The 142,087-nt window shown below is 45.8% G+C and overlaps 8 protein-coding genes, 3 long non-coding RNA genes and 3 pseudogenes across 14 annotated transcripts; 3 read left to right on the forward strand and 11 right to left on the reverse strand.

The window, feature by feature from the left end:
* Nucleotides 1–8,139: 8,139 nt before the first annotated feature.
* On the reverse strand, nt 8,140–8,442 carry LOC136526632 (uncharacterized). The gene has a single exon (XM_066519237.1). It carries the CDS (start codon nt 8,440–8,442, stop codon nt 8,140–8,142), a length of 303 nt encoding a protein of 100 aa, XP_066375334.1.
* A 5,884-nt stretch (nt 8,443–14,326) lies between these two features.
* Nucleotides 14,327–16,421, reverse strand: LOC136527637 (uncharacterized). Its single transcript, XR_010776885.1, has 2 exons — nt 14,914–16,421; nt 14,327–14,699 (listed from the first exon to the last, which is right to left on the reverse strand). It is a non-coding gene; the product is annotated as an uncharacterized lncRNA (long non-coding RNA).
* A 5,821-nt stretch (nt 16,422–22,242) lies between these two features.
* On the forward strand, nt 22,243–31,805 carry LOC136529831 (protein argonaute 1D-like). Its single transcript, XM_066522890.1, has 22 exons — nt 22,243–22,475; nt 25,092–25,762; nt 25,862–26,070; nt 26,236–26,385; nt 26,471–26,604; nt 27,191–27,300; nt 27,599–27,705; nt 27,840–27,978; nt 28,111–28,227; nt 28,330–28,437; nt 28,742–28,813; nt 29,204–29,326; nt 29,423–29,588; nt 29,678–29,799; nt 29,887–30,024; nt 30,112–30,254; nt 30,333–30,395; nt 30,494–30,557; nt 30,645–30,780; nt 30,893–31,061; nt 31,189–31,220; nt 31,326–31,805. The coding sequence occupies exons 2-22, from the start codon at nt 25,133–25,135 to the stop codon at nt 31,538–31,540; spliced, it is 3,147 nt and encodes a 1,048-aa protein (XP_066378987.1). The 5' UTR covers nt 22,243–22,475; nt 25,092–25,132; the 3' UTR covers nt 31,541–31,805.
* On the reverse strand, nt 23,846–24,495 carry LOC136527741 (uncharacterized). The gene is made up of 3 exons (XR_010776918.1): nt 24,395–24,495; nt 23,983–24,117; nt 23,846–23,900 (listed from the first exon to the last, which is right to left on the reverse strand). It is a non-coding gene; the product is annotated as an uncharacterized lncRNA (long non-coding RNA).
* A 180-nt stretch (nt 31,806–31,985) lies between the features above and the next one.
* Nucleotides 31,986–37,677, reverse strand: LOC136529832 (sucrose synthase 7-like). The gene is made up of 17 exons (XM_066522891.1): nt 37,657–37,677; nt 36,222–37,545; nt 35,995–36,127; nt 35,758–35,912; nt 35,456–35,651; nt 35,226–35,344; nt 34,818–35,130; nt 34,531–34,707; nt 34,261–34,377; nt 34,002–34,168; nt 33,690–33,914; nt 33,277–33,598; nt 32,927–33,171; nt 32,699–32,837; nt 32,498–32,589; nt 32,375–32,398; nt 31,986–32,268 (listed from the first exon to the last, which is right to left on the reverse strand). Exons 2-17 carry the CDS (start codon nt 36,599–36,601, stop codon nt 32,223–32,225), a joined length of 2,850 nt encoding a protein of 949 aa, XP_066378988.1. The 5' UTR covers nt 36,602–37,545; nt 37,657–37,677; the 3' UTR covers nt 31,986–32,222.
* A 95-nt stretch (nt 37,678–37,772) lies between these two features.
* LOC136526633 (putative disease resistance RPP13-like protein 1) lies at nt 37,773–40,904 on the reverse strand. Its single transcript, XM_066519238.1, has one exon. It carries the CDS (start codon nt 40,902–40,904, stop codon nt 37,773–37,775), a length of 3,132 nt encoding a protein of 1,043 aa, XP_066375335.1.
* A 2,806-nt stretch (nt 40,905–43,710) lies between these two features.
* Nucleotides 43,711–45,127, reverse strand: LOC136529347 (uncharacterized). 3 transcript variants are annotated; one of them, XR_010777268.1, is made up of 3 exons: nt 44,840–45,127; nt 44,152–44,418; nt 43,711–44,006 (listed from the first exon to the last, which is right to left on the reverse strand). It is a non-coding gene; the product is annotated as an uncharacterized lncRNA (long non-coding RNA). The 3 variants fall into 3 exon arrangements; XR_010777267.1 differs by having other exon boundaries at nt 44,847–45,124; XR_010777266.1 differs by lacking the exon at nt 44,840–45,127 and having other exon boundaries at nt 44,152–44,560.
* Nucleotides 45,128–46,128: 1,001 nt separating this feature from the next.
* LOC136528416 (uncharacterized) lies at nt 46,129–51,486 on the reverse strand. The gene is made up of 8 exons (XM_066521373.1): nt 51,291–51,486; nt 50,947–51,076; nt 50,781–50,837; nt 50,306–50,398; nt 49,639–49,717; nt 48,756–48,880; nt 47,083–47,226; nt 46,129–46,696 (listed from the first exon to the last, which is right to left on the reverse strand). The coding sequence occupies exons 2-8, from the start codon at nt 51,070–51,072 to the stop codon at nt 46,460–46,462; spliced, it is 861 nt and encodes a 286-aa protein (XP_066377470.1). The 5' UTR covers nt 51,073–51,076; nt 51,291–51,486; the 3' UTR covers nt 46,129–46,459.
* A 442-nt stretch (nt 51,487–51,928) lies between these two features.
* On the reverse strand, nt 51,929–53,691 carry LOC136529568 (putative 4-hydroxy-4-methyl-2-oxoglutarate aldolase 2). 2 transcript variants are annotated; one of them, XM_066522647.1, is made up of 2 exons: nt 53,531–53,691; nt 51,929–52,718 (listed from the first exon to the last, which is right to left on the reverse strand). In XM_066522647.1, the coding sequence occupies exon 2, from the start codon at nt 52,698–52,700 to the stop codon at nt 52,194–52,196; it is 507 nt and encodes a 168-aa protein (XP_066378744.1). In that variant the 5' UTR covers nt 52,701–52,718; nt 53,531–53,691; the 3' UTR covers nt 51,929–52,193. The 2 variants fall into 2 exon arrangements, with proteins under 2 accessions (XP_066378744.1, XP_066378743.1); XM_066522646.1 differs by having other exon boundaries at nt 51,929–52,715; nt 53,531–53,690.
* A 16,184-nt stretch (nt 53,692–69,875) lies between these two features.
* Nucleotides 69,876–72,297, reverse strand: LOC136529527 (uncharacterized). Its single transcript, XM_066522598.1, has 5 exons — nt 71,852–72,297; nt 71,533–71,655; nt 70,733–70,832; nt 70,470–70,633; nt 69,876–70,370 (listed from the first exon to the last, which is right to left on the reverse strand). Exons 1-5 carry the CDS (start codon nt 72,215–72,217, stop codon nt 70,143–70,145), a joined length of 981 nt encoding a protein of 326 aa, XP_066378695.1. The 5' UTR covers nt 72,218–72,297; the 3' UTR covers nt 69,876–70,142.
* Nucleotides 72,298–81,863: 9,566 nt separating this feature from the next.
* On the forward strand, nt 81,864–85,979 carry LOC136527673 (delta(24)-sterol reductase-like; annotated as a pseudogene).
* A 1,273-nt stretch (nt 85,980–87,252) lies between these two features.
* LOC136527196 (cypmaclein-like) lies at nt 87,253–88,040 on the forward strand. Its single transcript, XM_066519821.1, has 3 exons — nt 87,253–87,501; nt 87,645–87,720; nt 87,851–88,040. The coding sequence occupies exons 1-3, from the start codon at nt 87,409–87,411 to the stop codon at nt 88,036–88,038; spliced, it is 357 nt and encodes a 118-aa protein (XP_066375918.1). The 5' UTR covers nt 87,253–87,408; the 3' UTR covers nt 88,039–88,040.
* Nucleotides 88,041–88,583: 543 nt separating this feature from the next.
* On the reverse strand, nt 88,584–95,827 carry LOC136527195 (uncharacterized; annotated as a pseudogene).
* Nucleotides 95,828–100,857: 5,030 nt separating this feature from the next.
* LOC136529956 (photosystem II stability/assembly factor HCF136, chloroplastic-like) lies at nt 100,858–104,283 on the reverse strand (annotated as a pseudogene).
* Nucleotides 104,284–142,087: the final 37,804 nt, after the last annotated feature.

Below are 142,087 nucleotides of genomic sequence, written 5' to 3' on the forward strand. Positions count from 1 at the left end.
CCTTAGGGGCCCAACCTTCAAACCCCTGGACCGTAATAGGCTCGGCGCCTAGTTCCTTCATCTGAAAGGAATAGGGTGGGGGATATCTCCCCCATCGGCTCGACAACAGCTAGCGCGCCTTTTGAGGCACTTTTCTCGGGGAGGCAGAACGAGGCCTGCCACTGTAGCGGTCGGACGCGATGTGGTGTCAGCGGATGGGACATAACTGTTCCCGTGATTAACGAGGAAAAGGTGGGCACGTGGGCGGTAAAATCAGATCGGGATTAACCATGCCGGATCTGAGGGAAACTTCCCTGATTTCGTCGCCCGTCTGTTTCACCTTCATGCTGCATAAATACGCAATGAGCCTCGCCCCTCCCCTCCTTACCTTGCCTGCATTAGCTTTGCCGCCTTTGAGTCGTCGCTAGGGCAGAGAGCCCCGGGAGGAAGAAGGGAGAGAGGTGAGGCAGAGAGAGAGGGAGAGAGAGACTCACCGCCATAGTCAAACCCTCCATCGCACTCATGGCCGGCAACATTGTTGTCATCGAGGCAGACCCTTGGGGTCCATCCGATGTCATCGTGGAGATGCTTCAGTCACTCATCGATGGTGGACTTCTTCGTCCGGTTACCAACCCCAATAGGCCGGAGTGGATCGCTCCGTCGGGCGAGCTAGAGCCGAGGCCTCGCGATGGTTATGTCGTGAGCTTCGTGTCTTTTCATGAGCGCGGCCTCAGCCTTCCGACGGACCGGTTCATGCGGGCGCTCCTGCACTACTACGGTGTGGAGCTCCACAATTTCAACCCCAATTCCATCGCGCAGGCGGCCATCTTCGTCGCTGTCTACGAGGGGTATCTGGGGATTGCTCGCCATTGGGAGCTGTGGCTCCACCTCTTCCGGGCGGGGTATACCACCAAGCCGATGGGTACGTCGGGCACAAGGTAGGCGGTGAGGGCCGACGGCTGCACTCTCCAAGTGCGCTAGGACCGTCAGCACCTCTACATCCTAGCCCAGCTCGCGTCAACCAATCGCCGATGGTACACGAGCTAGTTCTATCTTCATAACGACGACGGTGGACTTCCCCCCTACACCAGGCGGATCATAGGGAGCTGCCTGGAGAGGTGGAAGTATGGCGTCCCGAGGGAGGATCAGCCCAAGCTGCAGCTGCTCCTGGAGGGGCTAGAGAGGCTGTGGGACCATGGCCTTACTGTGGCTGTGGTCGTGGCCGCCTTCCACCGCCGGAGGGTGCTGCCGCTGATGGCTCAGCGACGGAGCCTGTTCGAGATGAGGCCAGATGAGCCAATCGAGGGCACCCGGATGTCTGCCTCCGCCCTTTCCGTCGAGGAAATTCTTCGCCGGGTGAGGGAGACGGTGGAGGCAAAGCTGAGGGGCAGTGGCCTGACCCCCTTCGCGATGCGCCCGTTGCGGGGGTTCCTCTCGCTGGTAAGTCACGTGCCACTGCAGCCCCCGAGGCCTCCCCATTTCTCATTGTTTCTTGTTCCCTTATCTGTGTTCGCCGTTCTTGCCAGGGATGAGGGACGTACGAGCCTCCCCGCCGCTCGTTCTCGAGGGCGCAAGGCGGCGGGCGGCCAACCGGGCGCACGTCGAGGCACAGAAAAGGCGGAAGGACGCTAAGGTGGCGAAGCACACGAAGAAGATCTTTGCACGTGAGGAACTGGAGAAGCGCCACCGGCAGTAAAGGAAGGACGGTCTCCCGTTGGAGGCGTCCCTGTCGCCGTCGCTATCGACAGACGCCTCGAACGGAGATGATGAGGGCGAGATAGGGCAGGGTCCCCTAGACCATCTCCTTGACATCGGGGAGACGGTGCCCGGGGCATCAGCAAGTAGCCCAGTGCTCCCAGAGGGAGGAGGAGGAGCTGCCCCGGGGTCGGCAATCGCCTGCCTCAGGGTCGAGGCTGACACGCCCAAGGCGCGGGCGTTGGGAAAGCGTGTTGTCAGCCCGGTGGGCTCGACGGTAGCGGTGGAGCAGGTGGCGGCGGGGGCGACGCAACTGCCCCCGTAGAGGACTGAGGGGGCACCGGGGTCCATCGAGAACCGGCCAGCGCCGGTGGATACAGAGGTTGTGCCTCTACCGCCGCCACCGCCTTTGCAGACGAGGGTCGCCATGCCAAAGCAGTTGTAGCCCCGCTCGAGGTAAGCGTATTTTTAGCAGAGCCACAGCGTTTTCCGTTCGTTCTTTGGTCTCGTGCTGACCCTATAAGTGTTTTGTCCTTAGCCGGAAGCGACCTACGGAGGTGCCTACCTTGGCGCCCCTTAAGGCGCTCAAGGTGAACCCCAGCTCCACCGCCCACTGGGTGGCGGAGGCGCACGCCGCCATACAACGTGGTGCGGCGTCGGCGAGGGCTGACCCGAAGGAGCCGACCACCCAAGGAGGGGCTACCGAGGTGACCTCGACATAGACAGGGGAGGGAGCGCCTCCGCCCCACGAGGGCGAGGCTCAAGAGTCGAATGGGGCCGAGGTGCCCTCAGTTGCCGAGGCCACCGAGGTCGAGGCCCCCAAGGTCTCCGAGGCTGAGGCGATAGAGGTCGGGGCGCCTAGGACCGCCGAGGCCGTAGCGGCAGGTGCCGGAGCCCCCGCGACAACCGAGGCCACGATGGCGGAGGCCAGAGCCCCCGGGACCATCGAGGCCGACGTGATCGTGGTGAGGCCGTCGGCCTAGGAAGTGGAGATGAAGGTGGTGGAGGCCTCGGTGGCACCCTTGGTTCAAGGCCCGCCGTCATTGCGGGAGAGCGCCCAGGAGGTGGAGGTCCATCCGATCTCCTCCGACGATACTTCCCGAGCGCAGGAGGTGGTCGACGCCGAGGTGGCCGGTGCCATGGAACAACCGGTTCCGACCCCGGGCGAGGGAAGCTCGGCCCTCGTTCAGGTATGACCTGAGCCCTGCAGGTGGGATCACCCGCGTGTCCTATGGCAGAGCCGTGATGACCCTAAGGGGGAGCCTCTGTTCGCCCTCGAGGACATGGCCGAGGGCGGGCGCTGGGACACCTTCGAGCAATACCGCCAGTTGGCGGAGCGGTCACTACGGACGGCGCTGTCTGTGGTGGCCGATGATTTGCCTGGAGTCGCCCAAGTTCGTGCTTTCTTTTCTCAAGTGGTGTTGTCTTTTTCCAAGTTTTCTTGTAGTGAATGACCCCTGTTCTGCTTACCTAGGAGCTTGAGACCTAGTCCCTCGGGAAGTCGGTCTTTCTCCAGTGGGAGAGGGACGTCTGGGACCAACTCCAGCAGTAGAAGGGCCTGCTTGTCGGCGTCAACGAGCTTCTGGCGGCACAGAGCGCGGAGGTGGAGGACCTCCGTCTTCGTTGTGCCGATGCGAAGGTCGAGGCGGCCATGGCCCAGGAGCAGGTCGCCCCTTTGGCGGCGTGGGTCAAGGAGTTGGAGGAGGAGCTGACCCACGTTGCCGGTGATCAGGATGCCTTCAGGTCCTAGGCTGAAGAAGCGACAGCCTCGGGCAAGGTCCTTGCTGGGAAGCTAGGGGCGGAATAGAGTGCGCACCAGCTAACGAAAGACGCCTTAGATGAGGCCCTTACGGTGGCTGAGGCCTCCTAGACCAAGGTTGTGGTCTGCAGGGGAAAGGCCGAGGGTGAGTCCAATTCCCCTCGTTTTATTCACTTTTCTTATGTTCGCCCCCTAACTCCCTGGTGTGATGCAGAGCTAGGGAGAGAGGCTTCTAGGGTGGCCGAGGCTTCTCGGGTCGAGGCCCAGCGCCTGAAGGAGAAGGCTGAGGCTTCCTGGGTCAAGGCCCAGCGCTGGGGAGAGAAAGCCGAGGCCTCTCAGGTCAAGGCCCGACGCTAGGAGCAGAAGGCCAAGGGTGAGTCCCATAGGCTTCCGTCCCTATTTGGCTTGTTTTCCTTTGTGCTCAACCCCACTCCATTTCCTTTGGCGCAGAGTTGGAGGCGGAGGTCACCCGAGCAGCCGAGGCTTCCGTCGCAGTGAAGGCGGTGCTCGAACCGAGATCAGGGAGCACGACGCGCTGAAAGGTGTCGCCTGTATCGCCTACGAGGCCCTAGAGGTCGAGGGGGTTCAGTCAGGCAGCTCCCTCGGGAGCCATCTGATTACGTTGAGCGGACAAGTGCGCGAGCAGCTCTGAGGAGCGCTGCACACGGGTGTCAAGCGCACGCTGGCCGTCATCGCCTCGCACTACATCGACATTGACCTCTAGGCCATCAGCGATGGCTACGTCCTGCTCGACGATGATGAGGAGGCCGACGAGGCGGTCGCGAAGCTGATAGAGGCGGTGGAGGGCCTCGGTACGGCGCTGGCCAAGCTATTCGAAGAGGAGGTGGTCCCTCTCCCGCCGTCCACAGATGCTGGAGGCCCTGAGCCTTGACCTGGGCCCAAGAGGCCATGTAAATAGAATGGGGATTAACTTTGTTTTGTAACGCTTGTGGCCGTCGAGGCCTTTTTTAAAGTAATTGTGCTTCTTAATCGTTTTTCTTATATTTCCGAGCCTCTGTCCTCTGTTGTCTCTGATCAAATGTCTTTTGCAAAAAAAGCCCCCTTGGAACCTAAGCCATCCCTTGGGCGAAAGGTGGTGAGGGAGTGCCGTAGCCCAGAGGCATAGGCCATCTCGCAACTCTACCGGCCTTCTGGCCCTGAGATAGACTTTCGGTCCTTGGGTTTTTCACAACCGATTCGTCAGAGCGTGCTAGAGAGTTTTGGCGTAGGAATTTTTTCAAAAAATGACTAAAAAATGGTGCGTGGGACTTAGGGGGGAATCCCCCATCTAGCCCCTAAGGGAGGCTCGGTTCTGCAGAAGTAGAGCCATGTCTACCTTGTGATGTTATCGTAATGCCGAGGCCATTGTTGGGCTCGCGGGGTTTCTCGAACAATTAGAACAACTAAAGAACGCTTCTTAATTGTATTTCAAGAAACAATGTATACAATGCTAGGAAATTTAAGGGTAAAAGCGACGTAGCTGTTCTATGTTCCAAGCGTTGTTGAGAATTTTGCCCTTCTCGTTGGCTAGCTTGTAGGTCCCGGGCTTCAGCACTTGGGCGACGATGTATGGTCCTTCCCACGATGGGGTCAGCTTGTGGTGGCCCTTGTTGCTTTGCCTTAGCCTCAACACTAGGTCGCCTACCTTCAGGTCTCGGTTTTGAATGCGCTGGGCCTGATAGCGCCATAGGGCTTGCTGGTACTTGGCCGAATGTAGTAGCGCCACATCTTAGGCTTCTACCAGTTGGTCGAGGGCGTCTTCACGGGTGGTGCGGTTGCTTTGCTCGTTGTAGGCCTGTAGCCTCGGGGAACCATATTCCAAGTCAGTGGGGAGGACAGCCTCGACTCCATAGACCAGGAAGAAAGGTGTGAACCCCGTGGCTCGGCTTGGAGTGTTCCTCAGGCTCTAGATGACCGATCGGAGTTCGGCGAGCCATTTCTTGCCAAACTTCTTCAACCGGTTGTAAATTCTTGGCTTGAGGCCTTGTAGGATCATGCCGTTAGCACGTTCTACTTGGCCATTTGTCCTTGGGTGTCCTATGGCCAACCAGGCCACACGGATGTGGTGGTCATCGTAGAATGTCAGGAATTTTTGGCCGGTGAACTGTGTCCCGTTGTCGGTGATGATGGTGTTTGGAACCCTGAACATGTGGATGATGTCCGTGAAGAACAGCACCGCTTGCTCGGATTTAATTTGATTGATCGAGCGAGCCTCGATCCATCTAGAGAACTTATCGATTGCTACCAGCGGATGGGTGTAGCCCTCGGGTGCCTTCTGCAGAGACCCAACCATGTCGAGCCCCCACACGACAAACGGCCATGAAATAGGGATGGTTTGGAGGGCCTGGGCCGGGAGGTACGTTTGCCGCGTGTAGTACTGGCATCCTTCGTAGGAGCGTACTAACTTGGTGGCGTCAGCAACCACCGTCGGCCAGTAGAACCCTTAGCGAAAGGTGTTTCCGACGAGCGTCCGAGGCGTCGCATGGTGCCCGCAAGCCCCCCGCGTGCAAGTCCCAAAGTAGGGCCTGGCCTGCCTCGGTGGTGATGCATCGTTGGAGGATGCCAGATGGACTTCACTGGTATAACTCGCCATTGCAGAGGATGTAAGTTTTGGCTTGTCACGCAAGCCACCAGGCTTTGGTCCTATTAGTAGGAAGCTCTCCCCAAGCGAGCCAATCAAAGAACAGGACTCGCTAGTTAGTGTCCTAGTCAGTCTGGGGAGGCTCTGTGTCGACTTCCATGACCTCAGGCTCGGCCGAAGGAGTCTCGGCGGCAGAGGGGACGTCAAGCCCTGTGGTGGGTTTGGCCAGCGGGCCTTCTTCCACTACTGAGGCGCAGTCGATGGAAGGCTTATGGAGGTCTCTAGCAAAGACGTTTGGGGGGATCGGAGCCTGTGACGACGCCATCTTTGCCAGTTCGTCCGCGGCCTTGTTGTATTTCCACGCGATGTGGTTGAGTTCGAGACCATCGAACTTGTCTTCTAGGCGACATACCAACTTACAGTATGCTTCCATTTTGGGGTCGAGGCAGTTTGACTCCTTCATGACTTGATCGACGACGAGCTGCGAGTCGCCCCGGATGTCGAGATGTCGTACTCCAAGTTCGATGGTGATTTGCAAGCCATTGACGAGGGCTTCGTACTCGGTTGCATTGTTGGAGGCGGCAAAGTGGAGCCGAACCATGTAGCGCATGTGTACCCTGAGGGGCGAGATGAAGAGCAGACCCGCGCTTGCCCCGGTCTTCATCAGGGACCCATCGAAGTACATGGTCTAGCTTTCCGTCTGAATTTGAGCAGGTGGCAGTTGGGTGTCGGTCCACTCAGCCACAAAATCAGCCAAGACCGAAGACTTAATCGCTTTCCAAGGCACAAAAGTCAAGGCTTCCCCCATAAGCTCGACGGCCCACTTGGCTATCCTACCCGAGGCCTCCCGGTTATGGATTATCTCTCCTAAAGGGAAAGACGACACCACGGTTACTGGGTGGGACTCGAAGTAGTGAAGCAGCTTGCGCCGGGCTAGGACTATGGCGTAGACCAGCTTCTAGATGTGGGGGTAGCGCGTTTTGGTCTCAGAGAGCACTTCGCTAATGAAGTAAATAGGTCGTTGGATGGGTAGAGCATGCCCCTCTTCCTACCTCTCCACTACCATGGTCGCGCTGACCACTTGGGTCATTGCGGCGACGTAGAGTAAGAGGGCCTCGTCCCTGGCTGGCGGTACCAGGATAGGAGGATTGGTGAGCAGTGCCTTGAGCTTGGCGAGGGCTTCTTCGGCCTCGGGGGTCCAAGAAAAGCGTTAGGATTTTCTCAAGAGGCGGTACAGAGGCAAGCCTTTTTCACCAAGGCGCGAGATGAAGCGGCTCAGGGCCGCAAGGCATCTCATGACCCTCTGCACTCCCTTGAGGTCTTGGATTGGTCCCATGCTGGTTACGCCCGAGACCTTCTCCGGGTTGGCCTCAATGCCGCGTTCCGAGACTATGAATCCCAAGAGCATGCCTCGGGGGACCCTGAACACACACTTCTCAGGGTTGAGCTTGATGCCCTTCTCTCTAAGGCATTTGAAGGCTATCTTTAGGTCATCGACGAGATCCTCGGCCTTTCTGGACTTGACCACGATGTCATCCACATAGGCCTCGACGGTTCGCCCGATGTGCTCGCTAAAGACCTAGGTCATGCACCGCTGGTATGTGGCCCCTATGATTCTGAGGCCGAAAGGCATAGTCACATAGCAGTGCATGCTGAATGGTGTGATAAAAGAAGTCGCGAGCTGATCGGACTCTTTCATCTTGATTTGATGGTAACCGGAATACGCATCAAGGAAAGACAGGGTCTCGCATCCCGCAGTGGAGTCAATGATTTGATCGATTCGAGGTAATGGGAAGGGGACTTTTGGATAGGCTTTATTTGAACTGGTGTAGTCTACACACATCCTCCACTTCCCATTTTTCTTCTTGACAAACATGGGGTTAGCCAACCACTCTGGATGGGATACTTCCTTGATGAATCCAGCCGCCAAGAGCTTCTGCACCTCCTCGCCGATGGTCCTGCATTTTTCCTCGTCGAATTGGCGTAGGCGCTGCTTCACCGGTCTAGAGCCAGCTCAAATGTCCAAGGCGTGCTCAGCGACCTCCCTCGGTATGCCCGGCATGTCCGAGGGACTCCATGCGAACATATTGGCATTCGCGCAGAGAAAGTCGACAAGCACGACTTCCTATTTGATGTCGAGAGTGGCGCTGATCCTCAGCGCCCGGTCGTCGGGGCAGGCGTGGTTGACTGGGACAAGTTTGACAGCCTCCGTGGGCTCAAAAGTCTCGGCTCGTCGCTTGGGCTCGGGCAGCTGGCTACCGAGTCGGTCGAGGTCGACGATGAGGGCCTCGGCCTCCACGAGAGCCTCGGCGTACTCGATGCACTCGACATCGCAGTCGTATGCATGCTCGTACGTGGATTCAATCGTGATGATGTCGTGGGGACCCGGCATCTTGAGCTTGAGGTAGGTGTAGTTGGGGATCGCCATGAACTTGGCGTAGCACGGCCGCCCCAGGATGGCATGGTAGGTTCCCTTGAACCCAACCACCTCGAAGGTAAGAACCTCCTTGCGGTAGTTGGAGGGGGTGCCGAAGCAAACGGGAAGGTCGATGCGCCCGAGGGGTCGCGTGCGTTTCCCCGGCACGATGCCATGGAAAGGCGCGGCGTCACCCTAGAGCTGCGACCGGTCGATCTCTAGGAGCTCTAGGGTGTTGGCGTAGAGGATGTTGAGGCCGCTGCCTCCGTCCATCAACACCTTGGTGAGTCGGGTGTTGCCGATGATCGGGTCGACAATGAGTGGGTACTGCCCAGGATTTGGGACATGGTCGGGGTGGTCATCCCGATCAAAGGTGATCATCTCCCGAGACCAGTCGAGGTATCAAGGAGTGGCCACCTTAACCAAGAAGACCTCTCGGCGTTCCCTCTTTCGCTGGCATGCCATAAGGCATGCCGAGGGTCCGCCAAAGATCATGAAGGCGTTGTGCACCTAGGGGAACCCTTCGTCCTTATCATCGTCCCGGTCACTGGCGCCCCTCTTCTTGGCATCATCGTCGGGGAGCCCAAGCTTGGCATAATAACGCGGAGCATGGTGCAATCCTCGAGGGCGTGCCTCACCGGGCCCTGGTGATAAGGGCAGGGCTTCTTCAGCATGTCGTCAAAGAGCTCGAGGCCCCTTGGGCCTCGGGGATTCTTGCGCTCTGCGGCCACGACTAGATCAGCCTTGAGGATCTCCTGCTTCCCTTAGCGACCCTTTTTCTTTTTCCTAGGGAGGTGGGGAGCCGAGGCCTCGGTGGCCTCGTCCCTTCGCTTCCCCTTGGCGTCGTTGTTGGGGAAGATGGCTCCAACTGCCTCTTTGCCCGAGGTGAAGTTGGTGGCGATGTCGAGGAGCGCGGCAGCCGAACGCGGCATGTTCTGACCTAACTCTCGGACCAAGTCTCGCTAGGTGGTGCCAGAGAGGAAAGCCTGGATGATTTCTGAGTCGCCAACACTGGGCAACTCGGTGCACTGTTTAGAGAAGCGTCGGATGAAGTCTCGGAGAGACTCGTCCGGTTTCTGGTGATAGCTCTTAAGGTCCCAGGAGTTTCTAGGGCGCACGTATGTACCCTGAAAGTTCTCGACGAAGATCCTAACTAAGTCGCGCCAGTCGTGGATCTGTGAGGGAGGAAGGTGTTCGAGCCAGGCTCATGCCGAGTCTAACAAGAGCAAGGGGAGGTTGCGGATGATGAGCAGGTCATCGTCCGCACCGCCTAGCTGACAAGCTAGGCGGTAATCGGCCAGCCAGAGCTCAGGGTTGGTTTCGCCGCTGTATTTCGTGAGGTTGGCCGGTTGGCGAAACCGGGCTGGAAACTGAGCGTCGCGGATGGCCCTGCTAAAAACTCAGGGGCTAGGCGGCTCAAGAGAAAGGCCGCGGTCCTCCCCACTATCGTAGCAGCCGCCTCGGTGTGGATGGTAGCCGTAGGTGGGCCCTCATTGTCATGGCGTCGTCGCCTGCTGACCACCTCATGGTCGTCTCGAGCCTCGCGTCGGTTGTCGAAGCGGTCGTGCAGCAAGGGGGCCCTATTGATTGTCAGTGCCCGAGCGGGCTCGGGACGAACTGAGGCCTCCCTATCCTACCGACGTGGTGCCGAAGGGAGGTCCGAGGCGGCTCCACGCCGCCGGGAGGCGGAACTCTCAGCCTGCTGCACCGCGCCGGTCTCGAGGAGATCCTAGAGCTCGCCGCGAACCCGTCGCCCCTCCATGGTAGAGGGCTCGGGCATCGCACGCACTAGCATCGCCGCAGCCGCGACATTCTGGCTAGCGCGATTAAAGATTGGGGGATGATCGCCCCCTTCGTCGTCGTTGATGCGATGGTGGATGTCGTGGGCTCCTTCGCCGTCACCGCGACCCTGCTGCTCCTGCTCGAGAGTGTCTCAGAGCTGTTGCAGAAGGAGTCGATCTTGCTCGACCTTGACCTAAAGCTCATGAAGCTTCTCTAGGTCCGGGCATCGAAGTTGTCCGAGGGCAAGGTTCTCATTCCGCGCTGCTGGTGGGATAATGCGCGAGGGCATGGCATCGCCGATTCCCTGGTGAAGCGGGGTACGGTTGCCTGCCCCCTCGTCCTCATCGCCCATGCTTGGCATCCCGAGTCCGACGTGGAAGCACTCACGAGCGGGATCGTAAGTGCCTTTGTCGTCGGAGTCGGAGTAGCTAAAGCAGTAGTCGCTCGTGGCCAAGAAGCGGCGCATGGCTTCAGGGTCGTGGATTCCAGAGAAATCTGCTTCGGCCCACGCCTAGTCCTCCTCCGAGGAGTCAGTGTGGGTGTGGGTCGAAGCTGTGGCGTCGAGGTCAAGGGCGAAATGTTGGTGGTGTCTCGAGGGCTCTGCGTGAGCGGAAGCGTAGGCGTGAGCATAGGAGGCGGCGACGTTTCTCAACCCGAAGGGGTACGGGGATGGTGCCATCGTCGGGTTCTGCTCCGCCGGAGCTGGCTCCTCAGGACGCAGCGGGGCGGAGCTTGACGCTGAGGCGTCATCGTGCACCACCGGCATCTTTCCCCGGTCGAGGCTCAGGCTAGACAGGTTCCCAACCAGGGACCTTGTGCCAACAGCTAGGCGTGGGATACCAGTGGAGAGCGGCGTGTCGCCCTAAGTTCGCGTGGTGTCGGGGTGGCCCCGTTCGCGTCGTGCCTGGCGAGCACGACGAGAGCGCCGCCCGGGCGCCGCCTGCGCCAGGGCTGTGGGTGCGTGACGTCATCATCGGTCGGTGGGGCTCGGGGTGTGAGAAGTACCATATCGTACTCACATCCTAGAGACATGAACTCTAGGCTCCCGAACCAGATCACCGTGCCGAGACGTAGCGGTCGTATGGGGTTTGCCATCCGGAACTTGTTGGGACGACGAAGCTGACACGCAGAGGCCCCTACCTGGCGCGCCAACTGTCGGTGTTTCAGACCGGCGGGCCCTCAACCAACTAGTAAATTTGTACTGCATGTTCCCAATTCCAGATGGTGATGCAAAGAGACACAAGGTTTATACTGGTTCGGGTAATAAGTACCCTACGTCTAGTTTGAGAGATCAATCTTGTATTCCTTGCACTGAAATGCTCGTAGTAGGGGGTTACAAGCAGGGCGAGAGAGGGAGCTAGTCCCAGGTCTCTACGTGGAGCGGCGTAGATTGCTTGAGATATTGATCTCAGGCAGCGGGGAAGCTCGAGCGTTTGTCTGTGCGTTTATGCGTGAGTTCATTACGTGGGCATAAGCCTAATCGTAAGTGTCCGATCCTAGAAACGGCCCAGGTCCCTCCCTTTTATAGTTGAAGGGGGGACAAGGGCGATACATTCGCTAGCTACATGACGTCATGCGGACGGAGGCGGCATGTCCGAGCCCTGTAGCCTGTTACTGTAGCGGCGTGGGCGACGGAGTGGTCTCGTCCTTGAAGTACTGGGGCGACGCGCCGGTCACATCCGATCCTGTGCGTCGTGGGAGCTCCAGTGTTATCTCGAAGCGGGCGTGGCGGTCGGCGTGCTGGTCATTGTGTGTTGACTGCGTGAGAAGCCGAGGCTCAGTTGGTGCCGAGGCCAGGCCATCGTGGGGGTCTCGGCAGACGTGAATCTTGAGGTTGCCGAGACCCTGATGTAGATTGCCGAGGCTTGGAGGGAACAGTTGGTCTCGTACGCTGATTCCGAGGCTATGGTGACCCGGACTAGACTCCCCATGCCGCGTTGTCTCTAGGGCGGGGGTTACGTGGCACAGTGTAGTGCAGGCGCTGATCGTGGGCACAGCACCAGAACACAGTGGCCGGTAATCCCAGCCGCGCCCTGTCCTGGTCGGTATGGCGTTGATACGACTTCTTGTCCCGTCGGCCACTCTGTGGTGTCGAGCCGTCGTCCGGCTGAGAATGCGGGAGTGGTTGACGCATTAATGGGACGCGATGCTCTATCGGGGAGCCTGGTCGAGGCAGAAGCGATGGGTTATCGCCGAGCCTGCCTCGAGCGATACGGAGAATCGCTGTCTCGTTCGAGGCTTTACGCGCGGGGCCTTGGGCGAGACGGAGAATTGGTTCCTCGTCGAGGCCTCCCGTGCGAGGCCTCGCGCGAGGCGGAGACTTGGTAGGCCGCCGAGGCCTCCCGTGCAAGGCCTCGTGCGAGGCGGAGAGCCAGTGGGCTCGGACAATGTCGAAGGTCAACCGATGGTTTACCTTTTGGCTTTGTCTTTGATAGGGCTTAAGTGATTCTTTCGGTAAACGTTCGGGTACCCCGTTTTATGGTACCCGACATCACGTATTGTCATTAATCACCGAAACCCAATTAGGGGCCTAGATGCTTTCAAGGCTGTTGGGCACACAAGAAATATGAGAGGTCGGTTGTCATGTACGGACATAATTATAATTTTTATGTAGTCAATCCGTGTTGTTTTCTGGGCACACATTTTCCTTGTCCTGAACACACTCCATATGGTGCTTGTTGACCTATCATTAATCAAGGAGTAAGATCAACATTGAAAAAAAACAAAGGAAGCATTATTAAAAAAAATAAGCAATACCATGATCAATCCCTATAGTATGCGTCGATGACTCTGTCCTCTTCAATACTCGTTGTTCCCGATGCCTTTTATTCCTCTCTTCTCTCTGCTCGTCAGTTTCGTTAGCCTTTATCCTTGCTCGATATTCTTGTTGTTTTCTATTCCTCTCTTCCCTCTTCCGCTCAGCCTCATCCACAGGTGGTTGAACTAAAACTGAGAAGGTTATAAAAATATGAAAGTAACTCCGCCACAGCCCAGGAAGTGCTCGTACCTGTGTTGTTGTTTGTTATGTCATCTAAAGCACTGTGATCTGCTTTCTAGTTTGACATGGCCTTTTTTTGTTTTTAATTAACCACAGTAGAATTCATGCAGATCTGTAGGAATCTGAAAGATGCAAATATCAGAACGTTGCATTGTTATCTCTATCCAGCTACCACATTTGTATTGCTATCTTCTCTATGCAGTTTCAAATATTATAGAATAATTTTTTTCTTAATCAATTAATCTGACATCGGATGACATTTGTGAGAGGAATCGACAGCTGACTGCAATGCATTGCACGTGTGTTAGTTTCCTCAGCAAGTAAGTACCTGGATGCTGGAGATGAGGGCTAGGATGTACGCCCCGCCGAAGACATAGATGATGTCGATGCTGCAGAGGATAGCGATGGGGCCGTTCTTGTCGGCGTTTTTTGATGCTGAAGATGAGGGCCAGGATGCCGCGTCGTACCCGTTCAGCGAGGTTTATGGTTCAGGCGTGTCATCGACGTCGGGGGGCTGCCGCGATCTCGCACGACGCTCGCGGGCAGTCGCTGGGGCAAGGCACATCAAAAGAAGGAGGACCGTTGGATGTGATTGAGTAAGGAGAGAGAATGAGTGAGTTAATTTGGTGTGCACGTTTTTAATGTTATCTTTTTTTGTGTGTGTTTTGTGGGGTAAACGTAGTTTAAATCATGACTGTAGATGTGAAATTTGTTTGATGACTGTAAGATAATTTGAAATAGTGTATTATAGAGGTAGAGATAGAGACTTAGTACCCGAGCTCGTTCCCTCACCCGCGCGCAGGAACGAAGCCTCGCTCACGATAGGATGCCCAGCCGCCCACCTACAGTCGTTTCCCAGCCGATTATTTTCTCTCTTTTTAATTAGATCTTTTTTAACCACTAGACATGCACATACGTCACGCATGTTTATTAAAGCCATATTACAATGTCAAAATCTTATTCTTTCTACAAATCAATTCATATATATGACAAACATACCGCATTTGCACACGTTAGAGGCTTTTTTTTCTCCGAGGAATGAGTGAGCAGCAGTATTTACTTGCAGAAAATTTTGAAAAAAAAAACCACGCAAAGTGTTTTTTCAGCCCTGTTCGCTTCTCTTATAATCTGTCTTTTTCAGCTTATTTCTCTCACAACAAATCAGTCGAAACAATGTTTCGACTTGTTTTTTCAGCGAGGCGAGCGGGGCCTATAGTCTAATGATCGCCCAATGTTGCGCAACTTAACAATCAAATGTTAACCATCTATAGAATTATAGCTAGTAGGCAGAACACCACTGTCCATGCTAGGTTCTTGTTGTAAGCTTGTGCCTCAGCCCTCAGATCTTGTGCAGCGCACACATTCTTTGCAATTATTTTTGCCTTGCTTATCTTATCACCTTTTTGCTTGATCACCTCCTTTGCTAGATAGCTTCATTGTAGAGCTTAACGGCCAATATGCAATCCTATTAGCTCCTGGTATCCTCAGACTGCATGAGTGATAGTGCAAAAACAGCGAGCAGCGATAACAGTTAGACCCAAATAAAGTATGCAGTGCATGCAACAAAGCATGAGGGGGCATTAGATTAGTGCTATGTCAAAGATAGTGAAAAAACAGCGAGCAAAGATAACAGTTAGACCCAAATAAAGTATTCAGTGTATGCAACAAAGCATGAGGGAGCATTAGATTAGTGCTATATTGACCTTTCTTGCCTATAATCAGTAGCACAGAAATGTCCAGCTCCAAAGCCAAACGAGATTAGCGCATGAACAGAGAAATCACTGGATCGGAAGCGACCTGCATCAGATCCCCTACTCCCAGATGATGGACATCGATGTTTCTCAACAAAAAATGTAGTGGGCACCGAGACATATCTACACACACAAGCAGGGTGACAGATAAACAACGATCCCAACAAGAGGTGATTTTGAAAAGCGTAAGCAGATGCTACCTTCCAGTGCTACATAATATGTCTCTTGTTCTAGTCTGCCTGGGGGTTTTGTTAGATAAGATGCTACTCTAAATGGTGTTAGCCGTAGTAGTAGTCATAATCATATTTTAAATTGCTACTCTAAATGTGTACATTCCCACACACCTGGTTTGATTTGTACAATCAAAGAAATTAACAGTGCAGTAGTAAAATGGTTATAGACAGAAGAAAATATTGAGAATTGCCACTAAGAAAATATCAATCTGTTGTGCATCAAAACGGATTGGATTAGAATAAATTCTACTCGCAACACGAGTGTTCCATCTGCATGCAAAAGGCAAATCTAATATTGAAAGTCTAATAATCATACACAAAACCAAGCGAGCCGTGTGTTCCACCATTATGCCAATTTGATCCCTTGTATTATAGAGGATTGCTTACCGAATTTCTGCAAATTTAGGCCTAGTCCATAACCTCACCAGAAACAGTGGCACCGTGGAAGTTCACCAATCAGGCGTACTCCCAAGGTCGAGTGAAGGGGCATGCGAGATCCAGCACAGGTAGCCACGCCATCAGCCCCAGAACTCGTGTCTTCCAAATCCATCCCTGCACACGCCAGAATGGGAGGGAAGAGGCCGTGGATGCAGGAGAGGGAGGTGAATGCCATCGCCTGTCGGGAGGAAGGGAGCCGCCGCAGATGTAGGGAAGTCTTTGCCAGGGAAGGAAGCGGCGCCGCCGGATTCGGATGAAGCTGGCCCGTCGCCTGCCGCTGCTACCATCCATGAGGGGAGCGGCGACTCGGTCAGATCCGCCTTGGAGGGGCCCGCCTCCCGCCGACGCTGCCACCCGTGGGGGGGAGGACGCCGTCGCCGCTCACGGGAAACAACAGCAGGCACACAGGCTTTTTTTAGAATACGCGTGGAGCTTCATCTCAGCCGGGACAACATCTACCGCGAACCCCTTGCCGTCCAGCCGCCAGTAGTCGGCATCGGGATGATCCTGTACCTCTCGTCATGGTGGCGCACCAGCTCGCCGCGCGCGCGGCCAGATTGGGTTGAGCCAGCGATGGGAGCGGTCGAAGGCTGCGGAGGCGTCGGAGGCCGCTGAACACGCCTCGGAGGATGCAGAGGCGAGGGGGAGGCGGCGAGCTAGGCTCGTGAGGGGCAGCGGCGAGCTGGGGTCGTGCGTCGGAGGGGGCGGTGAGCTAGGGTTGTGCGGCGGAGGGGGCGACGAGCTGGGGCGAAACTCACCTGGGCGCTTTTTCACCGAACACCCAACCGAACAGTGCGCAGTTCGATTTTTTTTTTTTTTTTTTTGGTTCGGCTTCGGTTTTTTGTTTTAGAAACATCGGTCATCGGCTCGATATTTGGTTCCTACATAAAACCGAACTGTAAACCGAGAACACCAAACATTCGTCAACTCTTGCCTCTCAGCAGCCCGTGTCCCTTTCCTCGTCCTCTCAGCAGCCCACCTCGGCCCAATTAGCAGGCCCACTCGACCACTCCACCAGACCACCGCTTCGGCCCCACCCCACGCAAGATGACGCGACGAGACAGACACCCGAGCGGGCGAGCGGCCACGAGCCAACTTGCCCCAAACCCTACCGGGTGAGAGCGACGACGACGCGACGGCCACGCGAGGGGGAAGCGACATGGGCGGCTGGGTGTGACTCGCCGACGAGCTGTGAGCACCCGAGTGGAGCACCGAGCTGCGCGGGCGCTGCAGCGGCTGCGAGCGCCCAGTGCCGAAGCGGGCGTGCAGCGGCTACGAGCGCCCTGTGCCGGAGCGAGCGAGTGGCGGCTCCGAGCGCCGGAGCTGGCGAGCGGCGCGGCGAGCAGGGAGAGGAGCTGCACGGCCGCGGCCGCGGCGGCAGGAGCGACTTCGAGTGAGATCAGCGAGGAGCAGAGTAGGTCAACAGGAAGACTCCGGTCATCTCGGTTTAAACCAAAAAGCCGAATTAGGAAACAGAAACCAAACTCGTCGGTTTTGCATTTTTGAAATAACCGATCGGATGTTCATTGCTGGAAACCGAAGTTTATTAAAACCGAACAAACCAAACCGAATTTTCGGTTTAAACCGAATGCCCAGTCCGAGGCGAAACCGATGTCTCCTCCGGGTCCTCCCCACGATCTGGGGATTAGAACGGAAAAGAAAAAGAAAAAAACAGATACGATAAAGAGGAGGTGGACGCGGGAGAAAAACGGAGGGACCGATAGAGCGCCCGTGGCTCGGGTCGGCTCCGTGATTTGCATTCGGGTACTGATTATTATTTACTACTTAGAGTAATATATATATACACACACGTACTAGGTGTAGAATACTATTCTACACCAAACTGTTGCACTGAATAGAATTTAGTATTGTTCAGTAGTCACGTGTCAGTATTATTCAGTATTTTTCAGGTGCTACGTATAATATTGACTGATACTGAACGATGTTCAGTAGTACTCAGTATTTTTTTTTTTAGTTTTGCTTTGTGATGTAAAATAATATTCTATGCCCTGCCGCGCGCTCGTGTGTGTATATATATACACACAGACAGCTCTCTATATATTATATATATATATATAAGTATGGAATTGCCTAGAATTCCTTAGAGAGCACCAAAGTGCTATGCCAGCTCAGGTAGCAATGTGGCCTGGTCAGTAGTCACTGACAAATCGCTGGTGCGTGGATATGGCTTATTATGGTGCATGAGCTACGAATGACATACCATAAACATGGCAATCGATTCATCAACGTTCCATCTAGCGAGACGACCCTTGGTCGCATCGCATTTAGACATTTCTATAAGAATGATGATATCATGACTGAATCGCAGGAGATACACCAAAATGAAAATAATAGCTGCTCCAAATCAAATATGCAATGAAGTTTCGTCAGTTAGTAGACCCCTCTCTTGTGGCAGTGGATATGATGAATCAAAAGTTTTACGCCATGTTCGCTTGTTCGTATCAGCCATGCTTATCAGTCATGATACATTATTTTTTTTTCTCACAACAAAACAGCATCAGCCGACTTATAAGCCACAGAAACGATCAAGCGAACATGGCGCATCTCGTAATGAACACTAGGATAACACAAGCAGGTCAATCAATCCATGGCTAAAAAAGTACTTTTTCTCCCTACTGATACAATATCAGAATAAGTTAATTCAGCTGATCATAATTAATAATATGATTTTGCAGACTTGAGTGATCTGATTCTGACGAGGTAATGAGATATGCTCGCATATGCAGTGCAGGAATTCATCTGCTCCTGACCCTGTCACGTGCTACAAAAGATTGTAGACTTGAGTGATCTGATTCTGACTTCATGGCTTTGCAGAAATTTGTTCAGAAGCTCTAAGCTGCATGAAAGGTTTATTAGAGGGAAATAAATTCATTTTTTGAGCTGCGTAGGTATGGCTGTTAATTGCCTCAAAATTCAAATAATGATTTTGATAGACATGCCATAGGAGACAAGAGACAAGAGACAACAGTTATACATTCTAAACGACAGAAGAAGGGAGCCCCTGGATTTAGGGCCCTTTGGCACGGCCGGCTTCTTGCGGCTCTTGCCATAGAGTCGTGCTAAACAGTCGTATAAAAAAACAGCTTCTTGCAAGAATAATATGGTTTCTACTGGCTTTTTATAAACTTGACACAAATAGCAGTCCCACAAGAGAAGCTGTTGAACCAGAGAAGCCGAAACCTTTTTAGGAGGAGCTCAAGTTCATCTTTGAGAGCCCATGGCTGGATAATCGTGGTTTTGAATGCCAAGAGACTCAAAATACAATGGTCTGAAAACTGTTGATGGATGCCAGATTGCCAGGTTTGTAGCTTGTTGCACTCATTACGAGGAGGTATCAGTTGGGTCTCTGTGTCTCGGCATGGAGTTACCTTCCTGTTGTGTTTTGCACCAAATTGACTGGTGAGATCTCTCAGATTCACAGTTTAGCTATGGCGTTGGGACTGGGAGATGAAATTGAGCGGTGAGATCTCCCTTTTTGTTTTTGCAGAAAAATTGTTGAGGCAGACGAGGCAGGCAACGCAATGCGAATGGATAAGTGAAGCAAAGATGGAAGGACGAGGAGGTGGAAAGAAAGGTGAGTGGGCACGGACCGGGCGTGAGATTGGCAGGAGGTGCGGTTGCGGCGGTCGCTTACTCTGTGCCTGTCACCACCACATGGCTGATGGCACACACACCACATAATACTCTGTCTGCTCCATCTGCCTCGCCCGTGACTTGGAGATTGCTCTGCGTAGCGATTCGATCTGCACTGCGCTCCGTGTACGTACGGAGTACGTGTTCTGTTTTGTGAGGCTTGACCGGGTCGGGTGAAGACGTGAGCCTGTTCGGTTGAGTGGTTCGTATCGTTGCTGGTTCGTTTATGTGAGAGAAGTATTGCTGGCTGGTTCAGATGATCATTACTCATGTGAGGGGGCTGGCCAGCCCAGCCAGCCCCAGCGATCAGGCTGGGTGGTGAATGTGAATGGTTCCCTTCATTTCAGTTTTGCTTGCACAGTTGCACTTGCACTTGCACTGCATCTCTCTTTTATGCCAGGTGGTGCCAGCATTGCAAATTTGCATTCATTCATTCCTGCTTCAGGCCGTCTGCTGTCGTGGATTCCTGATGCAACATGCATGCATGATTTCCTGCGTGGCTGCATCCACCGTCCATGCCCGAGGTACGCAGGGCACCGCACCTCTAACATCGATTGTGATACTAATGACTGCTTCTCGCTTCTGCTGTATAATAAGAAAGAAAGAAACATACAAATATATAATCTGGATGCACGCGTTGTTCCTAGACTGTGGTGACTGGTGTAGAAACATATAACCTGCACCGCTGGGACTGGGAGATGAGATGAATGAAATCACAATTGGCTGCGACTGTGGTCTGTTTGAAGCATGAAAAGCATAGGAGTAGCAGCCTAGCACAGACCAGGGCTGGTCCTGCTAGCTCACTCAGACAGTCACACTCCTACTACTAGTCATCCTAGTCACAGCAGCAGAGCAGATGACTTTTTAGGGCCCCCCACTGCCTGTAAGGAACACTAGTGCAGTGCACCGTAGGATAGGGATGGGGGAGGAGCCTCCTTCCTTCCGGTCCAAGCCCCCTGGCCCTTTCTAATAAAATAATTGAGGCCTCCTGGTCTTCAGTTCTTGTTCTTCATGGCCATGAACCCGTCGAATCCTCCTCCGGTCAGAGTAAGCTTTGTCCTTTACATTTATTTGCCAGAGTCGATGGTAAAAACCACATGTACACTTGCACAGGCAGGTGACAGTCACAGAGCGCACCTGTCTGTTATTGCTTGTTTTAAGTCCTTTGATTGAGTCAGATTTACTTCCCTCAGTCCCAAAATAAGGGCTCATCTCATACTTTAAGGAGTCAAATACTTTTAAGTTTAACCAAAGGTATACCAAAAACTAATAATCTTTATGATATAAAATTAATCTCACTGGGTTAGTCATGTCTTATATTTTCATAATAAACACATTTACAGATACAAATATTGATATTTTTTATGAACTTAGTCAAACTTGAGATTTGTAGACTCCTCGAAATGTGAGATGAGCACTTATTTTAGGACGGAGTGAGTATACCATTTTTTAGGGAAATGAACTATCGCCATATTCACTTGGCTTATAAGTTATAATTTTTCAGCCAACGAATAATATTTTTCTCTCACAACAAATCAGCTTACAGTACTTTCAACCATGGCTTATCAGCCAAACAAACAGAGCGTATAAGTTCTAGTTTTACAACTATTCCTTTTCTTATATCCCAAGGCAGATATTTCTGAGGTGTCGGTTGAGTTTTTTTTTATTATTTCTACAGTTCAAACACACATCAATAGTACATCATTACTCTGCTCTAGTCTCTGCTCTACCCAGTCAAGGCAGAATGCATTTCTGCACTATTGCGGCGGTATAGTACCGAGGACTTGATTTGGATGTTACGTCCCATGTTAGACGGTCTCCAACGACACCACCCAAATCTAAAATAGGTGATTCACAGTGTTTTTTTTTAATCAAGAAACGAGCTCCAACAGAATACCCAAACAAAGGACGCATTTTGCGTAGTAGGCAAATCGAAAGGCAAATAAGTGTCTCGCGAGAGAGAGGACGCAAATGTCTGGCGCCGTAGCGGTGGGCCCGCGGCGAGGCGTGGCTGGCTCGGCGAGGCGAGCCCGCGGCGGGGAGCTATCAGCGGGTCCACGGCGGACGCGGCCGGCGCAGCCAGGCAGGGCTGGTGCGGCGAGGAGCAGCCGGATGCGTGGCGGCGGCCTGCACGGCCTTGTTCCCCACGAGCAGGTAGGAGGAGACGACGAGCGCGGTGCGCAGGCGCGAGTGGTGCGCCCCACCGCGGCGTAGGGTCCTGGCGAAGGAGGAGGACGAGGCGCCGGCGGGGAGCGGTGGCGTCCTCTCACTGCCGGATCTCGTGGCCACCGGCGCCAGGAACTTGGAGATGGAAGCGAAACGCGGGCGACGCTGGGTGGGGGCAGTCGCGCCCATGCCCACCGGTGGACGTGAGGAGCAGGGAGCGCCACGGCGGAGGTGTGAGGTGCCAAGAACTTGGAGATGGGTGGGCGGCGGAGAGACCGAGGAAGAAGAGGGTTGATTTGCGTCCCCTGTTGGAGAATCTAAATTTTAGGTACGGACCTTTTCTACGGTGCATAACCTAAATCGTACAATGCGTGTTGTGTTTAGGTCTCCATTGTTGGAGATAGTCTTATATGGGAGTCGTATGGGGTGTTAATAAAAAAACAAATTACAGAATCCATCAGTAAACCGCGAAACGAATTTATTAAGTCTAATTAATTCATCATTAGCACATGTGTACTATAGCACTTTATGTTAAAATATGGACTAATTAGGCTTAAAAGATTCTTCTCGTAAATTAGTCGTAAACTGTGCAATTAGTTATTTTTTAGTTTATATTTAATATTTCATACATGTGTCCATTCATTCGATGTGATATGACGTAAAGTTTTGGGTTGGAAACTAAGCAAGGGTTCAAAAGGTAAACACTTGAAAATACCCAGAGTTAAGTATATATTATATCTCCTGACCAACCAACATAATACTCCTCCAACCAACCCAAGCACCCAACCAAAGAGAAGAGAGCAACACAAGACCACCAGAGAAGAAATTGAAGATAGCAGGCCCACACAAGAAGCTTGTTGTGTCTGTTGACTCCTTGCTCCTTAAATACATCCTCTTGGCGTCTCCCCCCTCTTCTCTCCACATCAATCACTCGCATTCTGCTTCGCTCCGCTCCACTGAAAGAACAGGGAGGGAGGGTCCTGCTCTACTTCCCCCTGCAAGCTTCATCTCCGCCTCCCTAAGGTGATCACAAGCGGGCTTCTGCTTCTTCCCCCACGAGATGCTCCCTCTAGTTTCCTTGCCCTCTTCTTTCAGTTGCTTTCCTCCCCCCTCTGCTCTGTCGTCCTTCTCCCCGGAGAATCACTCACGCCCGTGTTCTTCTTGCGGGTCGCAAATCTTGCATTGTAATGTGGATCTGTGGTTTATGTTGGGGCCAGAAGCGGAGGCCTTTAGCTTGCAACATTCAATCTTATCGGATATTTCTCTGTAGAAGATGTCACACTTGATTCCTTTCTCTCCTGTGCATATTTTGTGGGGTAAGCATGCTGCAATGCTCTGTAGTTTTTGTCCTGTAGGAAAGATACGATTTTTGACACAGTTTCTGGGTGGGTGTAATGAAAATATTTTCTCTGATCTATGATAATTTTTGTTTGGTCTATTTAGCATGCATCTGGACTGTAAATAGTGTGCTTCTTGATTAGTGGGCCTTGTTTGTTTTGGAGCCATTTCCAGCTCCAGAAACGGTGTTTGAGTTTCCATGTCTGCGCCTAGTATTGTCTTCTTCCCTTCAGAGTTCAGTCTTCTCATGCCTAACTTCACTACTGTTTTCTCATACTGTAATAATCTAGAGCCTTTTACTTGTCTGCCATTATAAAAGATTGAAATTACCTATGTACCATTGAAATTTTTAAAAGTTCTCCAGTACCCTTGCACGAAATTTCTTTTCCCTGCGTGCCACTTCCGTCTAATTTGCCGGTAACAACATCTAACGGCCAACCGAAAAGACGATTTTGCCCTTAGTGGTAGAATGCATCAAAATTTTGATTTTTCCCCTGGTGCCACTGTAACCGTCTGTGTTGCAAAAAAAACTTCACTTTTTCCTCTATACCGCTATAAAAAATTCACTGTAATAACTTGTATATGTGCACATAAAAATTCTAATAAATACAGTAAATTTGCGATACATCTAAAAAATTTGACAACTGCGACAGCCAAAATAAGTATTTAAATTAAGTACATTCAGACATAAAAGAGGTCCAAATTTATCATCGATATGCATTTTTCATTTTAGCAAAACTAGATTTCCATTTTTCAACAAAACTGGATTTTCCATTTTAGCATTTTTCTACGCTTTGCTATGGATTTTCTAAATTTCAGCCGATTATTATATGTAATAAATAAAAGAAAAAGAAAAACCAGAAACAGGCACTTTGCACTAGGCACCGTGGACCTTTCACTAATCAACCCGTAGTCAACTAGCATTGTTCACACCTGTTCATACGAGTCACGAGTTTCGCATCTGGACCCAGCTAAAGTTTCTATTTCTTTTCCCACTCCCTCTTCTTCTTCTTCCTCTTGACTATCCCAACAACACATAGAAACAGTACTGTCACATACTAGTTCAGATTTCAGTTGCTGTTGGCGCTCCAACAATTTGATCTCCATTTCCTGTGTAAACCAAAAAATCAGTATGTGCATGGATCCAACATTAATTGCAAAAATCACTTAGCTGTCATCAGAAGTTTATTACCCTAACTCGACTTCTTTTTGCTTCCTGGACAGCATCCTCGCTGCAACCTTCAACTTGTGTTGCTGGTTCAGCTAGTATAAAAATTCGATCAAGATAAACCAAAACTGGCTCTTGTCCCAACCTGCTCCATGGAACCTAGGGTGCGTTTAGTTGGCCAAAATTTGGATGTGCAAACTTTGCACAGTAAAAGATTTCCCACTGTAACATTTTGTTTGTATTTGTGAATTATTGTCCAAACATTAACTAATTAGGCTCAAAAGATTCGTCTCGCAAAGTTAAAGCAAACTCTGCAATTAGTTTTTGATTTCGTCTGCATTTAGTACTCCATGTATGTACCCATTCCTCCGTATTACAGAAAACAAATTCAGTATATGACTATATGTACTAAAACAAAGAAAGTACTACTCCAAACCTTGAGCTTCACGGAACCAAGAAAACCAGCTTTGACTCTAACAGGTAATCTCTCTCCTCGCTCACGCGGCACGCCGAGCAAGGGGACCGACAGCCGGAGCGCTTCTCAGCCACTGAGATGTTGCCGGAGCTAAAATGAAAAAGTGAAGTTTTTTTTTTTTGCAACACAGAGGGTTACAGTTGCACCAGGGGAAAAATCAAAATTTTGATGCATTCTATCACTAAGGGCAAAATCGTCTTTTCGATTGGCCGTTAGCTGTTGTTAACGGCAAATTAGACGGAAGTGGCACGCAGGGAAAAGAAATTTCGTGCAAGGGTATTGGAGAACTTTTAAAAATTTCAATGGTACACAGGTAATTTCAATCTTTTATAATGGCACACGGGTAAAAGGCTCAATAATCTATCTTGTTTCAGTTGCTCTAGATGGTTTAGTAATCTCAGTAAGTTATTTTGTTTAGTTTTGTATAGCCTCGATCTATAAATCCTTGCAAGAAAAATCCTTTCTTGTCTAGGTTCATTGAATTGTTCATGATAGCTTAGCCACTTTATATCCTCATGTGCTACCCACAGGTAAAGTTGAGTGACTCTGTTAAACACTAACAAGCCAAGTTTTTATATGAACATCCTTAACTTGTTTAAGTGTTCATTTTTCACAGTGATGATCAAATCCTAAAAACTGAACTTTCCTCTCTTGGCAGCACATTGAGTTTGTCAGCCTCACTGTTTCACTGCCCACGGCATGGGATCTTGGAGACCGAAACTGCCTGGGTTTGGCGAGGGCTCACAGGCTGCTGAGCCCGGTGGTGGTGGAAGAGGTCCTGGAAGAGGTTTCCGTGGCCGCGGTGGCTCCTACCATCAAAAACTCCCACAAGGTGGTCGTGGAACTGGCTACTACCAGCATGGACAGGGTTCCATGTCACAACCTCGCGGAGCCATCATGTCGCAGAGGTGGCAGCCTGCTGGCCCTGCTGCAGGATATATGGGCCAAGGTCAGGCTTACAGAGAAGTGCAGCCACCACACTACTATGGTGGTGGTAGAGGTGGACGTGGGGCAGGCCCGTCCACCATAGCTCCCGAGCTGCGCCAAGCAATGGAAACTTCACATGAACCTGATAACATCTCACCAGAAGCAGGCTCTCTGGATCTGTCACCAAGAGCTTCTACTGTAGAAGTTACGGATCAGCTGAAAGATTTGTCTGTACAGGACGAATCAAGCATGTGCCAAGACATTGTGCAAGCATTTCCAGTGTCGAGCAATGCATATAAGTTTCCTCACCGCCCAGGAAGTGGAAGTATTGGCACCAGGTGTTTGGTGAAGGCAAATCACTTCTTTGCTGAATTACCTGACAAGGATCTTCATCAGTATGATGTACGTTGGTCTATCCCTTTCAACATTCTCTTGAATCTTTATAACCTTACCTAAATGTTTTTTTACTTTGATTTTTAATCATGTGGTGTATCCTATCAGGTTTCAATCACCCCGGAAGTTACATCGCGAATTGTGAACCGTTCTGTCATGGAAGAGCTGGTGAAGCTGCACAAGATGTCATACTTGGGAGGGCGGCTTCCAGCCTATGATGGTAGAAAGAGCCTATACACGGCTGGTCCACTGCCATTCATTTCAAAAGAATTTCACATCACTCTAATTGAGGAAGATGGTGGTTCTGGAGTAGAGAGGTATCCTTGAGCCACTTTTGTCAATGTTTTCCCGACCTAGAAAATAGCATATTCTGTTTGACATTTCCTATCGTCTTTTCTAGGTCTAGGCGTTAGCCTACCCCAACTTGCTTGGGACTGAAAGGCTATGTTGTTGTTGTTGTTGTTGTTGTTTTCTATGTCTAGGCGTAAGAAAACATACAAGGTAGTGATTAAATTTGCTGCAAGGGCTGATCTCCGTCGTCTGGAGCAATTTTTAGCTGGAAGGCAAGCAGAGGCTCCTCAAGAAGCCTTGCAAGTTCTTGATATTGTTCTGCGGGAGCTGCCAACAACAAGGTAATTAAAATTAGCCTCTAGGTTTCAGATAATAGGATACATTAGTGTGAATCTTACAATGATGATTGGACTCTCTTTTTTAAAGATATGCACCATTTGGGCGATCATTTTTCTCTCCTGACCTGGGGAGGAGGCGATCCCTTGGTGAGGGAATAGAAAGCTGGCGTGGGTTTTACCAGAGCATTCGGCCTACTCAAATGGGCTTGTCATTGAATATTGGTAAAACTCTGTCTCTCATAGATGTATGTATGAGATACATGATTAAACCAGGGTCCTCTTGTTACACTTTACTATGTCCTCCCATCACATATCTAATTTGGGTGATGACATGCAAATGTTTAATTCCATGAGCTAGCTCCGTGTTAGCATCACATCTCTGATGGTTGCAGTGCTGTCTGTTAGACACTTTTGCTTATGACTAATTATTAGTCATGAATCATGAAGGACCTCACAGCTAAATCATAGACTGGTAGGAATGATCATTTTCTCTTGCTGATGAAAAGGCCACAGCAAGTATTCGCATTCCATTGAATAAGATTGCAGATGATTTGGTAATGCATAAGTTGCAGGCAGTATCAGTCATAACTTAAGGTTCTTGTATAACTTTTGTGTAAAGCATTAACTGAGGCATGTGCAGATGATATCCTATCATCCTTTTGAGATAGTCATTCTTTGAAGTTCACAAGACCCGGTTCTGTTATGTTGAACTTTTTTTATTCAGTTCATTTTTTTCGTGCTGCTAAATTAGGAGATTATTGAATGCTTCTCACTCAATTTACCTTTTAACCTTTTTCTGTCTTTTCAGATATGTCGGCAACTGCTTTCTTTGAGCCATTACCTGTGATAGATTTTGTTCAACAGCTTTTAAACACCAACATCCACTCAAGGCCCCTCTCAGATGCTGAACGTGTCAAGGTACAGTAGCAAACATTTCACATTCACATTTTATCAGTTGACTAGTTCTTAAATGGAACTTGGTACATTTCTTTCTGTTAGGCAGAGTGCTAAATTCATCAAACAACAAATGTCTAGCATACTGCTTCTTGGAAACAGACGATTATTTGCCACATATGTTCCCACTTTCCAGTTCTTCATATTGGCCTCAGCAGTTTCATTTTGTCTTACATATCTAAGCTGCTAGTTTTCGCTTTTTGTATGTCACTTTACTTAATATTTTGATGATTAATGTATGTGTTATTGTGCACAATTTCAGATAAAGAAGGCCTTAAGAGGAGTGAAGGTGGAAGTTACGCACCGTGGTAACATGCGACGGAAGTATCGAATTGCTAGTTTAACATCTCAGGCAACTCGGGAGCTAACGTATGGCCATTCCTTGTTTCTTCATGCACTCCTATGTTTACATTTTTCCTCTCTGGATCATTTGTTCAGAGAAAAAAAAATCCCTGGGATAATCCTTTTAGTTTCCTAAAAGAAGCTGATGTTATTTGCTGCAGTTTTCCTGTTGATCATGGTGGCGCAGTGAAGTCTGTTGTACAATATTTTCAAGAGACCTATGGCTTTACCATCCAGCACACCTACCTGCCCTGTCTGCAGGTTGGCAATCAGCAGCACCCAAATTACCTTCCAATGGAGGTAAGCTTAGTGGCTATAGCTGCTCCTCTTGCTCTTTTCTAGCAAATCTCTACACACCGACTTGTCCCTGTCTAACCTTTGATGGCAAAACCTTTGTTTCTAATGTGTGCTTAAAAATCTGAGTTTATTCAGGTCTGCAAAATAGTGGAGGGACAGAGGTACTCTAAGAGATTAAACCAGAGTCAGATAAGAGCTCTTTTAGAGGAGACATGCCAGCGCCCACTTGATCGGGAGCGTGACATTGTTCAGGTAATATGTTTCTCCCCCTTGTTCTGGTTCTATTTGGGTTCTCCTTTCCTTCGTGACTTCATATGCTTATGCAAATGACAACCTTTTTTTTTGTGCCCACAGACGGTGAATCATAACTCTTACCATGAGGATCCTTATGCTAAAGAGTTTGGCATTAAGATCAGTGAGCGTTTGGCTTCAATTGAGGCACGGATTTTACCTGCTCCTCGGGTAGGCTGAAACCCACTCATATGTTTCTTTTAGCGAAAACAGCAGGGGAAGCCCCTGCTGGGTATATAGATAAAATATAGAGAAAAAGAACAATATAAAGGGCAAGAGGTCCAAGGTTGCTCCACTCTTATTGCAGCAGTGGCTTGTGAAATATTTTTTATTGTTCGTATCACCCTTCTGTGTCATAATTAATATAACTCCTGTTTTATAAATTGAGGCAACTTTTGTTTGTGGGTTTGATAACTAACGTCAGTCATATTTCCTCGCAACATATTCAACATTTTATATTTTACTTATGATGCAGCTCAAGTATAATGAAACTGGCAGAGAGAAGGACTGCTTGCCTAGAGTTGGGCAGTGGAATATGATGAACAAGGTATTAAACATTTTCTGAATAGTATTGTGTAAAAAGGTTTATAACCAAATAGTTAAACATATTGGCTATATCTATATGAGTAAATGATATGCGTAAGTTGTTCTGTTCAGAAACATGAACATTTTTTAAGATGCCATCCACTTGATCAATTTCTCTTCACAGTGCATATGACTAGAGTTTTGCTGAGCATTCATGTTCAGATAATTGTCTTTGCAGCTATTGATCCTTCAGTCAAAATTTTGGCTCTGTTAAAATATTGTTCAATCATTAAAGCCACTGTATTGGTTCAATTGTGACCTAACTATTAGAAGTAGCTTTATCCTTTGCTAATATGACACCTATGTATGTACTACGCATCAAGATCACTTATTTTCGTTTTGCCTTGTCTAGAAAATGGTAAACGGTGGTAGAGTGAGGAGCTGGATTTGTGTCAATTTTGCTCGAAATGTGCAAGAGAGCGTTGCTATTGGATTCTGTCGTGAACTTGCTCGCATGTGCCAAGCCTCGGGAATGGCAAGTATCCCTTAAAACGATTTCTGAAATGATAAGTATTTACTCCATCTACTGGTTTATGGAAGTAACAACTAACAACATAAGGTGCCTGTGTAGGACTTTGCCCTGGAGCCTATTCTTCCGCTTATATATGCACATCCTGATAAAGTGGAGAGAGCTCTGAAAGCAAGGTTCCATGATGCAATGAACATGCTCGGACCACAGCGCAGAGAACTCGATTTGCTTATTGGAATACTTCCTGATAATAATGGTTCTCTTTATGGTACATGAACTTGAAACCCTGTGTAGTTCTTATATTTATTCCAGCTGCCGTGCTAATGATTTGTGTTGATTGCTCTGTGTTGGTCTCAGGTGATTTGAAGCGTATCTGTGAAATTGACCTTGGATTAGTTTCACAATGCTGCTGTGCAAAGCAAGTTTTTAAGATGAACAAACAGATACTGGCAAATCTTGCTCTGAAGATAAATGTCAAGGTTGGTTTTCTATCAACTATGCTTTTGTTTGTGTTGCATTTTTTTCAGTTGTCGAGTCCAAAAAGGAAATTTTATTTGTTTTCAAAGGTTGGAGGAAGGAACACAGTGCTGGCTGATGCAGTGTCAAGACGCATTCCTTTGGTGACTGACAAGCCTACCATCATATTTGGTGCGGATGTGACCCATCCTCATCCTGGTGAAGATAGCAGCCCTTCCATTGCTGCTGTAAGTTGAACTATTGGACTCATGTTTTGTGACTGTTCATTCGCACATACACTGGCAATTTGTTTCATTGTTTGTATTACCCTGCAGGTTGTGGCTTCCCAAGATTGGCCTGAGGTGACAAAGTATGCTGGTTTAGTTTCTGCTCAATCTCATAGGCAAGAGTTAATAGAGGATCTGTATAAGGTCACACATGATCCTCAGAAAGGAACCATTTGTGGTGGCATGATCAGGTATGCCAGCAAGGCCCATCTCCTTTTGTCTTTTTTACCTAGAGCACAAGTAATACATGCTGAGCTCCACATTTGCAGGGAGCTTCTTATATCCTTCAAAAGATCAACTGGTCAAAAGCCTCAGAGGATACTATTCTACAGGTGTGTGTGCGTGATTTCTTACACGACTTTGCATTTGAGCTGCTGCAACTGGTTAGTTACTCGAAGCCTTGGCCAATTAATGTGGTTACCTTTGACAGGGATGGTGTGAGTGAAGGGCAGTTCTACCAAGTTCTACTGCATGAATTGGATGCAATCCGAAAGGTAACTTTCTTCTTTCCTTTTCCTTTTGGAGACATAGGGTTATTGCAACTTGCAAGTTATAGTTGATGATGTTAATGTGTGCCTTAGGCGTGTGCATCGCTGGAAGCAAATTACCAACCGCAGGTGACTTTCATCGTGGTCCAGAAACGGCACCACACGAGGTTGTTTGCACACAACCACAATGATAAGAATTCAGTCGACACAAGTGGGAACATACTTCCTGGTGGGTATTAATTATTGTTTTCGAAATGGAATGATATACATACTGCTGCAGTCTTTTGGAAACTTAACTAGAGAACCCTTTGGGCATTGTTTTGGTTTGGGTGAAATTACAGGTACTGTTGTGGACTCGAAGATCTGCCATCCTACAGAGTTCGACTTCTTCCTGTGCAGCCATGCTGGCATCAAGGGCACGAGCCGTCCTGCTCACTACCATGTCTTGTGGGATGAAAACAACTTCACAGCTGATGCATTGCAGACCCTTACCAACAACCTTTGCTACACGTAAGCTTCTCTGCCTGGCCAATCTTATACTTCCTATACAGTTCATCTATCTCAACTGTCTCAGCTGCTTAAAGAGGTGTGAGTTCCCTGAACTGTGTACTAATAACTTGTCAAATTGCTGGTGCAGTTACGCGAGGTGCACACGTTCTGTATCCATTGGTAAGTTGTCTCGATTTTTCTGAAAGGGAGTTGAATTTATCAGAGTTGTACATTACTGAATTGATGGGCGAGCAACAAATAAACCAAAATGCATATGCCTTGCAGTCCCACCAGCGTACTATGCTCATCTGGCTGCATTCCGCGCCCGATTCTACATGGAGCCTGACAGCTCAGACAGCGGATCACTGGCGAGCGGCGCTCGTGGAGGAGCGCCGTCCAGCTCATCGACATCCCGCAGTACCCGTGCCACCACCGGCGGAGCCGTTAGGCCCCTTCCCGCACTGAAGGACAGTGTCAAGAACGTCATGTTCTACTGCTGATGATCCGGAGCCTGTGTCTACAAGCAGTAGAGGCGATGCTTTGATTGCATGACTCCTAACAAGATAAGCAGGCAGCCTGCCTGAAATTTGATTTGCTTGGTGTTGTAGTTTGTTTGGTCAGTAATAATCTGCTTGCTATTAGCAAACCGTGTTCAAAGACGCTGTGTTTCAGTGCATTTGCTTAGTATTTGTTTGAAGAAGGCCGGCCAGAGCTTGTACTGGAGGGATCCCATATGTTATTTTGAGACTATTATCTTTCGGATCATATCATTTTCTTCTTGTGAGGTGCTATTCACATATTTCTGAACGTCCTTTTCGAACTGTGGCTTCTGGGTTGTAGTTGTCAGTGTTTGTGACTTGCATTTGGATTTTCAAAAAAAAATCTTGCTATCTGGGGTGCAGCACATTTGGATTTGCATCAGCTGCAGCACATTCTTTTGACACAGCATTCTCAATCCTTTTCATATATTATTATCAATTGTAACCATGTACACTTTCACTCTCTTTACAGCATCCATCTCTCCAATCAATAGTCAACAAATGAAAACTACACATGCATACACAACAATCACTTCACAATATACACTGATCTGGTCCGGTATCAGTGGAATGAATATGTGCAGCCACCAGGACCTTGGATTCAGGAGATCATGCATATTCATCATATCTCTGGCTCTATATATTATTCAGAAGTAGAAGACTTCTGCCCCATCAAGCTGGTCATGATCCTGACAACAACACAAGGAGCAGGCATTGAAGAATCAGTAAGCAACGTACACTCAGTCAATTTATCGCTAGGTTTTGCAGTTAAATCTGCAGGGCAAGAAGCCTCACCTCTGAATCCTAGTCTGTGGCTTTCTGCAGCAACCAGATTTGGAATTGTTAAACAACAAATTGGTCAGTCAGTTGCTTCCCCGGTCTCTCTTCAGTAGAGTTCTTAAGAGTGGGCACACTTGCCTTTCTTTCGGCCTCGTTACTGTCATTGTGCTAGGCCCTGCGCTTGCTGGGGCTTGCGGAGGATGTTCGAATACCCTTGGGACAGTCTTTGCCTGCATGGATGACATATAACATCATTCATCAGACATCGTTTTACTGCAACCTTGATGATTGCAGCATTGTCGCCGTTCCATCAGATAACCAAATGAATTATCAGCTCACCAGATTCCTGAACTGAAGATTGTAGAACATCTGCAGGTAGCGCTGTTTGGCTACTCTATCCTCCTTGTTCAGAGTCTTCCAGAAGCCATACGTTGAACCCATGTTCAGGACTTTAGTTGCATAAATCTTCCATGTGTAGCTGCCGAGCAAACAACATATGTTTAGCTTTCTTTTCTCATCAGATGTGTACAAGAGGTAAGGTCAATCATGTTATGGTATGGCACCTACCATTCGTAGATGCGCTGGAGCCCAGCACTGGACACCTTGTTCCAATAGCTTGGGTCTTCCTTGCACTTTTGGAAGAAATCGGCAATCTTGTTGCTTGCCTCCCTGCCATTCATTGGGTTTATGTGGAAACCAAAGACACCGTCCACAATGATCTCTGCTGGCCCTCCCTGATTTGTTGCAAAGGTTGTCAATCCACAGTTCATCGCTTCAATGACTGTCAACCCGAATGCTTCGTAAAGTGCAGGCTGAAACCACAGCAGGCATTATATTATTATACAGTTATAGTTGAGTTCCATTCTCTGAAAAAAATTTCTCATGATCAAACAGCATAGAAGCCGGCCGTTGCATACCTGAACAAATGCACCCTTTGTATCTGCAATGCAACGGTACAGCTCACCGTTGCGGACACGGTCAGTCTGTGCCTTGATCCAGCGAATCTGTCCTTTCAGCTGATACTTGTCGATCAGGCTATGCATCTTGTTGATTTCTTCAATCTCTTCCCGGTCCTTGGACTGCGATGCTTCCAGCAGGCCCGCAACGACAACAAGGTTAACCAGGTCCCTCAGTCTCTTGTTCTGGCCATACCACTCCACTAGTCCAGTGATATTCTTCACCTTGTCCAGCCTTGCCATCGAGAAGATGATTGGCTTGTTTCTGTCTGCCAGATATCCTCTGATTTGATGGCATCAAAGCAGTTAGCAAACTTGTCCTATGAATAAGAGTCTGTGTGTGTCTTTCATCAGTTCATGAGAGGAAAACTTACATGTGTTCAGCGGTGTCCTGCTTGCTGTAGAGCAACTCCTCAATCTGTGGGTGCAAATCTGTCAGCCGCTTCTGCTTCTGTGTGAAGGGGAAGTAGATGGACTGGTCTGCACCGGGTGCAGCAATGTTGAACTTTGGATCAAAGACATTGATGCCTGTGGCGTAGCGACAGAGCCCGGGCATTGTGAATGCGTAGTGTTGCTCATATTGGCCAGGCTTCTCTTTGCTGCATCACATGTTCATGTTTCAGGCCTTCCAGGAGTCGAAGTAGTTGTTAGTGTACTGAAGTTACAGTTAGATACATTCTACGAACCTTCCAGCAATTTCTTGGTATGTGCTAGTGATGATAAAGTCACTAGTATTCATGGCAATCATATCTGCAGTGAATTGGCAGGAGAAATGGTACTTCTGGTCCAGATCTCTCCACTTGACATCTGAATCTTCATACTTTGTCTTCTCTAGAGCGTGTGCGATTGTCCCCTGTCAATAAGATCATTTTCTGTCATACCAAATTTTTGTTGGTAGCAAAAAAGGTAATCTTTCAAGACTACTTGATGACCCCATTATTTCACCTGAGTGACCCCTAGCTTGCTTGACATGAGAGACGCCACTAAGTTGCCATCGGTATAGTTGCCGATGATCAGGTCTGGCTTGCCCTCCAAAATGTCAAGAATTTTGGCACACGAATCCTGAAATTACCATGGTGACATGGTGAGCAGAGCAAGCCACCTACTCAAATATTACATCCTACATATATATGAGTAAGAAGTGATAGTTGGCAATTCAGTAGGGGTAGCTGACCCCTCTTGTTCCCTCAAAAAAAAAAGTGATAGTTGGCAAACCTGGGCATATCTCTCTAGGTAAGGATAGATGTCAAACCGGGACACCCACTGGCGCAACTCCTTGCCGTCTTCAGTCTTGAATGGCACACGAAGTATGTGGGAATGTTTTGTATTTTCAACTGGCTCGAGCTCCACATTGCATTTTGTGCCCTTGGCATCTGGTATCAGCCTAGTCAGCTACATGAACAAAATTAACAGTCATTAGGGCATTTGATATACATATATAAAGTGAGCACTGAGCAGATATGAATCACGAATGGCCAAGATCATGACATAGTTAACTTTACCACAAGAATCTTTGGTGTCACGTTCAGACCCTGCAGCTTGATTCTTTGCAGCAACTCCTCTTCAAGGGCCCTGACTTGGTCCAGGATGTAGACCACCTGGCCACCGGTGTCTGGCAAGCCAAGAACCTTCTCTTGGCCAAAGTAGCCGTGGATGGAGAAGATGACTATGTTGAATATGGATGGAACTCTGCTGAAGAACTTCTCCATGTTGATAGGGTCCGGCGCTTGTAGCACTTCAGAGAGGAAATTCAGCGTCTCTTTGCACCTTTCAGCATTGTCACCCCACCCTTTCTCCAATCCCCACTCTTGAAATCTGAAAACAGCGTTGTGTTCAGAAACCTTAGGTATAATGCATATCTGGTATCTGCATAAACAGATTTTATCTCCTTGATATAGTAAGTGTATCACCTCTGTTCAAACTTCAGGAATGGCGTGTATCTTGGCAACCCACTAACAAATACCTCTGCAAGTAGCAGCGCTGTCTGAAGCTTGTTCACTGTATCGATGGTGTCGTTAACCATCAGCTTCTGCATGTTCATCAGATGATCAGGGTATAGTTAGGTTCGCTCGGTTGGTTATTTTTAAACTTCTGTCAATATATGCAACATGGATAGGTGATCAGATTGTCATTGCCTTACCTCGCCACGGTAGTTTAGCGAAAGCAAATAGTACAGCAACGGTTTCATGCTGATTTCAGGCTTGTCGCCCAGCTTCGAAGACATGAATTTGGACACAAACTGGAGCCCATTTCCTATGGACGATGGCAGTGTCAGATGGGGTGTTGAGAGGTCAAGAGCACCGAAATCTACTTCCAGTGAGTTGTCATCCTTGGCCCTGAAAGTGAGATAAGACCACATAATTTTTTTTTCAGTTGGCATCAACACATTTGTGATCAATGTATGTAAAGGCTCTGAGTATTAGATCGGTGAAGAATGCAGACCAGTTCTCGTCATATAATGTCTCCTTGAACTTGAGGTACTCAGATGGTGTGATTCCTTCGACCGACAGATCATCAGAATGAACTTTGACATACTCCCAGATGCCAGGATTCATCCTGACAGCAAATGCAACATAAGGTGGTAGCACCACTGCTTCCTGCAGAGATAAGAGTTATGTAAGTTTTGTTAATACAGGTTTAATGTTTGCTGCAAAAGCTGTTAAGGTGAGATGAGATCACCTGCGTGGAACAAATAATGTAACCCAGGAAGCCTTCAACAAGCTTTTCCTTCTCGACTTTGTCATCCAGTGATTTCTCCAGCTCCTCTATGAGCTGCTGGTTCTTCAAGAGCCTCTTTCCCTTGGAAACATACCTGAAATATTATCACATCCGAAATTTTTGTTTTTAGAACTGCAAATGATAACCCTTGAATTCATAGATGATGCCTTCTTCTAAGTTAGGTTTACCTCTGGAAGCATTTCTTCATCTGGTACCGGCTCTGCCTTAGTGCATCGGGCATGCTTTCCGCGATGCTGTCTGTCCTCTTGAAACTCAGCTTGGAGGCCATGGTGGCTTGGAAAGAAACAAGGCGAAGAAGAATGCTCTGGTTTCTGTATGGAGGAGGAAGAAGAAGAATGCTGTGAAGCTGTGACTGGCTGGGTATCCATGGGCAACATTTTATAGAAGGAAGGGAGCATGATGAAACAAAACTTTGGCCTATTGGCAGAGTTTTCTTTGTGTGGACGCCAGCTGGAAAATGAAATGGGAGATGGCGCGTAGGGAAGAAAGCACATTGATTTGCTTGGGAGAAGTTATGCTGAAGAAACATGCAAGGCAAGAAAGGCATGAACGAACACCAATGAACGGCGTATCCCTGCAAAGATTCCTTATTCCTTGGATGGATTTCTTACCATGACTTTTCCATTTGAATATATGATACTAAAAACGGAAAGGGACTTGAGTTGTTTAAGATTACAAGAAATTAGAGTGCAGATTAACCTCCTTGGAACACTAACAGTCAAAGATGTCAGATTTGTATAACTTACTACATATGGCAACGTACTCATCCTGATCACAACACATGTGGTCTCATGGTTAATACTTTCTGCCTGCAGCTGCAGGGCAACGCTCTGATTTGATTCCAGATTTTCAGTAGCTGGATTCAAGATTTGGGTGGATTTCAATTGAACCTGACCTATAGGAGTGCATTTTGACGCACATTTGGCTAAAGTTCCAGTCGCAGCTGCCATGCTGTAACTTTAAGAATTTTAATCCAACTTTCTGCAGATTATGGGCACAATAATTTTGCTTCTGATTTTTCCATACTGTAGCCTTACAGAGATATCAAGTACGAAGCGTGTTGTCTTGTATATTCTGCTAGCAGCATGTACATTGACTAGTTAACAGTAAAACATAAGTATCATTTTTGAGCCAGGAAAAAAGGATGTGTATTTAACTGCCAATACTTAGCACTCCAAAGTCAAAATCCATCAAACCCAATGTTTACAATTTACAGACCATCATAACCAGGAAACAGAAAAGAATCATACATATTGAGTCCTGGTGAAGGATACCCATATTCAGAGGTAAAGAAAACGTGAGCATCTGCATTGATCCACCGGAGAACCAGTGCATATATGGGTAGAGCGACAAAAAGAGAAACCACGCAAAACAGAGGAAAACTCCGGAATCAATCGTGAACAGAATACAAGCTCTCAATATAAACACAAACCCCCGGAACAAAGGACAACGACAACTGAAACGCGTGGCTGATCCAAAACAAACCAGTGTCTGCAAGATAAACGGACACAAGCACGTGTAAGCTGCTTATTATTACCATAAACACATAATGTGATCATTTATACAGGATGAGCAATATTGTGAAGGGTGTAAGGAACATACCACGCCAAGATTTTTCAGAATGGCTTCATTCTTCTGACTGTGCATTAGTTTCGTAAATGCGACGACTCTTGTTATACCGAAAATACCTCTTGCCATCACAGCTTATGATGCGCACCTCAGGGACCTGCTGCACTGAGGGGCCAGTTCTTGCCACCGTCGAGGCAGCTCCTGAGTAATGACAGACCGCACTGCAACTCGAACCGTCTCAGGCCTTTGCACTTTTGAATCAGTAGCTCCAGCCACCGTGGGAAGGCAATGCTCCAGAAAATGATTAGCTCTTCGAAATAAAATGTCTCGGTGGACGGAGGAAACACAAGTCTGAGGCACTGCAGCGCGTCAAGACCTGCCACATGCTTCAGCTTTGAGCAGTCATCAATAATGATGGAACGAAGCATGGGCAGGTTGGAGATCCTCTGGAGCACCTTGTTATCTTTGAGATGGAGCTCATCAGATAGTTTTGGCAGGTCCTTGATTTCAGTTAGGCTATGTGCACCCTCCACATGAAGTTCACACAGCGCTACATGCTTCAGGCCTTCTGGTAGAGCTTTCAGTTTAGGGCACCACTGTATCTGCAGTGACTTCAAACAAGGTAACAGTACCTGGTTCTCCTCCACAGTTAAAGACCACTCTTCAAGTTTCTTCATGTTTCTGAGCTTTAAAACCTCAAGCTTGGGAAATGAAGTGGCTGGTGAAAGTACAGTGGTCCCAAGGAATTCTGAACCAATGGTGATGACTGAGTCCGCATTTGAGATTTGCAGGGACTGGAGTTGACTCAGGAGGCCAAGTGAAGGCAGTTTAGTGCATGCCATGCAGTTTTCAAGATCCAAAAACACAAGGCTGGGGAAGGAGGCTCCTAGCTTGGGACCTCTTACCCAATTCGGAAACTTTACACCTTTGTAGTTCTTGATTACTAGCTTCTCGATGCTATGGGGTGGGGTGAGCTCATTCCATATCTTTTCACTAGCTTTGGCTGATTCATCTCCCCTGCATTGGTCATTGCTTCCTTCCTGCTCTTCCTTCTCTTCTTTTTCTGTTCCATCTTTGTCCTCCAGACTCTCCTGGTTTTCTATTACTGGGGCTTGCTCAGAGAGGTACAGATCCTTTAGGAATGGCTTGTTTGCGAGTGCAGCAGCACCAGAAGTAGCCCTATCCAAACTCTCTACATGAAGGTGCCTTAGTTCTGACAAAGCTTTAAGGTCATCTAAGTCACAACCCTCAGGCGCATTGTTGTCATGACCGATGATTAGACCATCTAGATGATTGAGACGCTTCAACTCACCAACACCCTTTGGTACATAGCTTAGGGAAGTTCCCTTGAGACAAAGGCATCTAAGCTCTAGCAATGCCCTGATGGACCAAGGAAGTCTCTGTAAGCTTTGGCAACCTTGAAGGCCCAAGGTCTGCAAGTTTATGAGAAATCCAATGGAAGAAGGTATGTCTCTGACCTGAGTTCCATCAAGATTGAGGTACCTTAAATGCACCAAGTTGCCAATGGATTTCGGGAGGGCCTCCACTGCTGTATTGCTCAAATCTAATACACGCAAGCATGAAGCTGACTCGATGAGAAGATCAACTGCTCTGACAGTTGGACTTTTGAAGAGCATCAGTGACCTTAAGCTCATCTGCTGCTTCAGTGAAATCGGACCGTCCAAGCTGTTTTCCATGTTACACAATGTGAGATGTCGGGGCTTTGACAATGAGGTGTTCAATTTCTGCTGACCATAGATTAAGATACTCTCATCTGCTATCAAAAGGCGGGCTAGTGAGCGGAGAAGATGGTGTGTTATCCAGCATCGCTCAACACTTTCAGGATCAGGCTGTAGTAGGTTTCTGCTTATCAATTCTACATAGTACTCTTCAGCTGATTCTTCGAGCAGTTTGTTGTCTCTGGCATTTACAATTCCTTCAGCAATCCAACGCCGCACAAGATCAAAGCGCTGAATGGGGTATTCTTCTGGATACAGAGAGCAATGGAGGAAACACTCCTTCAGCTGAGAAGGCAGGTCAACATAACTCACATACACAGCTTGTGGTACTTCTGGAAGGACCGGGCTCATGAACCAAGAATCATTATTCAGAACCATCTCCCATTCAGCCTTGCTGTTGCCTCTTGACCTTAGAACACCTGCAATAACCATGATTGCTAGAGGATGGCCATCACATTTCTCTGCAATCTTAATCCCAACATCCTTTAATGTTGCAAGCTCTTCCAAATTGCATTCTGGATCAACTTGTTTGCACAATAATGCCCAGGCATTCTCAGGGTCCATTTTGTCAACACGGTGGATAGTTGCCTTCATGCTTGCCGCCACTTCCTCATTCCGAGTTGTGATCAGTATTCTTCCTCTCGCGACACCATCTCCCAACGGATCTTTGAGCAGATTGTCCCATATGCTCGGGCTGTCCAAGTCATCCAGGACAAGGAGGAACCTTTTTGAAAGGGCAGAACCGAGGAGGATGAGGAGTTCCTCCTTGTTTTCTGTATCCCCAACATTGGCACCAGCACCCCTGATGATCATTTTGAGGAAATCTAGCTCCGATAAATCCTTGGACATGTCGACCCACACACAAATGGGGAAATTTTCAGTCATCCTGTCATCATTGTAGATCTCCCTAGCAAGCGTAGTCTTGCCAATCCCCACCGCACCAATGATGGCGAAGACATCCACCTTCTTCTTGCCCTCTCTAAGCATCCTTGGCACAAGGCCACCCACAGCCTTCTGGACCTGCGACCCAACTGCTTGGGGATTCATCGTGTTTGAACAATTCTTACAGACGTTATGGCTGAACCAGTCCCTTTTTGCATCATCAGAGTGAGCTGATCCAGCAGGAAGTCTAGGCATTTCCTCCTCTACTTCCCTGAGCCTGAGATCAATGTCCCTAATGGTGAAGCTGATCTCATGGCGGAACTTCCGGGGCCCTGAAGGCTTGAAGCAGGAGAAGCATCGGACCTTGGGCGTGGGCGGGCGGTCATCAACGAGGATCTTTGCGCCCTCGATCATGCAGACATCGATGACGTCGTCGATCTCGTACATGGCGTCTTTCACCTGCACCACCCAGGCATCAGCTTTGGCACTAAGGACCCTCCGCCGCTCCTCATGGGAGATGATGACGTCGATGCGCGACAGCGTGGCCAGTAGGCCCCTGACATCGTCCCCGGTGCCGAGGGCGGTGCAGGCCTCCTGGCCGGCGAAGTCTTCCAGTGATGCCGTGCATCGCTTGACGAAGGAGTCGAGCACCGCCGCCATGGGGGTCCCCCTGCTTGCCCCGAGGTATCAGGCCCCTGAAAAAGGTTGGAAATTTCATCAGCACATGGGCAGAAAGCTTGCAGATTTGAACGGAATCCATCATTTCAAGCAGACATTAGCAGAATCTGACGATCAAATCACTGATTCCTTTGCAGTATCGGTTTCCAAATAAGCAAGAGCTCAGAGGCTCTGCACGGATCAGCCAACATGAAAAGGTCGCTGGTTGGTTTCATTCATGGAATTTACTACTAGTAGTAGTAATTAATCAATTATTGATTGGGGACGCTGATTTTGCAGAAAGAAATCGTTTTTTCCTCTTTGGAAGTTGACACCGTCAGGTACATACAGGAAATTAATGCAAGAATGCCTCATAAAAGAAATCCTTGGATCATTCATGGAAGCATAGCAGAATTATTGATCAAGTCCTAGTCCTGTAGAAAAAAAAAGAGGCGAGAAAAGATGGCAATCATCTATCCCAATCTAATCAGATCAAGGGGGAGGGGGGAGAAGGGGCTTGCTTGAACAACAATCGACACGGAGTCGACATAGGAAAAGATGTAGAAACAGAAGAGAAAATCTGACAGAAAACAAAATTGGGAAAAGGGCGATGGATTGGCGTACCTGTACTGTAGGTGGGAACGAAGGTTGGGGCGGGCAAGCAGGAAGGAGGAAGAGGAAGAGAAAGGCGATTGAGCCTAAACGTGGCGGCGACAGCGAATGCCACCGCCTCGCCGGCCACCACCTTCCTCCCCTCCCCTCTCTCCCTTGTTGCTGTTGCTGTCAAAAGGGGACCTCGACCTTCCTTCCAAATGCAACAAAAGCCTAGCTTTTGGATCTGTCGCTGTCACGAACGGCTCAGCTTCGATGTGATGAGATCAATGATCCCTGATGCCGGCGGCCTGGTATGGTAGGTGCGTTTTATTTTTGCAAGGAGCAGTGGAGAAACGGCGGGGATTGCCTTCCACAAGGGCACGTCAGGTGGCGAATCGCCGAGCCAGAGCCAACTCAGCTCAATCGGCCGACGCCATGGAAGGCAAGCTTCATACGGGAAGTGAGTGCTTTGTTGGTGGCGGTACCGATTTGTAAATAAGAAAATTATTATAAGATTTGTGTATAAATAAAAATACATACATAAATAAATGGGCACTGTAGATAGATATGAATTGATGTATACTAGTAACATTTAAACGACCATACTGGTGAAGTCGTTTTGTCTTTGGAGTAAAAACTTGCTCTTAGCTTATCATGCTTGTACCAACAATAATTACAACCTTCTTCACATTCAGGAATCAGGACCCTAGTGAATTGTTTGTTTGTTTCTGATAAGTGATATCGATCACCAGCAGGGATGTTAATGTTATTTTATCACTTGGACTGCAGACTGTATGTTAAACAACTTTTGAGGTGGCATGACAACTGGTTAAATTTTAGAAAGCGATAGTAATATATAGGAATTAAAAGAAAAAGAAATGAACAATATCTTTAAAAAAAAGACAAGTTTTGGTGTGCTATATGCTGCGTGATCAGGACAAAGCGTGTGTACAGCTAAGATGAGGAAGGCAGAGGACAGCAGCAGAACCATGTACGGTGGGGGTAGGGGGTGGGGCCATGTCCACCAAAAATTGATGGGGAATGAATATAACAGGTCAAGGAATTTTGGTACACAAGGTAATGAATAGAGTCATTTGGTAAATAGATACTGATAAAGTAATGAATAGGGGTCAAGGTATTTGGGTAAAACAAAACAATCATACAAAATCAATGAATATTTACATCCATCCATATCTTGATGTGTGTACAGTACATAATGATATTCAACTGCAAACAAGAATCTGCCCATCCATACAAAATCAATGCAAAATCAGGGAACAGCAGCCCAGAGAAAAAGAAAGTATGCATTATTAGGTATTTAGGTGGGTTGTTTAAGAGATGGAATGATGCGTAGTGGCAAGCCTCAACGCAACAGTTCAAAGTCAAGAATCTCTGCCGGCCTTTGTTTCTCTTGTCAGTGCCCCATCAATCAATCAAGATTAAACGAGCTAACAATCTTTTTTATATTACCGAAATACCAGTACATTACAAGTAGAAGCTGCCAGGGAGATTGTTATATATTTATTTATTAATCCAAAAGACAACATCTCCATCAACAATCCGGTCTAAGTCGAGTTCCACACGCCACGAGCACGAGACTCTCTAAATGAAGTCTCCATGTCCAGCTCCAACAAAACTCCTGATAGTTCGCCGTCCTATTTTGTATCTTTTTTCCGTCCAATTTTTTTTTTCTCTTTAGCAAGCAATTCTAGTCTAGAGAGAGAAGTTTTTTTTTCGTTTAGCAAGCAATCTAGTCTAGAGAGAGAAGCTTGTGTCAACAGTATCTGCATGCTAGTAGTACTCTACAGAATTTTACAGTAATAGGATTATATAAAAGGTGGCAAACCAAACAGTCCACTGTTCAGCTCTTATACAAGGCAAATTTTAATTTGTTCTGCCAAAAACTAGCAAATCATTTCGGTAAACAAAGGAGCTTTGTGGCAAGTACAAAAAAAAATCTGTATAATAGTTTATGTTCTATACAAGTGAAAAGTAAACAAAGGAGATTTGTGGCAGGCACTGAAACTGAAAGAGGCCGGCCTGCAGAATGAGGTATGATACATTCACACTCAACTGGAAACCTCAAAGGAGGATGCAAAACAGATCGACCATCTTCAAAAGGATTTGATGAAACCAATCCTGACCTTGCGCACAAAACCATCAGAAATTAATGAATGCAACCACAAGACCCAAATACTACATAAAACTCCTCTGAAGAAATGGAGAATGATGGCAAAGCATGGCCTTGGAACTCAAGTAAAGGTAAAAACTACAAAGGTGGCTGCATACTCTCTATTGACGCATCTCAAGGATACACTTTCCACACAGCTTTAACGGTGCACTAACTATATCAAACATAAGACTATAATACTAATACATCAGATTTATATACACATTGATCAAGTCAGTCACATCCCTAGCCTCTTGGTACCACATTCTGAGCAGAACTTCGATGTCGCCCTTAAATATGGGGAGCCACACTCATTGCAGAACTTTCGCCGGGCTGGTTGGCTGAAATCGAAAAGATACCATCAAGGCAATGAACAAAATAAGGTAAGCATTAGCTATTGCCAATCATGCTACACACACAAAAAAAGGAATTGATAAATGAGACACCATGCAGCTGTTGCCAATGCTAATGAAAGAGGTTACTCACAACAATATGCATGCGTCCTCCAAGATGACCTTGCCCAACTTGCAAGCAAGATATATGCTGAGATAAATAAGCCTGCTGCTGGTGTTGGGGATTATCTGATACTGACAGATGTGGAGTGCTCGTACATTGGTGAATGGGTGGGAACTGAGTACAATGTTGAACTTGCTGCATGCTCTCATCCTCTGCTTGATGGAAAAGGTGTAAAAAAGGTTGATTTTCTAGATGTTCGATAGGTCTCTTTGATGTTGACTGATGCTGATTTTGTATCTGGAACAGAGCAAGCTATGTATTAGTCAGTGAGTTGGATTGGATTAGTAGATAAACAAGATCAAGGCACCGACTACCGTCCCTTATATAAGAATTTACTTGATGATGCTACAAGAAGAACAAGCTAATAAGAACTGAAGAAACAGGATACAAGCTACAGTACATAAAAGGAAACAAATTCCATTTCAAGCCACTAAGAAAACAGCCGACGGTTTTACTACATACATAATTTAAAACAGATAAAGAACATGAGTGTACAGCCGATGTACACCCGATAACTTTTACTAAGAGAAAACGAATGCATACACTTATACTTGTGATTAGATCAGATCCGAATACATAAAGATAGGCAAAAATAGGTTAAATTAGGGCTGGTGTGCTCAATTTCGCACAGGAGGAGAAGAGAGGGGGGCGGGCATACCGGATACCTGGTCTGGTGGGTGCTCGCCGGCAAAGCGTCAGAGCTCCGAGGAGGACCTGAGCAGCTGGGAGTAGTAGGGCCGCCGGCGGCGGCGGTCTCCAAGGGCAGGTCGGAGTGGGGCGGCGGCGTACAGCTGTTGCGAGTCGGGCCAGGCGAGGCCAATCGCCAACTTCCATGGCTATTGGGCCCATTTCTCTTTTTCTTTTTTTCTTTTGCTTCTAACTACTTTTATTAGTTTCTTTCTCTTTTTTTTTGTCACAAACTGGCGTAGGGGTCTTTTAAAAATTTGTGTTCTAATAATTTTATTATATTTATTCACATACATGAATATGTCATGAGAATTTTTCTCCCAAATCTGTAACATTTTTCTTTTCATGTTTGAAACGGTCATCAATGCCTAGAAGGGTGAATAGGCAACAACCTAAAAATAATAAGAGCAACTCCAAGAGCTTCTTTATATTTTTTTTTAATTGATAGAAATAAAGCTTTTGATAAAAAAAAACTCTCTAAGAGCATCTCCAAGAGACTCGGTAAAGTTTTGCATGCAGTCCAATTTTGAGTTTTTGGGGAAAAACGCCTCCAACAGTATCGCTATGTTGATTTCCAAAATGCCGAGTCCTCTGTTCCGGTTTTGTAGGTAGAATTGGCGAGGGGGCGCCGCTCGCCATCCGCCTCGACCCTGGCGATTCCATGCAGTCCAATTTTGACAGGAAAAAAAATCTCATCTGATGACGTGATTCAATCAAATATAGACAACAGCTGAACTTTTGAAGAGACTGTTGCGATGGTTCAATTATTTGGAAGGCTATCTATTTTACATATCCTCTAAATCCTAGTTTTTAAAGATCTATCTTTCAAAGTCTCTAGGAGATGCTCTAACATTTTCTTTATTTAGATCTCCAAATATAGCTATTTTCTATTCTGGATTTCTTGCTAGCTAAAATGGAGAAATTATTAGATGGGAAAAAAGATATAGAGGGCGGATTTTATTCAAATGACTTTGCAAATTATAATTTAGAGAGTGAGTTAGCGTTAGAATGCACTCATACGGTTTCTTTAGGCCCCGTTCGGTTCCTGGGGATTGACCCCCGAGAACCATTCCCGGCCGAGTTTCCTTTGACAATTTGAATAGCGTCGGAACTGTTCCGGCCAGGAACGGCTCGGAACAGCGATAACCGAACAGGCCCTTATTGATGTTATACTCAGCTCAAACCATCGATGAGCCATTGGCATTTCACATGTCGATGGAAGATTATTGCTTTTCACTTATTCAAATTTTGCGTGTGAAATTGTTTGAAGACGGAGATCTGTAGTATTTGGTACGGTGAGAGGCGCCAAATTATCATGGAGTGGTCAGAATGGGAACACAAGGGGATCATATCATCGGACCCAAGATCCAGCCTGCCTTGTGCATGCTCCTCTGAGCCCAGCTAAAGCCAACACGACACTGTTCGTGAAGGTATTTACCAGGATCCAAATCTTCAGTGTTTACTAATAGCATCAAATTGAACCAAATCCTGAACATCCCTACAGCAAATCGTCTTCTCTTATAAGCAGCTCCCTAGGAAACACACAAGTATTTGCGCAACCAGAGCCTGTTCCCCGGTCCTTTTCATTTCATCACTCAGCCTCTTCAGCTTCGGCGGCGGCAATTTCTGAATCCAAGAGAGAGATGAACTGCTGGCTCACATGCTTGGCGACAGATATCATATCGAAGATGACGCTTGGGTCCAGCCCTGCACCTCCCCTCTTGGTGAGCCCGCATATTTGGCCATGCCTGTTGACTGATACTGACACTGCAGAACTCATCTGGGATTCTTCCTCTGAGGTGGCGTCAACGATGTAGTGCCGACCCACCTGCCATATGAAACATGTACAGGACACTGAAATTTATGTGAAACATAGATACTGCAGGAGAAAAGCATAACAAGGCAATTTTTGTTGCTGGTGGTGCCCAATTGCTTGCTGGGTAGTGTCATATTCTTCACGTGTCAATGCAGGGGCATTCAACTGGTACAGAAATTCATACTACGATGATACTATGAGGTATCTAAGTCTAGTGTGACATTGATATTATTGAAGCTACTCAATATTTTGTATCTAGTCTTAGATAGCTCAAAACTCTCAAGGTACATAAACTGGAGGTTGGACCACTTTTAAACACTTTGAACACAACAATCATGCAATCATGTCTACTCATACTCAACACCAAAGAACAAAGAGTTGGGTAAGAAACACATTACCTTGGTTAATGTAATAATAACAGGCACACTGGAGGTGTCGAACTGCAGAAATTCCTCATCGCTTACATCAACTTCAGGCTCCTCGTCAGATGCTGTATTAACAGAAACATTAACTTTTGGTATACCTGTATCACTCAAAGCAACCTGCATGTACATGGAACGTTAGCACCCTACAAATGTGCTAATTGCACTGTATTGTGTCAAACTGTCAACTAATGCACTTGCTATCAGGCAGTACAACAACTCATAACAAGGATATTTTGCATTTTACATTCAGAAAAACACTTTATCTCAAATAGAGGATATGCCAAGGGTTGTCATGTCACTTGACCAGACTCGTAAACATAAAAGTGGTGGGATTCACAGAAGAAATGCATCAGTGAATTTTGGGGTAGTAACTCAATCAGCTAGACAGCTCACTGGGTATTGTTAAGCTAGCACAGACTAGAAGGATCTTGTCACAAAAGTGTCACTTTCACTCTTAACTAAAAGCAGACACTGGTTCCTAACTTCAAAAGTCAGAAGGGATCACCAGATCAGAGGACCCATGTAAGAATCTAGAAATAATGGTGTGGACACATTTGTTGCCCATGTCTATCGGCTCCAGAAACCAGTGTGACAAACTCAACAAGTATGGGCGCGGGAAGATCAGATTAGGAGGGAGGAGATTTAGTTTAGTTCGTTAAGTTGTTATGGTATGTTAGTAGACGCCTGGATATAAAGGCAGCCGTATTCATCTTTGTAATCATCGAAGAAATAAACTCCCCCGTTGCAGCGCGGCTGCACGAGTTGAGCTCCTTGCTGAGTCCACTTCACTATCCCCTGCATTCCCATCCAGCTCACATCAGCTGGTTTTGACCCCAACCCCCCACCCCACCCCCCCGGGTGCACTCCTCACCATCATATTGGTAAACTATGAACCCTATAATGGAGTTCTGGAGGGTGAGGGACTTTTGGGTAGCTGAGAGCATAAGATGAAGTTATACGCTTATACCCCAATCAAAACATAAATTCAAGAAAATGAGATGGTGCAAGCAGACTCCACTTGAAGGAAACATCCTTTTTTCTGATAAGGGAAGGAAACATCAGCTCAAATAGCTGCATAGCATTCAATATGTCCGTTGACTATCCGCACAAATTTTGTTCTTCACACTATACATGTTGGCCTGGTTCACTGGTTAATAAGGCTGTCAATAATAACATTTAACTAGCAAGTGGTCATGTTTTCATATCTTTATTCAAGAAGTAAATCAACAAACAGAATTTTGCCAAAGCTTGGTCCTCAGTGGCAAGTTCAAAACTGGGATGTCGGATGTATAGATCAGTTTGTGTTCCTTTGCTTGGAGACACTCTTTTGAGTTTGTCAGTCGTCGGATAAAAATATTTGAAGCTATGAATAACATTTGTCTAATCATGTTAATTAATGTAATTAATGTGTATCATGGAAGAACCTCCATCTAATGACAGAGCAAAGAAAATTATGGCATTACTTCCATTATTGAATTTATAATCTTTTCCATATCAGATGCACTGATAACTGTCTATAAGGACATAGATGACACTTTTCCACCACTATATTTGCAAAGTGGAAATTCTAGGCTCCATTCAAACAGTTGCAAGAAAATATGAAATTTAAAACTGCAAGTAACAAGCAATACAAGTCAAAAAGTCACCTTTATCGCAGCAGCTAGCGCATCTAGCAAATTACCATCAGAACTGACCACAAGCCCATCAATGTACAGATCCCAGCAGACCTTTCCCTCAACAACAATTAGGGACGACAGATCAATTGCAGCACCTGAAATGAGAATGCTGTTACTTGAAACTGACAGATGTGTTATCAATTCAATGCAGTGTAGTCAATTAAATGGCAACAAAATATTGTTGGTATAAGTTTGAATTGAAAGAAAACTGTATACAAGCAAACAGATGGATAACAACATGAGAATCAATTTCTCATTAAAGATTTCTTGACTACAACAGACAATGGGATCAAAGCAGAAGAGCTGCAACTGGTTAACACACTAATCTCTAAATGAAATCTCCCCAATAACCTGCAAATTTGAAGAACAGTCACGATATGAAAGTTCAGCACATACAGCACACTAAAATCACCTTTATATGAAATGTAGGATGACTGGCAGGAATAATGGCATGCATTTATTTTTTTTGTCTATGTCGTCCATAATAACACTTACAACATTATTATGTACTACACCTGCAACTAAATAGGCATGGCAATAGCAATCAACGGTACTGATATGTGATGCCGCTCTAGTTGGTGTATCTAAGCAAACGTGCTTAATAACGTACATCCAAATTGCAAGGTATAATTCACTGGTTAGCAAAAGCTTAACCTAAGGAAGGTACATCTAACTAATTGTACTACCAATCGTAATGACACTAATAATGATGTCACCCATGTCCAAGTAGTAGTTACAACTGATCATAGAGAGAAACAATGAAGATATTAAGAGTATCAAACTACAGGAGATCAGTGTACACAGACGACGTCAAATACAAGGATTTCAGGGAGGCAATAAAGTTATATCTTACCAGCACCACTTTTACCACCCAGCAAGCATCTTTGCAGGGAAACAGATAGCTCAGAAGACAATTCTTCAGAACCTCTACCCTAGAAAACTCCAAATAAAGGAAATAAGATATGCAATTATGCATACAGAAGTAAAACAATAGAATTTTCAATTTTCAAATAGAATGAAATCTGAAAAGGAACAAAATAAAGTTTTCCTTTCTATATATATTCCTCTCTAGCAGCATTGTTTTACCAGGCAATTGATAACCAATGTACAAAGGAAAATACTGTTTTTCTACTAACTGGAATCAAATGAGCACACCTAGAAAAGGAACATATCTGCAGAAGCACCTGTAAATAATAAAGGCCAGGCCACTAGTAACAAGATATAAAATAACTATTATCAGAAAAACAATTAGAGAAATGCTTCTTCAAATCCATCCCAGTGACTTCTTTATTTTTCAGTCAACATGTTTGTTGCTTCTTCATATTCAACGTCAAATCATTAGCATTCGAACATAAAATTTCATCAAAGCCTATATGCATAGCTCCATAGAAGATGTAAAAGAGCTTGAATAAAGTCCAGAGTCCAGACCACAGTGCCAAACATTGGGTATATGATGATAATAAGTAATGTATCAGACTGTTGGTTATTTTCATTTCATCCAGTAACAGCAAATCACTAACCTCAAACATAGGCTCAGCGGTTGGACTACAGTCAACAAAAATGGAAACTTTTCCTTTGTCAGGGTGAAGAATGCTTGGTTTTCCAAGTTCAGCCTGCAGATGCCAAGCCATCGAAAACAGAGTAAGTCAAATAAAATGACACCATGGAAGAGGTACAACACAGTATTTGCAACGACTTTATTTAATCAAGTTTATCTAAGTAGTAACAACATTAACAGAAAGATAGACAGACACCAACTTGTTGACTCTAGCATAATGTTTTTTGCAACATAGGCACCTAATGACCTAATGCTTAATGACAATCAATAACTGACAACCACATTGTCTTGGGAACATCAGAGTTGCTTCGTAGGAATTTTGAAGCGAAGCCGAGAATAGAAGATGGCATACAGAGGATTGAACATTTGAACTAGACACGCAGAAATACTCGCCCTGCCCTATTTGCAGCAAAATGCAAGCGAGGACGGACTCTTACCTTGACGCTAGCGATTATTTCAGTGGCCCCCAATCTAACACGCGCTGAGCCATTCGCCTGTAACAACCACCAATCCGAAGCAACATAAACCCACAGGGGCATTCCAGAAAAGAAGGAAAAGAGAGAGCCATGCGGATGCCTCCCCCAAACAAGCTGTGAAACCCACCTGTGGAATGACTCCGGTTTGCACGGAGAGGGCCCGGAACTGCAGCCGCCTACGTCCATCAGTGCGAAGGTCCTGTGCAATGCCGCCGCGGATGAAGTCCTTCTCCCCTTCAGAGAGACCCACCATCGTCCTGGACACAGCGGGACAGAAACGAACACAACCGGTCTCAGAGGCATTTGAGCGGGACAGAAACGAACACAACCGGTCTCAGTGGCATTTGGTCGAACACCTTGACTGCTACTCGGTTAACTGGATGGATCACGTCTCAGTACAATATAGCCTATAAGGTAGGTCTCGGGAACTCGGTTTCGCACGGCAAGAAGGGAAGAGAAGGGTGTACATACCTACGCAGTGGGTACTCGTCGCCGGCGAAGCGACCGGTGAACGGCTGAACGCCTGTGCACCTGGCCTAGGGCGAGAGCGCGCGCGCAAGCGAAATGAACGGGAGAAGCCAGGAGGGGCAGGAAGGGGGTGAACGTGAACGCAGAGGGCCGGCCTCCTATTTTTGTTGGGAATTTTTGGAATTTGCCACCCTGCCGACCCGGAACGGTCATGGTCCAATTGCCATCCTTCTAAAATAATACTCACTAGCAAGGAGGGAGTAACTTCACAGGATTACAAACCGGTCGCCTAATTTTCATCTAAATTTGCCCATTGTATCCATTAATTACACAGCTTTTTTTATTTTGAAAAAAAGGCATTTATATTGAGCTGAAATCGAAAGATTGCATTACAATAACCAAATGTGCGCGCGTCACAGCTTCTTTTCAAAAGGATTGAAATGCATCATCAGGTATTCATCATCTGTTGATTGGTGACGAAGAAGAACGAAACAAGTGCAGTTATAAACCAATTATAAGTATAATATAACACGAGGACCTGGAATCATGATAGTCCAAAGCTATACATACTTCAACAAAGGCACACGGCACTAGCAGGCTAGCAGCACCCTGCCACAAGGCTAAGACACAGAACACTCAGCTTCAGAACTACACCAACATGGTGATCTAATTTAACCATGTTGAACAGACTTCATCACCAGAATAGAAAGTTCACAAGATCAAAAGCTTGTCCAAGAACATCTTGTAACCATGGAAGCATTCGATTATTCTAAGTATAAATGTGTGATCCAGCAAGAATCCATTATTGCCAGTCCAGGCTTAACAGCAAGAGCGCAACGTCAGGAGTAGCCCTGCTTTTAGGTGCCCGATTCTTATACACACATACAGATAGGCTCCAGAACTGGTCTACACGGTCAGTTCCGCCCTTGAGACAAGAATGCCATCCGTATCGGCGTAGAGCCACTCGCCGTCACAAATCCTGGTTCCAGCAATGTTGACGGGGACATGCTTCTCGCCCATCCCCTTCTTGTTTGCCTTCATAGGGTGCGAGCTCAGAGCTCGCACACCAATGTCGCAGCCATTGATCTCATCGACATCCCTGATGCAGCCGTTGACCAGAATACCAGCCCACCCATTGTTCTGTGCCTGCTGGACGGGGTTGCCACCAAGAATGGCACAGCGCATGCTCCCACCACCATCAACCACAAGGACCCTACCTTGGCCTTTCTCCTCAAGGAACTCGCGGATCAGAACATTGTCCTCGTACACCTTCAGTGTGACGATAGGGCCGGCGAAAACTTGGCGCCTTCCGTAGATTTGGAAGATGGGCTGGAGAGCACGGAGCTCGCCATTCATAATCAGATGAGGATTAGCATCGCATACTTCAGCGGTGGCCAACGGCAAGGCAGCCATATTTTAGTTTCACTCCTGCTGTCAAAAGAAGAGAGGAAAATAAAACACTGAGCAAAATGAATCAACAGAAGCAAGCCATTGCATGGAAAGCAATAGCAGACATTCTCCAAAGGAAAAAAAAAACTTTTGAATTGAACATATAAAACCAGTAGAACTAGGACAGCAATACTACGGTGTCCTGAAATTGAATAGCAGCAGTATAATGAACACCAGGAGATAGATTCGCCGTCCCTCAACTATTAAAATGCTATGGAGCACAGTTTGAGAACATTTTCCTATTATTACTGCATCGATTCGGTCAGTGAGAATCGACCCAGAGAAACATAAGACACACAGTTTTAGATGAAAAACCTCAACCACCATAGTAGCCTTCTCTAATGGAAAAGTCCATCCAAACTATTTGTCAGAAGAAAAGAGTCTCTCAACAAAACAAAAATGTTTAACAAGCCGTATAATAATATGAAATATGTGGCTGCGATGCAGTCATCGGTGCAGGTCTGCCTTTGGCTCACATTTACATACAGAGATGAGCTGCTGGGTCCATGAAGCTTGAGCCCCCAAAGGCCAAAGTGGAAAGAGAACATAAGATGTGTGCCTCAGCCCAAAAGCTCAGAGCTCTGAAACAGGCTGCTGGATCGTGATTGTGAAACCGAAATTATAACTATTTGGGGGGGGGGGGGGGGGGGGGGGGGGGGGCGGCGGGGATCCAGCAAATTTTTGCAAAAACTTCGAAGTTAGGGGCTTGTCAAATAGCTAAATAGCTTTAGGTTAGGGTTTCGGTGCTCCGCTTCGCACAGCATAAGGGAAGGGAAGAGAAGGGGTGGGAGCACCTGGTGGGTGGTCGTCGCCGGCAAGAGACCAACGAAAGCCTCAGCACCTGCCTTAGGGCGGCGGCGGCGCACCAGTCGTCTGAGATCGAGAGGGGAGCGAGCGAGCGAGAGAGAGAGGGATGCAGCGGCCGGAAGGGGAATGCAGGCTATGCATCGACGGCGAAAAAAAAAACGCACGGGCTTCTTGTGGGCTGGTTTTTTTTTCAGTTTCTTTGAAGATTTCAGTTTTTCATTTTCCTTTCTCTCCTTTTAATTTTTTTTTGTTCTTGTTGATTTCATATCTATTCTCTTGGTTGGACACTATCAATGGTTAGTACAACATTTGTTTAAATAACAGAAATTTCATATCTATTCTCTTCATTGGGCACTATCAATGGCTAGTGTATACACCAAAATTTAGAAAGACGCGGGAACTCGAGGCTTCCAAGATTGTGTCATCAAGGAATCGATTAGATATGAATCGGTATCAGCTGATTTGGATGCGGTATCAGAATCGGCTATTTTATATATGACATCAGTAGACGGCGTTAATGAACTAAGTTTGGATGGCGTTGAGGGAGACGTGTCGGATTCTACAGAAAAGAAAAATTAAGGTCCACGTTATTATTAAGTTATGAAGTTTTTTCTTTTATTCCAAGAATTGTACTAAGTCGTATTCAAGTATGATTTATGTTTAGGTTCCGGGTATAAATATTGGACCCTGGTTATTGTACAAAGAAAAAATGAACACTCAATCAATATAACCTTTCTGGGTTTCGTCATCACGTTAGGAGTAGGAGTATTGTAGATCTCGACGAGTTCTTCAGCAAATAGGGCTGCATCGACTGATCGACCTCCAGCTTGCTTGTAAGTACAGTCACGACTTGTATTGTGCTTGTAAAGCTGCATAAGCTGATTGATCTTTTATGAACCATAATATAAGTTAGTTATCGATCTGTATCGTAGTTTGTAAGGCTGCATCAGCTGATTGATCTCTTATGAATCATAATATAGATCAAAGTTATTGATCTTGTGTTAAATAACTTGTTGTTTAATACAATATCACCGGTTATCGTATTTGCTGAGATCAGTAAGATTTTTCTTATTGTTTTTGGTTGATTCACTGGTTATCGATCTTGTTATAATTAATGTTTTATTAATTATAACAAAATTATCCAATTGAGATAGAGATAGATCGGCATCATATCGTTTTAATTGGTCATCGTTTGATCTGGTTACACTTTAAATCTTATAGGCCACATTCACTTCGCTGAAAAAACAAGCCAAAACACTGTTCTGACTGATTTGTTGGGAGAGAAAAACATTGTTCCGGCTAAAAAAATAAGCTGAAAAAGACGAATTATAAGATAAGCGAACAGGGCCATAATTGATAGCTTCGTTCCGTTAGACCGGCTGTTTTATCTCTATTCCAATCAAACATAGTATGCATTCAAAGATATATTTCAATCTTGAATAAACTACCTAGTTAATGAGATCTAATCTAATGACACTACCATAGCTGTATCGATTTGGTCGAACCTCACTGGTAAGACTTTATATTAGAAATTATCGATTAGTGGTCTTGTTCATGATCAAGATATGTACTTTGCTTGTTTGCGATGACTGCATCGGCTATTTTAGCCGATTTGCCTATACTCTCACGCACATAGCATGTTTTTATGAATCTGTCGACATATAGATGGTTTTATAGATTCTTTGGCTTTAGTTTGTTATCATTATCATAGTTGCATCGATCCGATCGAACCTCACTGCTGATGATAATAGATTATATTCAAACTGTTTGTAGATTTATTTATATTAGATAGTCGATTTGTTCGCATGTTATACTCTTTTCATCAAACTTATCGGCTCGATGCTTTATATCGATCATGTTTCATTTAGTCGATGATGCTTTCTGATGTTTCATGAGCATCGGTTATTGTGGTTCATATCATTATCATTTAATATTAGCCGATAATCCTTGATTTAAAGATCTTCATTTCATGGATACGTCGGATATCGACTATTTAGTCGATACCCTTATTGAATTGGCTATCTAGCCATATATTTGGAGCTGTCTGGTGCAACACCGACATGTTTCACCTTAAATTATTGATAAGATTTTCTCTCCTTATCAATTGTAGGTCAAATTGACTGGCACGTCGTTGGGTTTCAGAATCGGCTGGTTTTGTGTTCAAGCCTCTGGTTTCGTTCCACTCAGATCATCCGGCCTGCTGTGTGTTGATCATATCGCCATATTTTTATGTCAACACACTTTTTAGCACGCTCGATGGGACCACAATCGTCATGGCGGTTCACAACAACAAGAACATTCTTATGTTACTTTATGAAGACTTACCCGATGAGGATAAAGATGTCATTGGTAAGGCTATAGAGGAGTTTTAGAGAAAGTGTTTGTTGTCATACATGAAAACATGTGACAACAAAGTTGTTCAGAAATTTCCACTGTCGAGAGTTTTGATGCATGGACAGTCAGATATAGGCGAAGCTGATGATAGGCATTTTCTTATAGAAGCTGTCAATAAATCTGTTCATGATGCAATGCTGAATCATAATACAATCTTCTTACCATGAATGAGATGTTTCATGGATTTCCACTTGATCAGGTTGGATCGGCTTATTATAATATTCCGCATCCGTCGACTCATGGAACTAATCAAGTTGTTACTAGCCATCAAGAAGCAGCATTAGCTAAGAGTGATGATGCCCAGGCAATTCAGAATTTATCTGACCAAATTCAGGGTGCTACTACTAATCGAATGCAATATAATCCTGGATCATCAGTCCAGCATGTGCAACAGTCGACAGGGCAAGTTCAGAATCAGATGATTAATTTTGATATATCAGGCCAAATACCACCGTCGGCTCAAAAAATAGCACCATCAGTTCAAAGAATTCGTAGAGATACAGATCCTAATATTTCCAATCAGAGATTTCAAACAGTAAATCAGCAGGAGGCCCGACAGATAGATATTCCACAAGGATATCATTATGGTTCATATTATAATCCACTCAATATGATTCTAAATCCAGGATATCAAGGCACTCAGAATTTCAAATCTATAGATGGATCAGCAATTGTTAAGAAATCCAAACTCAAATGCTGATGAATTGTTGCTCAGAGTAATCGAAATGATGAAAAATCAGTTTGGTTTAAAATCAAAAGGGCAGATCTTTTCGTATAAACGTCCATATCCAGAGTGGTATGATTTGGTGGCCTTTTTTATAAACTACAGGCTTCCAGAATTTGCTAAGTTCACTGGTCAAGATAGCACAAGTATAATAAAACATGTCAGTCGATATCTTACTCAGTTGGGTGAAGCCTCTGTTGAAGAAGCGCATCGAGTTCGTTTCTTCTCTTTGTCCCTGTCAGGACCAGCTTTCACTTGGTTTTCATCTCTAGCGGTTAATTCTATTACCAATTGGAGTGATCTTTAAAATAAATTTCATACATATTTCTACACTGGGACATGAGAAAGAAAGATCATAGATTTGACAACTATAAAGCAAAGAGCTAATGAATCAGTGCATAGTTACTTCAGAGGTTTCGAGAAACAAGAAATTTATGATTTTCGTTGAATTTGACTGATCATCAGCTAGCCGCGTTGGCCGTTCAAGAAATGTTACCAACATAGAGAGAAAAGTTGTTTGGGTAAGAATTTAATAATTTAGATCAATTGGCTCAGCTGGGTGGCAACACTTAATAGCCAGTTCTAGAATATGCGAAGAGATACCCGATTCTAGAAGAATGTTGTAATCGCTGAAGCTTATAATACATATTTAGTCGATGATGATGATAAAGAAGAGGAAATTGTCGCAGCTGAATGGAATTGGGGTAAAAAGATAGTGAATGGTTCTAAATCCTTGAGAAAAAGAAGTTGAAGAAAGTTATGATTTTGATGTTACAAAAGCAGACGAAACTTTTTAATTTCTTGCTTGAGAAGGGACAGATTAAACTGTCCTGCCAATCATGTTATATCACCTCTCCAATCAGTTAAAGAATAAGAAGTTCTGCAAGTATCATAACACTACTTCTCATACTTACTAATGATTGTAGGATTTTTCGGCTAGCATATTCAGGGGGCTATTCAATAAGAAAAGCTTAAATTTGATACAGCTCGGAAAATGAAAGTTGATGATAATCCTTTCCCAAAGGATCAGAACATGGTTTATGCTAAGTTGTTCAAAAGAAAAATTAAAGTTTTGACATCAGCTAGGGCAAGAGAAACTGGAACAGTTGATCCGAAGATGCAAATATTGGCTTATGAATATAGAGAAATTAAAAGACGTCGTGACCAACAAAAGAGCCGATATGAGCAGGGAGAAACGTCGAGAGATGGTGCGATAAGACCACATGTTACATATCGAATTCTATTGAATAAATTGCAATGGCAGAAGGAGAAAGATTATCAGCGTTAGTTAGAAGAGAAGGAATATCAACGTCAACAAGAAGAAGAGATATATGAAAGGGACACAAAGAAAGTAGAGGCTAATAGTGGCGTTAAGTCCATAGAAAAACTCCAACCGAAAACAAAGGTATATACAAGTAAGGTATATACAAGTTAAAAGACAGACATCGTTATGAGGCAAGAGCAAAAGAAGGCTTGACATGACAGGATAGGAATAGAAATAGTTTGACCATAAAAACAATTATGCATTTGAAAAAATATTGTACAAATAACAATAATGCATAATTAATAAATTAGGAATGTTACCACTCTTACATGACACTAGTTGTGTTTTTATGGAACAAATGGTTTTTTTCTACAGGTAGAACATTTTTTTACTTACCCCTATTGACACCAAAATTTGGTAAGCTTGCCCTAGAAAGGAAGAGATCAGCCGATGATTTTAAGAACAAGAAAGTCTTCTAATTAATGGATATTTAGGAGCCGGCCAGAAAATATTGTTTAATATATTTTTGGGAGAAGTTTGACGTTCAAGACCTCTTCGAAGTAAAGACAAGGAAAAAGTGAGAGAAACCAGAAGATCACTAAAAAATAAACGTGTCGTTATGGGAGAGATTTATATTCAGCCACGTGTGCTTCTAGCTTGGGAACGGTGTGATGCATTGGAAGGAAAAGATGATGGAAATATTCATTATCCAACAAGATTAGCATCAAGGTCGAAATATTTTATTATTCAAGCATGATGTATACTTGCTGGTTTCATGCACTTGAGATACACCAAGGTGTGCAATAAATCGGTTTTGTACAGGCCAGCCTGGGAAGGAGTCCAACATATTCATCAGTTGAAAAGAGATGTCCAAGCCTGAAGGAAAAGGAAAAATCATTTGATTGCTAATCGAAGAAAGTACGAAGCAAGCCAAGCAAGTCCGAGAGTCCAGCTACTACCCGATTGCTTACTCACGTGAGGAGGAAAGAAGGCAAATCAAATATGGTTATTTATTGCTTGGGCTTGTGTTCGTAGCTGCCAACGAGACGAAAATCCAATAGATTGATGTGCACGCAAGCAGAGCCATTGTATCTCAGTATTTTCCTTTATTTAGATATATCTTGTTAGGAAAGTCTCTTCAGGACTCTTTTTAGCCCAGGGTATAAATATAAACTCCCAGCTATTATATCATACATCTCTACATCAATCAAAATCAGTCCTTATTTTTTTGTCTTCACGTCAACCCTTAGGAGTAGGAGTAATATAGCTTTTCGGTGAGTTCTTCAGCAAACAGGGCTGCATCGACTGATCGACCTTCGGCTTGCTTGTGAGTACCGTCACAACTTGTATTATGCTAGTAAAGCTGCATCAGTTGATTGATCTTTTATGAGCCATAATATAAGTTAGTTATCAATCTGTATTGTAGTTTGTAAGGCTGCATCAGCTGATTGATCTCTTACGAATCATAATATAGATCAAAGTTATCGATCTTGTGTTAAATAACTTGTTGTTTAATACAATATCATCGGTTATCGAATCTACTAAGATTAGTAAGATTTTTCTTGCTGTTTTTGATTGATTCACCAGTTATTGATCTTGTTATAATTAATATTTTATTAATTATAACAAATCACCTGATTGAGATAGAGATAGATCGGCATCATATCATCTTAATTGGTCGTCCTTTGATTTAGTCACGCTTTAAATCTTATAATTGATGACTTAATTCTGTTAGATCGGCTATTTTATCTCTATTCTAATCAAACATAGTATGCATCCAAAGGCATTTTTCAATCTTGAATAAACTCACTAGTTAATGAAATCTAATCTAATGACAGTACCATAACTACATCGATCTAGTCAAACCTCACTGGTAAGACTTTAGACAGAAATTATTGATTAGTGGTTTTGTTCATGATCAAGATATGTACTTTGCTTGTTTGCTATGACTGCATCGGCTATTCACTCACTTGGAGGTTCACGCGCTAATTGGCATTACACGCCAAACCCACAACCGGGTGTCGCACAACCAACACAAGATGAGGATCACACAAGCCACGAGCAATCTACTAGAGTGTATTTTGACTCTCCGCTAGAAAAAGGTCAAGAACCTCTCACAATCACTACGATCGGAGCCGGAGACAAACACCTTCCTCCGCTTGACGATCCTCGCTGCTCCAAGCCGTCTAGGTGGTGGAAACCACCAAGAGTAACAAGCAAATCCCACAGCGAAACACGAACACCAAGTGCCTCTAGATACAATCACTCAAGCAATGACCTTGGATTCACTCTCAATCTCACAAAGATGATGAACCAATGATGAAGATGAGTGAGAGGGCTTTGGCTAAGCTCACAAGGTTGCTATGTCAATGCAAAAAGTCAAGAGAGTGAGTTAGAGCCGGCCAAATGCCTTATATAGGCGTCCCCTCAAAATAGAGCCGTTGGGCACCACGAGCAGCTCACTGCATGGTGACCGGACGCGCCGGTCAGATTGACCAGACGCTCGGCCCCCTACGTTCGGTCGTGGGATCGCTACCACGTGTCACAGCTTCAAATGTGCGTCATCCGATCCCAATGGTCAACTCAATCACATGCTCAAATTAATGAATGATCGGACGCACCACGCTGAGATTGGACGCGGCCGCTGAAAGGTCCTAATATGGCTAGAGGGGGGGTGAATAGCCTATTTAAAAATCTACAAATCAACTAAAGCAATTTGATTAGTATGACAAATAGCGTAATGCAAATTTGCTCTAGCTCTACAAGGGTTGCAAGCCACCTATCCAACAATTCTAGTTGCAATGAATACTTAGGCACACAAACTAGCTATGTAATTACTCACTAAGAGCTCTCAACCTTGCTACTCTAAAGAGCTCAACTAGATGAATGTAAATAATAAAGCAAGCTCTCAATTCTAATTACACTAAAGAGCTTGTATCAACTAGTTTGCAAGAATGTAAATGAGTGAGTAGAGTGATTATACCGACGTGTAGGGGATGAATCAATCACAAGATGAATATATAGCCAATCACCGGGAGAATGACAAAGAAGAGAGACAATCGATTTTCTCCCGAGGTTCACGTGCTTGCCAACACGCTACGTCCCCGTTGTGTCGACCAACACTTGGTGGTTCGGCGGCTAAGAGGTATTTCACAAACCTCGTCCACACGTTTGGACACCGCAAGAACCGACCCACAAGTGAGGTAACTCAATGACACGAGCAATTTACTAGAGTTACCTTTCGGCGCTCCGCCAGGGAAGGTACAACTCCCCTCACAATCACCGAAGGCGGCCACGAACAATCACCAACTCGTGCCGATCCTTCACCGCTGCTCCAACCGTCTAGGTGGTGGCAACCACCAAGAGAAACAAGCGAAATCCGCAGCGCAACACGAATACCAAGTGCCTCTAGATGCAATCACTCAAGCAATGCACTTGGATTCTCTCCCAATCTCACAATGATGATGGATCAATGATGGAGATGAGTGGGAGGGCTTTGGCTCAGCTCACAAGGTTGCTATGTCAATGAAAATGTGCAAGAGTTATCCCTTGAGCCGGCCATGGGGCTATAAATAGAGCCCCCATCAAATAGAGCCGTTGTACCCCTTCACTGGGCAAAACACGCTCTGACCGGACGCTCCGGTCAGACTGACCGGACGCTGGCCCTCAGCGTCCGGTCGCTCGATGTCAGCCACGTGTCCAGATTCAACGGTCATCAGCCTCGACCGGACGCTGCTTCTTCGAACTGACCGGACGCAGAAGCCCCTACGTCCGGTCGTTTACAGTAAGCTCCCGAGCATGACCGGACGCGTCCGATTAAACTGACCGGACGCTGAAGCCCCAGCGTCCGGTCGTTTCCAGTAAGCTCCCTGAGGCATGTTTTTTCGACCGGACGCGTCTGGTCCACCTTGACCGGACGCAGCCAGCGTCCGGTGCTCAACCTTAGCCACTATGCCGTCTGACAGCTCGACCGGACGCAGCCTTTCAGCGTCCGGTCGCTGAGTGACCCAGCGTCCGGTCAGTAGACCGACGCCAGCATCATTTCGTCCAACTCCACTTCAACTCTAACTTCTTCACCCTTGCTCAAATGTGCCAACCACCAAGAATTTTGCATCCGGCGCAATAGAAAATAGACATTTCATTTTTCCAAAAGCGCCGAATCCCGAGAGGGACCCAAACCTATCTCAACCCTGCAAACACCTTGTGCACATGTGTTAGCATATTTTTACAAATATTTTCAAGGGTGTTAGCACTCCACTAGATCCTAAATGCATATGCAATGAGTTAGAGCATCTAGTGGCACTTTGATAACCGCATTCCGATACGAGTTTCACTCCTCTTAATAGTACGGCTATCTATCCTAAATATGATCACACTCACTAAGTGTCTTGATCACTAAAACAAAATGGCTCCTACATTTTATACCTTTGCCTTGAGCCTTTTGTTTTTCTCTTTCTTCTTTTCCAAGTTCAAGCATTTGATCATCACCATGCTATCACCATTGTCATGATCTTCGTCATTGCTTCATCACTTGGAGTAGTGCTACCTATCTCATAATCATCTTGATAAACTAGGTTAGCACTTAGGGTTTCATCAATTAACCAAAACCAAACTAGAGCTTTCAGCAGCCCAGCGTCCGCTTGCGCCCTCACCCGAGGTGCCAACCCAGCGACTTGACGTGCCGATGGAATGATCGAACGCTCCATCAACGTGGAGTCCGGTCACTTCCAGAGAGCATCTAGAGCTACACTTTCTCGATCGGACGCGTCCGAGGGAGCATGATCAGTCTCAGGGCCGTGTCCGGTCCTCACTATCGCTGCGCACCAACAGTTTTGCCACCACGTCACCATACGTCATCGTTGACCGGACCCAGAGGCTACACGTCTGATCAGTTCCTCGCGCAAGCTTCTGGTCAACTAGGCTGAGACCGCGCCATTGCTCCACTACTGACCGGACGCGTAGGTCCAGCGTCCGGTCAGCACAGTGACCTCCTCGACTTTCCAAACTTCACCACCCTTGCTCAAATATGTCAACCACCAAGTGTATCACCTCGTGCACATTTGTTAGCATATTTTCACAAGCATTTTCAAGGGTGTTAGCACTCACTGGAATCTAAATGCATATGCAATGAGTTTGAGCATCTAGTGGCACTTTGACAACCGCATTTCGATATGAGTTTCACCCCTCTTAATAGTATAGCTATCGATCCTAAATGTGATCACACTCGCTAAGTGTCTCGATCACTAAACCAAAAAAACTCCTATCAAGTTTTACTTTTGCCTTGAGCTTTTTGTTTTTCTCTTTCTTCTTTTCCAAGCCGAGCACTTGATCATCACCATGGTCACACCATCATATGATCTTCACCACTTGCTCCATTACTTGGAATGTGCTACCTATCTCATGATTACTTTGATAAACTAGGTTAGCACTTAGGGTTTCATCAATTCACCAAAACCAAACTAAAGCTTTCACCTGCGCCAGTGTCGGGTCGTAGCCGCGCCTACTCAGCCGAGGCGCTGCTTGACTGACCGAACTCACGAGCCAGCATCCGATCACTGCGTGGCCAGCGTCTGGTCCACCTACGTTGCTGCCCCCGTGCCTAGGGTTTGTTACCGGACACGTCCGATTGCTCCGGAGACAGCATCCGGTCACTGCAGTGACCCTATTCCTTCTCCTTTTCACCTTAAGTTTCTTCTCCTTTGCAAATGTACCAACACCACCAAGTGTACACTACCATGTGCTGCATGTGTGTTAGCATTTTCCAAACATTTTTCAAAGGATTTTTACTTGCTCTTTCCACGCCACTCGATCCTAGCATATCGCAATGTTAGATCGCTCAAGTGGCACTAGATGACCGATATGTAAACAAGTTTGCCCCTCTTGATAGTACGACCATCTATCCTAAACACACTCACACCCTCTATTGTGTCTTAAGTGCCAAAACAAAAACCTATTTGATACATTTGCCTTGATCAACATGATTTTTGTTTTCTCTTTCTTCTTTTCAACATGAGAAGCACTTGATCATCATAGCCAACCACTCCAATGTCTTTGCCGATCACACCTAGGCTTGCCCGACCACATGGCGATCACTCTAGTGCCTTGCTGACCACACAAGAGCTTTGCCGACCACATCAATTGGTCTTGGACCATCCTATCCTGTCTACACACCTATGACTGGTGAAATGAAATGTCCTATAGGTTATACCTTTGCCTTGCGCATTCTATTCCATCTCCTCCATTATTGATGCAACACATGCACCAACATGACCAACAAATGATATGATCCACTTCATATCATCACGTGACCTTATTGATTCATCGATCTTGACCTCACTTGCTCTTCACCGTTGCCTTAGTCCATCGGCGCCAAGTCTTTGATCATTGAGGTCCGTCACTTCAAAGCCTTCCACTTGCCCTTCACACTTACAACCAGTCTATCAAGTCAAGTCTTGTCTTGATCTTCTCCACCTAGTCACATGACTCAATGTCATGTCTTATATGCAATGAGCTCCTTCATCATATATTTACCCATGGACTAATCTCCTGTGTATCTCATATAAACATATATTAGTCCACCTAGATTGTCACTCAGTTACCAAAACCAAACAAGGACCTTTCATCACTCAATCACTGTGGGGGTATAACCCCTGGTACCCACGGCAATGGACATAGGCCGCACCATCAGGGGGAGTCCAACCTATAAGATCAAGGCCTACGGTGCTCGGCTCTGGTCGGTGTGCACCGCAAGGCCATCAGAAGACATCTTGGCTATGAAGGAAGATCTGTTCGGATATGATAGATATCGTATTTCTTATAAATACTTACCATATAGCCAAATAGATCTAGACCTAAACTGACCTATAACCCTACACTCCAGACTATATAAGGTGGGTAGGGACCCCCCCCTCGAATGGATCTCATATTCAATATAATCCACCAAAGACACAAGACGTAGGGTATTACGTCGATCAGACGGCCTGAACCTGTCTAAATCGTTGTCTCTACGCCTGTGTCACCATCCAGTTCCTATTACGCACACCTCCACCAATCATCTACTATTGTGGGTATACCCCTCGGTAGACTGCCGACTAGATTTCATCGACAGTGGTGCGCCAGGTAGGGGATATGTGTGTTGATTCTGTGGCGAACCAGATGTGAATCTTTTATTCAACCAACGTCGCCGGCAACTTAGCATTCGGCGGCAACTCGACGTTGGCACGCAGCGGATCACTTTCCTCGGTGAACGGCCACACGTGCTAGAGTCCGATGCCTTGCCATGCGCCTCCAATAGACGCAACACACGACAACAAGATCGGAGTCAAACAATCCAAGAAAGCTAAGTCAAGTCATTTCCTAATTAAATATTGTTATTATACTTCTAGATATATCCGTATGTCTGCATGATTTCGGTTGGGAGAAACCTAATCACATCTTGTTGTTGCTCGTGATTTCTGATCGGATATGCAAGATCATTTCCGTGGATCACGACAACCCGCAATCAGTAAAGGCAGCCGGCGATAATGCGATGTGGAGCATCATTTCCACCAAAGATGTTGGTTGGCCATACAAGCTAATTGGAGTAGTTGAAGAGATATACAAGCACATATGCATCTGGATCTACACCACCATGCAGGCAACCTCACGTATCTTAGGCATGCAAGGAAGATCTTGGACTGCGCCCTCGCCTCGGTCGGATACGCTCAAGGACTTCGCCTCCCCACGCGGATTGACTCCGTCAGGCTCCGATTATGTCCGTTTGCCTACAACTCCGTGTACCCGTCCAAGCTGTCAAACGAACCGTTCGAGCCGTCAAGCAAGCCGCTAAGTGAGCCGACTAGACTACTCGTTCCAATCGCCTGCCACGTCGTAATGGTCACCGTGAAGAACGACGTTATAACGACCACGACCGCCGCCATGACGACATGCCAGAAAGCTCGAGGGCCGAGATATTTCATCGCCGCCGACCAGACGTTATGTCTAAAGATAAGTACCTTTTTATATATGAATATTTAATAAAGTTTTTGCCATGATGTTTCTTCATACTACTATCTATATGATTATTCTCCAAACGACTTTTCTCCATGTATATCATCTTAAAGATGACATACGCTTTCATCTCAATGGCTCCCCGAGCAGCCATGTTTATGCTTGTGCTCTCCAGAGACGGCCTTGTCTCTGGCTTCTCCCTACACGTGCACGGGCGCCTACCCTCTGCGTTATGGGTGGTCGGCAGCGGCTCCTCGGTGATGCTTATCTTCCTACATGTACACGAGCTCCAGCGCTCCGCGTTACGGTTTACGGGCTAGCCAGGGCTGGGGGGGCTCAACCAACAAACTAACGACTCGGAGCAGTTTATATTAAATATAAACATGTCTCCAAAAGAAAACTTAATGTTTACAATATATTTAAGATATTCTTCATCAACTCGCCGACCAGCCACGTTCTCACTTGCGTTACCAGAAATAGCCATGTTCTCGATCTCACTCCTACACGTGCACGAGTGCTAGCCCTCTGCGTTATGGGTGGTCGGCAGTGGCTCCTCGACGATGCATGTGCTCTTACGCGTAAACGGGTGCTAAGCACTCTACGCTATGGAGTATGGGCTAGTCGGGGCTGGCCACGTTTATGCTTGTGCTCTCCAGAGACGGCCTTGTCTCTAGCTTCTCCCTACACGTGCACGAGCGCCTACCCTCTACGTTATGGGTGGTCGGCAGCGGCTCCTCGGTGATGCTTGTCTTCCTACACGTACATGAGCTCCAGCGCTCTACGTTATGGTTTACGGGCTAGCTGGGGCTGGGGGGCTCAACCAACAAACTAACGGCTCGGGGCAGTTTATATTAAATATAAACACATCTCCAAAAGAAAACTTAATGTTTACAATATATTTAAGATATTCTTCATCAACTCGCCGACCAGTCACGTTCTCACTTGCGTTACCAGAAATAGCCCTGTTCTCGATCTCACTCCTACATGTGCACGAGGCGTTATGGGTGGTCGGCAGTGGCTCCTCGGCGACGCATGTGCTCTTATGCGTAAACGGGTGCTAAGCACTCTACGCTATGGAGTATGGGCTAGTCGGGGCTGGTGATGCGATACAGAACCAACTGGCAGGAAGTTACTCATATTTAAAATATGAACACTTCATACAAACATAATGTCTATCTATTCCGCTCTGCTGTCTTCATCGTCGAGTTCATATATTTATTTTTACATCATGTACTACTCATTCTATATATTTATTGCAGGATCATCGTCCGGGTGGTCGCACCACCTGGTCTTCGGACTTCTCCATCGATCAACTGGTCGGACCGCTAGGTTTATGGACTTCATCGCCGACCAGTTAGTCAGACTGTTCAGCGTTCACTTCTACTCGGCGCTCACTTCGCCGTCGACCAGTTGGTTGGGCTGCTCGGTGCTCGATTCTTCGCCAACCAATTGGTCGGATTGTCCGTCGCTTTATCGTCAGCTACGCTGGGGGCTCACCAGCTAAGCTGGGGACTCCACGGCGTTTGGATTATTCGTCGCTTCATCATCAGCTACGTCGGGGGCTTGCTAGCTAAGCTGGGGACTCCTCGGCGTTCGAATTCTTCGTGCAAGCATCGCCAGCTAAGCTAGGGACTCGTCGACGTTTGGATTCTTCGTGCAAGAGTCGCCAGCTAAGCTGGAGACTCCTTGGGCGGTCGGATCTTGCTACGTCTCATCGGTGTGCTATCAACTTGCCCCATACTGTTTGAATCAGGGTACTGATCTTGGGTAGCATGTCTTCGGTCTTGATATACACATGACAGATGACATTGGCGAGCTTTCAGACTTATTTTCTTTGACCCTGCTAAAAGATTTATTTCTTCATCTTTCAGCAGGCTCGAGAACTAAGTGGCTACACTTCACCTGACGGTGAATGTAGTGCTATTTTCTTGATTTACCCTTCTTATTGACTAAGTCATGGATGATTCCTCGTAAACGGAATCTAAGTGGCTACACTTCGCCCGGAGAATTTTTCAATTTAATCTTGAGCCCCTTACATCCTTCCGATAAGTCTTACTTGGCTAAGTCCGAGATTGATTAACCTGTTAAACTGGTCGGCTCCTACTTTCAACGCTCAGGTCACCGGTTACACTGGTCGGCTACGACTTTCACCGCTCAGGTCACTAGTTTAACTGGTCGGCTTTGACTTTCACCGCCCAGGTCACCAGTTTAACTGGTCGGCTTCGACTTTCACCGTCCAGGTCACCAGTCTAACAGGTTGGCTTCGATTTTCACCGTCCAGGTCGTCAGTAAAACTGATCGGCTTCGTGTTAAACTGCTCGGACTTGATCAAGATGACGTCGCCAAGCGGATACAAGACGCTCGGGGACTATCTGTGGGGGATATGATCCCCGGTATCCATAGGATAAGACATGGGCCGCACCATCAGAGGTGGCCCAGTCCACAAGATCAAGACGTGCGGCACTGGTCGGCGTGTACCGCAAGGCTACAAAAAGATATTGTAATACCAAATAGAATAGTTTTCTTGTAACCCTACTCCTCTAGAGTATATAAGGAGGAGTATGGGTCCCCTAGATGAGATATATCGAATCTGATACACAATCAATATAAAATAACAGAGCACAGGATGTAGGGTGTTACGTCAAGCTGACGGCCTGAACCTGTATAAATCTTGTGTCTTGTGTCTTTGTTACCATCTGGTTCGTATCTCGCGCACCTCCACCGATCCATCTACTATCATGGGTATACCACTCGATAGACTGTCGATCAAATTTCGTCGACAATCACCAAATCACCAGGACCTTATTATGGTCCATTTTTCCTATATTATTTTCTGAACCTCATCCATTCTAAAATCGGACTTTACTCAGAACATTAATATCTCGGTTCATCCATTCTCCGCCAAAATAAATAAATAAACTTCAATAATAAAAAGTACTATAAATATATTTTTGAATATGTATTGCCTAGCGATCCATGAGTAGGGAAAAACATTTCTAATTATGTTTATATTTGTTTTTTTCTCGATCGCGCAAAAGATTTGCGCGCTTTTGTATTAAGAGAGAAAATCAGTTTGAGCACAAAGGATTGGGCAACGAAATTTTCAACAAAGCTTTCACCCTCCCTTGCGAACACTGGCTAGCCTATTACTTGCTGAAGTAAACAACCCAGGTTCTTCGCTCCTGTACCCAAAGCTCTGCCTCATACTTGATTGTTGCCAGCAGCATCGCTAATTGGGTTGCGGCTCCGCGGAAACACCTCGCATTCCCTTTTTACAATTCCCAGGCCACCAAAGCGAAGATGGAGTGCGTGTTTAGTTCGTGAATTTTGGGAATTTGGCTATTGTAGCACTTTCGTTTTTATTTGGCAATTAGTGTTCAATCATAGACTAATTAGGCTCAAAACGTTCGTCTCGCAATTTCCAACCAAACTGTGCAATTAGTTTTTTTTTCGTCTACATTTAATGTTCCATGCACGTATCGCAAGATTCGATGTGATGACTACTGTAGTATTTTTTGGGAACTAAACAAGCACGGAGTCTGCTGCCCCTTTCTTGCACTCACTTGTCCATGTTTATATTTGTTTTCATCGTATAAGTGGTAAATAAAGGCTACTGGACAAAAATGGACAAACCTGTGGAAGAAACACGCTACTAAATTTAGGTTGCATTTTTCTGGATGAAGTTAATCTTCAACTACACAGGGTAAGCACGCCCCAGATATATTCAATTTATTTATGGCCAAGTTCAATTAACTAGCTCGTGTGCCTCACATGTCCAGATTTTGTCTTCCTTTCCTGTAACTCTCTTCCTCTTTTTTAATAAAAGTAAATTGCACAGTAGAGGTCTCCCCTACTGTATTTCCCCTAAAAAAAAGGTTCTGCAAACAGCGCAGTCAAACAGTGAATGAGATGATCAGCTTAAATGACACGAAATTTAACTTTAGAAAAGTGAAATGGCCAAGGGTGGGAAAAAAAAACAGGAGCTAGCTAACATGAATCTTTCATGTGCCCACGGCCCTGCTCAAGTTCCACACACATTCTTCCTTCTCCTGTTACATCAAATCAAGGCGACTACAGCAGACCCAAGTTCAATCGGACACCAGCAAACTACATGAAGTTCTAGCAAAGCCGGCCTAAAGTCCAAGCCTCCCATGTCCGACACCACAGAATGATGCATCTCAACCAACTATTCATTGAACTATAGACAGCAACTCAGCATCTTGCACATCTAGGTGGGCTGCGAGGCAAGAGCCCGTGCCGCCGCTCTCTCCAAGGCCTTGAGCCTGTTGGCCTCCATGCGCGCCTTCTGCTCCTCAGTGAGCTCAATCTTCGCCCGCTTGGGGCCGTCGCTGGCTGCCCCGTCCTGGGGCTTCTGCGTCAGCGTGTTAACTTCTTTTGGAGCCGACGGCTCTGGAATCTCTTTATTGGTTCCCTCACCAGCCAGGATCCAGGGTTCCTATTGTACATCAACAGCAGTTCACAAGTTCAGGCAAGTCCGAATGCATTGTATAGTAGCCCATGGATGAAATAATTAGAGTAGAGGGCATACACTTACATCAGCTGCTTTTTCATAGATTTCATTAAGCAAATCTTCTTCCATGGGATCCACATCGTTGGTCTCCATCGGTGGATCTGCATCTTCTTGCACTGGGTCAGTGACATGGTTGTCTGACAGCGGAGCTTCAGTGCCGAAAATTGGGTCTTCAGATGCAGTTCCATCTGCAATAGGGGTTACACAATCACTATAGTGGACACAAACATTAAAGGAAATACACTTATCCATGCACGTTGTTGCTAACAAAAACAAAGAGCTCGTACCAGGTTCACCTTCTGGCATGTCTTCATAAACTGGCGGTTCGTGCAGGAGTGTAGGATCACCCCCTCTGGCAACCCTGTCCCTCAGTTCAGAAACACATCTCTAACGAACAATGCAAAAGAACACACATGTCAGAAATAACAAGGTCACGGCAATGTCCAACGAGAAAGAAGATGTTGACTTTCTGGTGAGAATGGTGATCGTGCGTGCAAACAGAAGAACATATCGCTTTGCAAACCAGTTTTGGCTTATCAAGTTCAAGAGTAGCAAATCAATGACGCGTGAGCTGAAATCTTCCTTGGTCCCAAAGTCTAGCCATCAACAGGTCACACTTGAAAATTTTCATTTTCATTAAATAAACAGCTCAGTGGCATGTTTACCACAAGCATACTATTCTTTTAACAAGGGCAAAAAAGATTGATCCCTCACAAAATAAAAGGACAAGGAAAGAACAAAAAGACTGATGGGAATGGATCTTTCTAAACAGTCATGGCATGGCATGGAGCATAACAGGTTGTCTTCGTTTATAACTATCTATTAAGGTGTTTTCCTCAACAGCTTGAGACCTCCACGTCAATGTGGTGCTAAGCTTTGGAATTTGGCTCTTTTGTCTTTCTTGTGACAGTCCTCTAAATGTATCCTTAAGATTTAAATTGGTTGACAACAAAGTGCAGGTAGGAAAAAATTAAATTAAGTACCTGAGCTAACACTACACCAACTTTAGGTCTTAATTCACTCTAGTCTGTTTATTTTATTTGCGATCACAGGGAATCAATGGCTCAAACCAAAGCAGGTAGCTTACCCTGACGCGGTTGCCGGCACCCAATTTCTCAACTTTGCGCACAAACTGTTCAAAGGAGTAGTAAGGGATCAAACGAGAGTGCCAGTCCGCGTAGAGCTTGATGAGATTGCCAAGGTCCTCCACCTGCGATCAAGTCGTGAGACAAGGAAGTAGGTCAGAGAACAGAATAGACACAGATATCATGGTTGTGAGATGAATCTTAGTCAAACTGCCTCCTATGTCCGTTGTTGTTATTCATGGATCGATGGATTCGATTGAAATTGATGGTCCCCGAAACTGAACAGATGCGTTTGAAAGGAAAAAGGCAAAGAATGAGTACCTCATGGCCTGGGCGCGCGCGGGGCTTGTATGCCTTGGGGAAGTAGCGGAGCACGAAGCCGATGCCGCCGTCGGAGAGGAGCAGGTCCGGCGTGAGCTTGGGGCGCGTGGCCCTCTCCCTCTTCTTCTTCTTGCCGTCCTGCGGCTGCGGTGGCGCCCCACCGTAGGTCTCGTCCCCCTCCGGCGCCGCCGCCGCCGCGGAAGGCCTGGTCTTGGCGTTGAAGCGGGAGGCGGCGGAGGGATGGCTGGGGTTGGTGGGTGCGTCGGCGTCGGAGGCGGCGGCAGGTGCGGAGGACGAGGGGCAATCGCGGGACCAGTGGCCCGGGCGACCGCACTTGAAGCAGCCCGTGGGCGCCGCCGCGGCCATGGCTGGTGTTGGGGAATCGGGAATTGGGGGTGGATGGATCTTGCTCCTGGCCCTGGGCAAGGAGAAAGGAAATGGAGGGGTTTTGGCGGGAGTCCAGAGGCGAGATGGCGCCAAGACCAAGAGGCGGAAAACCTAGTGAGGACTGAGGAGGAAGCAGCGAAAAAAAAAGGAAAAAAAATCGGGGCATTCCGACAATTGAACTCGGGACCTCTCGCGACCTAAGCGAAAATCATACCGTAGATCAAATGCCCTTGCGTGTCCTTCTCCTCTCTTTTTTTCTTACTAATATTCTACCCCCAATATAAAAGCTCGACCAAATATCATCTGGTCTGTCCCTTAACTATATTCACGACTGCATCTTAATTAGCTTTGTTTTCTTGCATCTTCTGAAGGACAGACTTAGCATGAGAGAATTAATAAAGAAGAAGAAGAAGAATGTGGAACTACATGACTATAGCTGCACATTATGCATTGATCTTCTGGAATAGTCTCTCTTGCATCTTTTCATTCAATGCACGTTTGCAATTGAACGTTGGGCATGGCTACAAATTCAGGTGAATCCTTAGTGCATCTCCAAGAGTTTGTCAAATCCACTTGCTATCCTTCTTTTTTTTTTTTGGCAAAACTAGAAAATTGACCCTCCAACGGTTTGGCAAATGACTTGGCATCTTTTGACAACTTGGCATCGAGCAGCACCGCACGCGCATATTGGCGCGCGGCCAAGTCACTTGCCATCGCGATTTCGGCCTCCGCCGCCTCCTCTCCCGCGCGCGCCAGGACACTTCATGTGCTCGTTCCCTCGCGACCCAGGACTCGTAGCGGAGATAAATCCCCGCGCGCCCCTGGACTCCCAGCGATCAGACGAGGAGTCGCGCCCAGACGAGGAGTCACGCAGTCGCCGCGCACCGGCCTGGCAAAGAAGCTTCGACAGCTGCTGCGTGGTGTAGGTATGTTCTTCCTCGACGTAGGGTTATTATTTGGTGGTGATAGCTAGAGCCAGTGCCCTTGATCTGAGAGTCAAGGTAGGGTTCATATTATATTGTTTCTGTACTATGCCATCAACTATAGTGTTTCTGTGAACTTGCACAGCTCGATGTACCGATGGGGAAGATCACCTTGAGGTCTTGGAGGAGATGGGCGCCTAGCTTGGTGGATGATGCAGCGATGTTGGGTGCCTAGCTCGATGTAGGAGATCGATGATGGCCACCAGCGATGACGCAGCGCTGCGGAGGAAGAGATGTCAGTCCGTGGAGGCGGCGCCCTTCACGCCCGCGCGGAGTAGGTCGCGTGGCCAGGCGAGGAGTCACGGTGAAAAACAGTTGATCCGGTTTGCAAGTGGGCCTACTTTTTAAATTTTGCCAAGCCCAAATGGCAAACTATTGGAGATAGTATCTTTTTTCACTTGCCATATGTTTTAGGCACTTGCCAAATCACAAGATTTGCCAAGTCAATTTTGGCAAACTCTTGGAGATGCTCTTACTGATCCTTTTCAGAACCCTGAGAAGCCCCTTTCTTCATGGAAATAATAAAATAATTCTTATGTGTTGGACAATCTGGAAAGCAAGAAACAATCTCATCTCCCACCAAATTCAACCATCATCTAGGAGATTTTTTTTTAAGTTAGACTTTGCGTTGTTACTTTCATGCCCCAAAAGAAGCTACTTCCCCTTGATTGACCAATGGCTAGAGAATCTAGCTTACTTACCTAGACTGATGAACCAATTTTATTTCTTAAATCTGTTCGCTACGTCATATTTTCTATAAATTACTTATTCTGTTTTTAATATATCTTAACCAGTAGGGGCTTGCCCCTCTTGATTTCATCAAAATACTAGCACAACATAGCGTCTGTCTAGCATGCCGATACCTAGGGCGCATCAACAATGCGATAGGGGAGGAAAGGGAAAGGATTGAGATCTGTTACTTTAAAAAAAAAATGTTGTTCGGCAAGGTTTATTGATCTGATAAAATAGTTAGTTACGTCGTTTACAAGCAACCCTCCCCCCTCTCCACCAACCCACCCCCCGTTACACTATTTTTTTGAGGTCAAATTTCGGGGTGGGGCGGGGGATCAAACTTAATCCCCACTTGGTTTCATTCCACTGATGCCGTTAACCGGGGGTGGATAGGGCATAGCCCTTGAAGTTTACGATGATATCAGAGAAAAAGGAGGTGGGATGAGATTACATATCATTAGTACTTCTCCATCTCCTAGGCATGGAGGCGTTCCCCGGTTACACTATCAAACCCATCCCAATAGATGATACATACATCGACCTGTCAGAACAAGACTTTACTAGGTCTTTGTTCCATCGCCCATCATCGATTAGGCTTACGAGGTGTCTACCTTTTTAGGTTTATGACTCGATGGAATCCAGTTGTCGTAAACCCCAACTCGACTAATGCATCCACTCACGGATCCGGGGAAATTTCACGGATTAAAGAATTTGCTGTAGTGATATGATCCACCACTTTCACTTTTTCAGATGAGTCTGCCATAACCATGAGGATAGTATTATGCTCCCTCCTTTCAACCCCTATAATTCATTCTGGCAATCTGCGCCCCTGGTGATACTGGCTAGGCACGAACTCTGGCCGGTTGATCTGCTGCTTCGATAGTGCCCAGCCTAACCGTTGAAAGTTAATTAGCAAGTGCACAACAGGCACCTGTGCAATCACCTTGACGTGCATGTTCAAACTACAAAGCAAGGTAATGACTACACGCAGCTCTTTAGTCTGCCCTTTCTCCTTCAATTATTTGCATGATCTTGCTTGATCACTCCTTACTCTAGCTAGCACTAACAGTGGATTCACTAAAATTAAACCGAGTACTCGAATATTACTCGGTCACCAAACTATGTTGCCAACTGAGCAACTAACAATATCTATTCAAATCCAAGCGCCGAATTTGAGTGTCAAGATTGCTATTTTCTTTTGAGAATTTCTATGTAAAAAAACCCTCAAACAGTATTGAATCAGCGATAAATAAAAGAAAAATGTGAACAAATCTGTGTAAGGGGAGCTTGTGGCTATATCTCGTGCCCAACTAACAAAAAGAAACGAAAATGCATGTAAGCCAGCAGAGCCGGCGAGCTTTGTTTTTTTTTTTCGTTTGGCTAATTGGCTGTATCGATAATACCGATCGATGGCCTGGGTGTGCAAGATGCATGTGTTTTGTTGGTTGGAGCCGTACATGGCGCGCTATGCACGTGATGCCTCGTGTCACTACCGTCGTGTCCTCGTTAATAAATTGATTAAACGAGAAACGATCGTTGAAAAATAACAGTTTGAGATGCATATGGATGATGACAGTACGTATATGTGCTACACATACGACAGATGGCGAGATGCATGAATGACAGTACGTTTATGTATACGACAGATAGAGATCGGTCAACTATACATTTGATTACATAGGATTATATGTATACTAGCAGGGAACCCGCGCTTCGCGCGGGCAGCGGTCAACAGTGGGACGATTATATGTATACTAGCAGGAAACCCCGCGCTTCGCGCGGGCAGCGGTCAACAGTGGGACAAAAAAAAAAAGCACAGTTCCTTATCGGGGTGGGTACTGTTTATCGTGACCGGTTACTGTTTATATACAGTGATATGAGTCTGCGTGCGTCCTGGATGAACAGTACTCGCGATGGGACACCCTCAAATTTATTTATAGTCATTTATTTATTATATTTATTTATTATTATTATTATATTTATTTAATTTATATTTATTATTTATAGATAGATTGATGACCTATTTGGCAGAGCGGAGTGATTTAGGGCTTGTTTGCCAGGGCTCCTCTCCGGCTCCGGCTCCTCCAGAGGAGCCCTGCCAAACGTTTTTTGAAGGAGCCATTTTTTAGTAAAAAACAGAGGAGCCGGAGCCGTTTTGGAGGAGCCATAATTCCAAAACGGCTCCGGCTCCTTCGGAGGAGCCCCTCGGGAGGAGCCGTGCCAAACAAGCCCTTAGTAGGGAAGCAGGACGAGAAGCATGTTTATTTAGAAAGGACATCAAAAGCTTTATCGTAGATTTTATTAATTTTTTTTTTAGATTAAGGAACAAATGTATTCCGGTCTCCCACATTCATAATCGAATGGGTACAACCAAACTGAACCAATACAAAACCATGGTCTAAGACCAAAGACTGCTAAGCAGCAGCCTGTTCGGTTGGCTGGTTCGTATCGTTGCTGGTTCGTGAAGAAGTATTGCTGGCTGGTTTGTGTGAGAGAAAAATACTGTTCCGGCTAAAAATTTACGATAAGCCACAGCCAAACAAACAGGCTGCAGACTAGCCCCAACTCCAGACTACTGATAACCAAACGACCCTTGCAGTGTCTAAACACAGCGCATAGGATGCAGCCAAACCAAAGCCTGCTAAACAGCTAAACCCCAACTCCAAATTGTAGCTAAACAGGCAACACTCAGTGTCCAAACACTGCAAAAAGAAGCTAGTTCTCTAAACTCTTGTGTTGCTTCCACACGGAACTTCTGAAGATTTCCAACCATTATTTCCAACTTCTTGCATCCAAACTTCATAGCCGTTCTCTCTTCCTTTTTAGATAGCTACGACCATTGCCGGATCCAGTACGTCTCCCTGAAGATTACTGTTCTATTCTCTTTTGATTCCTCCACCCATTAGATCCAAAAAATTGCAGTGACAAGCCTTCAAAAGTCCCCCTGAAAAGTACCTGCAAGCAAGAATTAGTAACTCGATTTTGGAATACTGCCTCATTTCTATTCAACCATAATACCCAACACATGGCTGCAATCCCCACTATTATTTGATTTCTTAGTCCAGGAGCAAATCTCCTTATCCAAGATCCGAACATGTGAGTAATGCTCTTTGGTGGTTGAAAGTTAAAGGTGATGAACAATGTATTCCAAACCGATCTAGCTATTCGGCAATCAAAAAAAAGATGTTGGATATTTTCTTCTAACCCACAGAAGCTACACTTAGTATCTCCTTTTCATCTTCTCTTAATCAAGTTATCATTTGTTAAAATCACCCCTTTCTTTAAGTACCAAAGGAAAACTTTAATTTTCAAAGGTAATTTTGCTTTCCAGAACACATTATTCTCTGAAATTCTCTCTATTTTCATTAATTCCCTATATAATGACTGTGTGGAGAAAACTCCATTCTTTTTTATTTGCCAAATGAAGCTGTCCTTATCATTATTAGGCTTACCAGAAGAACTAAAGAGACTGGCTTTAGCCACTCATTTAGTCTGTCACCCGCTAATCCCCGCCTAAATGAGACATTCAGCGGTGTTGAATTTAAAACGCTAGCTACTAATACCTCTCTTTTTCTTACAATTCTGTACAGTTTTGGAAACCTTCGCATTAGCGGTTGTTGATCAATCCACATGTCCTCCCAAAATCTTGTTAGAAAAGAAAAAATAGATTTACAAATATTTACAGACCAGCAACAGTCTCGTGGAGCTACCACAACTAGGAGATCGACTACCTAAAACTGCAAACGATGAGAAAAAAAAACACCTGAAACTACTGAAACCTACACATGAAACCGATAACAAAAGACTGAGAAAAGACCACTACGAGGACCTTTAGGATTCAGTTGTGACTGTCCTTGGCGCCATGGCCAAACTGTATTGCATAATCTCATCTTTGCATAACACGGCCACTTGACTTGGGTTGAGAGCTTTTTGTTGGAATTGTCTCATATTTCTCTTTTTCCAAATAGTGAGCATGTGAAAAGTAATTCTGATGGAAATTAAATTGCTCATTAATGAGCAATTTAATTTCCATCAGAATTACTTTTCACCATTTAGCACTTGTAAGCGGAGAAATTTTACCGTTTAGCTGAGGAAAAATGAATTCTTACCGAGAAACTCCTATAAAGATAAGAAAAACGCTACCAAACGCCCCCTTAAACAAATAAATAGAGAAATGATATCTAACAACCGAGTGTTGGACACTCGATCTCCTCGCCCGCACGCCCTCTCTCCGACCTCTCTCTCTCTTCTTCTCCAAATCCGATGGCCTTAGAAGGGGAAATCGGGGGAGAGCAGGCCGACCAGGCGGTGGGTGAAAGGTCCTAAATGGTTAGAGGGGGAGGTGAATACCCTATAAAAATTTCTACAAAAACACTAAAGCAATGGACTAGATAAATAAAAGGCGAAATATAATTTTACTCTAGCTCTACTTGTGATGCAAGCTACCTGCCATAATTCTAGTAAGGCTATAATCTCTATGGCACACACAAGAGGCTAAGTCACTATTCTACACCTAGTGAACAAGCTAGCAAAGAAACCAAGCTACCACTACACAAGATATCAACTACAAAGTAAATACAAGAGGTAGTGATAGATATACCGCCTGTAGCAAGAGAGATGTTCAATCAATATATCAATGAAATCCTCGGAACAAGATGACACAAGATTTTTTACCGAGGTTCACTTGCTTGCCGGCAAGCTAGTCCTCGTTGTAGCGATTCACGCACTTGGAAGGTTCACGTGCTAATAGGCATCACACGCCTAACCCCGCAACCGGATGCCGCACAACCAACACAAGATGAGGATCCACAAGCTACGAGCAATCCACTAGAGATGCCTTTCGTGATCTCCCACGAGGAAGGCTCAAGAACCCCTCACAGTCACCGATGGGTGTGGCCAAGACAATCACCACTCTTGCCAACACACTTCCGCTGCTCCAAACCGTCTAGGTGGCGGTAACCACCAAGAGTAACAAGAAGACCACAGCTGAAAACGATTCACAAGTGCCACTAGATGCTATTACTCATGCAAATACACTTGGAATCACTTCCCAACTCACTTGGATGCACGATCAAGCAAGAGATTGAGTGGGAGGGGGTTTGCTCAACTCAAAGGATGCTATCACATGTAAGAAGTGACCAAGAGAGTGAGCCAAACCCGACCAAGCCTCTATTTATAGAGCTCCAAGAGGTAACTAACCGTTACAGTCCACGGGGCGTTCGGACCATTCACTCTGGGTCCTGGACCCTCGCAGCTTTGAATCTTCCGAGTGCCACGTGTAAACACAGACTGTTAGAGCAACCGGACGGAGGCTCCGGACTCAGCAACAGTGCTGGTCTGGAACAAGGACCCAAGGTCCGGTTCCTTTTAGCAGTTCTCCTCGCATCGCCACGTGTCCCAGAGTTTGAAACTAGCCGTTGGCACGCGCGTCCGAACTCCAACTCTGGACCGATGAACAACGATCATCCGGACCAACGACGAGCACAGTCCGGACGACTCCAGTAAGGTTCACGAGATCTCAAATGCGTCCGAACCGAGTCCGGTTGCACCGTCCGGACCATCACTCAGCGTCCGGAGCTGCATCGCCTCTTCGCTTCTCGCCACGTGGCTGGGGGCCTCCATCCAGACCAAGGAGCCATGGTCCGAACACCCCGCGCCCAGAGTCCAGAGCTGTGCCACAGCACAGAGTATCCCTAGGCTTTGGTTCCGGACCCATCGCCGATGGTCCGGACCACCCTATACCCTAGGGTCCGGATCCTTTTTCTTCTCCATTTCAACTTCTATCTTCCACCCTTGCTTCCATGTGCCAACACCAAAGTGTTCCACCACTTGTGTACGTGTGTTAGCATTTTTCAAGGGTTTATGTTAGCACACTAGGTCCTAATGCATATGCATGAAGCACTTTACCCTGGTGGCACTTGATAATGGCAATTACCATGATTTTCCCCTCTTTATAGTACGACTGTCTATCCTAAGCCCACTCACACCCTCTATGGTGTCTTGAGCAGTGAAACAAAAACCCTAGTGATACCTTTGCCTTGATCATCTTGGTTTTTTTTTGTTTTTCTCTTTCTTCTTTTTCAAGTTGAAGCTCTTGATCCATCATCACTTGGGCATCACCATTGCCATCTAGCTCACATCTTGGTGTGTACCAACCTATCTTGTATTTCACTTATGACAAAGGTTAGTACACTTATGTTTCATCAATTATCCAAAACAAACTAGGGCTTTTAGTGGGGACGGCGACGTTCGGGTCCCGGCGGCAGCGGAAGCGGCCGGACTAGGTCGGGACGGGGGGCACCCATGGCCGGAGCTCGCCTTGGAAGAGGAGGGGGTGAGGGGGAGAAGGAGGTCGCAACAGTCGCGCTAGGGTTTCGTCGGACTCTGCAGCTGAACGGTGGGTGGCAACGGGGCAAGGAGGAAGAAGAACTGTGAAAAAAAAACAAGTACTCCCCGTTGTAAAACACGCTCGAGTGCTGGCTAGACCCTTTCCAATAAATATACACCGCTGGTAAACGACAGGAGGGATGTGCTGCGTCTTTCCAATAAATATACACCCATGTGTTTTCATTCATATAACATACTAATAATATAATAATGTCACGATCCCTTCATAGCCTCGCGGTGTGGTTCAGATCAGATCACTGGATCATGCTAAGCAATGCATACAGATTCACAGTAGTAGTATGCTGCATCCATCATCACTCAGATCGGATCTCGTCCTCTCATCTCATCTCATACGATCTCTCTCTCACACACCAACACACTTGCAGCAGACCAGACCAGGTTTGCTTGTACTCGTCTAAAAAAAAAAGAGTGTACTTCTACCCCTTCGGTCCTATAACAAGAGTGCCTTTTTACTGTTGTTCCAAATTATCCACTTGGGTTGCTTCGACTGTAGCTCCTCCAGAAACGGCACTGTACCAAAAGCCAGATCCCAAAATCAACCGCTAGCTTTCGGATTTTATATCAGGGTCTGTTTAGTTCGCGAATTTTTTTTAGGAAATAGTACTGTAGTACTTTCGTTGTTATTTGGCAATTAGTGTCTAATTATGGTCTAATTAGGCTTAAAAGATTCGTCTCGTGAATTTCGTCTAAACTGTGTAATTAGTTTTATTTTTATCTATATTTAATGCTTCATGCATGCGTCCAAAGATTCGATGTGACGGAGAATCTTGAAAAATTTTGGGAACTAAACAAGCACCAACTCTTCTGCTTAGAGCCGAGGAGAGAGAGAGACTGCGTACTCTTCAGCGGGACAAGTGATTTCTTTCCACCTGTTCGGCTGGCTGGCTGGCTGGCTGGGCTGGTGCTGATAAGCCCACTCATACGGACACTGTATTTTTCTCTCACGATAATTCAGCCGAAAAGTGAAACACCTGCCGAGAAACAGCTCTACGAGGGAAGCTCGGGGCCAGCTCTGGGGCCATGTTTTCTTGCTGCCTGCCTGGCATTAGGGATGAAAATGGTACGGATATTTTCCGACCGTATTCGAAACCGAATCCGTTTAGAGGGGTTGAGATCTATCCGTATCCGAGTCCGGATATCCAACATCCGATACAGTATCCGTATCCGAATACTCAAATCGCATATTTATGATGTCGATATCCAATCGTATCCTATCCGACATAGTTGACACTATCTGTATTCGAATCCGAATCCAGACAAAAATATGAAAAAGAAATATAATATCGATGATATCCGTCCATATTCGATCCATTTTCATCCCTACCTGCCATGGGATCTGGACCTCGTGCCAACAAAATCCTACACGCCTGGCAATTCTTCAGCCTGTTCGCTTGTAGAAAATATGGATGATGACAAGGACTAAAACGAAAAGTGGCAAAACCCTTTGCTTGCGTGGAGTGTCGCCCCGCCGCTTTAAAACCCCCCACCGCTGTGTGTGCCTGCGGACATTGAGATTTGGGGGCAACAAGCTGCAGCAGCATCTCCATCGCTCGCCCACCTCCGCCTGCTGAGGAGGAGCGCTCACCGGCCGGATCCACAGCCGGTAAGAGTAAGACGACCGCCTGCACTCTCATCTCCTCCTCGCTGGTTGCTTCCCAATCCAGAACACCACCGGTGTCCTACCCCCGTCCGTGTGCTTCCGTCCGGAACTGTCTGCCCCCGTCGCTGCCTAGATCTGCTGCTAGGTTCTTGCGTGCATGCCGTCAGGAACCAAATCTCCCGTTCCCCGTGTATACTAGGAGTAGGAGTAGTTTCTTTTCTCCATGGATGGATTCGATTGCGCCAGTCCCAGTCTAGAGTTACCGTACCGTACCCCAGGTGCACGGGCGGCTGAAGCTCCCTTCCCATCCCATCCCATCCTTCCCTTTACAAAAAGGGCTAGTCATTTTTGGTATTGCATTCTTTTCCCTTTTCCTTTTTTCTTTTACAGTTACCACATGGCCGTGCCTCTGCTGTTACTAGTGACTGACTGACCGACAACCTTTCACCTTATTTTCCTTGGGTGGGTGGCGCAGAAAGAGGAGCAATTTGCTGCGAGAAGAATTAGAAAGGGGAATTCATAGTACTGCATCATCAACTTGTGTGCACAAGGCCCAGCTTTACTGAAATCTTGGCGCAAGTGTAATCCTCGCACACACCCCCACAAAAGAAAAACAACAACATAAAAGGAGATCCTTTTTCACTTTGTTTAATGTTCATATTTAAGAGAGAGTCACAAAGGCCGTGGCATGTTACACCCACCCTTTCCTCTCTCAGTTTCGTATGAATTTTGAATCTACTTGGGGCCGTCAACGATTGCTGGATCTGACTGGCAGGCATGTCAACCCCATCGAATGCATGCCTGCATGCCACAGTATGTGTAGGTTCAAAACATGCTTCAGCATTCTAAGGGAGGTCAGAATTGGTGCCTGCATGCATGGCTCCTATGCCCAAACCAAAAGGGTCCGGTTGCTATCTTTTGCCCGTAGATGTATGCTCTTTTCAGATTTGGTTAAGCTGGCAATGATTGCATTGCATGTCACGGCTTCAGAAACAAACTGTAGGAGGTTGGTGCAGTGGTCCTTGTGGGGTTCTACTGTTTTAGGGTTATTAAAATAGCAAACCACGTTGACTATCTTATGGGATCTGGATTTTTTTTTTGCCCGAATTTGTATGCTGTCGAGGTTGAGGTTCCTCCATTCTCAGCAAAGTTTTATGAAGCTTCTTTTCGACTACTGGTTGCTGTCATGCACAATCTTAAGCTATCCCACATACTATGTACTGCTTTCTTTTAATTCTAGGAATTACTAGATAAACTTTGTTGGGCGTGCATCGTCTCTGTTTTAATGATAATGCAAGGCTGGGGTCTTAAGAATTTGCTTCTAGCTATACGAGATGCTTAGGGCCTGTTTGGTTCGAGCTATTAAACTTTAGTAGCTGCTAAATGGTTTAGTCACTTTTAGTAACTCCAGAGTTACTAGAGAGGACTAAAGCCCTTTTAGTAGCTTTTAGTCATAGCGTTTGGCAAAAAAGTTACTAAAGTGACTAAAAGCTACTAAATTTAGTAGCTACTAGGCAAACCAAACAGGTCCTTACTTGACATACAACTATTGGTGCTGCAAATTTTGACCATTGCATGTGAATGTCCTGCCGCCCCTGACCTGATAGGTTTTTGATCTGGACCTTATATGGTTAAATCATTCATTTATTCAGTGTTGCTGCACTGTCTCTACATGTTTCTTGAAACATTATTAGATGGTTGAATGGCACTGTGATGATGTAGCTTTATCATTACAGCTAGCTGTTGGTGAGATATCTCCTCACAGTTCAGATAACAATGTGCTTGCTTCAGTTGTTTCTTCCATCTAGTGTAGAAGCTCTTCCACGATATGATATATGTGGTTTGCTTTTTTTTTTTTTGGTTACCTTCACTGTTTAGCTAACTCTGTTGTGGTGTGCTCCTTCAATTGTGTTCTTTTCAGAAGCAAGCATCCTCCACCCATGGCGGATGTGCATGAACCTTTGGTGCGCCGCAAGAGGAAGAAGGTTTTGGTGGACTACTTGGTGCGGTTCCGATGGATCCTTGTGATCTTCGTGGTCCTTCCTATTTCATCTCTGATCTACTTCAATATCTTTCTGGGCGACATGTGGTCAGCCATGAAGTCAGAGAAGAAGCGCCAGAAGCAACATGATGAGAATGTGCAGAAGGTTGTGAAGCGGCTCAAGCAGAGGAACCCAAAGAAGGATGGTCTTGTTTGCACAGCCAGGAAGCCCTGGATTGCTGTTGGCATGCGCAATGTCGACTACAAGCGTGCGAGGCATTTTGAGGTTGACCTTTCTTCCTTCAGGAACATCCTTGAGATTGACAAAGAGAGGATGGTTGCTAAGGTTGAGCCCCTTGTAAACATGGGTCAGATAATCCCGAGCTACCTGCCCAATGAACCTTGCCCTTGCAGTCGTCGCTGAGCTTGACTGACCTCACTGTTGGTGGGCTGATCAATGGTTATGGAATTGAGGGGAGCTCTCACCTCTATGGCCTTTTCTCTGACACGGTTGTTGCAATGGAAGTTGTTCTTGCAGATGGCCGGGTTGTTAGGGCCACCAAGGATAATGAGTACTCTGACCTTTTCTATGGCATTCCCTGGTCCCAGGGAACACTTGGGTTCCTTGTCTCTGCTGAGATCAAGCTGATTCCCATCAAGGAGTACATGAAGCTCACCTACACTCCAGTGAAAGGGAGTCTGAAAGAAATCGCGCAGGCCTATGCTGATTCTTTCGCTCCAAGAGATGGTGACCCAGCAAAGGTCCCTGACTTTGTTGAAGGAATGGTGTACACAGAAAGCGAGGGTGTCATGATGACTGGTGTGTATGCTTCGAAAGAAGAGGCCAAGAAGAAGGGCAACAAGATCAACTGCGTGGGGTGGTGGTTTAAGCCCTGGTTCTACCAGCATGCTCAGACGGCGCTCAAGAGGGGCGAGTTTGTGGAGTACATCCCAACAAGAGAGTACTACCACCGCCACACCCGGTGCCTGTACTGGGAGGGAAAGCTGATCCTGCCATTCGGTGACCAGTTCTGGTTCAGGTTCCTGCTGGGTTGGCTCATGCCACCAAAGGTGTCTCTGCTGAAGGCGACTCAAGGTGAGGCTATCAGGAACTACTACCATGACAACCATGTGATCCAGGACATGCTGGTGCCACTGTACAAGGTTGGAGATGCTCTCGAGTTCGTGCACCGCGAGATGGAGGTGTGTTTCTTGTTAGTACTGTGTCATATATCTTTATTGACTGTTATTGTTGCTTGCACACCTGCTGTTGTTTATGAGTAGTCCGCTGAATAATAATAAGCTAAGCATTTCTCGGAATTGATTGTTGCTAGGTGTATCCTCTGTGGCTGTGCCCTCACCGCCTGTACAAGCTGCCAGTGAAGACGATGGTGTACCCTGAGCCTGGGTTCGAGCACCAGCACAGGCAGGGCGACACGAGCTACGCGCAGATGTTCACGGACGTGGGTGTGTACTACGCCCCTGCCACGGTCCTAAGGGGAGAGGAGTTCAACGGTGCGGAGGCGGTGCACAGGCTGGAGCAGTGGCTGATCGAGAACCACAGCTACCAGCCACAGTACGCTGTGTCGGAGATGAATGAGAAGGACTTCTGGCGCATGTTCGACGCCTCCCACTACGAGCACTGCCGGCGCAAGTACGGGGCTGTGGGCACGTTCATGAGCGTGTACTACAAGTCGAAGAAGGGGCGCAAGACGGAGAAGGAGGTGCAGGAGGCGGAGGCGGCCATCCTGGAGCCGGCCTACGCGGACGAGGCCTAAGCTGGGACCAACCTGTTCGGCGGCAGCGGCAGAGTTTGTTTACATAAGACTTTGAGATGATGCGATCTGGACGAGATGAGACGTTTCTCTCGTTTTGCTTAATTAATTAGAACTTGATGATGTAGTGTGTCTGTCCGTAGTACTCTTAAGCTCGTGGTACCCTTAAGCTCGTGGTCAGTGAGTGAGTTGTCGTTGATGCTCAGTGTTGGGGTTTATTTATTTTTTTCTCTAATGGAATTTCTCAGATTGATTCGGCACTTGCTACATGGCTCTGCTCTTGTATGTGTACATGTGATTGCTAGTTCTTTTTTTTTTAATGTTTTCCAGGCGCTGCTGCTGCGTCTTGGATGCAGGAGCAGTAGTAAATTGGAGCTGCTGATTAACACAACTGGGAGTGGGAATAGATAACTGATGGAGTTGTTGCAGTTGCAGGATGAGGTAGCACTAGCAGATTGGAGTGGGGGAAGTGGCAGGCAGCCAGAAACCATGACGAGGGAGGCAGAGCATGTGATGTGGGGGTGGGAGGCACCATGGGGCTGGGCTGGCATGGCAGGCACAGTGAGAAAAGAAAGCACGCAGACAGCACCAGCCATCAGTCCCCGGTCCCCACGAGCAAAAGCAAAGAAAGATGAATGCGTATGCGGTGCAGGCGTGCAGCAACTCTGCTCTGCTCTCTGGGCTCGGTTCAGGTTCCTTCACTCGATCGGTCACTGGCTTTTACCGTTACCAGTGGGAATTGGTGCTGACAGCTGAGCAAGATGAAGACACTTTTTTCCGGAACACACAGGCAGCAAGATGCGAGAGACTTTTAAGGAACACTCGGTAGAAAGAAATTCAGATTCTCAGTCCAATAGCAGGTTAGCCTTCTGTATTTTTTATATAATAAACGTTGTAAAAAAAATTAAACCAGCTTGTTTGTTTCGTTCCTCTGATCTGCAAGATTGAAGTGCGTGAAGGCATCCGATTCCCATCCGTCCGTCGTCTACTGCTATATGATATCAGTAAGTTTATCACGGACTGCCGGACTGGCTGGCTTGGCTGACTCCACCACGCAGCAACTGAAATTTCTACAGCACAGCGTAGGTTTTGTTTGGATCTATTAGCTGCTAATAACTAACTATTAGCTGGTTTAGTCCAACCAGTAAGACGATCCGTTTGAATCCAAATGAGCTAATAATTAGCAGCTAACTATTAGCTTCATGGATCCAAATAGGACCATAGTACAACTTGGCATGCTATAAACATACATGCATGTAACATGATAATAATAAATACATACTTAAACACAGTAATTCATATTCTAGAAGCTGGATGATGTGCTGTGCTGCATCTTAACTTGTTGCTTGGCTACTCTTTTTTTCTTCTTCTTCATACTGCTGCTTATTATGCTCTACTCCCATGCGCCATTGCCATGGCTATCAAGCAATTTTGTTTGGGGGCAAAAATTACAGTAGTGTAGAAAATGCAAATGAAAAGCTCTCCAAAGCTTTGCTTTGCTGTCATTGGGTGGGACGGCACGGGCAACAGCTGCACCGCCCCAGTTATTATTTACTGCTGCTGCTGCTTTGCCCACTCCTTGTATATTTGCATCACTGCCTGCTTCAGGAAGGAAGGAAAGGAGATCTCCACTTCACTCAAGAACCCACACCCACCCAACCCCTCCCTTGCCACTCCTTCCGTTCCTTGAGATGACGAAGCAGCATCAGCAGCAGCTCCTCCTCCTTTCTCTCATGTTTCTCGTTGCTGTCGCAGCAGCCGCTGTTGCTGCCGATCCACAGCAGGTATGCCTACTCCTTTCTCTTCTGCATCATCACTGAATCAGCTCCAGCCCTCCTCTCTCTCATGAAGATTGAAGAAGCATCATCATCAGGTCATCTGATTTCTGAATAATGAGCACATTAACATGGTCCGTGTGTCCATGCAGGTGCAGCAACAGCAGCAGCAACCACAGATGAGGATGAGCAGCATGGCCAGATCCCTGCTTCAGCCGCCAAAACCAGGTACTGTACTGCACAAAACAAGCAAGCGAGGCTCCTCGTACATGCAGCATCATGATAGCTACACAGACGGGCTGCAGCAGTCTCATTCATGCCTGTTTCTGTTTCTGTTTTTGCATTGCATTGCACGCAGACTGCCCGTCCAGCTGCTCCGTTCGCTGCGGCAACAACTGGAAGAACGAGATGTGCAACAAGATGTGCAACGTCTGCTGCAACAAGTGCAGCTGCGTGCCGCCGGGGACCGGCCAGGACACCCGCTACCTCTGCCCCTGCTACGACACCATGGTCAATCCACACACCGGCAAGCTCAAGTGCCCCTAGGCCGTCAGCAGGCAGGCACCATGCATGCCAGTCATCTGGAGAGCAGCTTGTCCATGTTATGCGTGCTCTTTGGAATAACATAATCAGTCCAAGAATCCAATACTGTCACTTCAATAAAATCGGGAAGCATTATAGTATATGCATGGGTGTTCCAGCTATTGATTAAGCAAACAGCTTCCTTTTTTCTTCCCCCATTTCATGGTTCTCCAAACTCCATCAGTGTTTCGGTGAATTGCTAAGGTAGCCAGCAGTGTCAAACACTAGGGATCCCTTCCCTCCTTGTTACCTTACACACGGTCACACGTATATACATACACTGCACCTAAATCTACTGCTATCGCTCCAGCATGCATTTCCACGGATAGTTGATATAATAATAGAATACACCGCGATACACAAGGTAAGCAGGCAGGTTACACATGGAAGACCAGCACTTCCAAAAGCGCTTCCCAAAGCTAAACAACGTTCACATCAGTTCTAGTGGTTGCTACTGTCAGGAGCCAGGAGCCTCGGACACCATGATATGATATCAACCTCCAGCATCCATTCAGCTCCGGGAGAGGAAGAACTCGAAGTCTGGGTGCATGTTTCTACTCATCTGCCCATTCTTCAGCACGCTGGTCCTGGACATCACCGCCGCAGACTCATTCAGCGTGTGCAATCTCTCCTTCAGAATCTGGGATGCTTCACTGGACTGTGACTCTGCTGACTGGGGGCCGTCAGAATCGGATTTGCTCATCTCAAACCACCACTCTGCCTGCATTACCAGAGGAGAGTTAAATACAAGAGTTTCCAAAACGCAATGATCTGGAGAACCATTACGTTAAAAAAAATGATCTGGAGAACCAACCAACAGTGCAGAATAAATATGGAAACAGCCTACTGCTACTTTGCCACTTAAAAGCACACCCACATGGCCAGGACTACTTTCGCAACATTGACCTGGGCCCCAAAAAACCAGCAATCCACCGCCCTGTTCGCTTGAGCTACTTTTCAGCCATAGAACAGTGTTTTCCTCCCACAATATTTTAGCATAAGCCAAATTTCAGCATAAGCGAATAGGGTGCACATGGGCAGAAGACCCAGAACAACAGTCCAAAATTTGACCTGGAGCCAAAAGACCTGCAGCTTTCACTAACCCCAGACACCTTTTGATTTTCTTGGTTCCTTTAGGAACACTAATTAGGCAGGCAAAATAGCCTTTGTAAAGGTTCAAGATGTTCAGCTGACTTTCTGGCAAAACATATGATTTGGCCTGCTGACAAATATGGCCAAGTAGGTACGATTTGGTTTTTTCAAAACCTCCAAAACACAAATCAAACCGTATTCATCTCAGGAAACAGAAACATAGCTTCGAACCTCAAATCATGTAAGAACAAAATTTTGTTTCAGGCCTCAAGTTGTACCACCAATTTGCACCAGCCATTTTCAGTTAGCATCTATGTATCATGTGGTGTGTCAGTCCTTTACCTTGGCATTGTAAGACTGCAGGCCTATGACTGGCAAAACAGCAGCCCCATCTGCTGAGCTGCTCTGATGAATCCAGTGCCCAAGAGAATGATATGTCAAGAACGCAGCCTGAAATTTTCCATCAGGTATCCGGAATATGGGATACCATGCAACACAATACCTGAAATTCAAGAGAGACTGTTTTCAACACGTCACCCAACAAGGCTTTACAGATCCAGATACAAGTACATGTTAAATGATAATGTCACCAATCAAAGAGGAGAGCATAGAACAGACCAAGAGGCTGGATGGAGATCATGCAGGCTGACCTCCAAATTCTTTGGGTCTCCAGATATTTGGCATTTCGACGGTTTCACACCAGCAATCAGCTCATTTACCCTAGTACGAGTGCAACGAGTATTCTATAAGAACATTTCAAAGAACAAGTACCTGTTTCTCTCAATGTACAAGAATGAACCACAGCTTCAAAATCAGAAACCATTACAAGGAATGTCTAAATCCAAAAACATGGGGGCAAAGTGAAAATGGCCTTGGGTATGAGTCACCATGTATACAAAACAAGACTACTGACCATCATCACATGTAAAAGACTAAGAATAAGCACACAGGCACCCTGTTATGTAATTAGACTCACTTGTCAAATAACTGTTGCCGCGAGTATGGTTGTTCAGATTCAAAAAATTCAAATATCAGCTCCCCATCTGCTGACTGCTGATCATCTTCAGTACGCAAAGTAGATGATTTGTTTACTGGATTAGATTGTTTTGGAAAAAGCTTTGCAAATATCGGGGGCAGGTTCAGGTCTGGAGATGTTTCACATGTCACATCCCTATGGATTGATTCCTTATCAATGCTTCCACCACTGGTTCTTTTAGATTGACTGAAGAGTTGAACAGAAGATAGATATGGTACAAAATATGTAGTAAACTGACAATGACTATTCCACAAGCCTTTTGACCTCCGGAGATCTTGTGCCTTTACATCCAAACCATAGCAGCTAGGCTCTTCGTACCACTGCCAGACAGTTCTTAGAGTGATATCTGGAGTCTGATGCAGACATAAGCCATCCTTCACACATTCTTGCAGGTAAGATTTACAGCCAGCAGGGCAAGGGCTGCAGTGCACAACTGGAGAAGCAGAGTAAACAAATTGTTCAAAATCAGCAATAGGCCTACCAATGCGAAGTTGGATGTCTTCCACTCGCTGCTGTGCTGCAGTAAACATAACTGATGGCATCTTTCATCTTGCTGTAATCAGTCTCAGTTGCATTATCTGCTTGGAATTTCAAATCAACATGTTCAGATGAGTTCAGTTTATAAGTCCTTTCACTACGTAAGTTGCTGTCCTCACCATTACCTGAGACATCCAAATAGATCCCATTGCAAGTTTCCTTCTTCCCAACAGGAACCCACTTCTGTGACAAGTGTCCAGCAGCAGAATACCACTTACAGCATTCTTGAGAATTATTCTCTGTTAGTAGCTTCACACATCGAGCTTTCCTTTGTTTCTGCAGCACAAGGATCTGTGCACAAGTTCTTGGAGCTCCGACTGGTGGATACACCCTTGTTTTCAGGACATAAAGAGTGAGTATCTGGTATGTGGGAATCATCAGAGGCAGCTTGTGGGGCCAAATCTGGAACCAAGTTGCAAGATACTGATGCTGCTATCTCAATACCAGGTTGTGAACCCTCATTTCCCTCAGTTGGATAGTTGCTGCCAACTCCAGTTAGACAAACTTTATCAGCTGAACTTGAATATGACGTTGATCTATCACTGGTGTTCTTGGCATGAACTAGCATCAACATAGGCAATTCTTCTTGCTGCAAGTAATCCTTTGGAGCCTTGGGGATGCCATTCCTAGGAGCATAGTAGTTTTTCAATGACTGAGAACCTTGTTTCGAAGAAGAGCTTCTTTGCTGGCGTAGAAAGGGTGCTTGCTTCTTGTAGAAAGGTCCAGAAAATGTATGGCATGAGTTCAATGCATCTTCTTCTTTGGTAGGCTCCAGTTCAACTGTCCCATTTGAGGACTCCTGTTTGCACACTTTCCTATTCTGATTGTGTTTTGCCCGAATTCTTGTTGGATCTTCCTGTGCACCCTTCTTACCATCTTCATGTGCACCCTTATCATGAATAGGTGAATTGCTCAAATGTCCTGCCTTTAGATATCATCTTGTCATTTCTTTCTACCTTCTGCCACACTGCTGAACTATCTTTTCCATTGTTCTTGTGCCTATTAGAACCTCTCACTCTGTTAGACACAGTCAAATCAATGTAGCTTGGTGTTTTACTTGATTTTATGTTCCTCCTCCCTGAACTAAATTGAAGAGAGGCCTTGCTGCTGCATGCCTGACTGCTGCACTGAACCCTTTCAGTATGGCTACAACTATCAGTAACATCCTAGAGTATGATCTGATTCCTAGAGGATCATTTGTATCTTCAGCGTGACTAGCACTAAGATGTGACCCTATCAACTGGCATTCCGTCCTCATATTGCTCAGCCCTGGGGAGGCCCCTGGTTTTGAATGGTCATGTCCATTTTCATCTTTGATGGTAGCCTCAACATCGACACTGTAGTTCCCACTGTTGTCAGTTGTTCCACCTACTAAAGATGGAATCCGTGGTTGCATAACTGGGGTTATAAACATAGGCACATGTTAACTTCTGGTAGATATTGCTTTCTTCTCCCAAGCCATGTTCAGTGCAAGTGGATCCATCAAATTCCGAAGAATCAATCATATTTGATTCATCATTCAAGTAAGGAGCAACAACCGGAGCTTAATCTCCCTCCTGCGACATTATAAGATAAACCAGCACATCCAGAACCATCCATCTCATCAGTTCCCAATGTAGCTAAATTCAACATAATACCACATTCCACATAGTCCTTGTTGCACTGACCATCATTTTTAAACCAACGAGCTAGCAGAGGGTATGGTCTCTGACAACTTATCAACCAGTAAATTGGTCGGAACTACCTCCACAGGAGAAGCACCATAAGTACTCTCTTCAAAAGTGGTTTCTGATGCCAAATTCAGTCTTTTGCGGATTGTTCGCTTGCACTGTTTCCTCTCTTTCTAGAAACTCTCCTTTTTGAAAGCTTGTCATCGTTGTGCAAAGTATCAGAATCAGATCTCAGACTCAGAGTAGTAGCGACAGGCCTGGAGTACTTTGCAACTCCATGGCAGGGAGGGACTGCCGTCGATGAATTACAAACGTTTTTCCTTTGCCGAGATTGTCTTAAGGTGCTTCCTCCATGTGTGTTTCCATTGGAAACTGGTTTAGAAGAATCAACCTGATCATGCATGTTCCTTTCATACGGCTGGCCTAAGCAACCCAGTATTCTTGGCTGTGCCAGATAATAGCTTCAAGGCACTCTGTACCAAGAGCTCCTGATGATAACGAGATTACCTTGTTGACCTCTTGAGTGTCAGACAAAAATGTGGCCTGTTTCCAATCTGAATTGTGCCCAAGCGGAAGTATTGTTGATGAGGTGTCACTGCCACACAAAACACATTAAACAGGTAGCTCTCCCAAAAATGGAAAAGAACAGATGAGATTCAAGGTGTCTGGCTATGCTGGCTGGTGATATTGTACTGTGAAAAATGCTACATAATGAAAATGGTGGTAGGCTAATCAACAAGTATAATAAGGCAACAAACAAGAGATACAGAAAGGATTAGGTGATGTAGATTGGACTTTTTAGTGACAAAAATTCAGTACAAATGTGTTTTAGTTATTCCACCCCTTTCTGTTGCGCAACTAAGTGCAAGAAACTTGTTAGCAAATCAAGATTTAACCTCCACAGTTGTCAAACAACGGCAGCAAACTTCAAGGCAGGTTTGATTGTGTGGATGGGTAGCTTAAGCATTTTTGTATATGCCAGCAACAGTAGATCGACTAGATCTTTCCTGTTGACCAACCCTTTGTCTCTTCATTTTATGATCCAATTAAGGTGTTCACTTCGTTTACAATTTCTTGTGACATATTATACACATCAGCAGCAGAACCAGATACACAAAGTCCACCAGTGATTGTTGGTAATGAAAGTAAGTGGCAACAGTCAATTACCTGTTCTCAGGACAAACAGCAACAGGTCTTTGTATCAGATGGCCCTGATGAGAATATAGGACGCCAAATGAGTACGGGCAAAGCCAGGGAATCAATGCCATGAAAGCACAAGAGAACGCTCACTCATATTTATATAGTGCATAATACGTACCTTTGAAAAGCGTCTGCCAATATTTTGGTCTTACGATCTGCTGCACTGAATATATGATGTGCTCTGTAACCTTGCGTCAATTACTTCAAGTGCGCACGGCATTTCTTGGAGAGCCTGTAATCACACGAGGATTTAATACCATACGCTTATCTTATATTCCGAGATGATCTAGCATAGCAGAGTCATCACAAAGATTTTTTCCAGGTCCTGATCAATTAGATCTATATATGGAAGTACAATATCTTGAGTACGTGGACCCACCATGAATTAAATCAATATAATAAGCAAAAGAGCAGTAATCAGGAAGTAAATACATTCCACAAAAACCTTATCCATTATCTTAACAAAATTCCACAAAAAACTTGAGAGGCCATAGGGTATGTTATTTAGTTGGTGGATGAGGCTGGCAACTATATAATGTGTGAGCCTGTGAGGTGCGCGCATTGACATTGTGAAAATAGAACATGACGTTGGTATGTTGGTGTAGCCTTTAGCATGATGTTTCTATTGCAATTTGAAAGTTTCCATCAAGTAGAAGGAGGCAAATTCGATGGTGGCTTCTCATGAAGAAAACCATTATCATAGTTATAATGATACACATTTATACAGGAACAAACATATCATGTGTGCTGGAAAGCTGGGAACAAATTGGCATGCTCCTATAAGGCTATATGAGAGCATAGGATAGCATCATAAGTGAGTGCAAGCAAACAGGTCCACCATGCAATGCCCAGTCCCATACTTAAACATAGTGTAACAAAGCAAGTGGTATAGCAATAAGCTGGAGCCTGAAGAAGCACCACACTATTACTAGTAGAGTTTGTAATCTGAAAACACCCCACGTGAAATCAAACTAGACAGGACACCTGTGGATGCATCTGTCCGCTCCTGAACCGAGCTTAGGTCCTCAGTAGTACTAATAAGCAGGAAATAAAGCAGGCAATCCTATCCTATAAAAGTGAAGAAGGTACACAGATTGTAGGGGCAGTGTGAGGGCGGCGTATCACGGAGATTGCGGATATAATCTGAAACGCCCCAACATCCCACCCCACCCCACCCCACCCTACAGGACGAAAAAGGGAAAAGAAGAACGGCGGAAAAGAATTGTGAGGAAGAGCTAAAAGGGGAACCTCAGCGATTCATCGCGATCGCCGGAAGCGGTTGCGGAATCGAAGCGGAAGGGGACAAAAAGAAATTGAGGAGGCAGGGAGGGCGACAAACGGAGGAAATCCCTAGAGAGGATTAGGATTAGGATTAGGATTTACAGTAGTATAGGATGCAATCTAATCTAATCTAATCTAATCTAAGAGCTGAAAAAATTAGGGGTACTCGTATAAGTATTTTTTTTATCGGTAATAATAATAACAGAAGAGACAGAAGAAAGAAAATGATGGAAGAATCCGGTGGAAAGCGGACAGCGAAACGCGGCAGCGAAATTGGGAGGGGGGCCGAAAAAAGCCGCCGCTAAAAACAGGGGTCACACAGCGCACGCACGCTCTCACAAAAAAATGAAAGGGAGCACGATTGTACGTAGTAAAGAGTGGTGATGAGTGGGTGTGGAGGATGGGCGGTTTGCTTACTCCAAATAGTGCGGGCGGCGGGCGCGGGGGTCTCCTCCGGCGCCTGCGACGGCCCCCGATCCTCTTACTCCACCAAATCGAATCGAATGGAATCCCCGTCTAGAACTGCAAGGGAGGGGAAGGGGAGGGAATCGAAAGTTGGAGGTGGCTTCCCTCCCAAGTCCCAACCACGAGATGCGAGGGAAGGAACAAAGGATCAATCAATCGATGATGAGTCCTGGAGTGAGTGACTGACCTTTTGGCTCCCAAGACGACGACGACGAAGATTGAAGAGGAAAACGAAAGCAAATGCTGAGGAAGGAACGAAGCCAATGGAATTGCTTGCTGGATTGCGAGCGAGCGAGCGTGAAATGTGTGCGTGCGTTGTTTTGGAACTTGGATTTGGGGCCTCCGACTCTCGCTCTCTCGTCTCTCGTCTCTCGTCTCTTCTGCTGCTGCTGCTTTGGTTGGTTGCTCTCGGCGACTGCTGCCCGCCCAGGGGACGCGCAGCGGAATTCCCTTTTTTTTCCGCCTCCCCGCCCTATCCGATCCTTCACCCTGTGCTTTCCTTTTTCCCCTTTCCAAAAAGCGGTTTTCTACGCGCCAGTTTGTGCAAAACATGGTACTTCCTCCGTCCCAAGTTACCGACCACTCCTCTTGTTCAAAAAAAATTTATACAAACACGTTTAAATTTAAGTTATTCTTAAAGGACTTTTATTAATAATGCAGGCCACGACAAAAGAAGAGATACTTTGCATAAATTTTTTAATAAGACGAGTAGTCAAACTTAGGGTGAAAAAAGTCAAACGACTTAGATCACTCGTCTTATTCAAAAATTTATGTAAAATATCACTTCTTTTGTCGTGGCCTGCTTTATTAATAAAAGTTCTTTAAAAATGACTTTAATTTGATTATATTTGCACAAATTTTTTGAATAAGACGAGTGGCCAAACTTGGAGTTAAAAAAGTCAAACGTCTTATAATTTGAGATAGAAAAAGTACAAATTTGATATTTAAAATTTCTTTTTTGCAAATCGTCTAAGGTTTTTATATTAAATGAGTGTGTAACTACAGACGTGGCGTGTATGACAGCCAAACAAGCGAGAAATGGCTAGAAAACATGCCTTTAGATTTTGCGGGTCTCGCAACAATTCGTCGAATAAACCAAGAAATTCTCTATAAAGGTTTATATTTATAATTGGTACTCCCCCTATTTTAAATTAAAATTTATTTTGGCTTTTTAACTTTTTGCTACGCACCTTAGACTAGATTATGGGTAGATATATAAATAATAAAACCTATATACCTATAGAAAAGTTACAACGAATTATAGGGGGTGTTCGGCTGATGGTTTCTGTGGCTGATAAGTCGACCGATGCTGTTTTTGTTGTGAGAGAAAAATATTGTACTATGGCTAATAAGCATGGCTGATAAGTTCAAGCGAACAGGACAATAATTAACAATGCAAAGAGTAAGTTTTATAAGACTTTACTAAAAGCTAAACAAGAGTCCTGGAGCAATAGAGGGAAATCTCTAAGGTGCAAATGACATAATACGAGAAAAGTTCAATTGAGTTATTGAAAAAAAGAAAAAAAGAACGAACATACTACACAACAATCATGATTACACATAGAATGAATCCTATTGCAACAGCACCACTGTCTGATACAATTTCGCTGGTTGGTTTCAGCTAATGTTTTTCTCTCACAACAAATCAGTTCTAGTCGAGTTTATTAGCTCAGAAACCAACCAGCTAACGTGCTCATTATCTGCACTAGGCTGCTCTGTTCCTAATGGCCGTGGACGCATGATAGGATGCTCCATCTCGGCTAGCGCAACGCTTCCGCGTCAGATTATTTGTGTGGTGTACAAATATGATTAGATGTGTCATGGCAGATTGGAATGGGATGGCCAGCAGTAAAATGTCCATGTGTGTCATGGGTTTTTGAAAGTTGCAGATCCCAAAGGCAAAAGGGATCAAGCTAGCTGTACTTTTACAAAATCGCAAACCAATGTTGTGGTTCCATATGCCTGTATTTTATGATGTTTACTCTACTCTTTTGTAAAATTTTAAGTGCACCATGGAACGTTGTCTTGAATTGATGTAATTTTTTTATGACTAATGCATTGACACTAATTATCATCCAACGACAAAAACAAATAACAGCATGTGACAACTACTTAGTTGTGAGCTAGTTAAGGTACTATGAACTTAGTTGTATAAGTTCAGTCTCAGTGAGGGTTTCATTCGAGTTTCTTTTGCATTTAATATTGTGACATGTCAGCAAATTTGATGACTTGATAGGTTAATTATGAAGAGAGAGATATAAAGAATTTCATTAGGATGAGTACAGTTACCGACATAAAAACTGATATGCTGGTCTTAGTAAGTGTGTTATTAAATTCCCACTGATATTGGCCTAAATGTGGTCAATCCATGCATTTCTCAACATAATGAGCCATATTTTCCCTTGGATTTTGCGGCGGAAGCTAGATTTTTACTGGAGCAACTCTCATGCTGAAGGATTCTCTATTGGCTTTCCCAATTAACGTTTTCCCCTTCCCGATGGTTTCTTCTATGCGCTACCAGTTTTTGTTAATTTGAAATATGGAGGCTATACTTGAAGAGCTGCAGGGAGTACTAATTCTATGAATACTCTTGACACAAAATAAATCAATATTTAGAGTTGTTCTAAGTCAAACTATGTTAAATCTAACTACATTTATAGAAAAGAGTTACAAAAACATCAAATTAGTATCATTAGATAGATGATGAAATGTATTTTCATAATGTAGTTATTTTGTGTGTTAGATGATATTACTCTTTTTTTATGTTGGTCAAACTTTGGATAGTTTAACTCTATGTGATTCTAAGAATTGATTTGTTCTAGGACGGAGATAGAAAACGTTAGTGATTAACATAATGATGCTTGATGATTTTTTTTCTTACGATTAGGAAACATACGAATTGTTCTTGTGATGCTATCAAAGAATGGTATGGTTACCTGTAGGGATGTGTATGTGCCTGTTCGGTGTGATTTATAAGCTGTTTATGGTAAAAAAAAAGCTATAACTATAAGCCAAATCTTTGTACTAAAATACAGGAGTTAACTCTGACTAATTTATTTTGACCATGTATTTTCTTTGTTTGTGGAGAAAATTCTTTCTTGACCGCTCTAACAAACAGGGCCTATATGCCATGCGATTGCTTGCATGATTGATGACTATAAACACACGTGGAACCAAGAGCGTGTACATGTAGCATTTACTAACGCCCTGTTTGGTTGGGCTTTTGGCTTTGGCTTTTGGCCCCAAAAGCCAAAAGCCCAACAAAGAGGCTGTTTTTGGAGGATGCTTTTTCAGAAGCAGCTGCTTTTTCGTATTTCATTTTTGAAAGCTGGTTTGACCCTGCTTTTAGCTTTTGGCTTTCTGCTTTTCGAAATTGGTGGAATAAAAAGCTCTTGCATAGTTGTTTCAAGAGAGATAAAGATAAAAGGTATATTTTATACTTGTTTAACCAAACAGCTTTCAGCTTTTCTACAGCTCACAGCCCACAGCAGCTTTTCCACAGCTCACAACCCACGACAGCTTTTTTCCACAACCACAACTCAACCAAACAGGCCCTAAAATGATTGCACGAGCACGAGTAGAGCCGGAGCGAAGGCTGAGCTGCAATGCAACCAAAAATAGACCACCGGGGAAAGGGATGCTCCGAGCAAAGAGAAGACGTGCCTGCCTGACCGTAGGCGCACGAATCTTTCTTGCAATTCGACTGTTGCCAGCAGCTGGACTGCAATGCAATGATGCTCCTCCACCCCACCTCGGGAGAATAAGCTAGAAATAAACAGCGTGTTCGGCTGGTCATGTCATGAATTGTTTCAGCTTGTTTCAACTTATTCTCTCTCACAGAATACTATTGAATCATCCAAAATCATCCGAAATCCACTATGCAGTCTACCAGCCAAACACGCTCAAACAATTTCTCATCAAGTACGGTACATACGGCCTCCTAAAAATTTATAGTATAGGAGTATATATTATATTAATTTATATTTATATATATACATCCTCCATCTGTAATTATGGTATCAGTCTCGGTCCGAATACCTTAAGTTTTATTAAGTTTATAGTAAATAATATTAATATTTATATTTTTAAATAAATTTATTATAAAAATATATTCTATAACTAGTCTAATGATACTAATTTTGTATGAGAAATATTAATATTTTTTTATATAATTTTGGCTGTAACTCCTCAGAAAATTAGAGCTGTATTCTTCCGTGGACGGAACGACAACACGTGCACGCTGCAGAGACTGACACAGTACGGGGAGTAGGTACAGTAGATCCGTGGGTGGACGCGTAGTAGCGCGTGCGCTGGGGCTGCTGCAGCCGCCACGGACGCCGTTTCATCACGTGCTTTGGCCCCACATGTAAGACTGTCTCGAAGACTCAAACCCAAAATGGGATTGAGAGACTTAAAATTAGCCTCCAATAGAGTACCTATACGAGAGACCTATTTTAGGTTGCTTGAGAGACACAACTCAAATATGAGTATTCTCTCTCCTAGAAACCCATTTGCAGAAAGAATTCTCTTTTGGGTCTTGTTGTTGGTGAAGATGCCGAATATGTATTGAACCTTTTACATATAGCGCTACCCAAAGTACGAGTGAGTCTTGTATTTTAGGTGGTATTGTTAGAGATAGCCTAAGTGGCGCATTTGTAGATATGTTTCTTTTCCTGGTAACAGCATCCCTAGGACTCGCTCTATCCCTAAATAACTATCGTTTTCGTTTTTCGAAAAATAATTTTAACTATATATATATAATATTAATATCTATGGTACAAAATTAATATCATTAGATAGATCGCTGAATCTATTTTCATAATAAATTTATTCAGAGATATAAATGTTGCACGTATTTTCTATAAATTCAGTTAAACTTACTGCACGGAAACCAAAAGCAACAGTTATTCATAGAAGTAGGGAGTAGATATATAGATCTTTTCATGTCTGGTCGTGCTGGGGGGTGTGAGTGTAACATTGCTTGAAATAGTAACAACAATAATAACAGCAGCAGCATCAAGATCAAATAACAACAATAATAATAATAGTAAAGATTTCTAAGAGCAGTATTTCTGCTTGCTCCTGGTCTTAGGGTTGTTTAGAACAGGTACACACGATTGGTTTTGAAGTTCCAAGCAAGCAGCACATCTTTACACTCATTTGCGTTGCGGAAGAGAGAATGCAAGCACAGTCAGCAGTCTTTTACAGTAGTAGCAGCAGCAGCAGATGCCATTGTACACATACACATATAAATGTCTTGATTTCAAGCCTAATCACTGTAGCAAAAGCTTGATTTCACCATTAAATCTTCATGCAAATCAACATCTCCATTGTTTTAGCCCCCCCTTATCCCGCATCGTGCATCCGCCACTGCATATATATGCTGTATAAATCGACCAATTGTATGTATCTCCGTAATATACCTTCGTTACGTCACGTACAATACAATACAATACAAAAAGAGCTACATACGATGACTGAAACTGATCTTCCAGCACTCTTTCAGCCAAGATATCGAAGCAACACGCCGTCGTTGCCCAGCACGAGGCCTTTGCTGTCATCAAGGAATCTGTGCCATCACAAACAGAGTCACAATTACAAATGTTTCTGGCAAACAATCATCTATATATATTGATCAAACAGTGCTTGGTTGCTTACTTGACGGAGTACAGGTTGGCGGCAGCCTTGTCGCGCACCCAGTTCTTCCCTCCGTTTGTGGTCTTCAGCAACACGCCGCTGCCACCAGCAGCCCAGGCCGCCTCCTGCAGTGCAGTGCAGCGCATAGGAATTCAATTTGGGAAGAGAGCCATTCAGTCTCATGGATCGTGCATTGCAGCTATTTGCTAGTAACAAAAAGCTAGCTCAGGCAAAGAGATTGAGAGCTGCATTGCAATTTCATTTTTCTTCTCTATATCAAGTAATGAATTACCTGTGAGCGATAGCCCACGTCAAGGATCCCGAACCCCCGGCTCTGCACCTGCACCTCCTAAAGTCTTCAGTTATCTACACATAGAAACCAATTATTGTTACATGATCGGCAGGACGATCTCCAAATAAAGGAAAACATCAGGTAAGTTCTCGCTGTTGTTTCTATTCTAGCCAAGGCAACACATGACGAAAGTTAAAGGGAGCTTTGCTTCCTCATTTTGCAACAAAAGCGATGATAAGATAAAAAGAAAAGGTGCCAACTCCTGCTTGTCCAAGTCTTCAAGCACTTCACATTATTCTTACCCTGGTTCCTTTGCTGAGGAAGAGCCCACCACCGCGCACCAGCAGCCAAAGTCCACCGTCTGCTCTCCACCCCATGTTCTGAATCCTCCGTGCCACCGCCCTGTTGTGGGGTTGCCAAAATGGCTGCACATAGATATACCAAGATGTGTACCTGTAAACTCCAGGAGACAGAACAAAGTAATGTATATCAGGTAGTTCTACCAGACCTGCCCAGGCTCCCAAGTCAAATAGAAGTTCCCTCGGCTGGATACAGCTACATAGCGTCCATCGGGTGATCGGTTCACCGTGTTGTGTCCTGCTCGTTTGCCTGATAAGTCGTGACTAAAAGTATGGTTGGCTGATTTATCGTGAGAGAAAAATACTATTCGTTGGCTGAAAAAGTACGGCTTGAAAGACTATCTCCAACAACCGTTACCTAAAATACAAGACCCATTTCACGTTTGGGTAGCGCTACAGGTAAATAGTTCAATACGTATTTTTAGTCTTCTCCAACAACGAGACCCAAAAGAGAACCCTTTCTGCAAATGGGTCTCCAGGAGAGAGGATACTCAGATTTAGGTTATAGCTCTCCTGATACCCCAAATGGATCTTTCATATAGGTACTTTGTTGAAGGCTATAGATATTCTATTGGAGATCCATTTTGGATTTGGGTCTCCTGATGGATCTTGTGTTGGAGACGGCCTAAGCCAAGCGAACCGGGCGTTGAAAGTCCCAGTGTAGTAACTTGCACCGCTAATGCCACTTGAAACTGTTCTGCATCACAAACAGAAACAAGGTAAAAAACGGAGCAAAATGTCATGGTTTAATCACCAAGTTACAGCTATGTTTTCGCCTTAGCCACAGATCATCAGAACAAATGGAAAAATAAAATAAAATCAAGAGGCTACACAATATTTTCTCTGACTGGCATGGTGCCTTTTATACCATTTTAACTGCTCCCTTGAATGGCCAAAAACAGGACTTTCAGTTATTTTATTTCATGCACTTCGATGAATAATTTTAACACGAAAAAAAATTAATGTGCCTCATCAAACTAGATAACATTTGTAAGAGGGTTGCACTTCAGTGTCTATGCATTAACTGAGTGAGTTTGTTTTACTTGTTTCTACCTGTTCAGAGTAGCTGAAACGGTCTCTTGCACAGCAGCCTTCCAGTTGTAGCCACGGTTAGAAGTAACATAGATTGCGCCCTCATCGGTAACCATTTCTGCGCTCTGCTCCCGGTAGCTTTTATGTAAACCTGCCATCGTCTCACAAGAATTAGCGATAGGATGACCTCATTTATGTCACCAGTTCAAATGCAAACAAGGCCCTGATCGCTTCTCTTATAATCCGTACTTTTCAACTTGTTTTTTCAGTCGGAACAATGTTTTCCTTGTTTTTTCAGCGAAGCGAACGAGGCAAAAGAGAGGGAGCGTCTTGTATGTGGTAGCCGAAAATGAAAATACCATGTTCCCAGGAAGTTGGGCACTCAAGGGTATTCTTTCCCAGCTCTCGCCAGCATCAGAAGTGTGCAGCAGAATTGCAGGCTTGCCGATAATCCATCCCTCTTTGCCATTGGCGGATCCAGGGGGGGGGGGGGGGGGGGGGGGGCTGGGGGGCTGCAGCCCCCCCCAGGAGCCTTAATTCCTTGTTAAATTACTGTAGCATCAAGCATAAATTATCATTAAATCTTCATTATCAATCAACATGTCCATTACTTAGCCCCCTCCTTGATCTCATCCTGGATCCGCCACTGCTCTTTGCCCTTGAAGCTTACTGAGTTGAACCTGTAGTTGAAATCTTCGTCTTCTGCGGAAGGGATGGAGCGAGGGAGCCAGGTGTTCCCGCCGTCTTTTGTCTCCATAATTGTCTGTCTTGTCCCAAGGAGAAAACCTGAATGACCTCCGTGTCAGTCAGCCAGCCTTACATTTCATAATAATTCATATATGTGTACAGAATGTGTATGGCTTGCCTTGCTTCAACCTTTACTAGAGATTAAATAGAGAACAACACTAGGATGCCAAGTTAGAAGATGACATCTCCTGAAACTTGAAAGCGTGCCCTGTCAACGTTTACTTGCAGACACTACACTAGCGGCTAGCGCTGTCGTTGAAAAGGTGAACGCCTGAAGGAGTTCATAACCGGAGCAGTGGGTGATGAAGAAAAAAAAAATAAAGATTGAATTTTTCTCAGGCTCCAAATTAGCACCAACACGAAGCGGCCTTGGTGTTTGGTGTGCAGAGGTTGAAGACATGGCAGAAGCAGCAATGCATGCCATAGATTCGACTGGGTGCGTAAGTGACTTAGTAACAGGAAGCGGCTGTGTATGTGCATTGTGATTTGATGTGCGTGCGCTAGCCGTTGGAGAGAGAATGAAGAGTGCCGTCATACCATGGGATGGGTCGTCGGGGACGAAGGCGATGTCGAGGAGGACGACGCCGGGGTCGATGGGCAGGAAGACGCGCTCCCACTCGGAGAGCGCCGGCGCGTCGTCCGCGCGCGCCGCGGGGGTCCTGCGGGGCAAGACGAGAGGCGAGACGGCGGCCGCGGCGGCAGTGTAGGCAATGAAGCGGCGGCGGTCGACGGAGGCGGCAGGGGGCGGGGTGGACTCGGAGTGGGCGGCCCGAGGCACGAAGTGGCGGCGGCGGCGGGAGGCCAGGAGGAGGAGGTACAGCGAGGCGGTGGCTGTGGAGCTGGTGGCCATGGGAGGGGAGACGTGGCAGCTGCGACGGCGAGTCGGGCACGCTGGCTGGCTGGCGTGGTCTGGCACCTCCGCTGCTTTTGTGGTGGCGTGGTCGGGCGGGCCGCTGCTTTATCCCTGAAATTTTTGCATTTTGATCTTTTTTAATATATTTTAAAAGTTACCCCCGGGAGAAATATTTTCTGAAAATACCCTAGACTCTCGGCGTGTTAGAACACCACGTCGTTGTAAGTGGCTTAGTGCGGTGTCAGATGACGCCGTGGAGCCGCCACGTCACCAGTGAATGCAGTCGTAGAATTTACTGCGGTAGTTGGGCCCACAGAGCTCGGCGTGGGCTTAGTTAACGCCGAGGTCGTGGCACGACCCAGCGTCGAGTCTTGGGCAGTTAAGCCGCGCGACCCACTTCTTCCTCCTCTCCCTTCTCCATTCTTTCCGCCCGTCGCATGTTCGCTCTCCCTCCTCTCCGCTCCCACGAACCCTAACTCTATAGTGGCACGCTAGGGTAGCCGGATCTGGCGTGAGGACGAATCCCCGAGGTAATGCCCCTTGCCCTCCCCTCATTTGTCCGGTTAGAATTACTTGCATTGGTTGTATACATGTAGAATGTTGGGTATTGTGGTATTGTATGGTTGCTCAAGTATATGTGAAATTTATGGTTTAGTTTGAGTTGTGGTATGATATTTTTGATTGATCTAGTTTCAGTGCTAGTTCGTCATTTGGCACTAGGGTTTCCTTGATAGCAGTGGGTGAGGAGGTTATAAGAAAAAAGCATATCTGCTCTTGTTTTAAAATATGTGACCATGACAGGTAGAAATATGGGTTATGTGTAGAAAATATTGAAGCCTAGCATATAGGATGATCCCTGCAAATTATGTAACATCTCTATATGTTTGGACGTTACAACCTTATGCTGAACCGATTGTCTCAAATGACACCAATGAATCTTAGAGCACCGAGTTGATCGGACTGTTCGCCGCTCGTGCTTTATCGCCAGCTACACTGGTTACTCCTCAGCGCTCAGATTCTTCGTGCTCGATGACTAAGTGGGCACACTTTACCGCACGGACGTCGTCAGCTACGTCGGTGCTCGGACCTCGCCGCCTACGCCGGGGACTCCTCACTCCACGGTGCTCGGACATCGCCGGCTTCGCCGGGGACTCCTCGCTCCTCGGTGCTCGGTCATCGCCGCCTACGCCGGGGACTCCTCGCTCCTCACTCCTCGGTGCTCGGTCATCGCCGCCTACGCCGGGGACTTCTCGCTCCTCGGTGCTCGGTCATCACCAGCGACGCCGGGGACTCCTCGCTCCTCGGTGCTCGGACATCGCCGCCTACGTGGAGGACTCCTCACTCCTCGGTGCTCGGTCATCGCCAGCAACGCGGGGGCTCCTCGCTCCTCGGTGCTCGATCATCGCCGCCTACGCCGGGGACTCCTCGGTGCTTGGACATCGCCAGCGACGTCGGGGACTCCTCGCTCTTTGGTGCTTGGACATTGCCAGTGACGCCGGAGACTCCTCACTCCTCGGTGCTCGGTCATCGCCAACGACACCGGGGACTCCTCACTCCTCGCTCCTCGGCGCTCGATCATCGCCGCCTACGCCGGGGACTCCTCGCTCCTCGGTGCTCGGACATCGCCAGCGACGCCGGGGACTCCTCGCTCCTCGGTGCTTGGACATTGCCGCCTACGCCGGGGACTCCTCGGTGCTCGGACATCACCAGCGACGCCGGGGACTCCTCGCTCCTCGATGCTTGGACATCGCCGCCTACGCTAGGGACTCCTCGCTCCTCGATGCTCGGTCATCACCAGCGACACTGGGGACTCCTCGCTCCTCGGTGCTCGGTCATCGCCAGCGACGCCGGGGACTCCTCGGTGCTCGGACCTCGCCGCCTACGCCGAGGACTCCTCGATGCTCGGACCTCGCCACCTACGCCGAGGACTCCTCGGTGCTCAGACCTCGCCGCCTACGCCGGGGACTCCTCGGTGCTCAGACCTCGCCGCCTACGCCGGGGACTCCTCGGTGCTCGGACATCGCCAGCGACGCCGGGGACTCCTCGCTCCTCGGTGCTCGGTCATCGCCAGCGACGCCGGGGACTCCTCGCTCCTCGGCGCTCGATCATCGCCGCCTACGCCGGGGACTCCTCGGTGCTCGATCATCGCCAGCGACACCGGGGACTCCTCGCTCCTCGGTGCTCGGTCATCGCCGCCTACGCCGGGGACTCCTCGCTCCTCGGCGCTCGGTCTTCGCTGCCTACGCTAGGGACTCCTCGCTCCTCGCTCCTCGGTGCTCAGTCATCGCTGCCTACATCGGGGACTCCTCGCTCCTTGTTTCTCGGTCATCGCTAGCTACGCCAGGAACTCCTTGGGTGGTCGGACATCACTGGCTACGCCGGGGACTCCTCGGTGCTCGGATCTTGCTATGTCTCATCGGTGTGCTATCAAGCTGTTCCACGCTGTTTGGATCAGGGTGCTGATCTTGGGCAGCACGTCTGGGGTCTTGATATGCGCATGTTAGACGACGTCAGCAAGCTTTTAGACTTCTTTGACCCTGCTACAAGATTCATTCTTCATCTTCTAGCAGGCTCGAGGACTAAGTGGGCACACTTCACCTTGCGGTGAATGTGCACTTTTCATCTCGAGGCTACGCCCAGGGATTGGCTGCCTGCTCGGCTGGTTTTCTACTTTATGACCCTGGCACCACGTGACTACGTCACCTACTATCAAGCTCGGGGACTAGCTGTGGGGGTATGGCCCCCAAGACATGGGCTACACCATTAGAGGTGGCCCAGCCCATAAGATCAAGGCGTGCACGGCGCTGCTTGGCGTGCACCGCAAGCTATTGTATAGTACCAAATAGGATACTTTACTTGTAACCCCGTCGACAGTTGGCGCGCCAGGTAGGGGTGTGCGCTTGATCCATGGCGAGCCAGATGGACCTCAAATCAATAGTGTGTTCTCATCATCAATCTCGTGGAGATCTATGCCGGACCACGACGATGATTCATCGCTGGCCACACCAGCCCCTGCGACAGCAGATCCGATCTCGGAACCATCTCCGAGGTCATCTTCACCAACAACTCACCGCCCGCCAGGTGTTCGCCGTCAATGCCAACCAGATAGCGCCATGCGCCGCCGACCAGCCGCTCCGTCCAAAGCTAAGTCATGCTTTAGTATTTTTCTAAATATTCTTCAATCTCCGTATATTGCCATGATGTTTCTCCGAACTATTTTCTCCATATTTGCTCTCCAAAACGATTTTTTGAACCCCTGAACAGTCCTGTTGATGCTCGGACGCCTCCAGAGACGGCCTTGTCTCCGGCTCCTCCCTAACTGTTCGGGCTCGACGTTATGGACTATGGGCTAGCTAGGGCTGGAGACTTAGCTACACACTAACTGTTCGGACGGTTTATATTAAACATAAATATATTTTCACGCCAACTGATCGCCGAACTGCATACGCCATTTCATCACCATTGCTGATTTTTCTCCGGAGTTTATTTATTTGTGCATCATGTACTACCCGTTCTACATGTTTGTATTGCAGGATCATCGTCCAGGTGATCGGACCACCTAGTGTTTGGACTTCTCCACCGATCAACTGGTCGGACCGCTTGGTTCATGGACCCCGTCGCCGACCAGTTGATCAGACTGTTCGCCGGTCGTTTCTACTCAATGTTCACTTCGCCGCCGACCAGTTGACTAGACTGTTCGCTGCTCGTGCTTCATCACCAGCTACGCCGGTTACTCCTCAGCGCTCGGATTCTTCGTGCTCGAGGACTAAGTGGGCACACTTCACCGCACGGACGTCGTCAGCTACGTCGGTGCTCGGACCTCACCGCCTACGTCGAGGACTCCTCGGTGCTCGGAAATCGCCGCCTACGCCGGGGACTCCTCGGTGCTCGGACGTCGCCGCCTACGCTGGGGACTCCTCGGTGCTCGGTCATCGCCAGCGACGCCGGGGACTCCTCGCTCCTCGGTGCTCGGACATCGCCGCCTACGACGGGGACTCCTCGGTGCTCGGACGTCGTCGCCTACACCGGGGACTCCTCGCTCCTCGGTGCTCGGTCATCGCCAGCGACGTTGGGGACTCCTCGCTCCTCGGTGCTCGGACGTCGCCGCCTACGCCAGGGACGCCAGGGACTCCTCGTTCCTTGGTGCTCGGACAACACCAGCGATGCCAAGGACTCCTCGCTCCTTGGTGCTCGACTCCTCGGTGCTCGGCCATCGCCAGCGACGCCGGAGACTCCTCGCTCCTCGGTGCTCTGTCATCACCAGCGACACCGGGGACTCCTCGCTCCTTGGTGCTCGGACATTGCCGCCTACACCGGGGACTCCTCGATGCTCGGACATCGCCGCCTACGCCGGGGACTCCTCGCTCCTCGGTGCTCGGTCATCGCCAGCGACGCTGAGGACTCCTCTATCCTAGGTGCTCGGACATCGCCGCCTACGCCGGGGACGCCAGAGACTCCTCGTTCCTCGGTGCTCGGACATCACCAGCGACGCTGAGGACTCCTTGCTCCTCGGTGCTCGACTCCTCGGTGCTCGGTCATCGCCAGCGATGCCGGGGACTCCTCGGTGCTCTGTCATCGCCAGCGACGCCGGGGACTCCTCGCTCCTCGGTGCTCGGACATCACCGCCTATGTCGGGGACTCCTCGGTGCTCGGACGTCGCCGCCTACGCCGAGGACTCCTCGCTCCTCGGTGCTCGGTCATCGCCAGCGACGCTAGAGACTCCTCGCTCCTTGGTGCTCGGACATCGCCACCTACGCCGGGGACTCCTCGTTCCTCGGTGCTCGGACATCACCAGCGATGCCGGGGACTCCTCGCTCCTCAGTTCTCGGTCATCGCCAGCGACGCTGGGGACTCCTCGCTCCTCGGTGCTCAGTCATTGCCAGCGACGCCAGGGACTCCTCGCTCCTCGGTGCTCGGACATCGCCAGCTTCGCCGGGGCCTCCTCGGTGCTCGGACATCGCCACCTACACCGGGGACTCCTCAGTGCTCGGTCATCATCAGCGACTCTAGGGACTCCTCGCTCCTCGGTGCTCGGACCTCGCCGCCTACGCCGGGGACTCCTCGCTCCTCAGTGCTCGGTCATCGCCAGCGACGCCGGGGACTCCTCGCTCCTCGATGCTCGGTCATCGCCAGCGATGTCGGGGACTCCTTGCTCCTCGGTGCTCGGACATCGCCGCCTACGCCGAGGACTCCTCGCTCCTCGGTGCTCGGTCATCGCCAGCGACACTGGGGACTTTTCGCTCCTCGGTGCTCGGACATCGCCAGCGACGCTGGGGACTCCTCGCTCCTCAGTGCGGTCATCGCCAGTGACGCCGGGGACTCCTCGCTCCTCGGTGCTCGGTCATCATCAGCGACGCTGGGGACTCCTCGCTCCTCGGTGCTCGGACATCGCCACCTACGCCGGGGACTCCTCGCTCCTCGGTGCTCGTTCATCGCCAGCGATGCCGGGGACTCCTCGCTCCTCGGTGCTCGGACATCGCTAGCTATGCTGGGGACTCCTCGGTGCTCGGATCTTGCTATGTCTCGTCGGTGTGCTATCAAGCTGCTCCATGCTGTTTGGATCAGGGTGCTGATCTTGGGCAGCACGTCTGGGGTCTTGATACACGCATGTCAGATGACGTCGTCAAGCTTTTAGACTTCTTTGACCCTGCTACAAGATTCATTCTTTATCTTCCAGCAGGCTCGGGGACTAAGTGGGCACACTTCACCTTGTGGTGAATGTGCCTGTTCTCATCTCGAGGCTACGCCCGAGGACTGGCTGCCTGCTCGGCTGGTTTTCTACTTTATGACCCTGGCACCACGTGACTATGTCACCTACTGTCAGGCTTAGGGACTACCTGTGGGGGTATGGCCCCCAAGACATGGGCCGCACCATCGGAGGTGGCCCAGCCCACAAGATCAAGGCATGCACGGCGCTGCTCGGCATGCACCGTAAGACATTGTATAGTACCAAATAGGCTACTTTACTTGTAACCCTACCCCTCCAGAGTATATAAGGAGAGGCAGGGGTCCTCTACTCGACATCATGTATTCAATACAATACACCAAAGATACAGGATGTAGGGTATTACATCGATCAGACGGCCCGAACCTGTCTAAATCGTTGTCTCTGTGCCTTGTGTCACCATCTGGTTCCTGATTACAGGCATCCCCACCGACAAATCTACCATCGCAGGATGCCCCTCGGTGGACTACCGAGCATATTTTGTCGACAACAACCTACAGTCTTGGTACACACAATGCTATACCTATCAAATTATTTTTAGCAGTGTGTTGATAATAATGCATCGGCAACTCTAGTTAGAAATGTTACTGATTCATTGGGTCCATATCATTAGTTGATAATTTATTTGTTGTGTGATGGTTGTAGATAGATAAATTAGTGAGGTTGCATCACGGAGGATGTGTTGTTAGGACAAGAGATGATAGTGTCAAATTTTAGGACATGTTTGAGGATGTGTTGATTTTTTCTGAGTCACCCTCTTTGACCCAGTTAGTGGACCACGTGAAAGTAATGCTAGGTTGGTCCGAAGGAGACGTGCATGTTCAGTTTGAAGGGGTCATAGATGTTGGGTCGTCTTAGGGTCCACACATCAAGAGATTGCTCAAAATTACAAGCGAGTCCGAATGGAATGATTACAAGGCAGTTGTGTTGGCCTCCAAAGTGCGATCTTTGGATTTGGTGATAATTAAGGAGTATGGCATAGGAATTGAGAACATTGAAGCATGTCCATAGCTCAACGCTCACATAGAGAATGGTCCATCAGTAGAAAAAGAAATAGTTCTCACACAACCAACGTACGATAGTGTTGACGGGTTAGGATCGGCCGAGGGAGATGAAGGTTGTTGTGATGGCGTCGGAGATGATCACGAGAACACGGTAGCCGATGGTGATTGGAATTATGATAGTGATGATGACGATGAGTCTTATGGAGTTGGTGAGGGCGATGAAGGCTTGGACGACGCTAGCGGAGATGACTTAATTTTTTATGATCTTAGTGGCGAAGCTGATCTTAGTGGTGAAGATGAGTTTGGCGATGCTAGGGCTAGGGAACTGGTTTGATATAGAGGTAGCTGGAGATGATGAAACCTTTGTAGAGGAATTAGCTGAAGACTCTGACGATGATCGTCATGTTCGTTGTCTCAATGATAGGGAAATAGAGATATTGAGGAGGGTGTTGTCTAGGAGGGATCCACTAGTTCTTGATTTTGAGGACCTTAGCCATGGGCACATGGCAAGTAGCTGATGGAGATCCAAGTGATACTGAAAGGATCCAAACAATACCTAGAGGAGGGATAAATAGGCGTATCTAAAAATTTCTGCGTAATCTCAAAGTCAAATGTTAGTGACAGTCGGAAGTCCCGATAGTTTGGACCAGAACTTCTGGCGGCTAGAAGTTCCGACGCAAACAGCCAGGAGTTCCGACACCTACGAGAATAGCACTATAAGTGCTAAAACGAACTTTGAGTGAAAGATATCTTACAACCCCACTCCCTAGTGGTAAGATGAAGTGTTGGGGTTGCTCCTTTGATGCTGAAAGGTCACCACGTCGTAGATCAAGTCCAAACCCTAAGAGGAGAGTTGGGAAGGAAGACAAACCAACAAGAACAAATATAATAACACAAATCACAACAACAACAAACACGCGGGACACAAGAATTTATTTCGAGGTTCAGCAACTCCACATAGGAGCTCCTACGTCCTCGTTGTTGAGGTGACCACAAAGGTTAGAGTCTCATCCACCTCCTTGCCTCTCTCAAAGCAACCACAAAGGTTACTTAAGCTTTCCACTAAGAAATCAAGGGTAATACAAACTTCCCAAGGCTCTTCCACAAGATGGAAGCTCTTGGGCGACGCCTAGCTAGCTAGGGTTCCAAGAACCCAAGAGTAATAAACACAAATCCAACCGGCATGACGAAGAAATCAAGTGCTCAAGCTAGCCAAAATGATTCTCTCACTCAATCCACTCTCCTTTTACTCAAAACCCTAAGGGAATCGAAGATTGAAGCAAAGAGGAGAGGAGAGGGGTGCTTTGAATGCTTAGAAGCTGTTTTAGACGAAGGTTGGTGAGTAATGAATGAGTTATGTCAGTTAGAAGAGAGGAGAGACCTATTTATACTCAAAAGCAAATCCAACCGTTCAGATCCGAGTCAGAAGTTCCGACATAGATCTCTAGAACTTTCGGCTCAACACAAAAACACTGTTCACATAGATAGTCCACTGGGCTTTCTCGCATATCGTCGGAACTCCCGACGATCGCCGGGACTTTCGGTAGCCATCGGGACTCCCGACAGACATGACAAGCCAGGTGACTAAGTCCTAAGGCATCAGGACTTCCGGCAGGAGCTAGGATTTCCGGCACCCAGAACTCCCGACTCCTGTCGGAACTTTCGACGGGCGAAGATACGCAAGCGGCTAAGTCGTGAAGTGTCGGGACTTCCGGAGGGAGCCAAAACTTCCAGCACCCGAAACTCCCGACTCGTCAGGACTTCTGATGGGCAAAGATACGTAGATGGGCTACAGCTAAGTCAACAAGCGCTGGGACTTCTGGCACCAAACGTCAGGACTTCCGACAGCCAGAACTCCTGGCTCACGCCGGAACTTCTGACTACCAAAAGTCCATAAACTATGTCCAAGTGTTCGAGAGGTGATTTTGTGTCTCTCTTTTGATTTTACTTTTATACTTAAGCACTCTATCTTCCTCAGACCACCTAAATTTGTATTTCTCTTTATAGTACGACATATCTAAACCCAAAACAAAATAAAAAGGCTTTGGAGAGCGCTTTGGGTTCATCCGCTTTTTGCACTTGAAGAATTGAGGGATGCCATTTCATCTTAGATCAACTCTTTTAAAACTTTCAAGGGACTAAAGCTGTAATATATCTCATTAAGATCTCATTAGTCCCTAGTTTGGATGTCATCAATACACCAAAACCCACATAGGGGGCAAATGCACTTTCAATCTCCCCCTTTTTGTTAATTTATGACAACCAACTTAGGCTTCATAAAAATGTAAGAATTTAAAGCTTTTGAACCCCAAAATTTATAGAGAGCTCCCCCTTAATATATGCAATGAATTTGAATTTCAATGATGACCATCAACACATCACTTGCATATATTAAGGTAGAAACTCCCCCTAAATTTTGCAATCCATGGGGTGCAACAAGCATATGTGAACAAGTGCATATCCGTGAAAAAAGAGAATGCAATATGACATGTTATATTCACTTAACAAGTAAAAGAAAATATGATGGCCAAGATCTCAAAGTAACAACTTGAAACAACACATGGCCATCCAAAATAACATCCACCATTCACATGTAGAGACTAATAGATATGTAGATAAACATTGCTTGTCCTACAATCATCTATCACACAAATATAGTTGTCCATCACATAGTGCTACCACACGACATAGTTCATACAAGCTAAAAGTTTTAAAGTCTCAAAAGCTCCAAGCGACCAACTAACTTATTACAATAAGATCAAAGCCTAACACTCCCCCTTTGTCAACAAGTGCCAAAAGGGGTAGGCCACATGAGAGAAATGACTACTCATCATCGTAGGTCTCATCATCATCATGGTCACCACCATCATCATCATCGTCGTCATCGTCATCATCTTCCTCTCGATACTCATCATCGACATCCATTCGCGACTTGCCATGGGGACGGGGCTGATCGGACGACTCTCCATAGTATTCCTTGCAAGCCTCATCATAAAGCTCGAAAGGATCACGAAGTGGCTCCAAGGCCTAAGGCAGAGCAGAGGGAATGTCAAGCTTCTGCTCAATGCGATACATCCTCACTAGCATCTCTTGCTCACGCTCAGCACTAGCATAACAAGCTCCAAACATATACTTCATGAAGAACTTGAACTTGCTGGGGGTCTTACCACTGGAGGAGGAGGAGGACCGAGGCTCCTCACTATGAGCACGACAAGAGCACGAAGCATGCGGTGGAGAAGCACGTGAGGAGGACCCAGAGGCACCTTTGCCTTTGCCTTTTCCTTTTCCCTTAGCGGCCTCTTCTAACTCCCGCTTTGCCTGAAGCGACATCTTGTTGGATAGCTTGAGAACTTTGTGAGGGGCATTTGAAGGGAAGTGAATGCCGGACATGTGCTCAATGATATGCATGATGAATGGAGCATAGGGGTAGTGCTTCACCACATCCTCACTAGCCACAAAGATCTTGTCCCAAATATAACGATTGATGGAGAACTTGGTGAACTCATCTCCAAAACAAGCAAATACAACCTGGGAATCCTCACGGAGATTGGTAGAGTCACCTATCTTGGGATACAAGATCCGATGAAGAATGTTGTTGAGCACATAGTAATAGGGCTTCAACCAAACGGTCTTCCCATTAGCACGATGACCATCCAAATACATGTACTAATACTCATCCATGGCAAGAGCTGAAATCTCGGTGATGGCAGTGGAGGTGCGATCCCTATGGTCCAAGCCAAGAAGGTGAGAAAAAGTAATGAAATCAACCTTGTAGTGCTTGCCTTCGGTGGTCCAACAAATTACATGTGTATCCTCCCGAGTGTCTAAGTGATAGGAGGCATAGAACTAACAGATAATCTTATTGTTCCATGGCTTGCGGAACTCCATCAGTGGTTGCAACCCCATCCTCCTCAAGTCACAGAGCAGCTGTGTCATGTCCAAGCTAGGTAGCTTGCTAAGCTCAAAAGTGTCAATGGTCTTCATCTGAATCACAGGGGCCTCGCTCTTGTTGATGTAGCAGAGATAGACCAAATGATGATAAAAGTCAAAATGAAATGGTTGCCAGAACCTGTACTCAATTCTCAAATCCTTGGTCTCATTGTAGAGAGGTTGGGCACGCCGACAATGAATCTTAGCCACATGGCAACGATAATCAACCATCAAATGAGGTGTGTAACCTCTAGTTGGATTTGGAGTGTGCTGAGGTTCTCGGATTGTAGGAGTAGGACCGGCGAACGGAACCAACCAACTGACCCCAAAATAGCCTGGAGCAGAGGGAGTCATGGTGTAGACATCTTCAGCAATGGTCCTTCCTTCTTGATGAAGGGCTCCCTCAATAGGATCAACAGCGGGCACATCGACAATGCCGAGAATGAACTCCCGAGCAGCAGCACCAGTGGGCAGAGCTAGAGCCTAGGCTTAAGCACGAGCAGCAGGAGCACAAACCCCATGACCACCAGTTGCATCATGAGGGAGTGATGCCTTGGTGCGTCTAGGTGGGCGAGAGGATCTGGTGGGGTCATTGTTCTTCTTGGAACCCTTCTCGCTACGACGCGGAGGAGTGTCATCACTACTGGAAGCCATCGCTGCGGAGAAAAACAAAAATAAACTAAGAAGAGAGGTAGGAGAAGGTTGAATGAGAGCCTAGAGATGGAGAAACATGGATGGAGTAGCGACAAAGGGGTCAGAGGTTCTAGCTAGCACCGGGGCTTCCGACGATCAAGAGTTTTGGCCTAAGCTGGGACTTCCAAAAGTCAGGAGTTCTGACCCTTGAGCCAGAACTTCCCGTGAACGTCGGGACCCAATCCATACATGTGGCTCCAAATCTATGCAATCATTCACACAATGAAGGAAGAAAATGAGAGAGGGAGGAAGAAAAGAATCAAATCATAAGGTACATTGGAAATTAGGATTAGCCATGGAGGTTGTACCTTGGAAGAAAGAGAAAGAAGAGGAGAAACACCAAATCTGCTGCGAGGATGACTTCCGTGAATAGAGTCACGACTACCATAGCAACGAGGGAGGGTGAAGAGGTGCAGAGGGGGGCATGAGGGGGATGATGGGCAGCGCGCGGGCGGCGGTGGCGCGGGGCGGCGTGGTGATGGCACAGGGGGGAGATAGCGGCGCGGGGTGGGGGACCGGGCATGGTTAAATAATGAACCCTAGGTCAAATGGGCACGGTTAAAGAGCCATCCACTCAGATCTACGTTGGGAGTTCTGGCCTGAGCTAGGACTTCCGACAGTCGGGAGTTCCGACCCAGGGGCCAAAACTTCCGGCTGTCGAAACTTCTAGCAGACGCCAGGACTTCCGACATAGGAAACTTCAGAAATGTCCTACCTTGAGCTCACCATGACATATGGGGCAAAAATATGATGGACACATCATTTTCATATGTGACTAGGTTTTAAACATTCCACAAAGCAATAGTCACATATGAAAACTATAAATTAGATTTTGAAAGTGTCACACAATATTTTCACAATTCTTTTCTCCTAGCTAGTTCAAACAAAGCATGTGCAAGACATCAAGCCATGTTGTGAGAATCAATGATATTTAGTTCTCTCCTCAAAGCACAAAATCTTGACTCATCTAGGAGCTTTGTGAAGATATCGGCTAGTTGCTTTTCGGTGCTCACATGATGAATTGCGATATCTCCTTTGGCTTCATGGTCTCTCAAAAAGTGATGCCGGATGTCTATGTGCTTTGTTTGAGAGTGGTTTATGGGATTGTTTGCCAAGTTAATGGCACTCTTGTTGTCACACAAAAGGGGAATCTTGGTTAGCTCAGAACTGAAGTCTTTGAGAGTTTGCGTCATCCAAAGTAGCTAGGCACAGCATGCACCGGCCGCCACATACTCGGCTTTGGTGGTGGACAATGCAATGGAGTTTTGCTTCTGAGAGCTCCAAGACACCAAAGACCTACCAATAAATTGACAAGTCCCGATGGTGCTCTTTTGGTTTACTTTACAACCGGCATAATCTAAATCAGAATAGCCAAGGAACTCGAATGTAGAACCTTTAGGATACCACAAGCCAAGATTAGGAGTGTGTACTAAATATCAAAAAATTCTCTTAACGGCCATCAAATGACATTCTTTCAGATTTGCTTGAAATCTTGCACACATGCACACACTAAGCATAATATCGGGACTAGATGCACAAAGGTAAAGGAGGGATCTAATCATGGAGCGATATACCTTTTGATCGATGTCCTTTCCTCCTTGATCAAGGTCAAAATGTCCATTGGTTGGCATAGCATCTTGATGGGCTTGGCTTTGTCCATGTCAAACTTTTTCAACATGTCATTGGTGTACTTGGTTTGACTTATGAACGTGCCATCCTTGAGTTGCTTGATTTGAAATCCAAGAAAGAACTTCAACTCTCCCATCATGGACATCTCAAACCTATTTGTCATAATCCTACTGAATTCCTCACAAAAAGCCACATTAGTACTACCAAATATTTTGTCATCGACATATATTTGGTAAACAAAGATATCATTATTGACTTTACAAGTAAATAAAGTAGCATCGGCCTTTCCTATCTCAAACCCTTGTTTGAGTAGGAAATCCTTCAAGCAATCATACCAAGCTCTAGGGGCTTGTTTGAGCCCACAGAGCACCTTGTCAAGCTTGTAGACATGGTTGGGATACTTGGGGTCTTCAAAGCCCGGTGATTGCTCTACATACACCAACTCGGATAGGGTGTCATTGAGAAATGCACTCTTCACGTCTATTTGATATAGCTTGAAATCATGATGAGTGGCATAGGCAAGTAGAATACGAATCGATTCTAGCCTAGCCACCGGTGCATAGGTCTTCCCAAAATCCAAGCCTTCAATTTGAGTGAATCCTTGAGCCACCAACCTTGCCTTGTTCCTTGTCACCAGGCCATGCTCATCTTGCTTAGTTGTGGAAGACCCACTTAGTTCCAATCACATTTTGTTTGGGCCTTTCCACTAAGGACTAGACTTCATTCCGAGTGAAGTTGTTCAACTCCTCTTGCATGGCTATCATCCAATCTAGATCATCAAGTGCCTCTTCCACCCTACGATGTTCTAAAGGAGAAACAAACTGAGTAATGTTTACAAAAACTTGCTAAACGAGAACACATCATTACCCCTCGTGGGATGCTCCCCTAATATGTTATCAACGGGATGATCCTATTGAATGGATTGATGCACTCTAGGATGTGGCACTTGAGTTGATCTTTGGATGGGGCCATCATCTTCATCATCATGGTCATGATCGATTGGAGGGTTGTCTTCACTTCTTTCTTTGTTGTTGAGTTGAGGTTGAGCTTGCTTATTATTGATACCATCTTCATGAGAATGACCTTGTGTTTCATTTAATCTCCCATCTTGATCATTTCTTGTTGCGGAATCTTCAACATGTTCATTGGATGAGACATGATGAGTGGTTGTATCAAGATCAACATGCACAATATTGTCATCATCTTCATCTTCGATGGGCTTTACTTCAATTGCAAGCTTCTTGATGGCTTTATGTGGAGCTTCTTCATTACCTACAATCTCAACATTGACTTGCTCCTTTTGAGAGCCGTCAGTTTCATCAAAAGTCATGTCTACCGTGATTTCAATCAAACCGGTGGTTTTATTAAAAACACAATATCCATGTTCATTAGTACCATAACTGTCGGCGCAAAAATGTGGCGATGCGCCTGACACACTGCAAGCCGGACGATGTGAGCGGAGTCAACCTGGATATCTGCTTGGCTTCAACACAGGACCAGTCGATCCTAAAAATCTCGAAAGCGTGCTAGTCAATTTGACATGTAATTGATAAGGAGAGAAAATTTTATCAGTAATTTAGGATGGAACATGCCGGTGTTACCTAGACAGTTCCGAGTATGCTGCTTCGAGAGCAGCCAAACAGGGGAATCGACTAGATAGCCAATACGAAGAGAAATCGACTGTTAAGGACTGTGATGTTTATGGGTCATGATTGATTTATGATAATAAATACAATGCATCCATATATAAGTAACATCATTAGCTAAATGAATATAACCAGTGTAAAGCGTTGAGCCAATAAATTTAATGAGAAAAGATATAACATGTGAACAAATGGACTGTCTAGTACAAATAAATCTATAAACACTCTGAATCTAATCTGTTACCATCAACATTGAGGTTCGACCGGATCGATACTGCTATGATAATGATAACAAACTAAAGCCAAAGAATCCATAAAACCAACTGTATATTGACAGGTTCATGAAAAACATGCTATATGTATGAAGGCACAGGCAAATCGGCTAAAATAGCCGATGCATGCATAGCAAACAAACAGAGTACATATCTCGATCATGAACAAAGCCACTAATCGATGATCTCTAATCCAAAGTCTCACCAGTGAGGTTCGACCAGGTCGATGCAGCTATGGTGGTGTCATTAGATTAGATCTCATTAACTAGTGAGTTTATTCAAGATTCAAACATGTCTTCGAATGCATACTATGTTTGATTGTAATAGAGATAAACAACTGATATAGCAGAATTAAGCCATCAATTATGAGATTCATAGCGTGACCAGACTAGAAGATGACCAATTATGATGATATGATGCCGATCTATCTCTATCTCAATCAGATGATTTGTTATGATTAATGGAACATTAATAATAACAATATCGATAACTGGTGAATCAACCAAAAACAGCAAGGAAAAGCTTACTAATCTTAGCAGATTCGATAACTAGTGATATTGTATTAAACAACAAGTTATTTAACACAAGATCGATAACTTTGATCTATATTATGATTCGTAAGAGATCAATCAGCTGATGCATCCTTACAAATAATGATACAGATCGATAACTAACCTATATTATAGTCGTAAAAGATCAATCGGCTAATGTAGCTTTACAAGTATGATACAAGTCATGACGATACTCACAAACAAGCCGGAGGTCGATCAGTCAATGCAGCCCTACTTGTTGAAGAACTCGTCGAGATCTACAGTACTCCTACTCCTAAGGGTTGGCGTGAAGCTGAAAAAGTAATTGTATTGATTGATTGTGAGATATCCTTTTACAATAATCGGAGTCCAATATTTATACCCGGAACCTAAACATGAATCCAACTTAAATACAACTCATTACAATTCTTGGAACAAAAGAAAATATTCCTAAAATAACTTGGACCCTAATCTTTTCCTTTTTGTAGAGTCCGACATATTTTCCCCATCGCCATCCGTACGTAGTCCATTGACGTTATTTGCTGACGTTATCTATAAAATAGCCGATTCCGACACTACCTCAAAACCAGCTGATATCGATTCACATCTGATCGATTCCTTGATGATACAATCTTAGAAGCTTCGAGTTCCCGCTTTGTGGCAGAACCGCCCAAAATAACATGTTTACGGAGTTGCTCATCCTCCACCAGACACTAAGCACCCCGAAAGCAAGCTACAGCGGGCGGTATCCGTCGGGCACACCCCAAGGGAGAATCTGAAAGATCCACATTTTTCCCAAGGATCCAATAATGAGAATGAGTTACAATACAGGTCCATTTCATACATCAGAGTTTCTTAAAAGTACATTATTACAATACCAAATGTCAGAGTGCGGAATGATAAACAGCGGAATTTAAAGTAAACATCTAGCGATAAGAACGAGGATCTGTCTGAGCCCACCAGAAGAATCCTTCACACAAGGGTACTTCTTATGCATCACCTGCAACAGGGATAAATAAACCCTAAGTACACAATGTACTCGCAAGACTTATCCGACTAGTGGGAATAATTTCCTGACTCCAAGGAATATGATAAGCTTTATGGTTTGCTGGTTTTCTTTTAGCAGAAAGCAATACTAATAGTGAGTCCTTATTTATGTTATTATTATCAGCCGTATTAAGTTATTATCTATCCAGTCTATATAAGCACCTGTTCTACTTTCAAGCAAGAATTGAGCAATCAGTTCTATTTTATCACCTTTCATCTTTCAGTTCTTACTACGGTGCTAGACACGAAACAAGCCATACCGGATCGCCCAATGATTTGCGAATCAATGTGCCCAGCTGGGTGCCCCGAAAACACATGCCCCGCTTGTACCCCAGGCACAAGCAGGACTAACCCATCGCCCTCCTGTCCTAGGTGTCTAGGTTCCTGTCCAAACTTGGACTCCAAGCCCCCACTCCTGAGTCCTGGACTCAGTGCGATGCAAGGACCTCCACCATCCTCGCCTCCCATCAGTCGGTCCAAAAAGAGCCGGATCCACGATAAGAGAGCAACAAGTCTTCCCTATGCCCATACCCAAGTATGCACTCAGGACAATAAATCTGTGACTTGCCCACGATGCCTTATACAATGACCGGTCCTTAATTGACACGGACAGGGAAAAAGTGTAACCGAGCTATGCCCTGTTTGCCATAGGACACAACCCCTTACACCCACCAGTATCCAACCATATCCCTGCCCGGTCACCATTTTCCTTTCCACCATTTTATCATGAGTGATCATATTTATCACCTATTTGTGAGTAACGGCAAGTTACTCACGCTACCGATATCCTGAGCATAGCATCGACTCGACCTATACTAGTAGGACTCATGGGTAGATATATTTATGCATGTAGTTTCCATAAAATGTCTGTAACTTAAATGCACATCATATATATATATATATATTCAGTGATCATAAAAATAAGGGTTATGCACCGGGGCTTGCCTTGGGCAGGTGACGGGTCAGCAAGGTCCGCACCAAATGGCTCCGGGGCTCCCTCCTACACGAGGATCTCCTCCTCGTACTCCTCAATGACTTCGTCGTACTCCTATTCATCGACGGGCATGACTTCTACCAGCTCATGATCTACATGCATGAAATAATGATGCAATACTTAGTAATCTAGCAATAGCAAGTCTTAAAATAAAGTACCTCTGTCTCACTACTACGCTAGTGCTACCGACCACGGTACTAAGTTATCTATTGCTATCAATAACAAGTATGAAGTATGGCATTCATTATTATAGCAACTACAACTATGCTTACTCCTAATGCCGATTTACGCTATATACGATAAAGCAAGGATAACAGCTACTCTACTTATCAACCTACCCTAGTGCTACAAAATTTACAGCAAGCACCTAATAATCTAGTAAGCCTACTGTAAAATTTTCATAGCCATATCTATCACCAATCTACCACAAAAATTCCTACAATTATTAATCCACATAATATTAGCTCTCTAGTTTTGAATTTATGACCCAATCCTTGTCATAGCTAACTGTAATCTAACTATACTAATAAGTAGATGGTATTTTTGTGAACCTAACAAAATTAGTCTCACTATTTTTGGACAACTACACAATTTACTACAATTTATCAAAGTTAAGCTAGAAATTAAATTGAATAAACATTGGTAATTCACTGAAGAATTGAAAAACGATTTCCCGCATGGCCTAGCGAGCGACGGCTTGGCCCACCCCGGCTTCCCGCCCATGCGCGCACGCAGCCACCGGTGCGGCCCACTCGGCGTCGCACGATGCGGCCCAATGCAGGCGGCCCACAGCGGAGCCGCGCGCGTCTGGCGCATTAGCGAAGAGGCCCCTGCTATTTCCCCTATTCGCACAACTAACCTGAGCACTATTACGTTGAGTCATAGGTTTTTCATCTACCACCCTCTCCTTTCCCTTCATTGATGCGGCGACGTCCCCCGACACCCGTGCGTGCACCGGCACGACGACGCGGGCATCAGGTAGCTATGCCGACCCCACCTGACCCTCCAATTCCTATCTAAGGGGCCAATGATCACCTTGACGTCAACACGCAGCGGTTGGAGGCGATATGGCGAACGGGGACACTGTCCCAAGCTCCCTCCCCAACAATGGTCCGCTCCCTGCGACGGCGGATGTGTTCCCATGAGCCACAACATCGACAGCGTAAACCAACTCACGGATAGGCAATAGAGACTCACCCTAAGCTTATCGACCATGGTGTCTTGACCAGAGGTTGCTCAAGTGGACCTGGCCATGTGCACCCGGCGGGCCTTACGACGGCGGCGATGGAGCGACTATGGTGGCAGCGCTGGGTAGGCTACAATAGGGCGAACTAAGGCACGCACGTGGTAGAGTGGAACGGGGTGAAGCTTTAGTGTCAAGGAATTGGACAGCGGTGGACGTGGGTAAGGGGAATTTCATGGTGCTGCTGTGGGTCTTAAAACGGTCGACAACGACGGAACCATCCAAATTAGGCTTGGCAACGGCCGACAGTCAGTAGTGGATGCTTTTGGCGTGTGGCTAAGTACTCACTCCATCCCAAGGCATACGCAATCTCACTGCTTTGGCCGACACTGCGTGCTGTCACGGCGTGGCCCGGCGATAGAGGAGCAGGAGAAAGTAGGCACGTCGGTTCGGCGCTGTCACCGCAGAGGCTGGCAGGGTAGGGGAGATCGTGGCGTAGCATGGCAGCGGACACAGACACATTGGCGAAGTAGGCAGCCGTCCCATGTGCGTGCAGCCATGGTGGGTCAACGGGAGCAGTGCCGGGCGGTGGCGATGGATGGCGCATAGCGCGATCGGGGTGCCGTGCGATGCGACGGCGAGGCAGAGCTGCCAGGACCCAGGAGCAGTGCGCGTGCATGCGTGGTGAGTGCCGGGTAGATACGACTGCCCGAGCTGCAGCGTGGGACCCGGCGGCAAGTCCGGCCAGTGCATGGCAGGGCGCGGGCGGCGTCCCGGATAGGCACGTCAGCAGCAGCGGTGCGAACCGCGCGCCAGCGCGTCGTGGCAGGCGATCGTGGCCAGCAGCGCAAGGACCACGCGCGCGGACGTTGCTTGCATAGGGGTGGCAGTGAGGATGTGGCCGGTGCGACGGCGCGCGTTGGGTGGGCCAGCAGCGGCACCAGGCCGAGCAGCGGCGGTGACCGTGGCCAGCGCTGGCTCTGTTCAAAATGTGACTTGCACGGTTTTTAAAGCTATCGAAAAATCCTACCCGAAGGTCCAAACGCCAAACCACTTCTTCTACACTCCAGTGGGTACGTAGAGTTATCGACCTAAGCCACGACATCTCGCCACTTCTTAAGCCGGTCGCTCTACAAAAATTGCCAAACATGGCTTCGTCGACCCATTTGTAGACTTACGCAGAATGGCTAAACCTCGAACGGTTTCGCGTCGAATTCCAATTCCGACCTACTTGATATACTAGCTAGCGAACCTCGTCCTCGACCGCACATATTTTATCGTCGACTACGAAGTTCAGGCTACCCACTTTACTATGTTCTATCAATGCGTTCCGTAGCATTTTCGTCCGATAAAAATTCATTTAAAATCCTAAGTGATAATACGAGACATGAAATATAACATTCGTTTCATGTTTCAACTGAACGTTTCAAGCTCTGAATATTGATTAATACTCTATATTACACGCATTTACACACAAGTTGATGCTCATGCAGGGTTTTTAGCAAAAACTATACAACGTAACACCGAGAGTGTTACACGCTTTCTTCTTTCCAAATTTTGGTGTAAACAATAACCAAGCATGAAACCTTCATCAACCTTTGATACAAACTTTGAGCTTTTAGATTTCTTGTTAAGTATGAAAGACCTGGATACAAAAACTCTAAAGTAGTGCACCTTAGGCTTTTTACCGGTTAGAAGTTCGTAGACGGTCTTGTCCCTTTTCTTGTGAAGATATAAGCGCTTGATAGCATGACATGCCATGCTAACCGCTTCCACCCAATAGTTGGCTAGAGTCTTGTATTCATCCAACATTGCTCTTGTGGCTTCAATGAGCGTTCGGTTCTTCCTCTCCACAACACCATTTTGTTGTGGAGTGTATGGAACCAAAAACTCATGCTTGATTCCTTCTTCATCAAGGAACTCCCCAATGTTGGTGTTCTTGAACTCCGTCCCATTGTCACTTCTAACTCTCTTGATCTTGACATCAAACTCATTTTGGGCTCTTTTTGCAAACTTCTTGAAGATGCCATGTACCTCACTCTTGTCACGCAAAAAGAATACCCAAGTGAAATGAGAATAATCATCAACAATTATGAAACCATATTTGTTACCAACAAGGCTTATATAAGCGACAGGTCCAAATATGTCCATGTGAAGCAATTCCAATGGCCTTTCGGTTGTCACAACATTCTTGATGGGATATTTAGCTCCAACTTGCTTTCCCTCTTGGCATGCACTATAAATCCTATCTTTCTCAAAAGAAACATTTGTTAGTCTATGGATGTGTTTGCCTTTTTACATTTGGCCAAGTTCCTCATTCCAACATGAGCAAGTCGGCGATACCATAACCAACCCATGCTAGATTTTGCCATTAAACAACTCTCTGGATTTACTCTATTTGATGTGAAATCAACTAGATAGAGTTTTCCTTTTAAATGACTCGTGAATGCAATAGAGAAATCCTCCCTTCTATAGACTTCCATACCCTTATTCATAAAGAGACAATTGTAGCCCATCTCACAAAGTTGCGAAACGAACATTAAATTGTATCTCAATGAATTCACAAGTAAAACATTGGAAATAGAATTATCATTTGAGATAGCAATTTTACCCAAACTGAGAACTTCTCCTTTTTCATTGTCACCAAACACAATGTTCCCACTTTGGTCATGACTAGGTTGGAATGATCTAAACATGTCCTTCTCTCCGGTCATATGATTGGTGCAACTACTATCCACCACTCAACTTGTTCCACTAGAGGAATATTCCTACAAATACAAATCAAGCTTTTATTTTAGGTACCCAAATGGATTTGGGTCCTAGGGGGTTAGTCACATAAAACTTAGGCACCCAAACACTCCTCATAATCTCCTTCCTCTTTTGGGCACCAACATACTTGACTATAATCTTGCCATCCTTGCCCCAACAACACATATAGTCACTAGCATAACACCATGGAAGTGGTGCTTGTGGCTTGGGGGCCTCGAATTGCTTTGTCTTAATTGTCTTGTTACTTGTAGGTTGAATCTTGGGAATGTAGACCTTGTTGTTGGCCTTGCATATAAGCTCATCAAGAGCAATGCCCTTGTTGAACTTCACACAAGGCACGCCATTGATCATGTTCCTTCCATTGGCCTTTCCATCATACCTATTGTAGTCAATGCCTTCCTTGATTGATGGGTGCCTTAATGACTTGTATATAGTCTTGTTGGATTTCTCTTGACACTTGCACCTATTCTTCAAGATCATCTTCAACCTATGAATCTCCTTGTCTTTCTTCTCTAGCTCAACAAGGTTAGTTGTATATGCATTTACATCAACTTTATAGCATCTTTTACAACCATTACTAATGGAGACATTAGAGTCTTCGGTTGCCTTAGGAGAAGTTGAAGTGCTAACCCATTGAGTTCTATAGTTTAGCTCAAGATTTCGGTATTTTTCTTCCAAGCTTATGAGGCTTTCTTGAGCTATACTCTTCTCATTCTTGAGGCTAGCTACTAGATCATTAACCAAGGAATGTTCCTTAGTCAATTTTCCAATTGAGTAATTGGCTAAAGACAATTCAATGGTTAACTTTTCAACCTTCATCTTTTCCTCGATGATAGATGCTTCAAGTGCAAGGTTCTTGTCTCTCTCTTGAGTGATTATGTATCCTTCAATCTCCAAGCATCTATTCCTCTTCTCTAATTTCTTCATTAGCATTTTTATTTTAGTGGACTTTTTACCAAATTTCTTTATCATGATTGCTTCAAGCTCTTCTATGTTCTCATCATAACTATCATACTCATCACTAGAGGGATCGAATGAGACATGTACCTTCTCCCCCTTAGGCATGAGGCAAGTTGGAGTGTAGTAGTCATTGTCGATGAGGTTGGAGAAAAGCCTTGGTGATGAAGATAAGTTGGGGAAGAGTTTTGATGGTGAAGTCGAGTCTAGGAAGATCATGGTCGGTGACAAAGAGTGGTGGATGGCAATGTTTGTGGCTCCCTTCTTCTTTTCATCATCATTTGAGTCACTATCATTTAACTCCCACTCTTCCCCAAGACGAGCTTCACCTCTCTTCTTGTCTTCATCCTTGTCGTGCTTGTACTTCTTTCTCATTTGAACAATCGGCTATGAAGTGACCAGTTTGGCCACAACCATAGCAAAACCTCTTCTTGTTCCTTCTCTTCCCATCTCCGTAAGTCTTCTGGTTGCTCTTCTTCTTTATAAACTTTCTAAAGTTTCTAATTATGAGTGCAACTTCTTCATCGGACTCTTCTTTTTCACTTGAGGAATCATCCTTCACTTTCTTCTTCTTCTCTTGATTAGAAGATTTGCCTTCATGAGCTTGAGTTGCCTTAAGGGCTGCATTCTTGTTGTATCCCATTGCATTAGGATTTTGATTGTCAGCATTGATTGCATCTTCATCTAGACACTCATGATGCTTGAGCTTTGAAAGAACTTCTTGGGGTGTCATCTTATCATAACCGGGCATTTCCATGATCACGAATGCTAGCATGTTATTCTTGGCTCTATAGGTTCTCAATATCTTTCTAGCAATCTTGTTGTCATCCCATTCAGTGCTTCCAAGAGCTCTTATGCGGTTGACCAATGCCATAAGCCTATCAAACATGGATTGTGTTGTTTCATTTTGCAAGAATATGAATATTTCCAATTCACCATGAAGTAACTCAATGTTGCCTTTTCTCACACTCTTATCTCCTTCAAATGACACTTTCAAAGTATCCCAAATTTGATTTGCGCTTTCCATTCCATTTACCTTTCTAAACTCATCTGGACTTAGGCTTGACATGAGTAATGCTACGGCTTGTGCATTTTGATGGAGATTGTGCACTTCTTTTGGAGTTATCTCTCTATCTTCATCGGTAGGAATCATCATACCAACATCCACAACTTCTCAAAGTCTTGTGGCAATGAGATGCATCTTCAGCTTGTAGGACCAATCGGTGTATCTTGTTCCATCAAAGTGAGGTGGCTGGCCAATGTTGACAGAAGGGGTATGTAGATGTGAACCTTTGATGAGTTGTCCATAGTCGAAGTTCTTGTTTGAATATATTCCCTTTCCATGAGCATGCTCACTAGCTTTAATATCACTAGCGACATCTTTGTTTGCTTTATTCTTGCCACTAGTTGTATTATTCTTGCCACTTATTGCACCATCAACCTTCTTACTCAATTCTTCCTTTATCTTGCTCATCTCATCTTGCATCTTTTTCATTTCATCTTAGAAGAACTTGACTTGAGCAGCCATCAACTCTTTAGCTATCTTCTTAGCCATCTCGATGGCATCGGCTTGCATCTTGTCGGTCTCCAACATTGCTTCTTCTCATGCGATGAAGCACTAAAGAAGACCTTGCTTTGATACCAATTGAAAGGATTCAAACAATGCCTAGAGGGGAGGGTGAATAGGTGTATCTAAAAATTTCTGCATAATCTCAAAGTCAAATGTCAGTGACAGTCAGAAGTCCTGATAGTTTGGGCCAGAACTTCTGGTAGCCAGAAGTTCCGACGCAAACAGTCAGGAGTTCCAACACCTACGAGAATAGCACTACGAGTGCTAAAATGAACTTTGAGTGAAAGATATCTTACAACCCTACTCCCTAGTGATAAGATGAAGTGTTGGGGTTGGTCCTTTGACGCCGGAAGGTCACCACTTCATAGATCAAGTCCAAACCCTAAGAGGAGAGTTGGGGAGGAAGACAAACCAACAAGAACAGATATGATAGCACAAATCACAATAACAACAAGCACGCAGTACACTAGAATTTATTTTGAGGTTCAACAACCCCACATAGGAGCTCCTATGTCCTCGTTGTTGAGGTGACCACAAAGGTCGAAGTCTCTTCCACCTCCTTGCCTCTCTCAAAGCAACCACAAAGGTTACTTGAGCTTTCCACTAAGAAATCAAGGGCAATACAAACTTCCCAAGGCTCTTTCACAAGATGGAAGCTCTTAGGCGATGCCTAGCCAGCTAGGGTTCCAAGAACCCAAGAGTAATAGACACAAATCCAACTGGCTTGATGAAGAAATTAAGTGCTCAAGCTAGCCAAAGTGATTCTCTCACTCAATCCACTCTCCTTTCACTCAAAACCCTAAGGGAATTAAAGATTGGAGCAAAGAGGAGAGGAGACGGGTGCCTTGAATGCTTGGGAGCTATTTTGGACGGAGGTTGGTGAGTAATGAATGAGTTATGTCAGTTAGAAGAGTGGAGAGAGCTATTTATACTCAAAGGCAAATCCAACCGTTCAGATCTGAGTCAGAAGTTCCGACATAGATCTCTAGAACTTCCGGCTCAACGCAAAATCACTGTTCACATAGACAGTCCACTGGGCTTGCTCGCATATCATTGGAACTTATCTTTGGAGATTGGGAACAAGCGTATGAGCGTATTCCTGTAATGTTGAATGCAATGAAAGCTATAAATCCCAAGATGCACTTTGAGTATTTGCCTAAGGAGGGTGAAACGAGGAATGGGAGGCAAGTTTTTGGTAGGGCATTCTGGGCTTTTGGCCAGAGCATTCAAGCATTGCAGGCCCATCGTCTCAATTGATAGCACGTTTCTTATAGGAAAATTTGAAGGCACGATGCTTATATGTATTGGAACTTATTCAAAAGACCAACTTGTCCCATTGTCTTTTGGTATTGTTTGGAAGGAAGACACGGATGGCTGGTGTTAGTTCCTCATACTAGTAAGACAAGTGGTTATTGGGCCAGGGCGTGATGTTTGTGTAATATCAGACAGGCATGCTGGCATTCTAAATGTTGTAGAAGAAGACATGCTCGGTTATGGCCAAATACATCACCGGTGGTGCACGAGACACCTTGCTCAGAATCTTATAAGGCGTGATGGCACAAAGGACAACTTCAAGTTATTTGAGGAGGTTTGTAGGTAGCTTGAGGTAAAGTTATTCAATGAGAAGCTAGATGCCCTGAAGTTAGCCACAAATGTTAGTGGAACATAGTTCCTCGCTGACTTGATGTCGTCCAAGGAGAAGTGGACCCTTGCATATGACACCGAAGGTTGGAGATGGGGCTTCATGACTAGTAACATGGCAGAGATGTTCAATAGTCTTCTCAGAGGGTGCCAGGGTCTTCCCGTGACTGCTATTGCCTCGTTCGTGTTCTACAAGTTGAATGTTTGGTTTGTTGCAAGGAAAAAACATGCGAGATCTCTTTGGATAGCAAACAAACCATGGCCACTATTAGTATCTCAACAACTCTCTTGGTCAAAGAAGAAGTCTAAAACACAAAAGGAGGCATGTTTCGATCCTTTGAACAACGCATATGAGATTCTAGAGAGCGGTGGAACTAACATCTGTGGTGAAGACCGTGGTGCTGCAAAGCATAAAGTAATAATCAATGAGAACAAATGTTCATGTGGAAAACCAACCATATACCATAGGCCTTGCTCCCACATGATTATGGCTTGTCAGATTAGACGTGTTGATGCTGAGGTCCCTCCCCGTTTGGCAACTGAGTTCTCATTGAGAAACCTTATGAGCACTTGAAATCCTCAGTTTGAGCCATTTCTAGACGAAGACCAATGGCCGTTGTATGATGGCCCGAAGTATGTTGCTGATCTTGGCTTGCTTTGGAAGAGTAGAGGACCTAGGAGGCGGAAGTGGTTCAAGATGGACATGGACCAAGCCGCCAAAGGAAGATCAACCATGAGTAAGGTCGGAACACATTTTGTAGAGGACACTTAACATAGTCATTGCTCATAGTGCCATAAGCTAGGCCACAATAGAAGAAAATGTCCTAAATTAATTAGAGAACAGGTATCCAATGCATTTGTTTGCTTAGTAGTTATTATATTGTTATTACTTGTTTTCTTACCATTATTTCATAATTTTTGTCACAACACTAATGCATTGTGACTTGTTAACATGCAGGATGGACCAGTTCCCCCTACTTGATCCAAGGTACGATGAGAAGCACCGGGCTGAATGATAGAGTAAGGAGAGGTAAACTTCAATTGCCTCCATTTCTGTGAATTCAACAAATGTAATACTTACTATTTATTCTATTTGTTGTGAAGGAGTTGAACGCCTTGAGGTCAATGACACATGAGTTTGCTACGACCATGGTCTATGATGAGCGCTACACGCCCCTCCTGAAGCATGCGAAGCTTGCTATCATTGCTCGTGTCTGTCATCGTGGGGTGCCACCTTTCAACCCAACGGTGCTGACAGCGATGATTGATAGTGTTTACACCAAAATTTGGTAAACTTTCCCTATAAAGGAAGAGATCGGCCGATGATGTCGAATGTAAGAAAGACCTCCTAACTGATGTATATTTACGAACCGGCCGAGGAATATTCTTTAAAATATTTTGAGAGAAGCATACCGATTTAATTATCATTGGAAATTGGCATACGTATGGCTGGGTACAAGCAAGTAAGATGGTCCAATTATATACGTGTATATGGCATACACATTTTGGAGTGGTTAATAGTTACTAACCTATTAAAGATGCATGTATACACGTATACAAGGCTGTTGTGGGGAAAGTTTCCAGACTCGGCTAGAGGAAGGAAAGAGGCAAGAAAATCCATGGTTATTTGCTTCGGCAACATACAGGCCGGATAACAGAAGAATATGCAAGTACAAGTGCAACACGTATGTGGTTGCTAGAGTCATTAACGTGCAAGGAGCTAGCACAAGATTCAGAGGATTGGCTACGTAGCAACGTATCTGTTGATATATGGATATACGCTTGTTTGGTCGGGCCACATAAGGAAACAAATCAATGGAGACGTAAAGTTTCTTGATTAACATGGAGTCCGTGCATGAGGGAAACAATCCTGGTTGCCGATGTGGTGAAGACGCAAGCCCCGCATGCATACGTACACGTCACCAGATTCTCGGATTATTTGGTCAGACATGCAAGGAAGTAGCACAAAAATTGCATAGCCAAATACAGGAAATTTGGGATAAGTGTAACGTCCAGGTGCACATCGACCATGAAGGAAACAAGGACACATATCATGTATATCATGTACGTGTCATGTGCATGCATATACATGCATGGCCGGTCAGGTGTCATATTCATATATGTGCTCGGCGAGATAATGTGTCTACGACTCTTGCCGATTGAACCAGACACGCGTCGGTCAAGAAAGCTTCAACAACAAAGATTCTATAGAAGAGAAAGCCAGAGTCCTGTCTTAGTATTTCCTTTTATTTAGATATTTCTTTTGAGATAAGTTTTGTACGTCATTAGCCTAGGGTATAAATATAAACCCCCGGCCATTGTATCAGATCATCCAATCAATCAATACAAGTTACTTTTTTTGGCTTTACGCCAACCCTTAGGAGTAGGAGTAGTGTAGATCTTGGCGAGTTCTTCAACAAGCAGGGCTGCATCGGTTAAGTTCAAGCCATACTAATGAACAGATAGAGACAGGCTGCCAATTCAAATATATGCATGCATTCAAGTTGAGCTTCCGTTCTGTAGTTTACTATATGCAGGAGGTAGACGATGATTAGTATCAGAGAGCAAGCCAGAGCAAGCTGAAGGTTCATCAGCCATTAAAAAGAGCAAAAAACTAATGGACGCATTCTAAGTTCAGGTGTTCTGAAAGATTCATATTATAGGGTCAAACAACCGATGATTATTAGGGGATTTAATCGGCTGAGGAATATTGAATAATGCTCGGATTGAATAAAGCTTGGGGTCTTATTATCGCAATATATTGGGCAATCCATAACTAGGTCGATGCATGGTTGCATCATGTCGTTCATGGATGGCTGAATAAGACGAAATACGTTCGGCCGAGGTGCATGTTAATGAGACGAAGTTGGAAAGCTATGTGTACAGCAGATGTTATTTGATTCAGACTTTATGAAGGCAACATACATGTCATGTTTATTAGGAGATAAAGATGGAAAGTTAATGTGTATATATGCAAGACACGACTTGTAATCCTAAAAAGCACATGCACATGCATGCGGGATTGCGGCCTGTACTCATAATTTATTCAGATCACTGAGTCAGATTCAGAGAACATCACCAACAGGACTGATTATCTCGGTATTTGGCAATCAACCAGGACAGTTCACATGAAGTTTCAAGTAAAAAGCCGATGAACCTCAAACCGATCGGATCTGGAGTCCAGACACTATACATTTGCTTTGATGTATGCTTGGTGATGATATTGTTTCCCACAAGGAATTTGGTATGGCAACATACAGAAGATGCAAGTAAAATAAATATGGATTCTTTATTAGATCAAGCCGATGGGGCATGAAAGCATCTAAGCCCCTAGTTGGGCTTTGGTGATTAATGATAATACGTGATTACTGTGACTAACGTGTGTTTTGCATAAACAATTGAGTTAGGTCACGGTAATAGAGATCGATTGGACAATCATGGTTGTCATGCCCCTACGACGGAAATCGTTTCAGTTTTCAAAGGATGGATGACAAGGTTAAGGATGGACTAGTTCTAAGTGTCGATTGGAGTTGGAGAGACACTTGGAGTAGTTTAGGACTTTGTTTTTCCTTTGGCCGTACTATTAAGGGGGGTATGAACGGGTAGCTTGACCTAGGTGAGTCTAGTGAGTTAGGTGTGGTGCACACTTGTTAAAACTAGCACTAGGTAGCTCCACAACAGCCCTTTGATCCAATGGAGCAAACTTCATTCACAAATGTTCAGGAGTTGGAAGTGAATGGAGGGTCAAATACTGACCGGACGCTGGCTCCGGTGTGACCAGATGCTGGCTCAGGGTCCGGTCGGTTCATTCGACCAAGGTGAAAGTATCTGGAAGTGATCGGACGATGCGAGGTCATGCCACCGGACGCTGAGGGCCAGCGTCCGGTCGACATCAGTAAGGTTTTAGTGAGGAGAAATCATGACCGGACGCGTCCGGTCAGTGTTGATCAGACACTGCCAGCGTTCGGTCAACTCATAACCACTGGAGCTCGGGGTATACTGACCGGTGCGTTCGGTCAATATGACCGGAGCGTCCGGTCACCCCATAGATGCACATAACGGTTCGTTTTTCAGCCGGTGTTATAAATACATCCTCCGCTCATGTGTGGGGGTACTTTTGCTCATTCTAACAGCTGAGAAACACCTTAGAGAGTGCCAAGAAGAGCAAGGTCCTAGTGAGGTGATTGAGATTTGAGAATCCCAAAGAGAGCCCTCATTAGTGAAGATCAAGAGTAGCAAAGTGTGCATCCACCTTCTCATTAGGCTTGTCGTGGTCAAGTGAGAGTTCGTGCTTGTTACTCTTGGTGATCGCCATCACCTAGATGGCTTGGTGATGATTGGGAGTTTGGTGATCACCCGGTGGAGCTTGTGGGTGACCCAACTCACGTTGTGAGCGGTTATGGGTGATTCACCGCGACGGAGTGTCGAAGAATCAACCCGTAGAGAGCACTTGATCAACCCATAGAAACACCTTAGAGAGTGGCCAGGTGTCATGAAAAAGCTCAACTCTTTTAAAATGCTTCCTAAGGAATGTGCTAATGAAATGTATTCATGTTTGAATGTTCTTGTAGAGGAAGTCAATGGGCTTGGACTCACTCAAATGCAATCATCCGATGTTGTAAGAAAGATCTTAAGTGTCCTCCCCATTAACAAATATGGGCATATTATGACCGTGCTACATCAAGGTGATCTTTCCACCGCTACACCGACACAAATCTTGGGGAAGATTAATGCTCATGAGATGTACATGCACATCACGCCACAAGATGGCTCATCCTCTACCAAGAAGAAAGATAAGGACTTAGCATTCAAAGCTAGCCAAGAGAAGGGCAAAGCAAGACTTGAGTATGAGAGCTCAAGTGAAGATGAAGTTGATGATGAAAGTCTTGCTCTCATGGTGAAGAAGACCGCCAAGATGCTAAAGAAGCTTAACAAGAGTGGCATCAAATTTGATGGCAAGAAGAAGAAGTTCTTCACTAGCTCTAGAAGGAAGCCAATTTCCGAGATGGATTGCTACAATTGTGGAGAACTTGGTCATCTAGCTCACCAATGCACAAAGCCCAAGAAAGATAAGTTCAAGAACAAGAACAAGGGCAAGAAAGATGACTCAAACAATGAAGATGAAGATGAGAAGAAAAAGAACAAGCCATACAAGAAGAGAGATGGCAAGAAGAAGGATTTCCACAAGAAGAAGAAGAGTGGAAAGGCTTACATCGTCGATGATTGGCTCACGAACATTGATTCATCTAGTGGATCATCCGATGATGATAGTGACAACGAGAAGGTGGCCGCCATTGCTATTGACTTATCATCTCCACCACCACCGCCGCCATCATCCTCTACACACCTATGCCTTATAGCCAAAGGTGAACGAAAGGTATCACATGATGATGATAGTAGTGGTGATGATCATGCTCATAATGATGATAGTGATAGCGATGATGATGAATATGAGTCATCCACTTATGATGATCTTGCTAAATTGCTAAAGAAATACACTAAGATCATTATAAAGACTAGAGCTAAAAATGAAAAGCTTGAGATTAAGAATGATTCTCTTTTAGCTAAATATGAGATAGCCGAAAACGCTAGTGTTGAGCTTAGAGAAGCAAATGATGCTATGTCATCCAAACTCAAGGAGCTCAAATCTTCTAAGAAAGAGCTTAAAGATAAACATGATAAACTTGAGTGGGTGCACAAAGAGCTCATCACTAGCCATAACAAGCTAAAAGAAGAATATACTACTCTCAAGATTAATCATGACAATCTTGTTATTGCTCAAGAATTTTTACCCAATGAGCCACATGATGCTACTAACGATGTTGTTAAGATTGATATAGCTACATCATGTGATGATTTAATTGATGAGAGCATTGAGCAAGGATCTAGTGGCAAAGGCAAGCAAGTGGTTGAGTGCAATGACTATGATGAGTATGTCAAGTTCAAGCATGACAATGAAAAGCTAAAGAAAGAGTTTGAAGAGCTCAAATCCACAACACCATTATGCTAGAAACTCTTGATCATGATGGTGACTTGGTTCTTGAGAATGAGAAGCTAAAAGAAGAAAACAAGAAACTCAAGGAAGAGAGAAACAATGTTGCACTCAAGGAAGATAAAAGTAGTGATGCACTCAAGGAAGAGAACAAGAAGCTCAAGTTGGAAAAAGAGCATCTCAAGATTGGATTGAGCAAGTTCACTAGAGACAAGTATCTCCAAAGTGAGCTTCTAATAAACACCATCATGAAGATGGATAGAAGTGGCATTGGGTACATGGCAAACAAAGAGAAGAAGGCTCAAGCTCAACAACAACAATCAAAGCCAAAGCTAAAGAGATGTTGTGAGTGTGGATAAGAATGCCACTTTGCTCATGAGTGCCAAACTCCACCACCACAACCCTTGCCCAAGCATGCTAGACCCTTTGCCTTCAATGCTCACTACATGCTTAGAAATGATTCTAGTGGAAAGATGAAAGTGATGTTCTTAGGACCTCCAAATAAGAATAGGTCTAAGAAAATTTGGGTTGCAAAGTCACTTGTTGAGAAGGTGAAGGGCCCTCAACAAGTTTGGGTTCCTAAAGCTTGATCTCTTGTGTGTAGGTGAACTACAAGACCAGTTGAAAGCTCTAGTTTGGTTTTGGTGAATTGATGAAACCCTAAGTGCTAACCTAGTTCATCAAGTGATCATGAGATAGGTAGCACACTTCAAGTAGAGAAGCAAATGAAGATCATAACATGACAATGGTGATAGCATGGAGATGATCAAGGGCTTACACTTGAAGAGAAGAAAGAGAAAAACAAAAGGCTCAAGGCAAAGGTATAACTTGTAGGAGCTATTTTGTTTTGGTGATCAAGACACTTAGAGAGTGTGATCACATTTAGGTTTGATAGCCGTACTATTAAGAGGGGTGAAACTCGTATCGGAATGCGGTTATCAAAGTGCCACTAGATGCTCTAACTCATTGCATATGCATTTAAGATCTAGTGGAGTGCTAACACCCTTGATAATATTTGTGAAAATATGCTAACACATGTGCACAAGGTGTGTGCAGGGTTGAGATGGGTTTGGGTCCCTCTCTCCCTCCCGCCGAGCTTGCGAGGCGGGATTCGGCGCTTTCGGGAAAATGAAGTGTCTATTTTCTATTTGCGCCGGATGCAAAATTCTTAGTGATTGGCACACTTGAGCAAGGGTGAAGAAGTAAGAGTTGAAATGGAGTTGATCGAAATGATGCTGGCATCGGTCTACTGACCGGACGCTGGGTCACTCAGCGACCGGACGCTGAAGGGCTGCGTCCGGTCGAGCTGTCAGATGGCACAGTGGCTAGGGTTGAGCACCGGACGCTGGCTGCGTCCGGTCGAGGTGGACCGGACGCGTCCGGTCGGAAAAACATGCCTCGGGGAGCTTACTGGAAACGACCGGACGCTGAGGGTCCAGCGTCCGGTCAGTTTTATCGGACGTGTCCGGTCATGCTCGGGAGCTTACTGTAAACGACCGGACGCAGGGGCTTCAGCGTCCGGTCAGTTCGAAGGAGCAGCGTCCGGTCGAGGCTGATGACCGTTGAGTCTGGACACGTGGCTGACATCGAGCGACCGGACGCTGAGAGCCAGCGTCCGGTCAGTCTGACCGGAGCATCCGGTCAGAACGCGTTTTGCCCAGTGAAGGGGTATAACGGCTCTATTTGATTGGGGCTCTATTTATAGCCCCATGGCCGGCTCAAGCTGGCACACTTGGCCATTTCTATTGACATAGCATACTTGTGAGCTTAGCCAAAGCCCTCCCACTCATCTACATCATTGATTCATCATCATAGTGAGATTGGGAGTGAATCCAAGTGCATTGCTTGAGTGATTGCATCTAGAGGCACTTGGTAATTGTGTTTCGCTGCGGATTTCTCTTGTTACTCTTGGTGGTTGCCGCCACCTAGACGGCTTGGAGCAGCAAGGATCGTTGAGTGGAGGAGGTGATTGTCTCCGACTCCGATCGTGGTGATTGTGAGGGGTTCTTGACCTTTCCCCGGCGGAGCGCCAAAAGGTACTCTAGTAAATTGCTTGTGGCTTGTGTGATCCTCATCTTGTGTTGGTTGTGCGGCACCCTATTGAGGGTTTGGCGAGTGATGCCAATCAGCGCGTGAACCTCCAAGTGAGTGAATCGCCACAACGAGGACTAGCTTGCCGGCAAGCAAGTGAACCTCGGTAAAAATCATTGTGTTCATCATTTGATTCCAAGGTGATTGGTCATCATTGTTATTCATCTTCGTGATTGATTGGTTCATTCATCTACACGGCGGTATAACCCTCTTGATCACTCTCTTTACTTTACCGCAAACTAGTTGACAAGCTCTTTAGTGTAGCTCGTTGTGAGAGCTTGCATGCTTGGTTGGTGTGGCTCTTTAGTTAGCCTTTGAGAGCACACTAACATAGGGTAGTGTCATTGCTCTTGTGTGAATTGACACTATCTAAACTAGAATTGTGGTAGGTGGCTTGCATTATTGAGTAGGCTAGCGCAACACTCGCTTCGCCTCATAATTGTCTAACCATTTGGTTAAGTGTTGTTGTAGAAATTTTTATTAGGCTATTCACCCCCCCTCTAGCCATTAGGACCTTTCACCAGTGGAAGTCATTGGCTTATTGATAATGGTTGCACACAACATATGACTGGTGATCCTCGTATGTTCACCTCACTAGATGAAGAAGTAGATGGGCAAGAAAGAATTACATTTGGAGATAACTCAAAGGGCAAGGTCAAAGGATTGGGTAAAGTGGCAATATCAAATGACCATTCCATCTCCAATGTGCTATATGTTGCTTCATTGAGTTTCAACTTGCTATCCGTTGGACAATTGTGTGTTCTTGGCTTCCAATGCTTGTTTACCGAGAAGGAGGTTGTTGTGTCCAAGAAGGATGATGATCATATGATATTCAAAGGGTTTAGATACAACAACCTATATCTAGTGGACTTCACCTCCGAAGATGCAAACTTGAAGACATGCCTATTCACCAAAACAATACTTGGGTGGCTATGGCATAGAAGACTTGTTCATATTGGGATGAGCTCACTCAAGAAGCTTATGAAGAATGATTTGGTGAGAGGGTTGAAGGATGTGAAGTTTGAGAAGGACAAGTTTTGTAATACATGTCAAGCCGGCAAGCAAGTTGCAAATACCCATCCAACAAAAGCTTTCATGTCAACCGCAAGAGTGCTAGAATTCCTTCACATGGATTTATTTGGACTAACAACATACAAGAGTTTGGGAGGAAATCTTTATTGTCTTATGATTGTTGATGATTATTCAAGGTATACATGGGTATTCTTCCTTCATGACAAATCCGAAGTTGCATCTTGCTTTAAGAAGTTTGCCAAGAGAGCACAAAATGAATTTGAAGTGAAGCTCAAGAAGATAAGAAGTGACAATGGGAAAGAATTTGACAACACAAACATAGAAGCTTATTGTGATGAAGTTGGAATCAAACATGAAGTCTCCGCAACGTATACTCCTCAACAAAATGGTGTAGTTGAGAGAAAGAACCGGACATTGATCACTCTTGCAAGAACAATACTTGATGAGTATAACACCCCCAAAGCTTTATGGGCGGAAGCAATCAACACCGCATGCTATGCATCCAACCGCCTATTCCTTCAAAAGTTCCTTGGCAAGACACCTTATGAGTTGCTCAATGGGAAGAAGCCAGACGTCTCCTTCTTTAGGGTGTTTGGTTGCAAATGCTACATCTACAAGAAGCGGCAATACCTAGGGAAGTTTTAAAGACGTTGTGATATTGGCTTTCTTGTTGGTTACTCATCAAAGTCCAAAGCATATAGAGTATTTAATCATGCCACCGGCTTAGTTGAAGAAACATATGATGTGGAATTTGATGAATCTAACGGCTCCCAAGGAGCACATAAGAATCTTGATGATGTAGGTGATGAACCATTGAGGGAGGCTATGAAGAACATTCCGGTTGGAGACATCAAGCCTAAAGATGATGTATAAGTGATTGATCCACCTTCTTCATCAAGTGTGCCACAAGATGGTGAAAAAATGGGAGAGTAGAAAATGAAGACACTCATGTCTTCCATGAACAAATGGTGGTACAAGCACAAGATGTTGATGCTCCACAACCTCCCCCTCAAGTGGTCCATAGAAGAAATACACCTCTACTTTAAGATCATCCACAAGATCTCATCATAGGGAGTCTATCAAAGGGTGTAATAACTCGATCTCAAAAACTTGCTTCATTTATTGCTCATCACTCTTTTGTCTCTTGCTTTGAGCCTACTAAGGTAGAAGAAGCTTTTCAACATCTGGATTGGATAAATGTCATGCATGAAGAGTTGAACAACTTCACTCGTAATGAAGTTTGGACTCTTGAAGAGCAGCCAAAAGGTGCAAGAGTCATTGGAACAAAGTGGGTGTTCCAAAACAAGCAAGATGATCAAGGTGTTGTTGTAAGGAACAAGGCAAGACTAGTTGCAAAGGGGTTCTCTCAAGTTGAAGGTTTGAATTTTGGAGAGACCTTTGCCCCGGTTGTAAGATTAGAAGCCATCCGTATCCTCCTTGCATATGCATCACATCATGAAATAAAACTTTATCAAATGGATGTGAAAAGTACATTTTTAAATGGCTTTATTAATGAACTAGTCTATGTTGATCAACCTCCCGGGTTTGAAGACCCTAGATATCCTAATCATGTTTATAGGTTGTCCAAGGCATTATATGGGCTTAAGCAAGCCCCAAGAGCTTAGTATGAGGGCCTTTGGGACTTCCTTATTGAGAAGGGCTTCACCATTGGGAAGGTCGACACCACACTATTCACCAAGAAGCTTGATGGGCATATCTTCATTTGTCAAGTATATGTTGATGATATCATCTTTGGATAATCAAATGAAGATTCATGCAAAGAATTTGGTGAATTGATGTCAAAGGAGTTCGAGATGTCAATGATTGGAGAGCTTACATTTTTTCTTGGTTTTCAAGTCAAGCAAATGAGAGAAGGGATTTTCATCTCTCAAGAGAAATATACTAATGATCTTCTCAAGAGATTCAAGATGGATGAATGTAAGCCAATCAAGACTCCAATGCCAACCAATGGACATCTCGACCTAGATGAGGGAGGTAACCCGGTTGATCAAACTCTCTACCGCTCTATGATTGGTAGCTTGTTGTATTTGACCGCATCTAGGCCCGATATCATATTTAGTGTGTGTATGTGTGCTAGGTTTCAAGCTAATCATAAGGAAACTCATTTAATTGCCGTAAAAAGAATCCTTAGGTATCTTAAGCACACACCAAGCATTGGCCTTTGGTATCCCAAAGGAGCTTTATTTGATTTAGTTGGCTATTCTGATTCGGACTATGTTGGTTGCAAAGTTGATAGAAAGAGCACATCCAGAGGGTGCCATTTGCTTGGTAGATCACTTGTGTCTTGGTCCTCCAAGAAACAAAATAGTGTGGCTTTGTCCACCGCCAAAGCGGAATACATTGCCGCGGGTGCTTGTTGTGCACAAATACTTTACATGAAACAAACTTTGCTAGACTATGGTGTAGTTCTAGATAAAGTACCTCTTTTGTGCGACAATGAAAGTGCGGTAAAACTTGTAAATAATCCGGTTCAACATTCTCGCACCAAGCACATAGATATCTGCCATCACTTTCTTATAGATCATGTTGCTAAAAATTGAGCTTGTGTTGTCCCTTGTATTGCATTGTAAAATACAACATGTTTAATCTTTGGTAATGCATATAGGGCTTGTCTAACATGGTTAAGACCGCCGAAAAGCGTGTGAAGAAGCTTAACCTTAGGTCAAACTTGACAAGCAACTAGATTTACTTTCAAGTATTGCATTGCATATGCATGATTGTTATTTGTCGTTTATCTTCAAATTGCCCCCTTATTGCCTAATTTCTTAAAAAGAATTATAGCCTAAGGCAAAATATTTTGAAAAACTTGAGGGTTTGAGAGAGGCCACTCATATCAGTCCCAATTGGTGTTTATTTGGATCTTATTCAAGTTGGGACTTGATTAGGAATAGGCAACGCGAAGGAATTTGAAGATTCGCTAAAGGAGTGACTGGGCGCTGCATCGGACTCTGATGTTCAGCGTCTGGTTAGTTCATAGGAGGTGAACAGCTGCTGAGCAGGAGTGATCGGACGCTAAAACAGTGTTTTTCTAGCATCCGATCAGAAGGAGCTTCAGCGTTCGGTCGATCATGAAGACGTCAAGGCTAGGT

Source organism: Miscanthus floridulus, chromosome 19 (genome assembly GCF_019320115.1).
Source record: "Miscanthus floridulus cultivar M001 chromosome 19, ASM1932011v1, whole genome shotgun sequence".
Classification (NCBI taxonomy): domain Eukaryota; kingdom Viridiplantae; phylum Streptophyta; class Magnoliopsida; order Poales; family Poaceae; genus Miscanthus; species Miscanthus floridulus.

Bases quoted from the DNA above. Each gene is read 5' to 3' on its own strand.
- LOC136526632 (XM_066519237.1), bottom strand. From the start codon at position 8,442: ATGGCGATCCCCAACTACACCTACCTCAAGCTCAAGATGCCGGGTCCC.
- LOC136526633 (XM_066519238.1), bottom strand. From the start codon at position 40,904: ATGGCGGCGGTGCTCGACTCCTTCGTCAAGCGATGCACGGCATCACTG.
- LOC136529527 (XM_066522598.1), bottom strand. From the start codon at position 72,217: ATGGCCGCGGCGGCGCCCACGGGCTGCTTCAAGTGCGGTCGCCCGGGC. The intron at 70,833-71,532 runs GTAAGCTACCTG...ATTGTTCGTTAG, and splicing joins GTGCCGGCAACCGCGTCAGG to AGATGTGTTTCTGAACTGAG. The intron at 70,371-70,469 runs GTAAGTGTATGC...GATGTACAATAG, and splicing joins TCTATGAAAAAGCAGCTGAT to GAACCCTGGATCCTGGCTGG.
- LOC136528416 (XM_066521373.1), bottom strand. From the start codon at position 51,072: ATGGTGGGTCTCTCTGAAGGGGAGAAGGACTTCATCCGCGGCGGCATT. The intron at 48,881-49,638 runs GTAAGATATAAC...TTCTCATTTCAG, and splicing joins GGGTGGTAAAAGTGGTGCTG to GTGCTGCAATTGATCTGTCG. The intron at 47,227-48,755 runs GTGACTTTTTGA...ATGTACATGCAG, and splicing joins CGCTAGCTGCTGCGATAAAG to GTTGCTTTGAGTGATACAGG.
- LOC136529831 (XM_066522890.1), top strand. From the start codon at position 25,133: ATGGGATCTTGGAGACCGAAACTGCCTGGGTTTGGCGAGGGCTCACAG. The intron at 26,071-26,235 runs GTATCCTTGAGC...TTCTATGTCTAG, and splicing joins GGTGGTTCTGGAGTAGAGAG to GCGTAAGAAAACATACAAGG. The intron at 31,221-31,325 runs GTAAGTTGTCTC...TATGCCTTGCAG, and splicing joins CACACGTTCTGTATCCATTG to TCCCACCAGCGTACTATGCT.
- LOC136529832 (XM_066522891.1), bottom strand. From the start codon at position 36,601: ATGCCTTTCTTGCCTTGCATGTTTCTTCAGCATAACTTCTCCCAAGCA. The intron at 33,915-34,001 runs GTTCGTAGAATG...CATGTGATGCAG, and splicing joins TACCAAGAAATTGCTGGAAG to CAAAGAGAAGCCTGGCCAAT. The intron at 33,172-33,276 runs GTATGCAACGGC...CTGTGGTTTCAG, and splicing joins CAAAGGGTGCATTTGTTCAG to CCTGCACTTTACGAAGCATT.
- LOC136529568 (XM_066522647.1), bottom strand. From the start codon at position 52,700: ATGGCTGCCTTGCCGTTGGCCACCGCTGAAGTATGCGATGCTAATCCT.
- LOC136527196 (XM_066519821.1), top strand. From the start codon at position 87,409: ATGACGAAGCAGCATCAGCAGCAGCTCCTCCTCCTTTCTCTCATGTTT. The intron at 87,502-87,644 runs GTATGCCTACTC...GTGTCCATGCAG, and splicing joins TTGCTGCCGATCCACAGCAG to GTGCAGCAACAGCAGCAGCA. The intron at 87,721-87,850 runs GTACTGTACTGC...CATTGCACGCAG, and splicing joins GCTTCAGCCGCCAAAACCAG to ACTGCCCGTCCAGCTGCTCC.